Source organism: Mya arenaria, chromosome 13 (genome assembly GCF_026914265.1).
Source record: "Mya arenaria isolate MELC-2E11 chromosome 13, ASM2691426v1".
Lineage (NCBI taxonomy): Eukaryota > Metazoa > Mollusca > Bivalvia > Myida > Myidae > Mya > Mya arenaria.
Window position 1 is genome coordinate 41,768,325 of NC_069134.1, and position 144,179 is coordinate 41,912,503.

The 144,179-nt window shown below is 33.7% G+C and overlaps 7 protein-coding genes across 12 annotated transcripts in view; 3 read left to right on the forward strand and 4 right to left on the reverse strand.

Moving 5' to 3' along the window:
* Positions 1–1,428: 1,428 nt before the first annotated feature.
* On the reverse strand, positions 1,429–15,080 carry LOC128215268 (adenine DNA glycosylase-like). The gene is made up of 15 exons (XM_052921975.1): positions 14,968–15,080; positions 13,872–14,030; positions 13,481–13,554; positions 11,391–11,432; positions 11,046–11,117; positions 9,936–10,049; positions 9,260–9,357; positions 8,761–8,905; positions 8,141–8,222; positions 7,616–7,667; positions 7,040–7,170; positions 4,250–4,383; positions 3,673–3,837; positions 3,175–3,225; positions 1,429–2,508 (listed from the first exon to the last, which is right to left on the reverse strand). The coding sequence occupies exons 1-15, from the start codon at positions 14,996–14,998 to the stop codon at positions 2,422–2,424; spliced, it is 1,437 nt and encodes a 478-aa protein (XP_052777935.1). The 5' UTR covers positions 14,999–15,080; the 3' UTR covers positions 1,429–2,421.
* A 1,450-nt stretch (positions 15,081–16,530) lies between these two features.
* On the reverse strand, positions 16,531–28,579 carry LOC128213367 (probable histone deacetylase 1-B). Its single transcript, XM_052919014.1, has 16 exons — positions 28,490–28,579; positions 25,945–26,057; positions 25,197–25,314; positions 24,720–24,794; positions 24,073–24,211; positions 23,430–23,571; positions 22,656–22,748; positions 22,037–22,145; positions 21,140–21,280; positions 20,668–20,776; positions 20,444–20,502; positions 20,032–20,103; positions 19,396–19,560; positions 18,642–18,726; positions 18,185–18,228; positions 16,531–17,730 (listed from the first exon to the last, which is right to left on the reverse strand). The coding sequence occupies exons 1-16, from the start codon at positions 28,536–28,538 to the stop codon at positions 17,654–17,656; spliced, it is 1,590 nt and encodes a 529-aa protein (XP_052774974.1). The 5' UTR covers positions 28,539–28,579; the 3' UTR covers positions 16,531–17,653.
* A 1,704-nt stretch (positions 28,580–30,283) lies between these two features.
* On the forward strand, positions 30,284–71,949 carry LOC128213662 (zinc finger protein GLIS3-like). Of its 2 annotated transcripts, none has more exons than XM_052919661.1 (9): positions 30,284–30,407; positions 46,634–46,893; positions 49,223–50,748; positions 53,603–53,764; positions 56,408–56,515; positions 60,541–60,649; positions 66,421–66,517; positions 68,851–69,164; positions 69,938–71,949. In XM_052919661.1, exons 2-9 carry the CDS (start codon positions 46,638–46,640, stop codon positions 70,063–70,065), a joined length of 2,700 nt encoding a protein of 899 aa, XP_052775621.1. In that variant the 5' UTR covers positions 30,284–30,407; positions 46,634–46,637; the 3' UTR covers positions 70,066–71,949. The 2 variants fall into 2 exon arrangements, with proteins under 2 accessions (XP_052775621.1, XP_052775620.1); XM_052919660.1 differs by lacking the exon at positions 30,284–30,407 and adding an exon at positions 45,050–45,625.
* A 10,435-nt stretch (positions 71,950–82,384) lies between these two features.
* LOC128213466 (tax1-binding protein 3 homolog) lies at positions 82,385–94,046 on the reverse strand. The gene is made up of 4 exons (XM_052919191.1): positions 93,994–94,046; positions 91,323–91,475; positions 90,008–90,085; positions 82,385–89,416 (listed from the first exon to the last, which is right to left on the reverse strand). Exons 1-4 carry the CDS (start codon positions 94,033–94,035, stop codon positions 89,234–89,236), a joined length of 456 nt encoding a protein of 151 aa, XP_052775151.1. The 5' UTR covers positions 94,036–94,046; the 3' UTR covers positions 82,385–89,233.
* A 4,559-nt stretch (positions 94,047–98,605) lies between these two features.
* Positions 98,606–129,506, forward strand: LOC128212771 (nucleoporin NDC1-like). The gene is made up of 16 exons (XM_052918075.1): positions 98,606–98,784; positions 106,358–106,478; positions 108,393–108,494; positions 109,060–109,231; positions 109,910–110,033; positions 110,774–110,882; positions 111,287–111,335; positions 112,419–112,554; positions 114,284–114,376; positions 114,851–114,932; positions 115,418–115,558; positions 120,836–120,909; positions 121,852–121,969; positions 122,403–122,503; positions 124,212–124,366; positions 128,570–129,506. Exons 1-16 carry the CDS (start codon positions 98,752–98,754, stop codon positions 128,631–128,633), a joined length of 1,674 nt encoding a protein of 557 aa, XP_052774035.1. The 5' UTR covers positions 98,606–98,751; the 3' UTR covers positions 128,634–129,506.
* Positions 129,507–132,471: 2,965 nt separating this feature from the next.
* LOC128214895 (armadillo repeat-containing protein 1-like) lies at positions 132,472–138,015 on the reverse strand. 5 transcript variants are annotated; one of them, XM_052921599.1, is made up of 9 exons: positions 137,923–138,015; positions 137,250–137,333; positions 136,557–136,631; positions 136,057–136,148; positions 135,567–135,683; positions 135,212–135,296; positions 134,462–134,578; positions 134,130–134,204; positions 132,472–133,839 (listed from the first exon to the last, which is right to left on the reverse strand). In XM_052921599.1, the coding sequence occupies exons 1-9, from the start codon at positions 137,998–138,000 to the stop codon at positions 133,648–133,650; spliced, it is 915 nt and encodes a 304-aa protein (XP_052777559.1). In that variant the 5' UTR covers positions 138,001–138,015; the 3' UTR covers positions 132,472–133,647. The 5 variants fall into 5 exon arrangements, with proteins under 5 accessions (XP_052777559.1, XP_052777558.1, XP_052777560.1 ...); XM_052921598.1 differs by having other exon boundaries at positions 134,435–134,578; XM_052921600.1 differs by having other exon boundaries at positions 134,435–134,578; positions 137,918–137,983.
* Positions 138,010–144,179, forward strand: part of LOC128214894 (mitochondrial fission regulator 2-like) — an 11,335-nt gene continuing 5,165 nt past the window's right edge. Inside the window, exons 1-7 of the mRNA XM_052921597.1 lie at positions 138,010–138,110; positions 139,625–139,725; positions 140,451–140,564; positions 141,074–141,210; positions 141,921–142,204; positions 143,192–143,370; positions 144,044–144,159. Coding sequence (XP_052777557.1) covers positions 139,651–139,725; positions 140,451–140,564; positions 141,074–141,210; positions 141,921–142,204; positions 143,192–143,370; positions 144,044–144,159 — 905 coding nt within the window. The 5' untranslated portion in view covers positions 138,010–138,110; positions 139,625–139,650. The remainder of the gene's footprint in view (positions 138,111–139,624; positions 139,726–140,450; positions 140,565–141,073; positions 141,211–141,920; positions 142,205–143,191; positions 143,371–144,043; positions 144,160–144,179) is intronic.

Below are 144,179 nucleotides of genomic sequence, written 5' to 3' on the forward strand. Positions count from 1 at the left end.
TCAACTATTAACCATCTGGCCATCTATCCATACCATCATCTTAGGTTCATGGGTTTTACTGACATTAGGGTAACTATATATGAGCTTCTTTGTACAGTTTTCAATATATAGAAAGCGGATTAAAAAGCTGGAGCTATTTTTTAAAGAAGGAAAATCCTTATATACCATAAATATTGTGAACCATAAAAGTTGGTACAACTGTCCGTTCCAACTCTTTCTGATAAAAAACTGAAGAAAGCTTTGGCCCAGTAACCTCAAACTTAGTAGGCCGTTAGGGCATGACCCCTATCCATTTTAAGTAAGTCAAAGGTCACAGTGACTGGAGCTGAAAAGTGGTCCCCGATCAGTAATGGTAAAATGCTTGGAGCCCAAGAACCAATGATCTTAAGATGTATTTCTATGTGGCCATATATTGGTATAAGAATGTTAACTGATTTGTTTACAGCTAGACCTGAGTAGAAATTTTTAAATTTTTGGTTATAAGTTGAAAAAGCCATTTGATTCTCAGTAAAGTGAATATTGGATGCCTGTGCTCGTATTCACTAACATCTTGAGTCTGAGTTTAAGACTTGGACTCTAAAAGCTAGATTTTAAAGATGCACTCTTACTCCCAAATACAATTTAACACATTTAAAACAATTGTTTTAATATACTAAAAAGGATGAGCAAATGTCGAAAACAACGATGCTTGTGAAGGATTCAGAGTTTAATTTGAAAGAAATGTGCAGAAAACATGGTATTGCTACCGTATGAGGCTATAGATTGCAGTAAATCTTTTAGCATTCACAAATCATTTAATATTTTTGCGTTTTCAGCTATCAAATACACAGTTGTAATACTGTTCTCAGTAATTGACTTTTTCCATAAATACATTATTGGGTAAGTAGTTGAAGGTATATCACTCAAAAAATAATTCTGTTATACATGTGTATGTATTGATTTTAAATAAGAGTGTCACTTTAATATTATCGTAAAAATTCTATAACATGAGCAAGGATGGTAAAAATAATTGTACGAGTTACACATACTCTGCTCTACAATCATGTATATATATTATGGATACTTTGAAACATTTAAGAATTCAGTTTTCTGACTAAAGACACAGGTGTACACAGACCTTGGTGTCCCCATAGTTTTGTATTATTTGCAATGTGTAGAGATAAAATCAGCAAAATAAGACCCAACAAGCCTTTTTAACCATTAACATTCCCAAAAAAGTTCACTACTTATTTCACATACAATTTCAGTTGGAAAAAGATGCAATAACTTCATTTATGTATTTTTTTGTCATTTCTTTACAAACTAGTGATCACATGCTCCCGAATTTATGAGGGGTAACCAGGTTACAAGGCATCAGAATCCAATATAATGCTTCATGAAAACATCTGATAACTTGATTTTTGATACACAAACAATTGATTTTTTACAGTTTATTTTACAAAAATATATTTAAACAATTTTAATACACATAAAAAACAATGTTCTAGAAGAACTCTATTAAAAATTCCAGTTATATGAATACATACCGTACATAGTAAATATATTTATTATAAGAGCATCAAAAACTATGTCAACAATCTTTTTTTTTCTAAGTAAATCAAGGCGTACAAGTCAACAACTATAAAATTCATCACTGGTAACATATGTACAAAGTTTCACATGAATACCTTGAATGAGTTCTGACCAAGGGTTATAACACACCAAGGCTATGACAACTTTTTTCTTCAACAGACTAGCTAAAAATATGTTCATCAAATCTACTGACCATTTTCACTCAACTCATCACAAATAAGGTTTCCCGACCAAAAAAAACAACCTGAACATTATGTTCCAGTATTAGAGATTCTTGCAATTTACCGAAGCTGTCGTTAGTACCCTGCTGACATTGTTTCCAGTCATTTATATCATTTTCAAGGTACTTTTTTAAACTTATAAAGCAAAAGAAAAAACTTTACATCAAAACTTTACATCAATTTGAAATTGAAAGCACTGAATTTTGATTTCAGGATTTATCCTGAAATGCATCCTCCCTTTAAAACATACTAGAAAGGCATTTTTCTAGGCATCCCATGGGAAATATTTGACCCATTCCCATTGGGAAACATTTGACCCTTTTCTATTGGTAAACATTTGACCCATTCCCACTGGTAAACATTTGACCCATTCCCATTGGTAAACATTTGACCCTTTCCCATTCTAATCATTTGACCCTTTCCCATTCTAAACATTTGACCCATTCCCATTCTAAACATTTGACCCATTCCAATTGGGAAATATTTGACCCATTCCCATTGGGAAACATTTGAACCATACCCATTCTCAATTTCAAATATTAATATTGTTCAAAAAAATTTTCAAAAAAGGTTTACTAGAATCGAACCTGAGATTTAAAACTAATGGATAAAATATGTTCAGTAGTGTTCATGCTGTAGTCTTTGGTTTGAAAAAAGATGCGATTGACTTCTGATTCTTATCTTCCTTTGGTTTCAACTTTGTTAGTTTTGAGTCCTGAAACAAACATTGGATGACAGTAAAAGTTACAGACATGGCAAATGTTTCCAAACTTTTAATGCCACATTCTCTTTTTTCTGTTAATAAGTACTGGAACTTTTTCATTTATTCGGCTTAATCATTTAATGTTGTTTTTTAAATGACACAAGATAATTAGTGATTTGAGGACAAGGGTATTATATATATGTTAACACTAACTCATCCAGATTTCAGGGTTCTGACTGCCCAAAATAAGGTTAAGAGGTTTAGAAACTTTAGACCCTTTTTGAAATTTCAATGTACCATACTTCCCCTTTTTTAATGCAAATATCCCAGCATAAAACAATCTTTACAAATGTACAATAGTCTGATGTTAAAAGCTCTCAATCTGGACTTACGTATGAATTTAAGAACCCTTGATTACACTTGCTACTAAAGAGGCATGTACTGGACTTTGTTATTTTCTCATGTTCTACTATGGGTACTGTTCATGTTATAGATACAGACATCTAGATGAGACTATTGGATGAAAAAGCCGAAATTCTTGCACTTGAGCTTGGCATCAATTAATAAACAAGCCTTGCTATATAAAATCCAGAATTTGAGCAAACACAGACAGCATTTTACAATAGCTTAGCTTGTGGGCTAATGATAATTTCAAGCACTACAAGTATCATATATTACCTTTGAGCTAGGGGTCTTGGGGTTTGTTGCAGATTCAAATGCCTTGAAAACCTGTCAAAAGAAAAATGTGTCTGTATTTTAAAAAATTCAACAAACATGAACTTCAAACCATTGTGTTGTATTTTATCATACCAGGTTATTTAAACTTTATTAATATCATTTAACAACAATTGTGAAGAAAGTTATATCAACTGATGCTAAGTCGCCCTCGTTGGCACGTTTTTTGCATGAGAGTGTGGTGCTTGTGTTGTGAGAACCCAGAGAAACTTCTCTCTTTCAGCTAAGTTACCATCAAACAAACTCACATGCACTAAAACCAGAACTCACAAGTTGCCTTTGTGAAAAGTGAGTGTGCTAACCACTGCTGTAAGCAGATATCCATAATACTATAATTTTCTTTTATCATGACTTACATAAGAAATTGTCTTTTGCCAAATTTAAGACAGAATCAAAGTAAATACAGCTGTTTCAGGATGATAAAAAATGTTACCCACATACCTTTCTCATTGCTGTGGAAACTGCTGCCTCAGAAAACTGTTGCCTGGTGACCCAGCGGTACCTCGCTTGGTCCCTGTTTTCTGTGTCCTCCTGTATGTCGCTGTCCCCGGCGATCACACCCTCGACATCATAGGTCTGATGAATGTGTGAGAATATATGAACTACCTGGAAAACAATAGGATATGTTTATTTCAATGACAATGATATTAAACAAACAAGAGTGTTGCCGAGTAAACAAGAACACACATTTATTTTCAGTTGAAAAAGGGGCATAACTAGACAATAATTTAAGCCTTGTCTCTGGAAACAAGTGTACCAAGTTTCATTAGAACATTTTAAATGGCTTTTGAGTTTTGCCTGCAAAAAATGGTGCCAAATACCTCAACTTTTTATCTTCTAACATCAAGGGTGAGGTGAAGGGCATGGACGGGTACCCAGGTTAAAATATTGTATTTGGTACCCCAAAAGTACAGTAAAACCATTTCATGCTTGGTTATTTTTGGGTGCTTTACATCAGCTATGAATATGTGGAATCACTAAATCAATATTATCCTTTACTTGAAACATTGTCTCGTACCTCTCCGCATCTGATTTTTTTTGTTGCATACAACACTTCTACTCCATGTTCTATCAAAACATCGCTGTATGGTAAACTCTCACCCTCTCCAACTAACAGCTTGCTAGGGAACTCCCATAGCCCCGCAAGCAAACCTATAACAGAATGGTAGGTGTAAATATTTTGTATTCACTCAACAGCCTTGCCACATTTGCAGTAAGCGTTACTATAAATTATGGTAATCTCTCTCCATCTCCCGCTTATATTTTGCTCCCATAGCACAGCATGTAAACCTATAACAAGAATGGTTTGCTTAAAATTGTATAGCCTCATCTTCAAGTTCCTCTGAAAACAAAACTGTAAATTACGTAGTGTAAACAAAAGCCTTTTCACTCGTGTTAACTTTGCTTCGGACCCCCCCCCCATAATCCTTCAACAAAATATTATGTTTAAATGTAATTTTGTAATTTATTGGTAGTATGGTAGTATAAGACTTTATTTGAGGCATATGCTGTTTCTCTTATTAGCCATCTTTCTACCATGACGATCTGTTCAACAGAACAGAACCTGTTTTAGAAAAACAAAGAGTTTTCAATATTGGCCAGTAAAATTATCATTATAAATGAATTGTAGTTCTTATCTAAAAGAACAGAAGGAATCCTGCCTTGTAGAAAGACATGTACATTTATATCCCCAACTGTATATACTCCAAACACTTACAGTATGTTAGAAGCAAGTTGATTTGGGTTTCATTTTGTCATTTTTCGACTATCAATATTGGATGGATTTTTTCTTAAAATTAATCTGTGGTACTTTTGTTCGAGGATCAAAGATCCAACAATAAAACAATAGTACTTTACTGTCCCCAACTGTATATACTCCACACATTCATAGTATGTTAGAAGCAAGTTGATTTGGGTTTCATTTCAAACTATGGAATGGATATATTCTTTATCCGTGGTACTTTTGTTCGAGGATCAAAAATCCATTAATAAAACAATAGTACAATTATGTCCCCAGCTGTATATACTTCAGACATTGACAATATGTTAGAAGCAAGTTGATTTGGGTTTCATTTTGTCATTTTTAGACTATCAATATTGGATGGATGGATTTTTTTCTTAAAATTAATCTGTGGTACTTTTGTTCAAGGATTAAAAATCCATCAATAAAACAATAGTACATTACTGTCCCCAACTGTATATACTTCAAACATTAATAGTATGTTAGAAGCAAGTTGATTCGGGTTTTATTTCAAACTGAAACGGATATATTCTTTAGCTGTAGTACTTTTGTTCGAGGATCAAAGATCCATTAATAAAACAATAGTACAATTATGTCCCCAACTGTATATACTTCAGACATTGACAATATGTTAGAAGCAAGTTGATCTGGGTTACATTTTGTCATTTTTAGACTATCAATATTGGATGGATGGATTTTTTCTTAAAACTAATCTGTGGTACTTTTGTTCGAGGATTAAAAATCCATCAATAAAACAATAGTACATTACTGTCCCCAACTGTATATACTCCACACATTCATAGTATGTTAGAAGCAAGTTGATTTGGGTTTCATTTCAAACTATGGAATGGATATATTCTTTATCTGTGGTACTTTTGTTCGAGGATTAAAAATCCATCAATAAAACAATAGTACAATTATGTCCCCAACTGTATATACTTCAAACATTGACAATATGTTAGAAGCAAGTTGATTTGGGTTTTATTTTGAGATTTTCACACCATTATGTGGATGCATGTTACATGTATCTGTTGTCTGTGGTACTTTTGTTAGAGGACAAAAAGTCCCATATTTAAACTAAATCACATCAATATCCCCAACTGTATATACTCCAAACATGAATAGTATGTTAGAAGCAAGTTGATTTGGGTTTATTTTGTGATTTTCAAACTATAAATATAATAATTATTAGATGATTGGATTTATTTTTTATGTGTGGTACTTTTGTTTGAGGATCAAAGATCAAACAATAGTACATTACTGTCCCCAACTGTATATACTTCATACATTGACAATATGTTAGAAGCAAGTTCAATGCCAATGAGGAATGAAAACTTGGCCATCTGATTTTGATCAATAAGTCCTACCAATCTGGTCTACAGCAATGGAAAAGTTAGTTAGAAATGCTTCAACGATGATTTTTTGTTCGAGGATTAAAAATCCATCAATAAAACAATAGTACAATTATGTCCCCAACTGTATATACTTCAAACATTGACAATATGTTAGAAGCAAGTTCAATGCCAATGAGGAATGAAAACTTGGCCATCTGATTTTGATCAATAAGTCCTACCAATCTGGTCTACAGCAATGGAAAAGTTAGTTAGAAATGCTTCAACGATGATTTTTTGTTCGAGGATTAAAAATGATTTTCAGGGCCTTACAAAAAAGACCTCAAAGCTAAGCCTAAGTAACTTGCCAAACAATTGGTTGAAGACGAAACATAAATGGAAGACAGTGTTATAATAAAGGCTCTTCAAACCCTTATCTGGCTTCTAACAAATAAAAAATATAAAAAAACAGGGTCTTCTAATATGCATACCCATGGTACATCCTGAGACAATTTAAATCATGAACCAATCTTAAAACTTAACAAGTTAAAATATTCTGTAAAAACAATTTTCAATTTATTACAATCTATATATATATATTAATTAGTATATTAAAAATCCTAGTTATGGCCCCATCTATTTTGAGGGAAAAAAAAATTTGACTCCCATATGGGGTTTCAATGGGGCCGCAACTGGATCCCTAAAAGGGCACATTGCAAGCCCTGCCAGCGCAAACCTTTTTCTGGTCTCTGTCGTATCAAAAATTCCTCGTCTGTAGGGGTTTTCCTACACAGGACACAGACGGCTGTCCTTTCTTCCCTAGGCGCTCGCTTTTTTCCCTTCCGTGGGTAGTTTGTAACACCGGCACTGTTAAAGAAACAATGTTCAAATTGAGAAATTGTACATTTACATGTATTTTCTTTTATGCCAAAGTCTTAAATTGGAGTCTTGTTTGCTTGTATCATCAAAAAATTGGTTGATCCATAATAGCATTATAATTTGAGCACATATATCAGCACACGGTTGCATAATCCAATAGATCAACTGGACAACCTCAACCTAAAGATCTTGACAAGTTTAAATAAACCCTTTGACAACTTGACTGGGTTTTCAATATTATTCTTAATTGGATTTAAGAACAATGTAGCTAATCGGATTACATGTTGTTAATAACCGTGTAAAGAAAGCGCTAGTATGATACATGACATATATTACATTGATAAATAGCTGAAGAATGATTTCACTACAGTAGTTTTGGAGAGTTTCAATGGCCAACTACACCCTTGTTAACATGTTCTGTGTATTTCATTACCTGTCATCATAGGTTTCCATGTCTGGCAGGCACAGAGAACATTGGTCAGCCACTGAAACAAACATTTAATTTCAGTAAAACACAGACATATTTCTAAGTTTCAATGTAAAAGGAATGTTAAGACATTTTTCCCCATTGATATGTTGATCGAATGTTGTTTTTTTAACCCAAATGCTTGTTGATCTAAAAATGGCAAGAAAACAATATCCATGGATTTTAACAGCTGATAGTTGTCAATCCCGGAAAATAGCTATGGGTCTGTTTGAGTATGTGTGATTCATGCCTGAAACAGGATGGAGGACCTCTTTTAGAATTGTTTCCAAAGTCATGTATATTCAGTTCAAGGCACTTCTTACAGTTTTTGATGCAAACATCTGAGCATAAGACAATCTTTACCTTTGTACAATAGATGAAAGTCATTAATCCTGAACTTTAGAACTCCAAAATATCCCATGTTTATATTTGAAATGAAGCATGTTGCTTCCGATAATATTATCATATAAAAAAATATCTACAACAACTTACAGCATTCAATATCTATCACTGCATTTTTCTCGGATGCTATTGATGTAAGCTTCTCCGAGTTCTTGATTCGCTGTTGCTCAACCTGTAAAAGATTTTTTTTTTATTCATGTTTTCTGTCATTTTTATTAACTTAATAAACATCAATGTCACTGTGATACTAAATCAAATTATCAATAACATCTGTATCAATTTGTTTACTACATTCTGATTCATTTTGGACTGCTCTACATATATAAAAGAGCACCACCTGCGGGTTATTAACGCATGTCTGATTTTATCCTTTTGAGGTTTAAGGTGAACAGGTATTCCAAAGTTTGAAAGTGATAGCTTTGATAGGCGAGACTCAGCATCTTTAGGGTACAATGTGAAAAAGGGTATTAGATGAACATGTTCCCCATATTTCAAAGTGATAACTTTGATAGTTTCCATGTCAGTGACCTAAACGCAAAATTTAACCAACGCCTCCGACAACGACAATCAAGTGATGACAATTATGAATAGTTTTTCATTTTATTTCAAAAATCAGACGAGCTAAAAATGCTTATTGCAGAATTTCACTCTTTGCCAGTTTTTGAAACTGTAAGGAAAGGAAATGTCACCAGCAAATTAAACCTACTTACTTTAGCATAAGCCTTGCAATTGTTACGTAGTGGACAGGCAGCACAGTCGGGAGATTTAGGCGTACATACTGTGGCACCCAACTCCATCAGTGACTGGTTGAAATCTCCTGGTCGTTCCTTATCCACTACTGCATTTGCTAAAGACCTGTGGAAATGTATAGATAAAAGATTGAAAACAGTTTGGGGATTTCGATATACAAATAGGAGCACCTAACTCTACAATTGACCAGTTGAAGTCTCAGAGACGTTCATTGTCCACAGCTGCATTTGCCAGTGATGTGTTTAGATGTATGTAGAAAGATGGAAAACAATCTTTAGAAATATCTGATAGAAAGACTTACCTGGATTGTGTTTATGTTTCAAATCATGTTAAGAACACACAAACAGTACAAGGCCTAGTGTTACATTAGAAGGCAATTTAGAATTACCCACAGGTATTTTTGCTTAAAATAAAACATCCTTAATCTCTTGTAGGTTGAAAGTTTCTGTCCCACCTTACCACAGAGCATCAATGACAGGCTGGCTTGTACTGTCCGCTCCAATCATCCGCAGTCTAGACAGGACCCTGATCACATTGCCATCGACTAGACCAGTACACTGAAATATATAGGGGATGAGATTTGAATCAATCAATCAAGCCATATTTCTCTTTCCAATTGTGTAATGAAACACAACTTGTATTTTAAAGTGCATGTGTCAGGTAGTTAGGTCCAGGAATTGAGAATGAGCAAGCTCCAGAACTGCTGTGATGGGTCATTTTGAGATCTACCATCCCTCTCCCCTCCCCCTAGAAAAACTCATCAGTTTAAAATGATTGGGAAAATGAAACCTGGAGTCATTCAATAACCAGCAAATGTTTGCCAATGTGTTTCAGCTTGAAGACCCCTTCTGTTAATTTCTGAACTTAACAGTAGGTAGTTTTGATCACGTAGCATAAAGAAACATCAACCTCAAGATGAAATATTACATGTTTGTCTATCGTAAAATATCAAACAATACCTGGTTGTATGCAACAGATTCTTTTGCCTCTGTCATGTATTCCCCACTCCAGGTGAATGTTTTAGAAGGAAATTAGCGATTAAAAAATACTGAATTCAAGTGGAATCAAGTCGTCAGAACTTCATGCAGATTTCATCACACTCAATGCATCAAAGATATAAGTAAAGAAACATTACCTGGTTATAGGCAATGGATGCTATAGCACCAGCTGTGTACTTCCCAACTCCAGGCAGGTGTTTAAGAAGGCTGTCTGCATCTTTTGGCATCTCCCCATCCAGCTCATCAACTACCTGGGGAAAAACACAATAAATCATTAAAACAGTTATACAATATAATATACTACTTGCAAAAATACAGCCTTGTAATATTAATATGCTTGCTAGGTTAATAAATTTGATACGTCAACATTTGGATTTCCGCATGTATAGCTTTCAAATCAGATGAATGAAAAGAGAAAATATGTGCAGTCATTGAAATAGAAATGTTCTTCAACAAGCCTGCATTTGATATGTTAATAAAATTGTAAGAATTTCTTTAGTAAACCCAAATATTTAAACACCATATAAGACAAGAGCGGTCACAGACAGCTATATCTGAATGGTCGAATCGTGAAAGCCTGACAATATGCGCTGTGTCACTATATAGTCATCAATCTGTGAAAGTTTGGTAGAAATTGCATGAAAAATGTAAGAAGAGTTGTGAAGAAACCAATTTCAAATGTAAAAAAAGGGCATTAACTCTTTCAAAAATGGACGAATCGCGAAAGCCCCACAATATGGGCTGCGCCACTATTTAGTCATCAATCTGTGAAAGTTTGGTAGAAATCGCATGAAAAACGTAAGAGGATTTGCGAAGAAACCAATTTTAAATGTAAAATAAGCAAAGGGCAATGACTCTTTCAAAAATGGTCAAATCAGGAAAGCCCGACAATATGCACTGCTTCCCTATATGATCATCAATCTGTGAAAGTTTGGTAGAAATCGCATGAAAAACGTAAGAGGAGTGGCGAAGAAACCAATTTTAAATGTAAAATAAACAAAGGGCTATAACTCTTTCAAAAATGGTCGAATCCTAAAAGCCCGACAATATGCGCTGCTTCACTTTATGATCATCAATCTGTGAAAGTTTGGTAGAAATCGCATGAGAAATGTAAGAGGAGATGCAAAGAAATGAATGTGGGACGGACGGACGCACACACACACACACGCACGGAATCGCGCCTACCATTACTATATCCCCTCGCCTTTCAAGGCGGGGGATAAAAATGGACCTAGACCAAACTGTACCTTTTTAGCACCTTCAAACAATCTTCTTCCTCGTGAGTAATATCCAAGCCCTGACCACATCTCATTTACTTCCTAAAGAAATACATGAGAATCATCACAAATAATACACGGAGCAATTGTAAGAAACCTGAATTGTTAAAATGTTTAACTATAACATATATAAATTTCTTTTTCCATATTATTGTCTGATTTACAGGTATATATTAACATTGTACATGACTTAAAAAAAATATGGTATCTCCATAAAAATGAAATAAAGAATGTTTTAATGTTAAGACATTTCACTTAAATAATACAGTTGAATATTTGTTTTAAGCTTTTTTTGTCAAGCCTTAATCACTATACCTCAAGGGATGCTGAGGCTAGATCCTGTAGTGTTGGCCATTTCTGAAAAACACTGAACATAGTCAAGATAAACATGGAAGTAAAGGGCATTTATTGAGTTCCTGCGATGAATTAACAAGATTCATGAGCTTAGAAAAAGATGGACTTGAATACTTTTTTATATTGAGTCATAGATAGATAGATTTATTCGTGCATATATATATGTCATAGTAACAAACCAAATATCTCATAAAGTTATAACACAGACTGATTAACAAAGTATTAGTGATGATATCTATACTAAAGCACAACATCATTAGAATGCTTTACCGGTATATAACACAGGATAACCCATTAAAGTTATTCAACTTATTTCCAATGGGGTCCTTATGACAAATATAATTATTTGCCAAGATCTCAGTTGTAAGCTGTTTAAATTAGGTTTTCTTATACACAAATAACATGCATGTACTCTTGACCAGTTAAAGAAGGTTTAAATGTTTGAGATCGAACTTTTACAGTTATAATGCAACCGATTGTTGAAACCATATGACACTTTAGCATAATATGACAAAAATCTTAGAACTGATATGCAAGATTAAATGAATAACAATTAATAAAACAGGAAATCTTCCATTTCTGCACATTTCATACCAACAATGAGATGTGATTTCACTTCATTTTTAAAAGTATTCTTATTTTTCAATTCTTTTAACTTTATTGGAAGACTGTTCCAGTCCTGGATTGCTTGAAAGTATTTAATATAAAACTGTCAGCCTGTGGCACTTTAAAATTTCCAGCACTATGTCTACTGTTGTAAGAATGTGTGGCTGAGACTAAAGTAAAATGTTCATTTAAGTATGATGGGCATTTGCTATTAAAGATTTTATGTACATGGTTTAGTCGTAGTTGCTTTATCCTATTTTCTATATTAAGCCATCCAATATCACTGAAAGCCGAGACTTTCAGGGAAGTTCTACAATCATAGCCATAAATAAATCTGACAACTTTGTTCTGAGTGACCTGTATTCTGTTCTTGAATTGTTTAGATATACCACTGTACCAAGATGTCGATGCATAGTCAAAATGACATTGTATTAAGGAGTTACATAACAATCTTCTTAGATTCATATCTAAAAAACGATTTTGTCTATATAAAAATTTTAGCCTAGAATTAACTTTACTGACAATATTGTTAACAATAGATGCAGCACTGAGATCATTGTCCAGTATACTTCCAAGATATTTAACAGATTGTTTAGGTTTTATGATATGGCCATTGCAGTTTACATTAAAGCTATCAACTTTTGCTAGTTTTCTTTTAGACCCAAATAAAATACATTCTGTTTTTCCAAGATGCAAAGACAGTTTGTTGTCAACTAACCACTTACTACAGTTTTCAAGTTCCTTGCCGAGTACATTGCTAATAACAGACGGATCTTTGTGTGAGAATAGGATAGCACTTTCATCTGCATATAATATTAATTTACATTTTTCACTTATGCTTATACTCATATAATTGACATAGCATAAAAACAGCAATGGTCCAAGTATGCTTCCTTGAGGAACGCCACAAGAGATGTTCATGAATTCAGACGTTGTATTATTTACATTGACAACTTGTTTACGTCCAGATAAATATGATTGAAACCACTCAATTGAATCCACACCGATTTCTTTTAACTTCTGACATAGAATTTTGTGATCTACGGTATCAAACGCCTTTTGAAGATCAGCATAATCATTCCTATATATAGACCTTTGGAATTTTGTTCTTTTATATGGTCGGTCAAATGAATTAGGCAGGAGTCAGTTGAATAGTTACATCTAAAACCACTCTGAAGTTCGTATAATAATCCATGTTTAACAAGAAAAGATTCTAGTTGGTTGTATACAACTCTTTCTAAGATTTTTGAAACTATACATAGTATGCTTACAGGTCGATAGTTTGAAACATCAGATCTGTTGTTTTTCTTAAACAATGGTTTAACTTTAGCATTTTGTGTTCAGATGGTCATGACGTGAGTCTTGTCAGATCTATATCAAATTATTTATATAATCTATTTGTGTACAGGAAATTAGTATTTTATGGAGATTAAGAATAATAATACCTTCATCCATTTATTGTAGTAGTTAATGACCGTGGCCACTTGTGTCTGCTGTAGCATGATTTCTGACACCCAAACTGAAATAACGTACAACATCTCAAAAAAGCACAATATAAATTAGATGATTATATCACTGATTGGCAAGTTGTGCTAGTTAAATGCTATGATATTTTGCATGCAGAGTTGCAGATGATATTATTCCTTCAAAATACTGACAATCAAAAACATACCAGCATCAGCTTAATTTAAATCTTTAATCATGACAAAAAAAATACTATGGCTTTAGAAAGATATGTAACAAAATGTAAGACTTTTTAAGATGGTAAGTTACAATTACATTCCAACATAAGCATTACAGAACCAACAATATAATTGATCAAACGATTCTATGTACCAGCGTAAGCCCTCTGGTTTATATCTGGGTTTGAAGCCTGCTTTCTCCATGGTAGGTCTCGCTTGTTTGCATCATACCAGGCCAGTAGCTTGCTTCTCACTTCACTTATCTCTAGATCTGATAGCTGGTGAGCCACAGGAATTGACTTGGTGACATTACCTACAAATGAAATATGCAATTGCGAACAGAAAAAACATGGATGATTATTTGTTTATATATCAAGTTCATATTGATATTTTACCATGAGAAGTCATGACAATAACAGCAACAAAAGTCTAAAAATCTAGAATGCCTTGTTTGGCAGACACTTAAGTTTTCTTTGTATTTTTTTTCAGAGTATCTGATTTATCAATTATGGCAACACTCAATAAATGCTGAAAGAAACAACCTACCCTTAGTCCCTACATGTAGGTGACACTAGTCATTCTAAAAGTCTGTCCAGTCTTCTTTTTTAATGTTTAGTGCAGGCTAAACATCATTTAATAAAAAGAAGAATGATGTTTAGTCCAGGCTAAACATCATTTAATAAAAAGAAGCCTTAAAGTAAACCTAGGAGCAAAAGTGCACCCGGTGAGGGGCTCGAACCCACGACCGCCGGAACACTAGCACAGCGCTCTAACCAACTGAGCTAACCGAGCTGCTGTTTCTACACTCCTCCCCCCATTAACCTTTAAGGCCGACGGAGGCACTCCTGCCATCCCACTGCTGCCACCAGTAAAGTAAACCTGGGAGGAAAAGTGCGCCCTGTGTGGTGCTCGAACCCACGACCGCCAGAACACTAGCACGGCGCTCTAACCAAATGAGCTAACCGGGTGGCTGGTTCTAACCCACACACACTACAGCCTGGACGGCATTGTAGAATGACTACAATTGACTGGTGCATAAGTTAAAGTATCAATTGTGTAAGCACAAAATAAATGTAAGGTAACATAAATATTTTTTACATGACATCAGTCAAATAAATGTAACTGCAGTATTGAGTAAGGTTTATAAACAATATATATCCGAATTAGCGTATATCCGGATACACCAACATTTCAATAACAAAACACGAAAACTGCAAAAGATAATCACAAATTATCATTTTAATCGTTACCGTTGTCTCCTGATACCTTCCTTTTCACCATTTTCTGACACAGGTACGCTGATCTTCGAGAAAAATGAAGAAAAATCTTGTTTTTCTCTGTGATACCTCTGTATAATTTCGGATGGCGCGTAACGGGAGAGTTTGTTAATTTAATAGGTGATATTTTCACTTTTCATTTAAACATCTGATACTTTATTTTTTAATTAGTATCATTTGAATGATTTTACTTCTTAGGTTTCGGTGTTCATAAAACTGTAAAGGTTACTGACAAATACATATTGCTGCTTCTCCCCTGATGGAAGGTTACACAACACAATTTTGGGAGCATGCTTTTCAACCCCCAAGACTTTTCAACCACTTCTCAAAACGAAGACTTTTCAACCCTTAGACTTTTCAACCCCTATTTTAAAGACTTTTTAACGCCTACCTGTTTGGACTTTTCAACCCCTAAATCAAAGACTTTTCAACCCCTTGTTGAAATATTTTAATAGCCATATTGAAGACTTTTCAACTCCTACTGTATTGGATGAAATTGACAAAGGCTTTGCCTTGATTTACTAAGCACTTGATGGTTAGTGTTTTTCAATATGCTATTATATTCCGAACATTTACAATGGTACAGTAAAGTAAGATTTGATGCCTGGTTACCCCAAACAATTGTTGTATTATTCTAAAGGATATTACATATTTCAGCGAATTCCCATATATTATGTACAAAGTAATGACTAACTTTTGTTCTTTAAATAACAAATTTAAATAATTGCAAAAGAAAATGAATCCAAAGAAAGATTTACAGAACATTCTCCATATTTTGCCTGTAGAACGCCAATAAAACCCTCAACTTGAACATTTATAAAACTTTCATTGCTTTAAAAAGGTCAACAGTGAAAACATTTTTTGTTGTACCATATTTCTATTTCAGTACAGTTTAATTTTAGTTCTTGATAATGTATTATCTAAAAATTCTGAGATTTGGGGGTATAAATATATTACATGTATTTTTTGTTTGGTTTTAAATTTGGAAAATCATACACAAAATTAATCAAGCTGCTCATAGTTTTGAATGATGGCCGTCAGGGTATTACAACCTTTATTATGACCTGTATATCTATGTTTTGAAATCAACTTTTAATTTTATCATTCATATGTACTTTTATGCCGAGTTATCTCAATATTACACGAGAATCTGTGCATACAAGCACATCACATGACGAGGTATATCCACAATGTCTGACCTTGACTTTAAACATTTGTACATAGGCCCTAGCTAAAGCTGTTCCATTTCTCATTTATTATTAGTGACCCAATCAGCTAACAAAATCTCAAGTTGAATGTGGAAAAAGGAGCACTTATCACACATTCGAATTTGACCAATATGCTAGGTCTACAAACACTGTCACAATTTCTTCATGAAAGGATACACATAAGTATATGTATCATGGGGAATACACAAATACAGTTTTCTTAATTCATGGATCACTCGGCATGTGCGTCAATAACACACGCAGCAACTTGTGTGAACTAATGTGGTGTAACACGATTCCATTTTCTCAAAGAATTAAAACAACACTATTTTTCATTGCATTAATTTATTCATTCATAAAAAGACTTCATGACATAGCATGCAAAATTATTACTCAACTATTTTTAACGATATATGCTTATCAATGAATGGCTATGATAAATGGAAATGAAAATGGGATGAACACAAGTTTGGAAATCTTGCTACATATTTTACTTATCTCTTCATGTATTAAAAGTTAAATTTGTAAACCATGATTTTTTTACTGAAATGTTTCCACTTCTCCATTTTGACAACTCGTAATGTTTGGAAATTGCAATACAAAATGGAATAAAATTTCATGCAAAACAAACCTTTTAAGAGAACAAGAATGTTAAAAATATACGCAAGAGATGGAATGAAATTCAGTGATAAAGGACAAATAGCAGACATAAATTGATTATTCTTCATATTAAATCACATAATTATAATAAGGCTGTTGATAAACGTTTTTCACTCTCAAAAAATAAATCATACTGGTGTCTCGTCACCATACATGTGATTTCCATATATAGTCAAATTTGCATGTATATTCAAAATTATAATAATCTATTTAATCTGATGTTAACGTTATGAATATTTATTTACTGCAACACATTTCACACTTTGATCAAAACTGTAACAGACCTCCAGCTGTCAGTGTAATTCACACAAAGTTTCAATATACAGCATTGACTCCCTGCTAAGCAATATTCAATAGTTATACAGCCCCCTTATCAACTCTCATCTCGTACACCCACTTTTTAGAATTGGCAATTCCAAGAAGAAATATTAATTTATTTTGAAACAATTTGTATTATTTGTAATTGTAAGAAGTGATATTACTTATTTTCAAAACAATTTGTATTATTGGCTGTTTAGGATACAGCTTGTGCAAATTGGCCAATAACACCCTCAATTCATTGTGAAACCTAGACACAATTTTTAACTAAAATTTTTGACATTATGATAGTTTGACATACACTCGTTGATATTAAAGACAAAAACCTGAATATTCATAACAAACATCAAGTTTCTTCTGATCACTAGGCAATAGCTAGGCAAATTGCTGATGTGTGATGTTATTTTAAGTCTCTGCAGTTTATTTAAGGTCAACAGTAACTGCGTTATGTCCAGATCGGCACTATTTGCAGACTATAACGCCTTCTCTTCTGGTTTTGTCGGTTCTTTGCTTTCCTCAGCCGGAGTTTCTGTCTTAGCTGGCTCTGTGGCTGGAAAACAAAACAAACTTATTAGTTACAATAACTCACGTCATTGTTGGTACATACATATTCAGCTGTTCCAAGGGTTTTCAAAGTCTTAAATGGACAAAAAAATCAACTCAACAGAACAAGGGGCATAACTCAACAAGTCTTAAAGTCAATACAGCCTAGGTTGACATTTTGGCACAACATTGATATTGCTGTCGCTGTTGACACCAAGGCTATGATAAAACCTAGACTTTTTGCTTAAAAAAGACTTACAATTTCTACCTTGTGGTTCAAGATTCCTGGATTTGGAAACATAAGTTTGTCAAAGATTGTCATATATGTTATACAATAGAGAATAGTTTACAAAAAAATCCTTAAGAATCAGTCACAATTATGAACAAAAGCTGACAATTTAATTTTAATTTTATTCATTAATTGGCTTGGTTCCTTGATTAAAATGTCAATATATACAAACCTTTCTTTTCTCCCTCTGGTGCTGCTGGCTTTTCCTTTTCTTCACTAAAATGGAAGACATAATAGTTAAGGACACTTCATTTTTTCTCCCCCAACAACTTACCTTCCTTTTTTACGAACAATCACACATTCTTCACAGCAACCAGTATTGCTATAAAATGACTTGTACGATCAATTTGATTATGATATTTATGTTGTAATTTTAGCAATACAATGTAATCATTCATTTTTATATGATTTTGAAGAAGTCATTTTAACATACTTAGTCACTCCCTTTGGCACAACTACCGTAGGGAACCCGAAGAAAAGCCACTTGTCTGATTTAGTGACCACCAACCAAACTCGCATTGATCACCCCAGGCCGGGAATCAATCCTAGATCACCTTCATGAGTGTGCTTACCACTGTCCTACACAGACAACCAAGTGTAATAATTAAATCTATGACATGGTATCTTACGTTTGTTCCTTGGTCTCCTTAGCGTTCTCGTTGGCATCACCTCCATCTTTCTTAGGCTCTTTCTTTTCTCCATCCTTCAATTCAGCTGCAAATTAACAAAAATATGTAATACCTTTTTGATATCGAATTAATTATCTGAAATTATTATAAATAAACATTTTTCAGACTTATTTTTACTTAAACTTACATACATTTTGTAATTACTTAACTGTTGCAGATTATAACAAGAGCACCGCGGAGTGGGTGCCAACGCTCGTCTGAGTTATGAGGTAAGGTTAAAGTTTTTGGACGACGACGACGACGCAGACGCAGACGCAGACGACGCCGACGACGCCAAGGCTATCACAATAACTCGACTTTTTTTCTTCGAAAAACAGACGAGCTAAAAATGATTATTTTTTTCATGTATTCAACAGTTGTTTAATTTTTCTCAGATAACTTAAGAAATATTACAGAATGAATGACTGGAATATACTGTAAGTATCTTTTACGTGTATGTGGGGCTTATCAAAATATCCCACCAAAGGGCATGTGCAGCAGCCCTTACTGTAAGGCTTACATATTGGAAGTTCATTCAAGTAATAAATTGGATTAGGTAGTAATTTTCAATCATTTATAGCCAAAATATAATCCTATTTGCTGGTAAACTGGAATCTGGGCAATAACTTATCAAGGCTTAGAAAAATATATATTGAAGGACGAACAAGATTAATAGCGATTTTTATACATATTATGTTAAAAATCAAACTCAAACCTTTAGCTGCCTCTGCCTTTTTCTCTTCTTCAGTTTTCGGCCTCTTGGATTTGGGTTTATGTGAAGTCCTGTCCCTGCGTCCACCCCCCTCGTTAGGTCCAGACATTTCATCCTCAGAGTCTGAGAATTCCTCATCACAGTGAATTCTTTTGTCACTTGCTCGAACTGGAAAATGAAATGTTACCAATAAGTAAAGTCAAATTAACACATTTGGCTAAATTTCAAGCCTGACAGCTTACTTCACTATTTTTCTTTGCAAATTATGACAAAAAGCGCTATTTAAAATCATATTTTAAATCAAGTCCAAAACAGTAATGCCGACCTGCGTGCTTGTGCTAACTTGACCACAGTTCCGTAAATAAATGCGGTAGAAAAGCTTAACATTACATTTAATAAAGAATGGACAATATTTGGTGTATGTTTTAAGCACTTAATAAATACTCCAATGTTGTCCATTCATTTAAAAAGACTTCATGCTTTCTTCATACTGAAAATTTTATTTAAAAAAATCATTTTTTGTCTATTGTTAATTTGGGGAAATAAAATACCAGTCCCAATTTAACCACACTTGGCTGGTGAAATAAATAACCAGTCTTGGCTGGTGGGTCAGACGGGAATAATAAACTCTGTACTCACTTGATATTCTGTTGTCAGGATTTTCCTTGTCCTCATTATCACTCTCATCAGCTAGTGCATCCTCTGGGATGGCTGGAATCAATAGAATGTCATCAGCAACATGGTCGACTTAAAATTTACCAGTGTTTTACCTTTGACCAAAACTAATTGCATCTCAAAATAATTTATTAACTTTGGCAGTTCCAATAATCAGGATTTTTTTTAGAAAGAAACCAACTTTACCAAAGAACTATTCCTTACTAAAAAATGTTTCACAGGAACAAGTGATATTTTAACCATATATTTTCCTTAAATTTATCTACTATAAGACGTTTGAATGCAAAGATGGTTGTCTTTTTATTCATCAGTATGGTATAAAATGCCAACATTTAACAAGTTAGCCTCTGAACTTGGTGAATGTTATCTAACCTACCTTGCATCTGTACACCTGGCGCGTGGGGCAACATACGCAAGTTTTCAAACAACCGAGTCCTGAAAAGACAATCACATTAGTCATTGAATTTAATCATCATTTACTTTATTGATTTTAATAAAAAATGGTCAAATTTAGCATATGTACGTCAACCAGCATACATGTATAATCACACTTAGTTTAAAGTTCATTCTTGATAATCAGACTTAGTTTAAAGTTCATACTTGATTTTCTCCAGGTATTCGTTGGTGTTCTGGTTTGCCATGTTCGAAGGACTGATGTTAAGTTTGAAGTCTGGTCCGTAGTACTCAAAGTAGTCATTGTACGGCAGCTCTACAAACACATCATAGGACAATGCATCATTGTGAAGAACAAAAGCACCGCAGAGCAAGCATCAATAAAAGCCTTTCTCCATGGCAGACACGTTTAAACGCAGTATCTACCATAGTGAATGCAATTTCATTTAAGTAGCTAGATTACATCTACAGTTAACCTTTTATCTCATCTAAATTTAAATTCTACTTTCAATTATTCTATAAAATAATCAAATGAAATCAAAATTAACCCCCTTTCCGCACCCCACTTCCATTAAAAAAATAAATAATAGTGCTACAATTTGCAACTTTCACCCCCAGGATAATAAAATCTTCTACAACCACATGATTCCAAACCCAATCAGACACATAGTAAATTTACCATTGGCCACTTCCACACCCAGCGCAATGGAGGTCTCGTGTGTCCAGCACCGGGCTACATTTCTGATGGTGTAACCGCCTCCTCCCAGCAACATCAGTGGTAAGTTCCACTTCTTCATGAACTCTACGGCCTTTCCATGACCTGTAAAATACATTTGTTTAATTGAGCTACAATATTTCGTGATTTTGTATTAAAACATACATGTAACAGTATGCTCAATGAATTTTGCATGATAGAATATTTTCAGCATTTTCTTAATTCTATTTTGCCATTTCATATGTGAATAACCAATTTTATCATCATATGCATTCAAATAGTTTTATGTCAGAATTCTAGGCATTAACTACGCTGCTAGTAGATCGTGTGGTAATACACCTGATTCTGTGCTGCTCTGATATTTTCTAGACAAAGAAGTCGCTTGTCTGACAGTTAACATAAAGAACAGGCAGAGACCTATTGTGTAGGCATCTCCTCCATTTAAATCTAAAAAACTACATTTACTAATGCACCAGCAAACATCAGAGACTTGTATAGCAGAGAGGGCCAAGGTATTCCAATTGAAAAAAGCATGTCTCGTTTTGCATGTCAAATTTTTGGGAGCAAGGAAGCCATTTCATCAAGAACCTGAGGACCCATTTTATAAATACAGATTTTTGAAAAGTAGTATTGCACGGTTTTAAATCCTTATTTGATAAACAACCCCCTGATTACACAGTTAGGGCTACATCTATTTCAAAAACAGGTAGTGCAGGTAGACATTTTTTATATGTTTTTGTCATCAGTAGGGGAATGGCATTCAATCTATTATGAGTATAAAGCTTTTAAGGGTTTTAAACAATCTGATTTTAGATTTCGCCCCTATTTCTATTACTTTAGTTATGACAGAGTAACAAGTACCTTTCAGTGTAAGGTTAAAGCAGCCAAGCCTGTCACCAGAGAGGGAGTCTGCCCCACACTGTAGCACAATCACACTGGGTTGGTACATCTCCATCACTTTGGTCATCACCTAGGAAAGTATTGCATATCGAAATGGAAATGTATGGAAATATTTAAGATATAACAATTTGGACTCTAGAAATTAAAATGTATGCTTATTTTTTATAGTGCACTGCTTAATCATATAAGTCATTATAAATATGTAGGCAGTAGCTGAAGCTGCTCAAAATTTCTGGCGGCCATCTTGGATAACAATGCTGTACCAATGTTTTCACAACCGCAACATGCATTTTCATGAACTAAGGACAAAACCCCTTATTTTGATGTTTACAGACACAGACCAGTATGGTGACAGATTTACCAACTTATTTGCTGTACTAGATAAGTAAGTAAAATCCAGTCTTTAAAATTAAAACAAATTCTATTGATACTCCTTGGCAAATGTTGCAGGCCCAACAAATGTTTAACCAGTTCAGAGTTTGCAGGTTTGTTTTGACAACTGTAAAAAGATCAATATCTGTATAAAAATCATTTTAAGCTTAAGAAAAAGTAGTTATAACGACAAAAGCAGAAGACTTACAGGTTTGAAGATGGTCTCGTAGGCTTCATCATCAATACCGTCTCTGAGAGGGAAGTTAACAGCATAGTACTTCCCCTTGCCAGCTCCAATATCCTGTGGATTGCAAAGAAACATGTTAAATTCATACTCATTTCTGATAGGTTGATTGTGACAAAGACTGATAAGACTGACGCTTGAGTCCATTTTCTGGGAAGAAACCAGTACTGGTACCCATTTTGAGAGGCTATAAGAAATTGCCGCTGGCAACGATCGAGCCTACAATCTTTGGGAAACACCTACAGCTCTTCACACCTCTAACCAAAAGATACATGAATAAAAAAAGTATGGTAGTTACAATTGATGAGATTTATTCACTTTGCTTTATCAATCTTTTTCAGTCAAGAGTTTATTAAGGTCTGTCTGTGCCTATTGGCTGCAGTTTGGCCTAACCCAAACATACTTCACAATAGTACAACATTACACTTTAACACCATTTACCATGTAAAAATACCACTCTTTTGATGATTATCATTCCAAAATCAAAAATTATTTTCACATGTTTTATTTCTTTTTTCTAAAAATAGCATCTTTGCACAAAATATCATTATTTTGACTATCATGAGAAGTATTTTGGCTATCTGAAAAGGTAAAATAACTTTTTTTCATTTTTTCCATGAGAAATATTTTGGCTTGCCTGAAGGTAAAACAAGTGTGATTTTTTCATTAATATATACAAGGCAAATGTATATGAAAAGGCAGCAATCAAACAGTACACAATAATCAAAGTTCACTCACCCTGAGATCGCCAGTGCCGGGGAAGTATTCACCGTACTTGTGAAATGAGACAGTCATCACTCTGTCAGTTGTGTAGAACGCCTCTTCGACCCCATCACCGTGGTGAATGTCAATGTCGATGTATAACACTCGCTGGTGGTACCTGTGAAAATATTTCATTAGAAAATTTAAAAGCTCCAAATTAGTTTATTCAAAAATAAAAATAAGAAAATAATTTTGCTTCACAATGGTTTATCATTAATAAGGTACTCAATATCTGTATTCAATGTAATGTTATCTCAATCAAGTAAAAACTAATATTGACAAGATTCTTTAAAAGGGACATGAAATGTTTAGCAGTAATAAGTTTTAAGGAGCTCTTAAGAACTTCTACTCCATTCATTGAGTAGCATTTGTATTTTTTGCTTAATACATGAAAAGAACCATCAAATTTGTTTTAGTTTTACTTAATTTATTACTTTCAGTGTCTATTCTATTAAAGATCATATAGAAACAGAAGGGCTTAGAATATTATTTCCAAATGATTATATACATTTCAAAATATTTACCTTGGACATTTTTTTATATTTCTTAGCATCAAGCCAACTTGACTATAAACATATTTCAAAACACTCTGCGGTATATGAATATGTATATAACATACTTGAGAAGCTCCAGAATAGCAAGTACGATGTCATTGACGTAACAGAATCCTGAGGCTTCAGACTTCTTCGCGTGATGGAGCCCACCAGCCCAGTTGACAGCAATGTCTGCAGCCTGCTTGTTCAGCTTTACAGCTCCAGCTGAAGATGAAAAATATGGTACATACACTACTCATGTGAAAAGCTAAAAGCCTGGGGGTGGCCGTTTCATAAAGAATTTTTGTAACTTCAATTACTTTAAATCTGTATTAACTTCATAAATGGCAATACATTGATTTTATTAATGTTTGCTAAAGTTCAATTCACACAAATACGATACAAAATAATGAAACTTTGGCACTAAGATAATTACTATTAGCTTTAGCCAGTATCAGAGTTAAAAGGCAGCTGAGGAAATGAAAAGCATTAACTACAGATTTAAGATTATTGAAATTGTGACTATCATCCTTAACTGGAACGGCCTTCAAGTACTCAATTTGACTAAAAACAAATTATGCTCAACAATTGTTCTATACAATTCTTCACAATGTTCTCTGTAAGCACATTTAGAAAATGGTATCAAAAAACTGAAAGTCTAATTTGTTCAGAATATTCAATAAAACTTTGTTTGTGTTTAATACACTTCAAAAATATAACTTCAATAACATACCTACTGATCCACCAGTTGAGAGTTGACAGAACTCATACATGCCATCAAACACTGGACAATCCTCACCAACATTGACTGCAAACAAATAAATATAAATCAGATGTATTGTAATTAATAATTATGTACTTGTATCACATCACTGAGCAAATTCAGACAAAAAATGTTCAGACAATTGTGCAAATATGTCATATTTTAAAACTTAATATTTTGTCAAGACAAAAAGACGCTGCCAAATATTCTGTTCTTTTTACAAAATGCATTTTGGCCAGACCAGATAATATTAACATCACATAGCATGTCTGACTGTTTGGCATCTTTTCACATAAACTGTATATTTACAAAACTCATAATTCTGAATATATCTTGTCTAAATTTTAAATGATGCAGTAAACATGAAAAATGCTTTTACATAACTCCAACTTTCATCTACGAAACATAACAGCTAAAAAAGTAATATCTGTTTAAAAATGTGCATACATCTTTGCATCTGTTTGTTGTATTCGGACATGTTGTCTGGCCTGATGCTGCGCAAGAACTTGATGTAGTCATCGCTGTGGAACTTGGTCATTTCTTCCTGAGTAGCCTTGTGTGGGCGCTGGAAAATAGACCATCAATGACCAAATGTTTTACGCTTTTGGTGCCAAATGTATCATTCAAGAACTAGGATTATTATTGTTTGTCACAACAGTGCAACATCAGCGGTCTCCCGGGAGACAGGCTGTTTTATTTTGCGATTTAACAAATATTCAGTAGTAGAAATAAGCACAAGCTTGCTCAAATTCTGGATATTATATATCAGGGTTTGTTTAAAGATGTGATGTCTACTAGCAATAATGCAAGAATTCAAGCTTTTACTGTCAACTGTTCATCTTTTACTGTCAAATTTTGACAACTGAGAAATAATATAATAATTTGTTAGTAAAAAAAACCCTGAAAATTATCGATTCAAAATGGTTTTAAATCGGTTCTTCTCATGATCAGCTCATTCCAGAAATATGTGGCTTGCTATAAGCATATGCTCATAAGTCATTGATAAATAGTTGAACAAATTTCATGTTATAAAGTAATATCTTTCTTTAATAGTGTTGAAAATATAGTCAATATTACAGTTTGGCACTCTAATGATAACACCAGCGACACAATGGCTGTGAAACGCACCTTTAATTTAAGTTTATAAAGAAAGCATTAAGTCAATCAAACTATATTTAATGAAAAAATATCTTACGTAGATTTCCATTTTTCTGTATAGCCCATAGTTCAATATGAGGTTGTGTGTCATACGAATTCTGTGTGGCTTCATGGGATGACCCTGTCCATAGTAGTAATTGCCAATGTCACCTGAAATTATAACAGTTTTTTGTTGTTTTACTTGAAGACAAATATCCCTAAGAATTAGTGATGTGATGGGGGGGGGGGGGGCGTGGTTATAATTGACTGGTGCATTAGAGACACAAAGTGATCATAATTGGGACACAGTGAGGCCTTTATAAACAAGAGATGTTTGTCAAACATTATGCCCCCCTGAGCGCCATGTTGTCAGGATTATATGGACAACTGAATGAAATATGCATGGACCCAACCTTCATGTCAAGTTTGATGACCATAGGTCCAAGAATTGTCGAGTTTGCTTTCAAGGTCACTGTGACCTTGACCTTTGACCCCTAAAATCAATAGGGGTCATCTACTGATCAGGTCCAACCTCCATGTCAAGTTTGAGGGCCATGGGTGCAGGCATTGTTGGGTTATCACCTGGACAACCTTTTATCATTCAAGGTCACTGTGACCTCGACCTTTGGTCCAATGACCCCTAAAATTAATAGGGACAATCTTCTGGCCAGGCTCAACCTCCAAATCAAGTTTGAGGACCAAGGGTGCAACCATTGTCAAGTTATCACTCGGATAACCTTTTACCATTCCAGGTCACTGTGACCTTGACCTTTGGCCCAATGACCCCTTAAATCAATAGGGACCATCTTCTGGCCAGGCCCAACCTCCAAATCAAGTTTGAGGGCCATGGGTGCAGGCATTGTTGAGTTATCACTCGGACAACCTTTTACCATTCCAGGTCACTGTGACCTTGACCTTTGGCCAGATGACCCCTCAAAACAAAAGGGGTCATCTAGGGGTCAGGCCCAACCTCTAAGTCAAGTTTGAGGGCCATGGGTGCAGGCATTGTTGAGTTTTCACTCGAACAACCTTTTACCATTCCAGGTCACTGTGACCTTGACCTTTGACCCATTGAGCCCAAAAAACAATAGGGGTCAGCTACTGGTCAGGCCCAACCTCCAAGTCAAGTTTGAGGGCCATGGGTGCAGGCATTGTCACGTTATCACTCGGACAACCTTTTACCATTAAAGGTCACTGTGACCTTGACCTTTGGCCTGATGACCCCCCAAAACAATAGGGGTCATCTACTGGTCAGGCCCAACCTCCATGTCAAGTTTGAGACCATGGGTGCAGGCATTGTTGAGTTATCACTCGGACAAGCTTTAAAATTATTCTACCATTAAAGGTCACTGTGACCTTGACCTTTGACCCGATGACCCCCAAAATCAATAGGGGTCATCTACTGGTCAGGCCCAACATTCATGTGAAGTTTGATGACCATATGTCCAGGAATTGTTGAGTTATCACTCGGACAAGCTTTTGTCTACCGACGGACCGACCCACCGACCGACGGACATACCATCATGCCTGTGCAAAGCAATATACCCCTCTTCTTCGAAGGGGGGCATAATAATATTTGTAGATTAATTAATGTTAGTCATTGAAACTAAGCTGTGTGACTGTACATTGATTAATAAATACATGTATAAACTTTGAGGGCCTCAAATGTTTGTGTCAGTAGTGATTTGTGAAATTTTATATAGCAGGTACATGGCACAGAAAACACCAAATTAACTTGAAAAACCAATATAGCTGTAAAAACCTTGATAATGACATTCCTATAAGTAATATGTGCACCAAACGATTCCTAGGAGTCTCAGATGCAAGATGCAGCAGATTATTTTCTTTCCAATTTTGATAACATGAACTAATCCATGAACAAAACATAATTATGTGGGGAAAATATATATTTTATAAGGAATTTGGCCAAAATTCAGCCAAAAAGCCATTAGATAGACATTCCTGAAAAAAATCCATAATGTTATCACAAATAACCTTCATAAATTTAATAATTTTGCTAGCTATAACAGCGTGGCTGGCATTTACTTCCCAGTTATTTTTTTTAATTAATGAGCACATAGAGTTTGCAATACTGAGCTTCCATAGTTGAACATATTTTACACAATATATTTTTAAAATGCTAAACACTTCCAAAAAACATTAAATACCTTAATATGTGTGAGAATATTATTATTTCCAGCGCATATATGGTATAATATAAGTTTAAGACGAATAATTATGGTGAAACAAAGCTACACATAGAATTCGCAGTGCCGTGTTTCCGTAGTTTGATTATTTTCATTGTTCGCTAAAAAGTAGGTCACACCAAAACGTCTCTAATAGTTAAAGTAGAATCGTTTGAGGTTTTTAGAATAGTGCAACACCTTTAATTTTAAATAACTTGAAAGAGGAGTTCCGTCTGTTTTCAGATTTCCCCCCAACATCACGAGATAACAAAAATAAAAATAAAGTCGCGCGACGCCGAAAATACCTCGAAAATAGGTGACACAAATGAAAAGCGATGAAGTCGTTGTTTTAAGTAAAAAGAACTATCGCATCATAGCCCTGTATGTTTTATAAAGCATATTTGTAAAATAACATACCATCATAATAGTAGCAGATTCGTTTCTTGCTATGTGGTTGCGATGCCATTTCAACTCAAGTTTGCTGCCGGCCTATTTTTACGAATGACGTCATTTGAAGAGAGCGAAAAGCGCCATCTATTGGGGGAAACCCCAAGCTTTTCTAAAAAAAGCTGTATTGATATGTCGTGCGCAGTGGTTTCTACACAGTGGTTTCCCTTACACGCAATTAAATTTTATCAACATAGTTTATCGCTTCGTGAATTAATGTACACGTGCACTGTAAGTTTTCAACAAGAGCAATAGTCAATACTGTAGTCTCTTACACGCATTGTATTTGCGTTTACTGAGTAGAATATATGACGATATGTACAATACAAACTTAATGGTCCTTAATTAAGTAATGACAATAAATTTCAACTCGAATAAAATTTGGCTAAGTTAAAGGGACTAGACACCAGATGGTCCCAAAATCGACACACAATAATAACGAGATAATATGCGTAGAGTTACTTATATACAATTTAATGTATTTAATATATTCTTTATTTTTTCCATTTATTTGGGTACAATCTTTACAAGGATAGCACAATTCTTTTTTCAATTCTAAAAGAAACTATTAAAAATATCACTATACTCTTGTGTCGAAATGGTTTTCATATCAAAGTGTTGCCGAATACTTATTTCCCCTCATACGATTGTTTAAAAGATCGTAAGGGCAGCTGTTTTCGCTACCTTTCACACTTTCACCTTTTTAGTTGTAACTTACGTATTTTGATCGGACTCGTCGAGGACAGCAAACCCTGTAAGTTCATTTTGGGTAACAACAACCCTCACCTTTATGTATTTTTCATTGTATATTTTGAAAAGACTGGTACGAATATTTACAGCTGAATTGATGAGGAATGATTTTTTATTTTATGTATATGTTTTTGTTTCATATCAGCCCTGTTACGTCTGTATTTCAGGCTTGAGACTCATGGTTAGTGTTAACCTAAGATGGTATGTCGTTTCTGATAAGCATTTAACCATGCATATGGATATTTTCTGGAATTTTTCAATTATCTTTTACTCCTTTTTGAAAGCGTTCAACCATACAAGTAAAATCTACATAACATGGGGTCGACATGAAGGAAAAGGATCTGGTGCATAGATTTATATTCGCATTTATATCCACATTAAATACCATTTTCTTGACAAGTGATTGAAATGACATTTTTGGATCAAGATATTCTATTTTTCTTGACCTGAATTCACTTCTTGAATTGCACTTACAACATTAAAATGGTTTTAAATTAACAGACACGTGCATTTCGTGTTGGTTTATTTCCAATTTGCATGTATCTACATCGTGCTGTAAAGCAGCTGCTTTTCAAGTTTTTGCCCAGTTGCACGCTTCAAAGAAACCCTTGTGTAGTTCTTGTTTGTCGTGTGCTGTTTACAGAGCTTCGTGTTGTCTGCAAAAAACCCCGGACAATTCACTGCATGACCCTGGAAAAGTAACGACCTTTAAGTTAAACTTACTCACTCATTTTTTTATGCATTTCATGCACATTTAAATGTACAGTAGACCTATTAATGGTAGTATCATTTATAAAAACGTTTTCTATATTTTGCACAACAACCACTTTTTTGAGTGAATCGTGATAAAACAAGCCATGTTTAATGGTCCTTACTCTAAATTGATATTTGACATTTAAAATCTACCATACATATCAAAATCGTGAATTTACTAACCGCGTAGCATATTCTGCTCAGTAAAACCAATAACAGGGGCACCTGTTTTCCAAGTTCATATTTCACCAGTGCGGTAGTCGCCATATTTGTTGTCACAGTCAACTTCCGCTACGCAACTAACTGACGACTGTGATAGTTTCCTGAAAACTTTTACTATATCGAGGAATTATATTCAAGACACTATTCAGATTAACGTTTGAAGGTATTTTCAATGTTTATCTATCGATGCCACTCATGTTTATTGCATGAATGTTGATATTTTCGTGAAATGCTCTGTGACATTTCGTTTTCAGATCTCTGCCAATTTTGGTTCCAGTTCACTTGTTATTTTAGACTTTCTCTAAAAGTGTTTATGGTTTTAAAAGTAGTACCAAAGTGCTCTCGTTTTTTTGGTTTTGACAACTTCACTAAGTCTTGCTGTCATGTAGTATTTTGATTGCATTCAAAACACCTGGTGAAGCTAATCAACAGGTGAGATCAAGTCAAGGTGTGTCTTTGCCAAAATTTTATTTTGAACAACGTTCAATCATTTGATGAAACTAATTTCATATGTAAATTATTAAATACAAATTTAACCACTTTAAATATGGTTGTATTGAAGTTTTTTGGTTCTGTAATTGGACAATTTCACTTGTTATCAGGAACATACCCAAATCCCGATACATAGTGCCTGTACTTATGTATGTATTCACTAACATGTGCTTACCATGTTTAAGTTCTTTATAATCAATGTTTCCCGAAGAATTTATTGAAGGGATGTCGGGCGCTTTTTAATCGATTAACACCATAACCGTCTCCGTGGCCTAGTGGTTAAGCATCCGCCTGCGGAGCGGGAGGTCGTGGGTTCGATCCCTGGCCGCGTCATACCAAAAGACGTTAAAAATTGGTACAAGTAGCTCCCTTGCCTGGCGCTTGGCATTTAAATGGTAGTGCTTGGAAAAGTGGTGTACTCAGTACTGGTTTAACCCAGGAAAGTTGTACCCCTTGTATCGGTGCTTTACACCAAGCACGTAAAAGAACCAAGGGGTCTCTTCGAAAAAGAGCTAGGGTATCGCACCCGGACTTCCTTGTATCCCACCACTGTCTCTTCAGCGTGCTGTCCCTTCAGCAAAAAACAAAGGACCCCGTTGGAAATAAGTGCTTTTACTTTCACGGGTTATCTTTGACCGCAAGGTCTGAAGAAATACATACATACAACTGAATAGAGCACTGTTAATTATTCGGATAACACCTCTTTCATGACATGTGACGTGCCTGGATTAGGCATGTCGACTCAATTGAAGATAGTTGGGAATCCAGCTCTGCCTGTTTAAGCATGTTGGAACCGACACCCAGTAAGGCCCTGGGGAAAATACTGTTTATAATTCATCTCTAAAAACAATGCTAACAATTTAAAAATATAGTGGATGTAACATTACTGCAGTTAAAAGAATGGACGAAGCAACGCTCATATACATGTATTGTTAGTTGCATGTCATTTACTTTTGGCAAAAGCAATATATGCTATAATAGATTCTTGCCAACATGCTTTTGCACAATGATATAATTATATAAATTTGTGGACAACACAGTAAAAAAATTATGAAAGCATCTACTTAGTACAGTGGAAAGCTTCTTATCATTCCCATTTTTAACATCATTATAACAAGACAGACTTTGCTCAATAGCTGATTGGACAGAATTGTGAATAGCGTGTGAATTTAAAGTGAACATATTTAATTTGGTAATACTGTGTTGCACTGTTCTATCAATCTTTTAACCATCTGAGTACTAGTATATCTTTATAAGTTTTAGCATTATATTATTCTACTACCTTTTATGAATGACTAATAATTAAAAAAAAATATTGCCACTTTAGTTTATATGCTGATCAATTAGAATATGTAACACCTGCCGTTGGGATGGAACCCATGCTGGTATAGACAAAAACCAATGGAAAATTGATACCATATCCACTCCACCACAAGGACTAGTACATAAGCGGATGGATATTTTAACCTTTATTGAATATATATGTGTAGAATCATATGATACTGTCAATTAATCACTCAACAGCCTTATGCTTAATCGCGTTTCTAACACATTTAAATGGTGGACTTCAAAGACAATATTTGAGCATATATCAACATTTGTTGAAGGGTTCCAGCTGTCATTATCTTAGTTTTAACACTCCTCATGATTTGCCACACTTGTTTTCGTGTTCTTTTTCCATTAAATTGCATTTTACATACCATGAAATAGTCCCTTTAGAATGGCATATGTCAGTAAAAAGAGCATTACATGTGTATAGTTATTTATAATGGAAACTGTAATATGGCGTAAAACATGAAATAAACATCTGAAGTGTAACATGTCATTCAAAATAGACCCATGCACATATGATTCAGAAGTAGTCTGTGACATTATTATTTCCTTGAAACTCACAATAATAGAGCTGAATGTACAAAATTATTAGGAGACATAGTCTTGTTTGAATGACATCTTGCCAAGATTTAGAAGTGTGATACAGGTTATCAAGTGTATTTACCAATCATGTCCTTTTGTTTTATTTTGTATATGCATACAATATACAAATAAATTAAATATGATATTTTAGATAGCATCGAATTGACAGTCTGTTTCTGATTCAGTGCTTTTCTCGCATGATGGGTAATGGTTTGTGTTCGTTTCATTGTGTACCGTAAATAACCTATTAAACATGCATGCCCTAAAAGATGAGATGGGGTCTCTTCGTGGATCTATTTTATGCTTATGTGACATGAACTAAGGATACTTTAACCCTAAATTCAAAATAATGAAATTTATTCCGATGAATTGCATTCCTACGGCCAGCATTTTAAAGCACCAGCCGAGGTCATGCGTATAAAGAAAAAAATGTACATTATTGCATACGATGACCGAAAGTTGCGTATTGATAAATTGAACACATGTGTTCAGTCGACCATTTTATTGATTTACACAGCAGGGTATGTTTACAGCTAAGATGCAGCAGATACTGATCGTTATTTCATGTTTTTGACTTGAATCAAGTGGATTTTAAAAAAGTTGCTGAATAGGGAAAATTTGTTCTTTTTTAGCACACAGGGTTCTCTAAAAGACTGCACGTTTAATAGGACATGTACAGTTTGTACTATGAGGACTTTATTTGCCATGTTTTTTTTTTTAAATGCAGGTATTTTTTGTTGAAATCTCATAAAACAAAAACATTTTTGTTTGATGTAAATTTAATGTTAACTCTTGTTTTTTATGTATTTTATGATTTATTTGTGGTTATTAAAAAAAAATAGTCTGAAAAATATAAGATATACCGTTCTCAAATTATAAACTACTGGTTATATTGAAAATTTGACAAACCAAAATTAAATGTAGCGAATATTTAAGAGTATAATGAGTTTTTAAAAATATATATTTTTTTTCAATTTATTTATATTCAAGTCTTTGTTTAAAGCTGTCTTGTCAAAATCAGAATATAGGCAGATTACCAAAGAGCTATTGTTTAATTTATTGAAGGCAAGTGAAGCAGACAGAACTGTTAATAAATAAATGTCAATCATTTATTTCGTAAAACAAAGGACTAGAACAATGTACCCTGTGTTACAATAACCCGCCTTTGTTCGGGATTATCAAATGTTTCAATTTGATTATCAACATGTTTTTCCTTTTAGTCATTAAGTCTTTTCCGAATGGTATCAATGGAGTCAAGTTACATTCCGCCTAATTACATTTACAGAATTGTTTAAAAAAAACATGACAGAGATTCATTGAGACGGAAATGCTAATTTTAATATCAAAATAGAATTGCTTTTGTATCGTGAATTAATATTAATCTTTAATTTGAAATAAATATGAATTGATATAAATTGATTTGAAAAAGTAATCCAATATTCCATGCAGGATGTTAATCCAATTTTCTATTTAATTCCACAAATAGATCCACAAATCCAAAAATTCTGTTTCCATTCTGATTCTGTTAAAAAGATATAAAATTTAGTAATAATTGAGTTGAAGAATATAATTAGGTCATCTGTTTTTGCAAAAATATAATGCCGAGGTATTGTTGTTGCCATGGTATCATAGGTGACGTCTTCTATTGCAATTCCTTTAACCATGGTCATATGAATGAAACTTGGTACACATGTTACAAGAGACGATATGAACATGTATAAGAAAACCCAACTACAGACTTAAATAATTGTCATGTTTTTCCCATTTTTCTGATTTAAAATAAACAAGAACAGACAAGCGTTGGTTCACTTCAGGGTCCTCTTTTTAATTCATTTCACCATGTTCTTGTCTCAATTTTATCAATGTAATTTTTACTCCTGTTTCACTCCTTTATCTAATGTTTTTTTATGCAACAAATTCTTTTATCTTGGTGATTGTTCGGTTTTAAAACAATTTCTTTAATATTTATGTCATCAATGTTTTCATTATCTTGATTTGAAGGTCATATTTGATCAAAATTTATCTATAAGTCTTAATTCCTGTTTTAATTGTTTTCATGTCAAATGATTATGAAAGCTTTATTTGAAAAATGTCAACGACGATTTAAGTTTCCACAGTGATGGTATGGTTTATGGATATTTTAGATTTTCTGTAAAATTTGGTCTTCAGACTGGTGCTTAAAACTCTTAAATAATGTTTAAGCTTAAAAACATTCAAGAAATTCATATGAAACTTCATATACATGTGCAATATCATATGCTTAATGTATAGCAAGTTTCACAACTCTGTCTTTAAGCACAGTTGAGTTATGTCCCTTTAGAGGAAATATTCCTGTTATGCAAGGAATTAGTACAGTCTCTTTGATTAGGTCTATTTAACGCATCATTGATACCTAATTTGAGGCCCTGATATTTGATATATTATTACCAATGGCTTTCTTACAAGTAAATCTACAAACAGATTTTATCAGGGCAGTGGTCGAAATTAGCACAAGCCCGCAAGCCGTGCACTGGTAAAATGTCTTTCGGGCTTGCTCAAATTGTGAATTTTATATAGCAGGGCTTGTTCAAAAATTTGATGCCAAGCAATAGAATATTAATTTGGGCTTGTTGATTCAAAAGTCTAATATCGATGACTGTCAGGGCCTCATGAAGTTTCTGCAATTATGTAAATGGTAACTTTTTCATTAGATATATTTGCCCTTAATGAACTCATTAAAATGGCAAAGTGAGTGTTGGCGTACATCTTGTTTTGCTCTAGATTTGTCTTCTGACCTTGACATTTCAGGTCAAAATGTTCGGCCGCAGTGCCCCCATTTTCTCTTTTTGCAACAATAGGATGGGTGCTAAACATCTTAACGCACATTCCTCCATCTTTTTGGGGGGGGTCGTAACGTCTTTATTCAGTGTTTTATGGTTGTTTACTTACGGAAAAAACAAACACACCAGATATATACCTGTAAACTGTGTGACCATAAAAAATGACCTGAAATACTACTTTGATGAACCATTGCTTAATCATTTGGTGTAGATTATAGTCCTATTCAGCCACGACTTTTTCACCTTCGCAAAATGTTATGATTTTTTTAATTTTTTTTTAAACATCATCAGGAACCATAGTTCGTCAGCTAATGAATGATATAGTTCTGTTTGTTTCTAATTCTATGTCCATATTTATTTTATATTCTATTGCTTCCACTTCCATCATTTTGATTAATGAACTTAATTGAAGGGTTTGCATGTTGATTATTTCTGATTTAATGCATTTACAGGTTAAAATTTTTCAAACAAAATTTCCATTGGGGGCAATAAAGATGGAAGTCATTTTTAGTCGTAATGATCTTAGTGCCATGGTTTCATTAATTTGCTACATGTTTGTGTTACAATGTAATTGAAATTTAGCCATTATTGAAAATGAACAAAAAGTTAAAGAAATTAAAAAAATCTATGTATTGTGACATTTATGTTAAAATACAGATTTAAGATAATTGAAGTTACGACTTAAATTCGTTATTGAAACAGCCACATGGCCTCTTCCCGATTTCCACTGAAAAAAACACTTAATAAGATTGAAAATTAAATTAATAAATGAATGCTTAAATGTTTCCAGCAAAACTTAGATTGTGGTGAATTTGATGAAATTGTTTATCATTTAATGCCAGCCATTATTTTTTTTATATTTATATTGACCTTATTGTGAAAATATTGCAAAAATAACTATTTCCTGGTGAATTTCATTGAACTTTTGTATGGAAGTGCCATTGAATATTCTATTTATATTTATATTTATTTAAAAAAAAAAAATGCAAAAAATACTGGCAGGGGAAATCACTTGAGACCTTACAAAGTATTGTTTGTTTGAACATGCATACAAATTTCTAAAGTTAGCTAATCTCAGTCGTATCTTGACTTTACAGAGATTACACTGTTTATTTTGGTTCAAGTTATAAGCGGAAAATGTTTGTCAGTATATTAGAATAAAAATGCATTGTCATCTTGATAAATGAGGGAATTGTGATTTTCTTCAATTTTCCTCTTGTTGATTTGATCTTGTTACTTTGCAAACTCGATAGATTTCCGAAGAAATAAAAATCAGAACTGATAAAAATGGAAGAAATTTATGTTATCATGCATTTTGTTTGTTATAGTTTTTTTGTTGTGTTGTTTAAGAAAAAAAGTCAAGATGTTGTTATAGCTATGGTGTTGCTAATCTGTCATTGTTCTGCAAAAGCTTAAAGATTTGTTGTTCAATCATTCAACATATTAACATGAAACTTAGTACACATGGTCAAAATGAAAAATATAGGGATTGTTTGTAGCTAGTGTCATCACGCTGATGCAAATATATTTGGGGTTAAGTCCCTTTGAATTACTGAGAAAAATTGGACGAGAATCAATATCGGCTTATAATGTGCTCTTGTATCATTTCTGATAGACTGCAAAATAAACCTGTTTGATGTGCTGCTTGGTACTTTCAACTGCATTATATTAGTTAAGGGGTCGATATTGCCTCCCTGTTTTAAACTAAACTAATAATGAGATGAACATAGTTTACATTTGAATGGTAAGAACCCATTGAAATCAGAGTTCTACTCACAGATACTTCTTCAAGCAAAAAAGTGTGACAGAAACTGAATTAATTCATCTTGAAAATAACTTTTTTAAATGTGCATCTTCTTATTCAGTTTTTTAAATGGTAGCTAAGAAATAAAGACTTTACATCAAATGTAAATATCCATGAATTTCCTGAGTTGCGGCCAAAGTCAACATAACCCCATGGCCAGAAGAAAGAAAGATTTGGCAGCACTAGAAGCAATCGGCTGAATACAAAATCACTGTTCACACAATCACTAGCTTAAAAGTAAATATGGGGGCTGTCACCTATGTTCAGTTGGAGTGATAAGTCACAAAAGCTTTTGAAAAAGTAGTCCATCCATTATGATAAGCCTTGCCGAATGTATATTGGAAAGAATATTAAGGTGCCAAAGTAATTTGTTTGGTCAGAATTGCTTTGAATATGTCGCCTCCACCACCACACCACAATATCAACACCACAGCCACAACAACCTCTGTGGTACCACAATATCAACACCACAGCCACCACAACCTCCACCACAATATCACCACAACAACCTCCACCACCACAATATCACCACCACAACAACCACCACCACTACCACCAACAACAACAATAACAACAACAACAACAACAATATCGCCATTGCCACCAACACCTCCTACACAATCAACAACAATATTAACACTGCCACCACAACCATCACTATCACACTTTTCTACCACCACCACCACCACCACCAGCAGCAAATTATGCACCAGTCAATTGTAACCCCCCTCCAGAAACCTGGTCCGGGGGTATACCAGGGATAGCCGGGGAAATGGGCCTTGTTTGTACCTTTCAGGTGGCCCGCAGTGCTGGGTGAATGCCCAAATATAGTGGGGAATGGGCCTAACCTAAGGTCCCTTTGGTGAGGGGGCATTTGGCAGGGATTTTACCGTCAGTTCATCCCCGCAGGGCGGGGATTTTAGCCGGGCTTGGCTGGACCGAAAGTCAAAGTCCCCGCTATTCCCTGGACCTGGTGGGGCCGTGGTTACAATTGACTGGTGCATTACACAACAAGTTTTACAAGCATTTGCCACTTATAGTCAAAATGTTTATATTTTGGTACTGTAGAACTGTTGTAGAGTTGTTCCCCTTTACAGTACCCATATTTTCAATGGTCATAGTATTAATGTGTTGTGTTCATATCCATCTATGGTAGTTTTAGTGGTCACAATTAGGTGCTTTAAGGCATTGAAAAATTTACCAAAACAGTAAGTGCTAATCGGATATTATCACGAGTGGTTATATTTTAATTGATCATCGATTTAAAAATCGAAACTGGAGAAATGATGGAGAAGGAAAAGCTGCCCGAATTTATTTCTTAAAGACTTTCATGAATAATAGAAAATGACATTCGGAACATCAGAAATATTACCTTGCCATTAGAAATAATACTTATTGGAAGACAGATCTATCAACAGAACAAAAATGGGTTAAAACATGATTTTAATAAAAAAAAACTTGGATAATATTTCGTCATGTGAATTTAAAAAATGTGATTTTACTCCCAGCGATAATCATATTTCGAAAATCATAACCAATGATCGCCCAACTGCATGGCAAATTTTAAGAATTTTTATTTTGAAAAACACAATCATTGTAAGATTAAATGTATGAAAAATAATTTTTGAAAATCATATCGATAATAGCTGAATATAAGGGCAAAGGATTGATTTTTGACGAACACGATCATCATTGAATCTCTAATATATATTTGGAATTCTGGATTTATTTTCGGCTAATACGATCATCGTTGAATTCCTTATATTATTATTGAATAAACCAAGAGTCATAGAATTTCCTCCCTTTTCCAATAACCTAAATAAACTGCTCATCAATTTGGTGCATACATTTACTTAACATATTTGATTTATAGAATTAATTGGAAAACACTTGTGTTATGGTACCATAGAAGACATATTGGTAGTTATTTCAAAATGAAAAGCTTTGACAGATTCTCAAATTTCGAATTCCTCAAAATAATAGAAGCATTTGATGTCTCTTTCGTTAAGCGTGACATAAAAAGTTATTATGTTTTATTTGTTTGCTGTTGTATATTGAACTAGTTCAACCTAGCATTGTGCTCACAAGTTACAAAGAAAAAGAAGCTTTGTTAAAATGCACCAAATTTGGGTCAATGCCAGATCTGAAATGGATTTGGATTGGAAGAAACACAATTTGTCGTTGAAGTATTTATGTCTGATAATGCATTTTTTTGTATCTAATTACAAGGTTGCCTACTTGATTAAAAGTGGTTTTTCAAAACTATTTGTCGGCTGCGATTTGGGTTGAAAATGCAAATTCATTTTTGACCTGTTTTAATGGAATTTATTTACGTGGGTGAGGAGAAAGAATTTTGATAACAGTAAGAATAACTCTAAATAGGGTTACACATTCAAAAATGGCACATATTTTGAATTCTGTTTTAAATTAACTAGAATAAACATAATTATTTCCCTTTAAATGCATTTTTTTTGTCCATTTGAAAGTGAAAAAATGATTGATAGAATTGAGCATTAAAACAAATATAATAAGAATGCCAGAGAGAGAGTTCCAATTCCTGTCTATTTGTTTCCTGTTAAGCAAGGGGCATATTTCATTAATATTTTTAGCCAGAGTTATGGGCCTTTCTTTACATGTGCATTCTCTAACTCCATGCTGTGTTACTTCCCTTTCAAGTTCAGTAATCACTATCACCATGCAAATGACATGGCCATGGATACATAGATATAGATGGTACATAAATTATCTTTGATTTTGAAAGTATTTTTTTTGTATCTCGACCTCCATTCACTTTGAATTATTGAAATGTTATAAAAACTATCCCAAAATAGAGAAAATATATGTTTTATAAAAAGAATATACAGCTGAATTCCGGCTATACTCGCTCATGGTGACAGAGATCTATTTGGCTTGTCAAGGGAGATCACTGCATAAGAGAATGGTACGTTTCTATAGTCTCTGGTTAGATATGAACACGGTTGCATTTGAATATCTTGAATGGTTTTTGAGTTTTGGCAAAGGTCAACATAATGCAGAATGATGTTTAACAAGACACCAAGGCTTTGGCATCACCTTATTTTGTTTTCTGGGTACAAAAGACAGGCTGATCCAGTTAAAGTAAAGAAAATGTAGAACTTTAAATTCCTAGTATCAGAACCTTCGTATATTCTACGTAATGCATTAAGATTAGCTTTATCAGATCTTGTATGATTGTGTATCGCTTAAAACTGCCTGATTGCCAGTTCAATTGCGCCTGCTTTTTGCCTGGCTTCACTGTTAGATAGGAAGTATGAAGGGAATTGTTAAAGTAATGGCATGGCTTACTAGCAAGTCTGTTTTTCGAGGGGAAAAAGGCGAGGAAAAAGGTGAGGAAAAGGGCGAGGTGTTTTTGGTTTTTTGGCGTCATTCTTGTCAGTGTTGTTTGCAAGTGTGAAAAACATTGAAAAGTTGTTCAGATGACCAGATATGGATGCTGACTAATGCTTTGTGTTCAGTGGGAAATGCTCCCCGAATGCGTTTATATTAACAAGTGCGCAAAAGCGAGCTTCTAAATATTTTACTTAATAAAACCGATAAATGACTGAAAGGATTGTTTTTTTACCAAGTAAAAGTTAGATGACATGAAGTGAATTCTAAATGATTAAGAATGGACGGAGTGAGCGTAGCGAACGAGTCCTTCTTAATTATTAAAAATTCACTTCATGTCATCTAACTGACTTAGAATACAACCTCATTGGTTGATACATTGTCAACGCAAAATCTGACGCAGGGAGTGTGTATCGGATGATTGGCAGTAAACATGCGCGGAAGTTGAAAATCTTAATGATTAAGTCTACTACTTAATGGTTGCCTATCTGCAATATCATTGCCTGAAAATGTAGGTTGTATTCTAAATCTAAAAGGCATAACATGTTCAAAAAGTGCGCGTATTGTAGGTGTGGATTCAATCCCCACCTGAGGGGTACTTTCTCATCACCTCTCTAAAAGACACCAGTTTCAGTTTCTTCCCAGGAAACAAATTTGAAAGTCATTCATATCAACTTACAGTTTTCTTCACAATCAAGTGCAAATGAATTTATATAAACTAAATGATTTTCAAATGAAACTTGATAAACATGTCAATTAAGCCTAAAACACAGAATGGTTGTCCAGTTACCACATTTGTCAGCACACAGCATACTCACTTGTCAGAAAGGCATTTATAATTCCTGGCATATGTGAGTCTGGTTTGTAGTCACAAAGCTTGACATGTGGGTTTTGTTTGGGTGCTGGAGTAACCCCTCAAAACCAAACCACACTTTGGATCAACATCAAACCTTGCAAATGGTAGCACTGGACTTGAAGGATATATAGTGAGTCAAATCATTTAATACATGTATGTCACTGTCAACTTAAAATGCCCCCAAAAGTATTTTCTGTCTATTGACTGTACTGTGTTTTACCTATACTGATGTTTTATGGGAAATGCAAAGAAGGGGCTAGTCTAAACATTTTTTACCTTGTCTGTTTTCATTGCCTAGTCGACAGCAGTGGCATTGGCCTTGTTGTTTGTGTTGGGCAATATCTTTGGCCAGGGGGTGTTTCAAAAACAGATTTTTATCATAACTTCAATTATCTTAAATCTGTATTAACACAACAAATGGCAACACATCAATATTTCTTATTTTCTCATCTTTGTATTCATTTATTTTACTGGCTAATGTTTAATTGGCTCATTTAATATTTAGGAAAATAATGAAACTATGACAGATAATTTCAGTTTATTTCTAAAATCGACTAAGATCTTTATTAAAACAGCCACCTGAGCTCGTGAGATTGACATAGGTGTAGCTTTTCTATGACAATCCTAGCAAACCCCATAACTCTTGCTAAAATAGCTATCAAGTACTGCCCCTTTTATCGACTGTTTAATATATTAAATTTTCAAGATGTGTCATGAAAATGTAAAAAGAAATTCATAACTAAATAGACAAAGTCAAGTTTATTTTTATCAGACTTTTGCAATTATATATAATTTTAGAATGTTAAATTATCGTTGATCGCTGATTGAAACGAAATAAGAATTTTCTTTGTCACATGAAGAATAGGATATCAGTTAATTTATCTTGTATGTGTTATTTTCTTCACAAAATGAGCAAAACGGACAACTATCGCTGATAAAATCTAAAACAGAAAGGAAAATAGATACATTACTATAATTGGAGGTGAAAAAAAGATTAAATCAGAAAACGGCGCCTTTACAAAAGAATTTCAGGGTTAATGACCACTTCCACTATAGCTGATAGGTAAATATTGGTACGAAAACTTATGGAACAATGACGCTTCATTATGCTTTCAATATCAAATTGTTGTCTGTGGAAGGGCGTGGATTTAAACGGTACTACCGTGTATTGCTTATACTGAAACAGTATGCCATAAACATTTCCCTTTGACTGATAAGCTTTCAGGCAGTTAAGTACAATTAGAAAAATTAAAAAGTAATTTTACAAAAAACAGTCCAAATAGTTAATCTAGCTGTCCTTGCACAGCCATGCATTCCATGAACAATCAGCAGCACTGATAAGAGTCCATACTTATTTAATGATGCTTCCTATGGTCAAGGTCACTCAGTAAATGAGGTACTACCAATGGCAGCCACTGTGAACCAAGTTTAAGGTCATATAATAACTAACCTTGTACTGATGGCAGCCACTGTGATGAGTGGTTCCCAGACTTGATCATTAGAAAACCAACAATAAACCATAACTTTAACATTATGTACCTCTGACAAAAATCATTGTCAGCAACAGGCATGGTACTTTCTTCATACATATGGTGGGACAAAATCTCCTTTTAATGAATATGCATGAGACAGGAGAGACCACTCTTCTTCCAATGAATTTGCATGTTACACTCAAATAATGTTCAATAACTTTACAGTGTCGGTAGCCTCTGTGGCCGAAGGCGGACCCGGTTCAACTCGGGCAATCGCCAGAATATTTTTCAACCGTAAAGCATCTGGTACTTCGCGGAACCAATGAAACTGCCTCATTATTTATTCATGAAAATGAGATTTTCCTAGCCAAATTGCCCACGGTACACAATGAAGCATAGCATAGTGTGTATCGGAAGTATTCAACAATGGACAAAAATATGAATAGCTATATTTTTTTACATTTGTTACATGATTGCTTTCAAAAGATTAGAAAGTTTATCGAAATGAATTTTCCATTATCGGCTGCCATGTACATCTGCCACAAACTTAAGTGTGTATACGTCATTCTAATGTAATTTTATAAGCCATTGACAATTTATTTGCATAACATGAAAACAGAGTAAAAGCATATTTTTATTCCCAAGTATGCTTACCTGTTTACAAAAGGAAACTTTCCGGCTCGATGACAAAAGCCTTTTGAAAGTAAATTTTAAAATGAAATGTACCATCTTAATAGGTAAGATAAGAAAATAAAGATCCAATGTAATGTCTTTAAAAACAAATTTTGGTACATTTGGGCCTAAAAAAATATTGGATATTCAAAAGGTTGGTAGAATTATTGATAAAAGATTCATTGTTTTCTTTTTAAATGATTTGATGTTGTTGTTTTTTTACCTAAAATAATGTGTTTATTTGTTTTGGCATCAACGTAGTGATTTTACTTCTGATTTCGATAATTGTTGTTTGTTTTGATACATTAGTAAACACATATGAGATGTATACTCTTCTATCACTTTAGTGAATCATTATTAATGACAATATCTCTCATGACAATATCTCTCAATTGTTTTTCTTGGAAACATTGGGCCAATTACTCAGAATTTTGTTAAAGTTAACAATGTTGTTAACATCACCGTTGTTAACTTTTAAACCATTAATGCTCTAGAAGTTTAAATGATGCACTTTTGATCTGCTGTATTTTTAACAAGATGTTGGACAGCCCTTTCAATTATACTTGTTTATATTAAAAAGTGTGAGCACATCATTAAAAAGTTCACAATTATAAGTTAACAACATCGTTGTTAATCACGTTGTTAACTTTAACAAAGTTCCAAACAATCGGCCGAAAATAAAAAACCACAACAGACAAGCATAAATCTACAACCCCCGTGTACCCTATCACGAAAATGACCCACGTGAAATTTGTTAATGTCAATAAATGTTGTGCCCAGAAGTTGTGTACCAAATTCTGTGTGTTCCTTCTAAGGCCAAATCCTGTACCCACCCCTGGTTATTTACATCCACTGAAGTACATTGTAATGACTTTTAAATGAACACTTCCTATTGATTTATTGCAGCGTCTTTTTTTGGTATTTGAAATAAGTGACAGTTTCAGTATACTTGAAGTGATTGAAATGTTCCCTTCAACTTCGAGTAGTCTAGGCGGATCATTATTGGTTGCATGCAGCATTATCTTTGTAGGACAAAATGTTGAATCAACTTAAATGTCAAGAAACTGTTTCAGTTCAAATCATGACTATTTAAATACCAACTTTGTATTGAAAAACTTGTAAGAAGGATAGTGCTGTTTAAAATCCAAATATTCTAAAGTTTGTTATTAATGGCTTTTATGTTTTAATTTCAATTGGTAAAAAGCCATCCAATATTATATAAAGTAATATTAACAAAACCAACAGTATTTGTTGAACAATAAAAAATTGTGTATATAATAGTGCCTTGTACCGTGGTCTGTTTTCAGTTTTCGATCGTCGATACTGACTGTAAGGTAATCATTCTGGCATTGATCGAAGTGAAAGCTTATTGGTTGATCATACATGTAACGGTTAGGTTACGGACATTGTTATCATTGTGGTGAATACGTGAATATTACATTGAGCTGGGTACCATTTTTGTCTAGGGTTAGATAGGTGGGAAGTATTTCTTTGGTCTCGTTAAAACTTGGACGACCGGTGAATTGTGTAGACGTTAGTTTTAATAGACACAAATAACCGGGAATATATATTTATTTCTGTAGATAGGTTCTTAAAATTTATTGCTATTCAGTATTGTTTGTTTGCTTTTAAAGTATCTGATGTGATACTCCGTTGTGATAATTTTGTGTGTGCACACTGGATTTATACTTGGTGAATTCTCATTCGACCAAAAGTTGTAAATTGAACTCGCTCCCGATCTGATAACCATTAGGTGTGTTATTTGTTCTGACAGTTTGGATCTAAGCGTAGTGGAGAAATATACTTCAGGATGGACTATTAGATCTTCTTAACATTTATTTGGTGTGTCACTTTAGCGTTTAGAACTATGTAACTATGTGTTCCGTAGAAAGTGGCAGTGTATAAAAACCTTGAAAAGTTTTTGGATTAAATTTTATTATCATTCAATATGAAAGACCGACCAGGATAATAATTTTACCCACAAAGGTATTGAATAAATACTGTATATTTTATTATATATTTTAAAATTGTATGTGAATGAAAAAGACAATACAATAAGTTTGCTATTCAAGGTTTAATATGTAATGTTGTTAGTTGGCTTTCAAATTCTTACAAAACAAATAATGTCAGTTGTATAATTTTTTAAACAATTTAAATAAAATTAACTGATATTTAGTCAGATCAAGTTGGTTTTTTTTCGTTGACATAAGTATGAGATATTTTGTATTTATTTCTTTGTTTTTGATTTGCGATTGTTTCTGTGTCTTTTACACCATCTATATGACAAGGTTTACCAGGGGGGTCAGGGAAGGTGGGGGGGGGGGGCAAGTATTGGTCATATAAACAGGTGTTTTTATGAACTCACTTTTATGAAAGATTATACGTGACATTTTTGGAGTTTGCAATAATTCTTACACGGCTCTCTTATCAACGGGCATACAACTTTCGTTACTTAATTTGTCCCTTCAAGTGCCACTTCCAACTTTAAAAAAACAAAACAAATACAAAGTAATACATTTGTTGATTTTTTTCTGATTTTTTTCTTGGGAAAGTAGAAATAAATTGTACACACTTAAGTTTTACCAAGCCTTAGCAGAAAAATTCAATTAATCTTCACAACATGGTAAATTAATATAATGTGAAAAAAACAACCCAAAACCGAATCTTATCCTGGATGGATGCATGCAATTCCATACACCTGTTCAGGAGTGAAATTTGTTTTATGTATGCCATTGAGTTAATTGTGATTATTTTATTTCAGCAGTATTTAATTCATGTTTTGAACATATTCATTAAATTGCATATTGATAATATACAATGATTACAATTTGAGGAGACAACACATCTAAGAAATGGGAACTTTTTATTGACCTTTTTCATTGGCCGATCTTTCCTGATAAAAATCACTCTGTGTTTTTCATTAAAAATATATACATGTCAACTTCAAAATCATGTACAATCATCTATAAATTGCTTTCTTATTGTTGCTTACAGGGTGATGAGTAGAAATAACAGCAGAGGTCAGGTTGGCCCAGGGGGGGGCGGCGGAGGAATACCCTCAGTGCGTGTACAGATGGAAACCCCGCAGCCCAACGCTGATGTGCGCCTCCCTGCACTGTCCGCCCAACGTTCCATCATCACAAACAATGGCAAGTCTACGCAAAATGGTTCTCCCTTCGTTACACCCCGTGCGCCCGGCCCAGGTGTGAACGGGATTTATATGACGCCCAGACAGAATACAAGTAAAGGACATGGTAAGGACAATTGCTTTGGTAATATATTATACTTCAGTGAATTTTTGAGAGTTAATAAATTTGATCAGACAACATAAAGTTGCATTAAGTGTTAATTCCTATATTCCATTAAGAGCCGAACAGGCTTAACACTGTGTTCTTTTTTCATATTTGCCCTTTCTGAGATTGGGTCAATTACAGGCAAAAAAGTATAGAGAATTAAATACTTTTTACTGGATAAAAAAACATGGTGTGGTTCATTTCTCATTTCTTTTAAAGGTTTGATAATTCACTTGAAGTAATGCATGATTTGATGAAGTTTTTTGTTTTAAATGTCTGTAATATAACACTATTTTATTTGGTACGAAAACTTTGATTATAGTCAAGTGAATTCCCTTTGACTTCAATACTTTGATATTAATATTTCTTTGATTATATAAACTCAAAAACATCAATTATAGATCGTGAACATTTGTTTATTCTATTTTATTAGAATCTGTCATGTTTTGAATGTCAAGTTCAACGGGGTATTTAAACACTCAATGTGTAAAGAAGGCGTTAGGAGTGGAAAAAACTCGTAAACATGTTTGTGTGGAAAGAATTGCTTCATCGCTCTTGTTCAAAATATTTTCATTAAAACTTAGACGTTTAATTATAGAAGTAATTATATTTTTCTTTCACGTAAATCAGATATTTGGTATATTTTGATATGCTGAATAATTCAATGCCAGGTCAATAAGGAAATGTGAAATTAAACATTCTTAATTTGAAATCTTGATAACATTTTAATCGTTAAGGTCTTGGGGTACTAGTTCATAACATCCTGTAAAAAGGTTTTTGAAGTGAAAATACTCATTGTATTTTTTGTTTAAAATCTGTTTGACATGACTTATTGCGAATGATTTCAAAATGATGGTTGCAAATTTTGACAAAAAAAGCATGAAAATAGCGTTTCAGATGTTTTAAATAAGATTAGACCATAAACGGCATATTAGTTCTGAATGGTCGTAAGTTTTAAATGACGTTTGAATCAAGAGTCATGATTTTTAAGTGATAATGTATTATATCAAATTTTAAAGATATTGTTTGACATTTTTCACTGTAAGCTATTGAATTATTAAATTCATTGTATAAGAATTGACTTCTAAATGGTTGATATTGTGAAATTTTGTAAATAGTGAATTTATTCAGTGATAAGTTCGACTTAATTGTGATAAATGATTTTTTCAACCATTTAGGTAAATGAAAATTGGGTCACTTTGATTAAAGTATGAGTTCATTATGCTGATTTCAACAGGTCCAAAGTGATTAATTGCCCCATTCAATTCAAAGCTTCTTCTTGGCATTGTTAATTGCGCAGGTAATGTTCATTTTAATTTTGCTGGACAGAAGAAGACATTAAAAGTAGTTTTCAATTGTTGAAAATGACATGTATGTAAATTGCTTCGCACTTAGTATTATATGGAAATCAATACGATTGTTTGTGTCTATAAAGACGAATTTTAGAAATTGACGCAAATTATTGTAATTTTTCGATTGACATTTTCAAGTAAGCTTTTTTGAAAATATATGATGTATTTAGATTTAAACATGAACCATATAATTATATATTCTATTTTTGACTCATTTTTTGTCCAAACGTACAGTTTGAAACAATGCAGTATTCAAATTTTGACATTAATAAATAGCACTTAATCTTAAAAGCATAATCAAGAAAAAAATGAAAGCACAAACATTCAGCACCAAACTATAATTTGTTTATTAGTTTTGTTAATTGATTATTTCTCAAGTTCATAAAATTCACAGACAAATTGATCGGCTATTGGCCTAGTTTGCTTTTTTATGATGATAAATAATCTCTATTGACAGTAATTTTCAGCCGTTATTGAACCAAGTTGAGTAACTTTAAAATTTTGTCCCAATTTATTTAAAATGCAAACATATTTATTTTTGTAAGTCTGCAAATCCTTTGATGTATTTTCCATATTAAAATTAACACTTACTGTAACTATTGTTGGCAAAAAAAGCAGGCACCTGACTAAGGTCTTGAAATGAAAGAATTGTCCTCTTTGTCAAGCTTTTATGGCAAAGGTAAGGCTTTCTTTAAATGGTCATTGTTGACTTATTTGAAAACGATGATTCACTTTATAAGTTTCTTGATACTGCCACGCCTGAAAATTATAGATTTTTGAATTGCTTTAAAGATTATATATTTTTATTTCTTTGGTCGGAAGTTTGTAATTGCTCTTCTCTAAAAGGGATTTGATCCTTGACTAATGCAAAACAATGTAAAATTAAATTGATTTCCTCAGATTGTAATAATCCATTTCAATTACTTGCTGTATTTCAGACCTTGGAAATCTTGGTTTCCAGTGTTTCGGTGTTGCGCCCAAGCCCCAGCAGACCCCCCGAGCCCAGGGTTTCGGGCACCACAATGCAGCAGCCTTTCTCAATCCCACCCACTCCCAGCAGCTGAATCTGCCCAACAGTCGCCTTGAGACAAGCACTCCCACACCCAGCGATATTTCCACGATTTCCGCTCGCAATGTTCATACTCCCCTTTCCATGATTTCGGGACAAGGATCAGACAGAAATCTTCACACACCGATAAGCCATGTAGATCGGCAGTTCCTTGAGCCAAATGCTCCACTCAAAGGTTGGAATCCTTACTCCGCTCTGCCAAATGTCCAGAATGGCAAAGACTCTGATAACATGTCAATTTCCGATAAGAATTCCATTGCAGAGCGTCCCCACCATGCCAGCTGGCATACACATGGTGTGGTTCCCAGCAGCGCAACAACACGTTATCAAACGAGTAGCAGTGGAACAAACTCACTGTCCCCACATAATCTCCCAATGGACATGTCGCCAACAGGCTCTACCGCTTTGGGCTCCAACTTCACAAACAGCCCGCGTCACTCTGCTCATATCCATTCCCGTGCCCAGAAGCGAGCCCATTCTTTGTCGCCGATTGGAGATGGTATGGACTTCACAAAACTTATCAGAGCATCACCGACATCTCTCGCTTGCATCAACAGTGCCGCAGTGAATGCCGGTGCGCCTCCACAAGTCCCACAAAATATGGCCAACTGCGGTCATTTCGGTCACTTGATTGCCCGAAGCCCACAGTCAGGATCAGCAAATTCTGGTCATCGTATGGGATTTTCCCAGCTTAAATCAGAGCCCGGTTTTGAGGTCAGCGATATTCAGGACTACTTCCAGGACATCGTTAGCAACCAGATGGTCATGCACCAGAATGAGGTTCCATACTGGGAACAGAAGGCGTACGCCGACATTCAGCAATTCGGGCGACCGCAGTTTAGCCTCCCACCAGAAAACACTGTACAGCCACCAGGTGTTAACGGGAACATGAGCGGTTACAGTCACAATATGAACGTGAATAACATGAGCCAGAATTTGAATCTTATGAACATGAACGACGGTATGCGACCTCCACCGTCGTACGATCAGGCCATCAACCAACATCCAGCAGGAATGATCAACGGTCAACAACAGTTTAGTGCCATGCAACCTCAGGCTAACAATATGAACTTGAATAACATGAACAATCTTAATAACCTGAACAATAACTTGAGCACAATGCACATGAACAATGAATCGGAATTTATTGAGGACGAGGCGGATGAGAACGGTGAAAAGCAGCACACTTGTCGATGGGTAGACTGTAACGTGATTTTCAAAGAGCAGGAAGAATTAGTGCGCCATCTTGAAAAATCTCATATAGATCAGCGGAAGGGCGAAGATTTTACGTGTTACTGGGCATCGTGTCAGAGACGTTATAAGCCATTTAATGCCCGATATAAGTTACTTATTCACATGCGGGTGCACAGCGGAGAAAAGCCAAATAAATGCACAGTGAGTAGTAGCAAATATTTTTGCCAATTTTATAACCAAAAATATATCACGAAATGTTATTATCGTGGCATGTATTCTTCATAGGAAAATGTTTTAAGAGATTAATAAAGAGATATCAGAGGGATTAATTTAACATGGATTAACAGAAAAAGATAACATTTTTTATAGAAAACACAATTTTACTTCCAAACATAGTTCTTTACATTTTCTTTGAGATGATAAGTTTGAATTTCACATAGTTGACGGAATAAATGGAAACAGTATAAGAAATTTTTAGTATTTATTATTTTAATTGAAATTATGAAGTCTGAAAATGGTCCAAACCATTATTAAAATATCCTTACTCTGCGAAACTGACGAATTGTAGATTAAGATCTGTTGAGCAGTTATTGTTATTAATATGAAGTCTGTAAACAGTTCAAACTGCAATTAATTAATAGATTCAGAAGGAAATGTTGGTAATCAAAAAATTGTGGTAAGAATATATATAAAGCTTAGTTCAGTTTACCTAAACCAGGAGGGTACTGTGGTATATCAGTTTCATGTTGATTTATTAACACTGGACCCGGGAGGTAAAATATTCGACACGTCTTTGAAGTTTCGCCTGGCACCAGTTGGTCTAGTTCTGAAGGTGGCTTTTAATTTTCAGAATGTGAGATTTTTCGACCGTTTTGGCTTGTTTTGAGTGATAATGATGTCATATGGGTTAAAAATTGTTGGCCATATCAATGCTTTACCAATAAATATTTGGCGAAATGATTATGTTATATATAAATTAATATTTAAAGTGAATAGAAATTTGGACGGGCTTGACATAAGCAAACATGTAAATATTTTTAACAATGGTGTCACTTTCAAGTATAAGTCTTCCGCTTAATTGCTTTTATTCAAAATCACTGGTTTTTAAAGAGATTATTTTCTAAGGATTTTCTGTTTGTTTTCGTAGTTAGAGTGAAATGATTCTTTTGTTTATGACCTAAAATTTGGAAATTTGAAACGGAGCCATTATCAATGTCATGTGACAGTTTTTCTCTTGTCATGTCAGGGCAGCATGGGTATAACACATTCAAAATGGGTTTCTAGAAATGAAACAAAGTCCTAATTTTTAACTTGTCTGTTTTTCAAAGTGAAATGATTCTTTTGTTTATGACCTAAAATCTGAAAATTCGAAACGGAGCCATTATCAATGTCATGTGACAGTTTTTCTCTTGTCATGTCAGGGTAGCATGGGTATAACACATTCAAAATGGGTTTCTAGAAATGAAACAAAGTCCTAATTTTTAACTTGTCTGTTTTTCAAAGTGAAATGATTCTTTTGTTTATGACCTAAAATCTGAAAATTCGAAACGGAGCCATTATCAATGTCATGTGACAGTTTTTCTCTTGTCATGTCAGGGCAGCATGTTTTTATAGGTGACAGTTCATGATTGTTTACAATATATATAACACGTTCAAAATGGGTTTCTAGAAACAAAACAAAGTCCATATTTGTATTTTTAACTTGTCTGTTTTTCAAAGTGAACTGATTCTTTATATGTTTATGACCTAAAATCTGGAAATTCAATACGGAGCCATTATCAATGTCATGTGACAGTTATTCTCTTGTCATGTCAGAGCAGCATGTTTTTATAGTGACATTTACATGATTGTTGACAACATATATATAACTCTTTTGAAATGGGTTTCTAGAAACTAAACGAAGTCCAAATTTGTCTGTTTTTTTTCAACGAAATAAGATGAGGTATTGTGGTAGTCTTGGTAGCGTTGATGTCGTCCTAGTGAAAAAACATGAACCTTGGTCGTTACTCAAAAAATGTATAATGTGAGATATTCGAATGAAACTTAATACACATGTTTGCCAGAGGCAATACAAACATGTACAGCAAGCTAAGGTCCATAACTCTGGATTTAATAAACAATGATTTATGCATCTTGTTTAACTAAAACACACAGACGGGTATTGGTGTTCATTCAGTGGGGCTTATTTTTATGATCCATGCCTCCTTAATGTAATACATTATCAATGTAATATCATTTTTCATTGTCGATGCCCAGTTGCAATGTGAATGTACATTAGATGGTTCTTATTGTATTGGTAATTTTTTTTTTAGAAGAAAAATGAAATCCTGCGAACTTATATGCTCTTCAAATGATATATATGATGAATATTATTATATATTGTGGCGTTGAACATGTTGGAAAAGGGTGTAAAATATAAATGATACGTCACTTTTTGGTGAAATTAAATGCAGTGATTATCAATTATATTATTCAATTTATTACATCAAATATAATTCATTCATTAACAGAAGTATATTTGCAAATGCTTCATAAATGTAATTCAGAGGGTATTATAATGTTTAAATAAGTAAGATGAAAAAGAAAATGTAAAGCAAAAAAGAAGTTGTTTGCAGACAGATTTTATTCTTTGCCGAGTATTCTAACCGGTATCCTTGATGTGGGAAAACATTTTTTATTATGCAAATCTTAAAGTTACAGAGTTTATTTTTTACAAAATTCTCCTGTGCTTTTATACCCTAAATATGTTAATAAAATGTTAAACACTTAGGATAGATATTTTTAGGGACAGTTGAATTACAATATATATAGCCCGGAATTAACATAACTGGGTTTTCCCATGCCGGTACAAATAAAAGGTGAATTTCGAGCTATTGAAATTCATGTAACAGTTCAATGACTCTATTGTTTCCGAAGTAACGTGTGAATATTACAACGGTTTAATTTTGTTTGTACCGGAGGATTAGGTTGGGAAAACCAGAATATCTATAATTCCGGGCTTAAACAATTATGTGAGTATTATCTTTGTATGAATACGTTTTGAACACCATTTCAGTTCGAGGGCTGTACAAAGGCGTTCTCCCGGTTGGAGAACTTGAAAATCCATCTGCGATCTCACACGGGCGAACGTCCTTACGTCTGTCAACATGGCGGATGCACGAAGGCGTTCAGTAACTCCAGTGATCGTGCCAAGCATCAGCGTACACATCTTGATACAGTACGTAAAGTATTAACATGCAGATATCAGAAATTGTTTTTTTATGACTGTTTCATTTTTCCTACATTTTTAACCTGCCGACTGATTGTAATGACTTTCAGATATGTCTTGTCAGTTTTATACTAAAATGTACCAGTCAAAACTAGATCAACTTTAATGATATACTAAAATGTTCATGTCAAAACTAGATAACAACAATTAATTAAATGGTTAAATTTAAGTAATTTTTCCATACGGTCAAAATAAATTTCGTAGACAAGATAAAAATTATCATTAAAACTATTAAATATTTGTTGGCAAGATTTCAGAAATACTTAAACGAAATATGTATTCTTCTGAATGGGAAAATTCCCTTTTCTTACGTCAAACTGGGTTCCATAATAGGATGGGACGGTTAGATAAACATTGACAAAACTTTATGCAAGGTCTTTTAACTTTGCAGTCAGATATGTTGAAAGAAACGGGATAATGAATTTAAATGGAGCCACAATATGCATGTAACATTAATAAACGTTTATTTTGGCTGGTATATATGGGGTCACATGTTTGAATAAATATTTGATGTATAAGGGTGTGTTTACGAAGCTTTGTATTGCTAATTCTGGTTGCTGATAAGGAAAAATATGAAAATCGATTTGGGGTTTTAATTTTGAACTTTGCAAAACAAGGGAGGGTTTGTTTCCCCCGTTTTAATCAAATAAGATGTTGTCTTCGATGTATGTATATATACTTCAAATACTGAAATTATTAATATGTGTTTTAAATGGTTGTTTGAGTTTTACGCTTAACACATGTCCCGGTGCTGGCATGGCTTTTGACAGGCTTTGTAGGCCAAAGCATGCAAGTTATTTTTAGAAATAGCTTTTTTACGGTCCTTTTTGATCAATTAAGCACATTCTATAATGTCAAATTATTAGGAATAATTTGTGCTGACACAAACATTTTTATAGTTTGTTACGTTTTTCGGGTCTCAAAAGTAAACAAATTTTCGATTCAAGATAACAAGTTTGTTTATAGTTCATGTCTTGTTTTAAGTTGATAATTCAATATTAAAATGCAATTCAGCAATTATCTGTGTCCCTTTTTTGAATGAATATGGGTATTAAGAAAATTGATTCTGCTGTAATGCATGCAAACATTTTCTTTTTAGATTATGTTGAGCCACAGTCTGTTGACTTGCATTTCAGCTGATAAGTTTATGTGGGCTATTAAAAAATTTATGGGCGCACAATAACAAAATAAAAACATTAATAGATAGGATCACATTATGAATTCGTGATTAAAGAAAATTAATCATATTTTAACAAATTCTTTGCTGAATTTATGAAGACAACATGTTCCATAGTATGGGTTATCTCTATGAAATAGGAATCGGTCCTTTTTTCATGCGACTATCCAATGCTTCATTTGTTATCAAAATTTGATATGTTTTTACCTATTTTAGATAGGAACACGTTATTGAATTTCAGCGTGCCATTGATTTTTAATATTTATTAAAATATCAGCAATAAATTATGATTTTAATGTTGAGAGATATTCCCATTGATAGGAAAATTATCAAATCTCTAATGCATTATCTTGCCTAAGATGCATTTGAGGATTAAGTAAATGCATTTTGCATGTATTTTAATGAAGTCCAAAGATATTCATCTTGTCTGGATAGCATCGCAGATAAAATTTTGTCAATATAATCATTAAAATGTAGATCATTTATTTTCAGTTAGCATTAAAAACTGTCAATAAAATCATTACAATTCAGATAAAAAAATCAGTTTACAAAATGTTGTCAATAAAATCATTAAAATTTAGATAATTTATTTTCAGTTAGCAAACTGATTTATGAAATGGATTTAACAAGTTGATTCAGGAAGTTTTATAAAACTACATTTCGAAAATGTTAATGCCTCTATGTTGCATTTTAAATTACAATAAAATATTTTCTGCGCAACTTCAAACTCATTGATCTTATTTATAGAAACTGAACAAACATTTCTTGCAACAAAATTATTGACTATATAAACACAAATTGAAAAGTATTTATTGTATAGCTTATGCAATGATAGTTAGTTTTTGTCTCAAAACCATTAAATCAACATGCACAGGCCCGGCACAGCTCCGAGCACCGATTTTATTTGTTGAGAAGACCAAAAATAAATGATAACTATCTTAGTGTTTGGCTGTGAAATGTCTGTATTCTTTTCAGTGCACATGCACATACTGCTACGCAATCCACTAAATTAAATCCATGAATGACTAAATGGAATTTGGGGTAGAAGCTTTTATTAAAGGCATTCAAAAAGATTAAACAGAATCAGTTTGGTGATCCTATAGGTTGAAAAATGAGAGTGAACACTAAATAGAGAGATTCAGTATTCTTTAAATAGATTTTCCCTTTAAAAACATAATCATCAATTTTCAGATTGCATTGTGTCTTATAATCCTTATCTTATCCTTAGCTCAAAAGACAGAAAAATAGCTGTAACAATATATAAAACGTTTTTAGAGGTCAGTTTGCTGAACTATGGGTCCTAAAAACTATATAGGTAGCTCATGAACCCCAAACTGGCATAAAATGTTCACACATACTAGATATTGAAGAATTTGTGTTGGAACTGTTTTAACACTTTTTTTCTGGAATTTCAGAAGCCATACGCATGCGGCGTCGCAGGGTGTAACAAGCGCTATACAGATCCGAGCTCGTTAAGAAAACATGTGAAAAACCACAATCAGAAAGATCCCGCAAAGAAAAAGGTTAGTAAACCAGTCCAGGAAAAACACTGCGCAGTCTGTATTTCACTTAAGGAGAGGTTAATTAATAATAATGAAGTAACTTGCAGTGATTTTTTTTTAAATTATTTTTACCGCCTGTGCCTTGCAAATTGGGAAAAAAGTCAACTTTGGGAACTTTGAGGAAAATACAAAATCAAGCCAAAATAGCTAATATAATGGAAAAAATAAATGTTTTAACTTTTTTATGCATACATTATGCTGTGAAAGAGTAAGTCTTGTCAAGACTTTGTCCAAGCCAAAAAATAAGTTGTCAAAATGATCAATCTGTGAGAGTGCAGTTTTAAAGTTGTTTTTTTTTCAATAATTTTTAGAGGGAACCACAGTCCCCCCTCGTTACCCACAATCAAAAACAGATCCCCAGTGGTCGTGTTAATAAAGATGGGTGACCAAGTAAAGGTTCTAATTACTTGGTTATTGAATGTCAGTTAGAGCCTTGTTCATGTTTGGCTTATATTGACAAAAAAGTCTCAAATGAAACTGTTTTTTAATTTGTTAAAGAATGATTTACAAAAATGGTTTGGAATCGAGTTATCGCGAACAGATACGTAAACTTTGCAGCCGTATAATTAAAAAGAATGTAGGTAATGCAGAAAGGTAATCCCTTTGTCAGAGGGTGATTTTTTTTTTGAAAAGTCATCGTTAAGACCTGATTTAAAGAGTGCTTTGTGCGATGTTTGATGAAGATTTCAACACCTTTTTAGAGCTCTTGTTTGCTAGGGAAATGAATCGTATACAAAATAATAAGAACAATTTCCAAAATGATTCAGCAGATATAGCTTTTCAAAAGAAGATTTAAATTTCATATTTTTTTTTCTCTTCGTAATTTCAACCAACATGAGCAGAAAGTAGTTATTTTCTATTTATTTAAGGTAGTATTTCTTTTTCCCCCTAAGGTTTCAAAGCATGGTTAAGCTATGTTTATAAAACGTAAATAACTTGTTAATTATCAACCTTTCTATGAAGATGTTTTCAAACATTGAAGTCTTTCATTATGTTAGAAAAAAATCATGACACAGTGTTTGGTTGTGTCTCAAATTAACATTTTTGACCACATTTTAGAAATTTATTTGATCGTTTTTTTATCTTGTGATGAAGGCGTAATGTTGAAATTTTTAGATGTAAAAAAAAACAACCCAAAAACGTAACATGTTTGTTTGTTTTTTTGTACATTATTAAGTGTAGCAAAATATGTAAGATCTTTAAATACATTAAAAAAAAACAGTTGAAAAATGGGTAAGATAAAATGTCTTCATTTTGTTAAATAACTTTCATCTAAAAAAGTTGGAAGATTAAGATTGACATCTGGCATGGATAAAATAATGTGATTTATTATATATTTAATGATAGAAAAAAACCACATTAAATTCTTGCAAGTTTATGTGTACTTTGAAAGAAGAACTTATCTTCCCTCAGCGAAAAGGAAAGTGATGTTATAAATGTTGTATATCCGGCATTAAAGACCCGAGGGCTATTTAAATATTCGGACCTGTGTTCTCGTACGCCGTTAATCATACAGCGTCAACAGTAACTTATTTGTCTTGGCTTAAGCCACTTTTCTGTGATCTCCAAAAATTTGGCACTTGTAAGAAATAAGACCACTCTTTGCTACTTCGCAAATGTCAAAAATATAGAAATATTACCGCTAGATCATTGTTTATTTGATCGCGCTTATCTTCGGAGAGATTTTGGAATTACAAGTGCCTGTCTTTATTTCAGTTTTATATATAGAGATGTACTCGTATAGCTAAAGTTGAATGTTTTCAAACAAACCGTATGATACGATAACATGAAATTAGAAGATTTAAAGTTCACTTTATCTGCACTTGAAACTTGGCCATTTGATATTGCTTCTTGAAAAAGTTTTATTCTTCCTTTTTTTATGAACAGAGTAATAACGGTTCTTGTTTACCATTTTCCTTGTTGTGTATGATTTATGAATTTTTGCTTTGGTGTCATATGACCTAAAACATTTAGTGACATTGAACCTTAAATGATTTAAGGGTTTACTCCTACCAATGCTCTAGCTTAGAAATAACAAGACATTACTGCAGTTTAAAGAGAAAGAAAAATCTCGAAAGGCCTAAATAGCATTAGTTTGATCAAGGTTAAATGTCACTAAATGTTTTACAGGTCATATGACTCAAAAGCAGGAGTTGACATTCCCATCAAATAACTGTGACTTTATCTTGATATGAAATTATAATGTTGGTCTAATTTTTAGGTCAAAGAAAAATAGTGGCAGTATAGTGTAATGGCCTTGGTTTCTTTTTCATCCTGTTATCCTTTTATGACCATTTAAAATATCAGTATGAAAATTGGTCAATGGCAATTTGAAAATGTGTAGCACTCTGGCTGAAATATGAGATGCGATATGCTCTTGACTGCTTCACAAGAGCACTGTGGAGCAAACTTCAATGCTCTTCTCTTATTTTCTTTTGTCCAACAAAGGGCATAACTCAATTATTGAAATAGTCTGAGTTATTGGCCTTCATGTACATGCGTGTATTTTCTCTGGCAACATGACATGTTGCCAGAGAAAATACACGCATGTACATGAAGGCCAATAACTCAGACTATTTCAATAATTGAGTTATGCCATTTGCTATACATAGCATGTGTCATACATATATCATGTATTATACAAGATTTTGTTTTATGGTAAAGATTAAAAAAAATTGTATTACAAAGTCAACGCTGAAGCAAAAGACAATGACATTTACACCAAGGCTTTCACAATTCCCTATTCTATCTTCAAAAACAGACAAGCGTAAAATGACAGGCATTACTTAAGGCATTCTCTTGTGATATACTTCTTTTGGATTCAGTTTAAGAAATCATCACTTTATGCGGGGTTACCGATATGTTTCAGTTGAACCGTCTCAAATAGTAAAAGACCAGCTACTACTTATTCTACATAAAATTATTTTATTTATCCAAAGTTAAATTGGCCCAATTGCCATTAAATTTGAACTGTTCATTTTCAATTTCCATTGAACTGTCTTAAATAGTGAAGAAAACGACCAGCTTCTTCCTATTCTACATAATATTCCTTTATTTTTTCAAAAGTTGAACCGCCCAATTATGATTAAATTTGAACCATCTATTTTGGTGGACAGCAGGTCCTTTTTGAGAACAATGTTAATGGTCCATTATTATATCATATGATTTTAAAGAAATTAAGTAAAGAACATGTAGCGAGTTAAAACGCAAAATGTAATAAGAAAAATGGGATATTTCAATTTACCACTTGGTTCTTAAAATGAAGTAAGCTTTCTCAAATTGCTTATAAAGAATAGGACATTATTTGTTTTGGCACATGGCCTTTTATAAGGATATCTATAAATTCTATTTGATGTATCATTTTGAAGAACAAGTGTTGAATTTATTAGCCTGTTAATATACTTTTACTGGTTTTTACACTAGCTTCAAAAGATTTATGGAACAAAATCGATATGTTTCAAAATTTGATATACTGAATTGACCCGCAAAAACAGAAACCATCATTTGTTCGACATAATCATCAGTAAATGCTCTGTGGATATCATAAATACTGCAAATGAATCACACCATGTTTGAATAACTTGAACACTTTCTGATTATTTATGAAAGGTATTTAAATATCCTGAAGGAACTATAAGCGTTTGTCTATGGACTGACGTAAGAAGAAATGTCAGCTTGGGAAAATTAATTTTTAATGCATAACAGTTTCAAATGACAAAAGGTTATATGAATAAAAATTTAACGTTTGAAAATTTGAATCCTCTTAACCCATGTAGTACATTGAAAAGAAGTAAAATGGAAAAGAAATCTTTTACATATATAAGTTTAAACAAGTTCATAATGTATAATATTTTTTTTTTAAATAAATATTTTTTTAATGAATTGTGAATCAAAAAACCTCTGAAAAATTATTTAATTTTTCCCATGATTTCAGCTGATGTAGAAAGAATTGTTAGATAATTTTCCCGTTTTCCAATGTTTTACAGATGAAGCGGGAAGGGGAATTACCGACGGGAATGCTGGGCACATGTCTCACAATACAGCAGCTTCACACGGGCAATGCAGAAAATACGCAACAGGGAGAAATCTATCCTAGTGAGTATTGCATGAAAGAAATGATTAGAGCTCACCCAAGACAGTTAGTTTTTACTTATATATTTTACAACGATTGCAAAACAAGTTATTACAACATTATACTATTCACTCTCATTGGCACGATTTTACGCGAGACTGTGGTCTTGTGATGAGGGGGAAACCTGAGTACCAAGGGGAAACCCACATATCCGGCTTGGTAACCACAAAACAAACAATCACCCGGGCCGGGAATGGAACCTGGGCCGCCTAGTCAAGAAGCGAGTGTGCAAACCACTGCATGAACCGGACAACCCACAACAGTTAACATTCTTATGCTAACATGATACAGAGCAAAGTAGTGCCATCTCAATAATTAAAAACAACAACAACAGCAACAAAAATCAACAAACAAGCTGAAAATGTTTGACCTCAAATTATTCTATATCTTGACCAATAAAAAATGAAAAAAAACCATTAAGTCACATATACATGAATGTTCGGGTCAATGGATTAAAATTTCCCCTGTACTTAAATGGGGAAAACAAAATCTATATAACTCTTATCAGTAGAGATTTCTTTTCAGGAAGATAAAATCTTGCGATAAATTTTAAAGTAACTTATTGCTTGTAAGTGCTGTTAATATACCTTTAATAATACAATTTGTTATTTAGTATAAACTTGACAATAGAAGAAATATAATGCTTCAAGTTATCAAACATATCATATTTTGTAGTTTTGTTTTCTGAAAAGTGATATTTTAATGATTTAACCGTATATTACAAAGTGATTAGGTACGATTTACTCTTTAAATATCTTTGAACTAAGTGCTTAATGAATAATTTAAAAGGTTAACTTATTTAGATCTTCAAAAACTCATTAAAGTTCTGATAATTAAGAATTTGTTTCATAATACAAAGATCCGTTATTAATGAGATTTTAATGAAATGACCTGCCCGGCCATAATGGGACAGAAGAAACGTTATGATATTCTTCATAATATGTCTACAAAATGTCTACTATAACAAACTTATCTGCGAAATCAGCTGCGATTTCTTGCGAAACAAAGTCACTGTGCATTGTGACCTTTTTTGTTGAATGACGTCAAAAACTGTTATTTTACCTTTAGAGTACTGTTTTCAAGTTTCCTTTCAGTCGAATATGATATTACAGTCGAACAATAAATTATAAGTTGTTATTAAATAGGCATGCTTGTTCTATTGTGCAAAAATGACTTTTCTTTGTACGCGTCACTTGTTCTTTGATTGAACATTGAGAAATGTCACTCCCAAATAGAGATCAGGGTTTCTTGCAATAGCAATCTATTCATAGCGGTCCACTGCCGAAAATAATACATAATTGCGTTGTAGATTTAAAACATACTATTGTTGGCTTGAGTCAGGATTTGTTTAATTTATACTTAGATTTTAAGAAAGTTGACCGTAGTAAACCTTACTGACGTAATGGTGAACACTTAAGAATATTTAAAATCCTATGCATTGCTAAGAGATTTTTTCAGTTAAAGATATGTCCTTAAATGCTAAATTTGAAATTGAACAAAAGCGCTATTTTACTTCGTATTTAAATGAAGAAAAACACTTCTTCTTAAGTTGGAAAAATGATATAGCACTTACATGGGTGTGTATTTGTGAAGTAATTATTGCTAAAAAATTTGAATACTTTACTTATTTGTTAATCAGATTTAGAGTGCAAAGCTCCGCAAATAAGCAAACACGTCGGAGTCAAATTTCTTAGTACCAGGCCGTGCTAAAATCGCTGTCATGGTTTACGTCATTAGCAAGTATTTATAGTTTGGGAGAGTAATGTTGACTTCTGCTTAGCAAAAACCTTTTCTTTGATAAGATATACTAGAATTACTTGTTAAAAAAGTCCTTTAGGGTTTTTTTTGTGTTAAGCCGCCTTAATTTGATCTATTGCTCAGCAAAAAATGTTTTATTTAATGGAACTGTAATTGCAGGGCGTTATAAAAATAATTTAAATGATTAATCGAAAAATATATAATAGAAGCTCATTGTTGAAATTAAAAATATTAAAGTCATGATTTAATTTAAGGTATTAAAAGAGATTCATTGCTTTTTATTTTCAACGGGGAAAAACCTAATTTCCAAACGATGCTAACAAGATATATATTTTCCTTAGTCATAATGACGAAAAAAAAAGGTCAATAAAATTGCTAAATTATTTTGTGAAAATTACTTAGTAGAAGTCATGTTTTATGGAGTAATTTATCTAGATAGTATTTCAGAAAATTACCGAAACTGTCAAATTTACCTTTGTCCATTTTGTAATATGACTACAGTTTGACCATTAAAATGTAAGTACAAAACAAATAATTGTTATGATAAAATCCATTTACAAATTCACAAATTAAATTGTCACATTGCTGTTATGAAGTTTTTACACAACGGGTCACCATATTTTTCAAATATTAGTAAGGGGTAAACTGATTTACTTTGATTAATTGAAAAAAGCCAGTACTCATACAAAATGGAAAGATTTGAAACGGGTTTCTTTGTATTAAAAAACGAGCAGTATCCTTAAATGAGAGTATATTTGTTTTGCCCATGTTATTAAATATTCATTGGCGCCATTTTTAAGATAACTCCGACCCTATACTGTAAAGGTCAGAAAGTTTATGTTGAAAATGATTATTTCTATGTTCTTAAAAGCATACCAAATAAGGTCATAAGGTTACAGATAACCATAAATCTCTCTGTACATTTGATATTCAATAAAAGCGTCCTCAGGGTCAGATGAAATTTTATTTCTCAGATTCTGTAGAGTCTTTCTGTATAAAATCATGGAAGAAACCAGATCACACATTATTTCTGCAGAATATTCCTATATAGAGTTAACATTGGAAAATAACAGATCAAAAATTATTTCTGTACAATATTCCCATATAGAATTAATGTTGGAAGATACCCCATAGCTTTTGAAAAAAATGTGTGAATTTTGTGATTAATTTATACTCAAAGTGTAATGTTACATTGCATAGTAATCATTTAGTACGAAAAGCATTATTAATGACACGTGCACAATTGACCAGGTGGTACATGCTTATACGCAGGTGAATAAATGTACTTACTGCTTTTTAAACTTTAAGTACAGAAATTGGATCTATCTCGACTGACATGATAAAGAAAATCTTGTTTACCGAACATCAATTATTAGTGATAATCGTTGATCAATAATCAAAATTGCTAGGTATAAGATAGTTATGGTCGGACGAGTGGTAATAGTAAAAATGTAGCAAATGTACGTTTAGGTTGGTTCCCGATTGTATCATTTGTCAATATTTCATGCGACTGATGAGCCGTTATTTGCACGCAATGAAAGACAATATCTCAAAACAGTACCATGACTTGAGTATGAATACGTTGCATGTTCATGTATTGAGTTTTGGCATGATAAAGTGCCGTGTTCACATGCCTGTGGTATAATGACTATGATTTATTAAGATCCATATTTTTGTTGTTGTCTGAGTAAGAAGTAAAACATCGCTTTGTCAAAATTTGATCAAGATTTATGGCTTTTTAAAGTGCCTTATATTTGTGAACGCTGGTCTAATTTTTGGTCAAATTGAGCAGTTTTGATAATGATAATGAACCAGTGTTTAATTTCAAAGCTCACTGTTGCTGGGTTGTCTTCTTTATCTAATGAAACTGTGTGAACTATTGTATATATGCACAAATTTCATGATCATACCACTGGCTCATTTCATGAGTACGTTATACAATGTCTTTGTAGTACGTTAAACTTGTTTAAAAATCATAGGGATTAAGTTGTTACCAACTATATCTGGGTAAATAAAGTATGATTTCTTATCAAATAAAAGACATATATTTATATATACAGTCGAACCCCATTGGCAGAAACTTGTTTAGCTCAATTATTTCTTTGGCTCGAGTTGGATCCATAGGGCCTATTTCTTTAAATTTAATGTAAGAACTCCCCGAGGCTCGAGGTATTTTTGCTGGTCATTTGGAGTTCGAGCCAACGAGGTTCGACTGTATGCTGTATTACCAAATCCTTTAAAACAGTATGTTGGCATATAGAGCACTACTTTGGTCCCAGTAGCAAGAACTTTGTTGCCTAGTGAATATTGCTGATGGCGCTATTTAAAATCAGGTCATGGACTTTCTGTGGGTGGGGCTCTTTCCCGCTCTTTTTCTATTGGGTATCTTTTTTTAACTAACTTTTAACTTTATATAAATTGTGCTTTAACAGACGACTATGCAGTACTCTTTGCCTATACAATTCACCCCCTGGTTTAGGTGCTGTCGGGTTTAAAATTCTTGCCTTTTTAATGATGCACACTTGACAAGAAGTCGTTGCCTTAACTTTAGCAATTAAGTGGGGGCGTTAAGTGGTTGATGGAGAATAATCAGTGGACGCATTACCTTTGATTTCTATTGGCAAACGATTTTCTGTCAACTTCTAAATTGTTCTGAGAATGGCGATTGGATTTCTTATAATGAATGTGAGAAAGCGTTTTGAAAATGTGAAAATACCTAAATGTTTGTAAGACATAACATGTTGTTTTTAATGTTTAAGTTGGTTTGCATAGATTTTGTTTTTTTATTAACTTTTTTCATTATTTTTTTTGGTTAACAAAGAAGGCAAATATTTGACAAGAAAATAGTTATAACTTCTCTTTGATGGCTCAGGGAATGATGGACGTTAGCACTTATAAAAGAAGGTGTTGTGTGCCGAGCCCTCATCTTGGCAGGCATATGGAAACTGGAAATGAAAGTCAGAGATATATATATAAAAGAATTTACAGAAAGCAAATGAAAAATAAATATTACAATGAAAGTGGTGCAGGAAAATACTGCTCAGAATAGTCCACCAATGTGCACCTAATGCTCTTATCTGAGTATTCTCTTTAGATTGGCGTTGGTGGGTTTTGGGTAAATTGTGAATGAACTTAAGCCAAGCATTTCATGATCTAGGCTCATGAATAAGTTAAATCCCTATGGCATATAGATCAACTTCCCTTGCATAACTAGAATAAGAATATCTCTGTAAGGAGTTTTCTATAAACTTGTATAAAAATCTGCAACATTGTTTCAAGTGGATTCAATGATTAACACTATAAGAAGTTGTTGAAGTGCGAAAAGATTGCTTCTAGAAATTGTGAACTGGGTCTATGAAGATGATTGGCTGATTTGTTATCACATAAGTTACAATTTCAAGAAAAGGGTACCTTGTAAGATTTCTATAAACAGAATGTGCTAATATTCTTTGCTACTGTAATTATCTGTCATCTATACTTATGAGAACTGATCAAAATAGATTGTTGATCCCCTTCAGAACAAAATGTTTTAATTTTCACCTTTTTTCTTATTTGGTAACCTTTTTTTGTATAATATTGAAATTGACCGAGATAAATAACAAGAAAAAAAAACTGCTTATAAGCACAATGCCAAGAATTGAATTGGTTTTCTTTAAATAAAATTATATAGAAATGCTGTTTTTTGTATCTTAATCAATGTAAAGAGTATCATATGAAAAAAAAAAATGCACAACAATCCTAGTCTATCATAATGTCAATATTAATCAATTAATTTTGATGATCAAATTGGTAAAAGTGGTGCTTATTAATTTCTAAATGACTATGGCTATGTTGTTTAGACAGACTATGATTTGTGAAATACGCTAGCTTGAAATGCAAAAGCATCACCTTACGAAAAGTCTGATATTGAACAAAAATTATCCCTCCAAAATGTATGTTATTGGCAGACTGTTAATGGTTGTTCTTGTTCTTTCAGACTATGGTTTGGGAGGTCCGTCAGGAATGGAGCTGTCACCAATCAACGCACAGAACAGCCCAATGAGCCAAATGGAAGACTCGCAGGGATCAACAGAGTATGTACACACATGTTTGTTTGACAGGGCTTATCATATAATGTCACAAAGTTAATATATTCTTTCTGGTGGTTTATAGAGATTTAACATTGAGATAAAAAAAATACTGTTACAGTGAAAATATGAACTTGATATTTTCACTGTTTTGAAATTTAGCCTGTTCCGCTATTAAAATCAATCATCAGAGTGGATAGAAATGGGACACAATATCAAAGATGTCATTTCCGAAATGACGCCACATTCGCATAAAGTTTGGCACATTTTTCTTATACGATAAGATAAATATCTTATAATACCACTTGAGGCATATATCAAAATTGTGTGTTTCAGTGTAAGATTACAATATATTTCATCTGGTGAACACCAGAAATGAATATTTTATTTGTGGCTATAAATGAATTATAACTATTTGGGCACACTCAGAGAATTTTTTTATACAATCATACTCTGGAACAAACAATTATCCTCTATATGGTTAATCATCGCCAAGGTCACTTTATAACTTCACCGGAACTGATTTCATAAATGTTTGTATTAAATGACAACTCATGTTCAATCCTGTATTTAAACTAAGGTTTGAGACACAACCCTAGTTGAAGTCATGAAACTTTCCATTTCAATGGTTTTGTTCAAATTGACAATCTAGTGTTTTCTCAACCTGAAAGGGGGCCAAAGTTGGACCTCATTCACAAGAGTATTTTTTTCATAACAGCAAAATTCACAATTCTGAAAATTAAGCATCATTGTTTTGTTGTACTTAAGCATAATGGTGCAATTATTTTTATTAATGGCCTCAATTTTATCACTTTTTTAAAATCATTGTTTAAAACAAATCTGGCTTTTTCACAATTAAAAATTACTAGCTATTTTCACAATACAAAGGGCCCTGGCGCCATTCACAAAAGCGTGAGAAAAACACTGTTGATAATTCTTCGATGCCACAAAGCTTCATAGAAGTATCATGTTGAAAACAGAATATTTTAAAACTTGAATCTATATTTACTCGGTGAAAAGCTTCCGTAATGGAAAGTAATTGTAAATACAGAGAAAATTACGTTTTTTGTTTTTATATCTTTTACAAACTTAGAAATTCAACCATTATATTCCTAACTAAAAAATGAAAATCTTGACAAAGTTTGATGAAAATAGTACAAACACATTACCACAATATCATCTGTTTTTGCTTTGTTTACAAAAACAAAATTTATTGTTTAACGCAAACATGAGATGAATCTTTAAATGGCGTGCAAAAAGCATTGAATTATCTGGTAAATGGTAAGCGGAGAGGCCATTTCATCGAACAATTGTGCATGTTTTATCACAAATACTTGACTGAAGTTTTACTCCAATTTCCCGTCGAAAAAACACTTCCTGTCTCCTCTAGCCAGTTTGATATCATGTATTTGTAAATAGGATCGATTCTTAGTTCACTTAGCATTGATTTTGCTATTGTCTTATCAATCAAGTTGTTAATATCGCAACTTGATTGTTTCTATAAATTTCCCTGTATCTCATAACTATTGATTAGCGATTATAGATCGTCAAAATCCGCCACTGAAAAGATCATCTAAATTTCCCTAACCAGCGTTTAATGGAGCGATTAACCTGAATATTTATTTATCAAGGTTGTGAGAAGGAATTGTTTTCTCCACTCTTAAAGTACAACTGACACTGAAAAAAGCTACTGTACAAAAAGAATGCAATAACAATTAATTTCTTTGGGAAATATTTTGTTCATGTTACAGTTTATTTTAGAATTTTAACAACAAGAACTTTGGAGCAGTCTCATTGGATATAACTAGGAGCATTTTTTTTTTCAATGAGAGATATATATAACTTTAATATTTTACTTAGTTACTGTTGAAAATCTCTAAAGGTACCAAATTGCCCCTAGATTTTTTTATGAAATGGCCCCAAAGCTTAATTAAGCATAACTAAAACTCTTGTTAAACACATTGTAGAATAAAGATCATGTTCAGGAGAGCAAAATAAATTGGTCTGTTTTTGGATAGAAAACAGTGGAGGTATTGTCATAACATTGGTCTCGGCCTATTGCTGTGGCCATAACTCAAAAACTGATTGAGATATTACCATGAAACTTAGTACACAGTATGCAAATATATATCAAGGTCAACAGGTCTGGCTAAATAAAAGTCAAATTATGTCCCTTCATTGACTGAAAAAGCAAAAACACACTTTGTTTGGCATGTATTTCATGTGCTGTTGTATTTGGGGCTTTTTTATGATTGTGATTTTCTTGAAAATGTTTCTGTTCTGTTACTGAATAAATATAATATAGTATGTCAAATTAATTTGTTTTGTTACTATTTTAGCATGCATGCGTACTCACCTGCTCCGCCAGACATGTTAAACATGAGTCCAGGGCGAAGGCCACACCCGCATCTCCGACACCCGGGCATGTACCAGAACATGGAGATGGGCATGATGCAAGCCCCGAACCCACATGCCGAGAAATGGTATCAACAGTGGGTGGAGAATGGCGGAGAAATGCCTCCCATGGAGACAAAGACAGACATGCCCACACCCCATGCATTCGCCCTCGGGAACTGCCGTATGCAAAATGTCAGCTGGAACCCGCAAATGGAGGAGTTTGGTCTGCCGCCCGATATGCAAGCTGGGAATGGGGGTATGTAGGTTTAGAGAATTTTATTGGAATTGTTTATATAGTGCCTTCTTGACCAGTGTAAAGTTTTGTAAGCAAAAAAATAAATATACATGACTCACTTTGTAAGGACTGTATGTGACTCATGCGTTTGTAAGCTTTTATCTAGTGCTGTTTTTTGTCTTGTCTTGTCCTAAGCTTAGAATATGGAACAGGATTGGTCTTTGACTCATTAAGAATAAAATGTGTGACATGTATATCAGGTTCACAAATATGTCAGCAATTAATATTATGTTTAACTGCATGTGTGAATACATACTTGTTGAGTCTCACACATTCAGCGTGAAGTTCTGAATTTGAACTCAGAATGATTACGCCAATACACAGTCCATTTTGAATCTCCCGCATTGTGGTTATATTTGTGCTCAAAAATAGAAATTTCTCTAACATTTGATAATAAAAATGAGGAAAATAAAAATAAGGAAAATATAATCCTTATAAATATTTCACAGCAATATAATACCAGTTAAAACATTTGGATCCATTCAGCTTAAATTTTACCAAAAGGTTGCTCTGCCTCTTATTTGTGTTCTGAGCTACTTTTTTCACTATGACCGATATCACCACAGATGGAAAACTTTTTTTTGTCCTGTTGAAATCCCATCTCACTTAAACCACATTTGGGCCTTGACAGCTATGAATAGCAAATGAACATCCCGTAAAATCAATAAAATAGTAGATTAAATGATTGTAAGAATTTGTTTGAAACTTACAATGTTACCTCTTCTTTATTGCAGAGTTTACATTTGACGGGGCTTATCATATAATGTCACAAGAAGAAGCCCAGCAACAATTCCTGCAGATGAATGCAGTGGACAGGCCAGTAAGCCGGCTGTCAGGCATAATGGCAGACGGTACAACTTGAGTGTCATGTGACAGGAAATGGAATTCTGGGAGTTTGGAGGGAGAAGTTATTATTTGTTGACAATTAGAGGACAATTAGGGAGAAGTTGTTATGATTTGTGAAAAAAATAGATTTTTTGTGTGAACTATTTTGTGAAAAAAGTGACAAAAGATTTATTTTATGAAAACAATTGTTTAAGAACATCGTTTTATATTTTTGCAATTATGAACAACATGGAGTAGACTTGCAAGTGATGGTATTTTATCAGTGTTGATTTCTTAGGGCAGGCAATCTACACAAGTGAAACTAAATTTTTATAGAGACATGATGGTTGGTTTTGTGATCTGTGAAAAAATAGTGGTGATTATAGTGGTTGTGATTTTTGTGAACTTTTTCATTGTATTATAAAGTGACTGAGTTAATTGCATATATTGTATACATTTTATGTGCCACAATCAACATTTTTGATCGGTTAAGGACATAGTGTTACCATTAAATGTGTTGTCCTATTTGTTGAAATCTGTCCATTCATTAGATTGTGATTTCGATATTTTTTTAAAATATTAATGCTTTCCATAAGCCTGTGATCAAGTTTTCTATTTTTTTCTATTAAAGATTAAATATTTTATCCTGTTATACAAGTTAAGTTTATGTTATCCTAAGTAGGCAATTCAAAATTAGATTGTTACGGAATAGCTAGGTAGTATGTGACTTAGATTAGAAAGCAGGTAGACGATAAAATAATAACCAGATTTAATCAAAACTTGGTAGAATTACAACATTACTTTGATAAAGTTGATAAACAATGCATTATTCATTCAAGATATTTTGAAAATGTTTATACTGATAATTTTACAGCAAAAATTTGAAGATTTCGCAAGGAGTTACTGCAAAGATTGTATTAAGGGAATACATATTTAGCAATCATATTACAGCAATTTTATTCAATCCTGTTTTAAATAGCGCAAATTTATACAGCAAATTAGCAATTGTCTTATTTTTGCAAATTATTACCGCAAAATCAGTATTCATAGATGCTTTCGTGATATGATATCCGTCCGTACTTTCATACTTTTTTTAAATGATTTTGATGTTATTGTTAACAGTAAATAGTTTCTGGCTTTATTTAAACAAGATTAAATCATGATTCAACCACTGGATCCCTGTAAGGGGCAAATAAAAGGGTCCTCGAGGCCTGAATAAAAAAACAATAATTTTGAATTAATTTTTATTACATTTTTTGGTGTATTTTTTATTAAAAAAATTAAAAAAACAAATTTCATTCAAAGAAACTATTACCTGTTTTGCAAGCAATATCAATAAAAGTGACGTTACATCTTCAGACATATATCACATTTATAAGATGTACATGTATTCGTCACATTTTCAATTACCTGATACATTTTGACGTAAATGTAAATGCGTTAACATATTTGCACAAAACACCCATGCCAAAATTTATAGACCATTTTTTTGACATTCCATTATTACATTTTATTTATGCCCATAATTCATGTTGTGCCAAGTAATTGTTGTTTTATTCCCCGTTTCATTTGTAATGTCCTGGATTTTGATAAATAATCATATTTTTTTATGCATCGTTATTATCGCTCATTCATGTATTCGACAACATTTCCCATCATTCCATCTATTTTAATCCGATTGTACATGTATTAAATCATATTTATATTTTGTATACTGTTTGAATTGCTGTTTTAAAGTTTTTATCCCGTTTGAAATATTTGTTGCCAAATATTATTTCTTCAGTTTGTGTTTAATGTTGGGAAGGGGGTTTTACTCATGCAGTTGACCGTTGCGTGTGAATTACCGTATTAATATGCACATAATGCGTTGCCTTAATGTTCCGTTTTTTGTACATAGATAATTAAATGTGCTTGGTTTTTATCAACTTTCCTTTTTTTCTTCATGTTTGGTATTGTACTGTTTCTACTACAAACAAACAAAAAATCAATAAATTTGCAAATTTCAAGAAGACATTTTTCTACAATTGTTTTTTTATTTTATCTGAATTTTCTTGTCCACATGTTTTTTTTTATATATTCTTGAAACAAATTCAGGTCAACATAAATGACATTCCATATGCCAAAAAAAAACATTCCTGTCCGTCCAAATTATAAATTTTTCAAAGATCATTTATGTAAATAGTTCTTTAGAATAATATTATATTAATTGTTCATTCATTCATGGTGGTTTATTCTGATAATAGTTGAAAAACAAACATAATTCATCCATCTATAATCTGTTGAAGTTTCATGAAGAAATAGCAAAATAATTGAATTGTTAAAAAAAATTAGAAAATTCTGGATAGAACCACCATTTTCTTGTGTGTTTGTATATATAATCAGGATTTTGTCATTCTGAGTATCATAACTTACGAAAGTTGACCTCCTTATGGAAAACCTCTATGCCAAGGATTGGATGAGAGGCTGTATTTGATACGGTTACGAATTCACTACTTTCACATCATCGATTGGTTACAAGTCTTATTAACATGGGTATTTGATACGGTTAAGGATTCACTACTTTCACATCATCGATTGGTTACAAGACTTATTTACATGGGTATTTGAACAGTTACGGATTCATTCCTTTTAGGTCACGGATTGGTTACAAGATTGTATAAACACGGTGTTTGATATGGTTTCAGATTAATTCCTGATAAGTCAACGATTAGATAAGAGAATCTATTAACTGGGGTATTTGATATGGTTTCTGATTCATTCCTTGCCATGGATATTTTTTTTCGATTTTCGGCCGTAAGAAGGCCAGCTTGTATTATATGATCTCGTCATTTGACATCATTATGAACATTCTTTATTCTTCTTTCTTACAATTCCTTTTTTCTCTAAACTTTCAACCCAAGTTAGGATCACTTTCACTTATGAAAACTATTTGAATTCGACATATACCAGTTTGTTTGGTATATAGATTGATATAAAGATATTGTGCACATTTTATACAATTTTAAAACTCTGGCTCTTAAGTACAAGAATTTAGAAGTAGCAGCTTAGAACTTGGTTTGGATACTGTTAGTTTTAACTGAGTTAGTAATTATAATTTTACTGGAAGAAATGAGATGTAAATGAAAATGCAACGGAAATACCTTGGAATCTTTGTAGCTTACGGAAAATCAATATTGGTTTAATTGAAATAAATGTTTCTCATGTCAGGCGATGACAAATATTGGTTTGTGCCTTTGTGAAAGAGCCTGAGTTTTAGGATTTAGTTTGCTGCAAGCCAGTGACATCCCAAGTAGGATATTTTTCTGGTGATAAAATGTTATGAGTAAAATTGAAATATTGACAATGTTCAAAAGAAGGTTAAAAAATGCATAAATTAAAGATGCAAAAAGTGAAAAAAATAAGGCCAGTTTTTTATTTTTTTATTTATTTGTCACCAAAATAACCATACCCCTGTTTGTGATGTCATTGCATATTTCACTTAGATTTTTGTGTTTGAATGCACACATTCATCCAACTTCACTCTATTTCTTTTATTCTCGTTTTGTATTGTACAAGTGCTATATTTTATTCCTAACATGTAAGTGCTCCTTTCGTTATGTAGAAACATATTTTGGTTTGTATTGTCTCAAAATAGTTTTAATTATTTGTCATCATGGTTTAGTGTTGTTTTTTTTGTTCAATGTAATGTTTTTGGCTGTTAACTGTAAATATTTAATGTTGTTAATGAATTCTGCTTTTTCGATCTTTTTCATCAATCTTAACAGTTCCTGAAGTCTTTTTTAAAAGGATTATATTATTTTTTATTTATGTAGCAAAAAATTAAGATGTCAAGCAAAAATTTTCAATAAGCTAATTCAACTATTCCATCGTTTCTAGTTGTATTTGATCATACCTAGTTGTGACATTGTTTTTCTTCTGATCTTTTCTTCTATTCTTTTCTCATGATTGACAAGGTTCCGATGAAAGTTGTCAATTAACCATCATTTTTGGGCGTATTTTGAATATTGTGAAACAAATTTTGATATTATCTTACCAACTTTAATTAGCTTTTTTGATTGGTTTCTTTCATAATTTGTAAGAATTTGCTTTAAAAAATATTACGCCTTTTTCCTCCATAATTTAATGCTGGCTACCAGCTACCCAAAATTGTTTATTTTCAATTTTGTAACAGTAAATCTTATTGGCTTCTATAAATAATACTTTATTGTGATTGGTTGTTGACATGGACTGGTATCTCCTGGAGAGAGACTGGTTATGTGTTTATTGTCAAGTGCCTTATGTTTTGTATTGCTATCAGTCTTGCTCTTTCTTCACTGTGTCATTGTTAAAATCATGATTAATAAACAGTCTGAGAAAAAAAAGATTTGTTGTCTTTTTAACCTTTTATTTATTTAAAGCTGCACTCTCACAGATTGGACACTTTTTTATTTTTAACCAGGTTTTCACATAGTGAAACCTGGTTATTAGAATGGCGAACGTTGTTGTTCGGGCGGGTGGGCGGGCGTACGGGCGGGCGGCCGGGCAGCGTCCCTAGGGTCAAGGTCACTGTTACTAAAAATAGAAAAACGGTTCAAACTGAATAACTGAAGTTAAGGATGACATATCTTGACTAAACTTGGTCTATAGGAAGAGCTCTTGGAGACCTTTCATGGGATTGCGTTTGGGGTCCCTACGGTCAAGGTCAAGGTCACTGTTTCTAAAAATAGAACAACCGTTGAAACTGAATAACTTTAGTTAGGGATTACATATCTTGACTAAACTTGGTCAATAGGCAGTGTTTATGGAGACCTTTCATGGGATTGCGTTTAGGGTCCCTAGGGTCAAGGTCACTGTTACTAAAAATAGAAAAACAGACACAGGCTGAAGTTCTTCTGTCAATCATTAAAAACCTGGTTTTGTCGCATTGCGGGGTTTCTTGTTTGTCTTGAAATGAGCCAAATTTTGCAAAAAGGCTGAAAACCAGTGATATAATAGACTGCTGACTAAAGATCAAATCGCAGGTTATATATTTCCATTTGAAAAATTGATGTTTTATGCCAAAAATCTAATTTTTAGCTCTACTGGCCAAAGAGCTGTCAAAACGTTCAATCTGTGAGAGTGCAGCTTGAAGATCTCCCTTTCATTGAAATGCTAAAAAACCTGATTCCATTCTGCAACTGGAATATTGGCATGCACTTCATGGCAAGTGAAAATTGCATTTTGTGCAAGCAGAAGTGCCGGAGAAATAAAAAACAACAACATGCAATGGGATTTTTTTGTGTCAGACGTTGTCTCAAGGTCGTGATGACCTTTTATAGCCAAGTTATTTCAATATCCTCTCTTGAAGAGTTATTGAGTGAACACACAACACACTTATTGTTTATCTGAAGATCTTATGTGATCTTGATATTGAAGATGATTGGATGACAATGCACTTTGCGAATGGTTTAATGTAGCAAACTTTCGTGCAGTTATTTTTATGGAGGGTTTGGCCATGAAAAAAAGGTGGTTATTTTTGTGTCACCAGCGTAGCATGGCAAACAAGCATTACTATGTCAGGTGTTGGCACTGTTTGTGTCATTACACTTTCGTTTCTGATCAATAACTTTTCAAAGACTTGATGTAGAGTCTTCAAACTTGGTATTCACATTTTGGTCACGGTTATTGTCAATAGATGACCAATTTTGGATCAATAAGTCCGGGTTGATTAGAAGAATTACAAGTGCTTTGTTTTTTATCAATATAATAAAACGTTCTGAAATATTTTGTGTAGGTTCTTCAAACTCGGTGTTCACATTGGTCATGGAAAATAGATGACTATGAATTTTTGGGTCAATAGGTCAAAGTCCAAATCATATTGACCCTCAATAGAAAAATTATAAGTGCTTCCAACAGGCAGCATAAACATCCAATTCATGGAAGTGCCTGCCAAAATCCTGCAAGTGGTTGAGGAGTCATGAAGACATGAAAAATGGACTGAATTTACGTACAACCTTGAACTTTAAGGTATGTGGCCAACTATTTGATTCCTAAGAGGGGCCTTGACCTTGAAGGCATGTGACAAGTACAAGCACTCTGCATATCAGCTTGCTGATATAAGTAACAAGTTACATTGAAATCGCTCCATCCAGAGCTGATCAAAAATGTGTATGGATACACAGACAGAGCAGCAAATATACTAGTATAACATTCTCTTCATTCGGAGAAAAACATTCTGAGTAGCATAAAAAGGCTAATTTTAGTTGTTATATGAATAATCGCAATGAAGGCGCTCTAGATCAGAGTATAATCTTGAAAGGTCATCTTCAAAGTCAGCCATATTTGTATTATGACTGACCACATAAAAAATCAATGAATATATCTACATGATCATAAAACAAAAGACAAGATTGCTGTATAAAAGTGTATATATTTCAAAAATAGTAAATATTCTGCTGACAAAAAATTCACATGGTGAGTACCAATAATAAACATAATTTTTACAATAGTCACTCTGGTGCATTAAAATCTTAACTAAGCTCACATAAATATAATATATCACGCCTCCAAAATGAATGATTTAACGCCATTGGCCAATAACTGATCATGTGGTGACACCCTATTTTTTCATTTAGGTTCACTAATCTTTATATTGTACTAAATAAAATGGGGCCTTTTCCGATTCCGATGAATAGATGAAGCATTTATCAATTTCAACAGTATGTCGACGTGATATATACGTTATGGGTTAAGTAGGTGACACGATATGGGATATACGGAGCAAAGGAAACCATATCAGGTGAGTGCGATGCTCGAACCTGAATATGGTATCCAGCTAACCCCGTACCCTATAATATGTATAATAACATCAACAGCTACTTGACAACAAATTTCCAGTTATATAAGCGCATATATCAGAATATCAGAAATATTTTTAACTTGTTCACAAATTATATAATTTTTTTGTTTTTATCATAAAAGTAAAATGAGCTTATCATAATAATGCATTAAAATTAAAATGTTTCTTTTGTGCATCTATCAAGGGGAGACCCTTTATTATGCCCCTTAAGATGTGGCTTCAATCAATTCGTAATAGGTCTGATATCAGTATATGGATCATTCCGATTCAGTTTCAGTTTCATTTGAATAGCCAATTTGGTAGAAATTATTAAAATCATCAAAAGAATAATCTTATTAATTCTAAGCAAGAAAACTCCACAGCGCATGTGCAAAGTTGATGGGAGTTTGAATACTTCTACTATAGGACTTGAAGTTTAAGAAAAGTGCGAAGGACAATCCTGAGAGGATTAGAAATCGAGGCCCTTTAAAGGGCCCTCGGATATAGAAGACATCCCTGTAATGTATGGTGGTAAATTCCACATTATAGGTCACAATGTTTTGTTTTTTGTGTGATCTGTATCACAGTTTACATGTATTTGAATATGCAGGTAATTTTAAGTGATAAAGAAGGTTCATATGGAGAACATTAACAAATGAGGCCCTGACTGAATACTTTACATTTTTACCCAAAATGGCCTTTTTGACTCATACCCTGTAGCTGTTGAATCGAAGCACTAAGGATAATCTATGGATAATCTGTGACATGAACAGGTATTTTCACAACTCTGAGAATCACAAGTGTACATGTAAATAAAAATAAAATGTTGAGAGTTTCTGTATTTTTGTTCCTCTGACTTTTCGAAAAAAAAAATGTCTGCAGAAGGAAGAAAAAAATCAACACTTTTTCAATTTCTGCCAGTTTATTTTACAATTTGATCATGTTTAAAGTTATAGTTTTTGAAATGTTAACATCAATGGGAATTCAGTAATCATCCTGTAGTTGGATTTTGTCATATGTTATTGAAATTGCTATGGGCGTTAAATGAAGAATAAAGTTAACAGACATTTTTTCATCAGCCAAGCATGAAGGAATGGCGATTGTTTTTTTAGAGTTAGATATTACTTTTTGTACTTATAAATAAGACATTTTCCAGAAAATTATAAAACCAAAATACATGTACATCGAAAAGAAATATAATGTAAATTTTCAATTGATCTAAAGTTATTGAGGTAAAGTTTAAGACAACCGACAAGTTTTGTTTACAAAACAGTGAATTAAAAAACTGAAAAGAAGAAATTTGTACACGAGTGCTGTCACAGAATGAGTGATGCGAAGCTCTGCTAAACAAGCAAACAATAAAGAAACATATTTAATGATGGATTTGTAAAGTTTGTGCATTCATGCAGTATGAACACTCAGGCCAAATTTTTGAAATCTATGAAGCAAGATAGGGTTTCTTTGGAAACTTGCAAAATGAAAGTCAGATTTTGACAATAGAAATAGAATATGGCAATGTAAATATAATTATATAAATGATAAGATTTTTTAACAAATATGTAAAATGTATATTAATTCTATAACCAGTTTCTTCATTCATACAAATGAAGAAAAACTAATTTTATCCCAGAAAGTGTATAAGCAATGACAAAGTTTCATTTACTGTTCAAACAATAATTTAAAAGCCCGCAAAACAGCAACATAAATATCTTCAAAGTTAAACAAGAACGCTGCATAGCAAATGCAAATGCTTGACTTTTTTTAAGTCGACCAGCATGACCTCTTTAAAGTAAGATTTATGGGCCTTGCTATATATGTGCATTTTGTTCTTGGCAACATCTGTACCAATTTTCAGTTGAGTATCTTAAGCAGTTTTAGAGTTATGGCCAAGCTTAACTTTTTTTAGCACAATGACACCAACGACAACAGCACCAAGTCTGTATGACAATTTTACCTCAACTTTAATCTTTAAAAAACAATCAATCTAAGAACTATACAAGCGAGCGGATAAAAACAAAGACAGATATACATGAAATAATACTTCATAATGGACAATAAGTCAGTGAAGGGCAATGATATGTGTTATGAATCTTTTGAATAAAACAATGCTAAATATAATGCTACAGACATTTAATAAAATGAAACCCAACACAAGCTGGTGGTCATAGAAAATCAGATCTTTTCAAATACCGTAGGGGAGATAAATTTTGTGAGGTTTAAGCTGAAGAATTAAGTGTTTATTTTTATGTTTTGTCTGTTTGAATATTAAATTTCGATACTTGGTGACACAATATAATGCTGTTATCATTTGAAAAGATATAACTTAATGATAACTGTGTTAAATAAATGACAGAACAATCATTATGAATGATTTAGTTACCTTCGTTTTAAATTATTTGTAATTTTTTTAAAACGAAAATCGAAAGTTAAAAATAACCAATTTTTCAAGATCAAAACAGTGTGATTGTACAAAATAAATATCGTTCGAATGTTTACATAATCTTCCTCTACATATTAAACCCTTTTAAATGATACCAAAAAATCAAATGGAGGTTCGAAGCATCAACATTTCACATTATTTTACATCATAAAAATTATACCTTCATTATCATGTTTTTTAAAAAGCAATCAGTTCGCAATTTTAACACTACTAAAGTAATAATTTATCAACTTGCAATCAATGTTTGAATAATGGCCTCATAAATAAATCTTCATACAATTGCCAAAAAAAATACCACGCAAAAAAACATTAATTAATATAATGAGTCTACAGTAAACAGTTATTTTTTCCATAAATTATGCTCAAACAATATCATTTATGGTTGTTGACAAAAAAACAGTTTTGAAAGATTTAAATTAATTCTGCATGATGTAGTTTGAAGGTTAAAAAACAAAGAGTTCTTAATTGATCAGCTTAAGACACTTGTATTTTGCAGAAAAAAAACTTGGTAGATTATATTTAATTTTTCAAAACTTTTTAATCAATTAAAGCTGCATTCTCACAGATTGAACATTCAACTTCTTTATTTATTGTCTTGGAAAGAGCCAATCTTTGCGAAAATCCATTGAAACTAGTTTAATAAGCCTGCTGACAAAAAATTAGATTGCAGATTTTTATATTTAAGTTCAAAAATTGATGTTTTATGCATGTTTCTATAATTTTCGAATGGAAATATGAAAATCTTCGATCTGATTTTTTTGTCAGCAATCTTATATCATTGGTTTGCAGATATTTATGCAAAATTTGCTCTTTCCAAGACAAAAAAAAACAGTTGTAAAAATGATATATCTGTGAGAGTGCAGCTTTAAGACTATTTACATTTCTCGTCTATAACATATAAAAAAAGTCACGTTTATACAATAAGAACCTCATTTAATAACATTTACACATTGAAAATAATCAAACAAAAACAAGTGAAGTCATCAATCAATTTTTTTTCAAGCAAACATGTACGCAAACTAGTTTAAAAAATAGACCCACTCAATTACTGAATTTATATTACTTCTAGGCCAGTAGTCAACATTCTTCCCCTCTGAGATTTTTGTACAAAAACAGAAAAGCGTGAAAAGTTTGTCGAATTAAAACAAAAGATCTTTCTATCTCCTGGAGCGGTGTCGTTATAACTTGCACTCCTTTTTTTAAAGTCATTAGGCCATTCAAAATAAATTTAAAGATTTCAGACACCAACCACATTGATATATTACACTCTGCTTCACAATTTTTCATTTTCAAACTACCACTATTTTTTTTAATCCGTTCAAAATTCAGAAAAAATGAATTTGTGTAAAAAAGTGACTTAAAATATCAAAATTATTAAAATACTATCAAAAAATCATGATGAAGTATATTGTTATTTATAGCATTAAGTGCTTCATTGAGTGACAAAAGCATTTGTAAGTGACTTCTGTTTAAGTAAAAAGAAATGGAAATATTAGACACAGAGTTCAAAACTTTGTTAAAGTTAACAACATGATTAACAATATCGTTGTTAACTTTTAAACGTAGAATATTGATGTGCTTATGTTTTTAAACATAAACAAGTTCACATAAATAGGCTGTGGTTAACTTTGTTAGAAATACAACAGATCACAAGTATATCCTTTAAACTTCCAGAGCAGTAACGATTTGGAAGTTAACAACAATGAGGTTAACAACGTTGTTAACTTAAACACGGTTGTGAACAATCAGCAAAATAAGTAAATATTATAATATATATATATATTAAACCTATGCTACCTTCTCAATGTAAAAATACATGCCGAACCAAATATTAACTTTTCTCGTCCTAGGCCTCCGTGTTAAGTCTGCAAATTCGTAAAAATTGCAAATTAGCTGATTAGATCGTATTCTATAATAAAGGTTCATTCAGTTTGTGGTGTAATATTAAACCTTGAAAATGGCATTGTCATTCAATGTTGTCAAATTTTAAGACTTTTATCACTTCAATTTACGCACATTCAATGTTGTTCAATAGCTCTGACATGCTGATCGAGAAATAAAAGTTGTTTATCTTCCGCTGAAAGTAACTGATTTCGACTAAAAGACATGAATTTCCAATATTAAGGCCATAAAATGATTAAAGACACAGATAACATTTACAATGAAGAGGTTTAATGCATTAAATTAAGCCCATTTAAAGATATTCTGTTAAGCTTGGTGAATCATAATGTGCACGAGTTTAATGACAAATCCAGCATGAAAAAAAGGGAGCATAAAATAAAGAATCGAGGGCGTGTTACGACGGCAATGCTATTTGAGAGAACTGCAATGCGGAACACAAGTTTTAAAAAGTGCGGAACACAACTTTAAAAAAGCGATGTCTTTAAAGATATGTTTATTCAATCAACTGGTCTCAATTTTTTAAAACTTGTCAAGACCCTTAAAATAGGATTAAGCTTAAATCACATTTCTTGTTTTTCTTGAAATTGAATATTTACTTCAGTAAGAATTTAAAGACTTTAACTAGGAATAATCTTTATGAAAACCACAATAAACCATATTTTCATTGGTAAAAATCAAATTTAAGTACATATTTTGGCTAATTGAAATAAGCAACTTAAACCTGTTGAGTTTTAGAAGTTTTCTAAAATCGGGGCCTGAAATTGACCCAGGAAACCTCCAGACAAATACAGTTTCATGGATAAGATGTATTTCACCCATCATTGATACAAAAATTTGAGGCCCTTACACCCGGTAGTTGATTTAGCCAGATATCTTTGTATTAACCAATGAACACAGCTTATTGCCAATGACTCACTTGTAAACCAGTTAATCTAAAAAAAATATTTGAACTAGGCCCCATGGAGTTTGCTGTAATGATGATCATGCAACCAACAGTGAAAACTCCGGTTACATTCCAATCACGCGCCTCGGGCATATGAAGTGCTCATAACTGCAAAGGAACAACATAGAACTATGCTCTCATTTTTGGAGAAGGATCATTATTCCATTTGCTTTATCCCCCCCCCCCCCCCCGGGAGCGCTCAGTGCATGGGATTGGAATGAACCCTTTGTACACGCTGTTTGATATAGGATACATTATAGAACAACTAATCTCAGGTATATTTATCTTTATATCACACCTTCGGAATCAATTCATTATAGATGGAGATTTTCTAAGCAAAGCCATGATTCTTGTATAGCAGTTATATAAGTAGGTGACCTCATTACCAGCGGAAGACATAGTATATATCAATATATTTTCACAGTTTGTAAATGGAAATGCCAGTATTAATTGCATAGACAAATTTTTCAGAATCTAACACCAGAATCTATTTAGTCCTAACATGTGCGAAAATTGTTATTTACAACCAATATCAATAAAGCAGTCTTCTGTAAGCCAATGGTGGGTGGTCTGTTTAATAGTGAATTAAGGCGTTTTTGTTGGTTAAAGACTTAAGTTTTGGTTTTATATACATTTCACAAACTGTGTATTTGTTGTAACACTTTCAAATGATAACTACTTTTATTGTTTGTTTTATGAAAACCAAACGTGTTTTTAAAACTATGGAAACCCCCTCCAAAGGCAGTATCGTTGGTTCATTCCATCCAATAACTAGTTTACTTTGAATAAACAACATGGTGGACAGAGATCTTACACGTGTGTTGAAACACCATTTAGTTAAAACAGCCAAACAACCATCTACGGTATCATTGCAATGAAGAAATTCAGAAATAATGGCTACATGCAAAGATTCCACTTTTGTTGTTGAAACTGTACACAAAACCATTTGTTTGTTACTTCAAGCAAAACTGTCGGAACAAGTTCCAAAGGGCCCAACCCCTTGAAACCTAAACTGATACTAGTTGGGTACCAACAAAAACGCCTTATTCAACTTTGTAAATGGCAAACTGCAGCCAATTGTATAAAAGTGGGTAGTCAAAGTAAGCCGAATTTATTTATGATTGGTCAATACTTGTCCAAGATGTAATTTCAATCAATCAAATCATTTAATTGTACAAACTAACCAAATTATAACCTGTGGACAACTTAACCAAGTTTTATACAATTGGCTGCAGGTGATTACAATTGTGCATAATTTTACTTGCCGATTCCAATCATATTACATAAACATGCTCTACTGGCATGACTCTTGCGGTCATTTTCAATACAGAGCATGTATGTATGGGTAATAGGCAACATACTGTTAGTTCACAAAGGCAAGGGAGAAAACCAACTGCACACAGTCAGTACAGGTTGTTTCTCTTTAACTGTACTTTTCATCTCTGTTCTTTTATTCATCGTTTTGTTTTTAACTGAATACAGGTTGTCTCCCTTGGACTGTATTTTTTTTTACTTGGCAACAAAAGCAATTTTGATAATTTCAAGAGCCATGATGCCCAGGGTGATCTGGCTGGCTTAAAAAAGGAGCCAAGCTCTCATAGAATCCATCCAACCATCATAAACATAACACAAGCTAGACCCATGGGGTCATATTCCACAAACATATAATGCCATTGTATAATAAGCACCAATTTTCATACAAATTTATTGAATGTTTTTTAGTAGTTGCGAAATGTTGAAGTTCTTGAGAGAATCAACCATCGCTGCCGACAAAAGAGCTATGGTTATACTTTCTTAACTTTTTCTTGGAACACAAATAAAACAAACTTAAAAAAGAGAAGGTGAAAAAACACATCTATACAGCTCTTCTGAAGCACTTGCATTCTAACGCTTAAGTCTGTCTTTTTTATCTGTGGCAATAAAGAAAGTATGCGACATAATAAATATAAAATACCATTAAAGAATGCAAGAAAACCAGGAAATAAGGCCATCTCTAAAAAGATTGCTTGTTTATAGTGGCCTTTCCCAAACATATTTCAGTGTGTCAGTATCTTGAATGATGATTTAATTGTTACCAGCAAAAACAACAGAGTTATGGGTCTTGCTTAACATGTATGTGTTGTCTCTAAAAACATGTGTACCAAGTTTCATTTTAATGTTTTGATTGATGGCAAAGGCTTTTAAAAAAATGTACATCAATAACCTTGACAATTAAGCTAACAAAATCAATGCCTGACATTATTTCTTATAAACAAGAGGCCCACGAAGACCTATGCTCTACTGGCATGACTTATTTTATTCCATTCAAAGGGAAGCAGTCAGTGAACCATATTTTACAAAGAGGGAGAAATCCTACAATAATAGACAGCTTTCTTTACAATGTTGTCTATTGAAGAATACTTTTGCTAGGGCTGCAGCATTACAAGGGCGATAATATAGTCATGCATATACAGATCTGGGTTGTTGCAGAAAGGAACGGAGCTCTCATGGATATCTTACAACTGTAGGAGTATGATTGAGATATAATCAAAACTAAAGATTGTGTTGTGTTCACAAGCAACTGTTTATAGATGGACCTCACGCAAAGCTCTTGCTTAAAAACAGACTTGCTAAATATAAGACAATAACGAATAAGAGTTGGGGCATATCAGGCCACAACAAACAAACAAGTTTTTATTGATCACCTATTTACGTGACAATATATTTAAAGCATAGAAAGCTAGTGAATAGTTAAGTGGCAGTGTAAAAGACAATCTAAACAAAGTAACTAAGAATGGCACTAAGCAGATAAATTTTCCGGCAATAATTATAGAGCAATGTTGGACGATACCAAATTGCAAACAATACTACCTATATGTTGAAATACAGCCAGGGACTTTCTTTTGAACATTTTCAACTAAATGAAAAAAAATTAACAACGAATATCTTAAATGTGATGCTATATGAATAGATCCCCTAGTCTGCATTTCATTAAAGAATTTTAGTCATAACGTACAAAAGGGACATAAAAAAAAAGCAACTTTATGATTTATTTTCATTTCCCAGACTTTTTTTTAAACTTTTATACTGGCAAAAAAAAAAAGATTCACAACCAAACAGGAAAACAACAATTATGGTTGACATCAGAGGGCTACCTGCCCCATAAAAGGTATGAAAGTTTGTCAAATACTACATATGTCAAGAAGTTAACTTACAAGCCCCCAATATCTTGAAAAATCTTCAGCATTTCACTCTCAAATATCTTTTTTTAAACTTAACCAAATTACTAACAAACTTAATTTTACCAAATAAAAATAGTTTATGGTGATAATTGTAAAGGTAATTTCCATTCAAACACTCAAAATTCTTAAAAAGACTAAAAATGGGAATATCTTACAATTTATTCAAACACAAAAACATAAAAAAAAAATGTATTGGGCTAAATTCTATTATATGAGAATTAAGATTGGTTGAGATATTAGGGCAAATCTTATAAGTATTCCAATCACAACAATGGTGAGGGAAATAACTCACATAATTATGGTCCCCTAAAATTACTACTTAAATGTTGACTGTTGCTCAAAATGAGGATGAAAGTGTTAACCCAAAGAATGTTAGTGCATGAAAGCATGATTCTGCACATATATATCTAAATTTAAAACATTACAATAATTTTGAGCCCAAAAACTATTATTTCATAAGTTGATATTTGTTCAAAATTGTGTTTAACAAGTAAAGACAATTTAAAAACAATATACCGTGCCCCAAAATTGGAATTTAAAAATTATATTTTGTAAAGAAAAGTCAGTTATAGAGCTGCATCAAAAAGTGTTCCAATCAAAAGATACAAGATACAAGAATCTCTCTTAAATATGGCTAGATCAAAGTGTTCCAATCACAGCTTTGGTGAAGGGAGACAACTCAATTACAGTCCCATTGACTGCTGAAACTGCTCAAAGCATGATTTTACTGATATAGAAAACAATACATTATGTTCCAAAATTATTATTTTTAAAGTTGACTTTTGTTTAAAATTGCAATGGAAATGTAGACTCAAAGCACTTAAGTGAATGAAAGCATGATATGTATAATTTTAAAAAGAACTAAAACTTTGTGCCCGAAAACTATCATTGCATGAGTTGACTTAAAATGGGGAATAAAATGATTTTGCATATGTATAGAAATTTCAACCAAGTCAATAACTTATTGCCTAAAAACATTATTTTATAAGTTGACATTTGTTTAAAATTGTGTTGAAAAGGTGAGAACAATTTCCCAACAATATCTTTTGCTCCAACATTGGTATTTTAAGAATTAACTTTCTGTTCAAGCAGAAAAGTAAGTCATAACATTGGCAAAGGGAGACAACTCCCTTGTGGTCCCATGGCTGAAAGCCTCATTGTGCAGATATATAGAAATTTTATACAGAACAATAACATTGTGCCCCAACACATTCTTTCATAACTAAGTGTTATATTATGTTCAAAATGGTTATGAAAAAGTAACAATAATTTCGAAACAATACAATGTGCCCCGTAAATAGTATTTCAAAAATTGATGTTTGTTCAAAATGGCAATGAAACCTATAAACAATGACTAAAGTAAGACAAAATAATCCCTGTTATACTCAAGCAATTATTTGAAAAATAAAAAAAAACTGTTCAAAAAGACAAAAATAAATTGTATACCAGATATTTTTTTAAAATTTAACAGAATCAAAATCATTCGAAAATGTGAAGACATATTTATTACTGTTTCAGAAAATATAGAAGATATTACATGCACCTGTTTATAGCCTTTTACTGAACCCGTTATTGCACTAAAATGTCTACACAACCATAGCGATACTATATACATGTACGATGATGATAAAAAAAATAAGATTATTTAGCTAACAATTTTATACACCCATCACAAAACAAGTAATTTCTTCAAGGCTTTTTAAAACAATATCAAAGCATTCTCATTTCAGCTCTTACATTTGATTGATGCAAAAAAATAAATTATTTTTTAATTTTGATAAACGTTATGTTTAAGTCATTTGACGCTAATGATCACAACACAGAAACAAAATATGATTTGTGTCCAGTTAAAAAATATTAGCCTCTATAAATGAGGTTTAAATCAAAAAACGATGTGGCCACAATTCCTCTGTTAAAAAACGCCAAAATATGCTTTTTATATTTTTATCACTTAGGTCAAATGAGTTAAATATAATATTGCATTAAAAAATGCTTGCATTTATCAAGTGTAACAAATATTGTGCAAGGGCCCTTATAGGCAAAAATATTTCAATATCAAATCTTTTTTTAATGTTATTAAAGTTTTCATGATTTCTACTGTAAAATAACTAAAAATAGACATAATTTTAAACCCTTATAAAAACCTACAATTTTTGTCTCAAAAACGTGAAACCAATTATATTACAACAATATAAAGTATATCCTCAGTCAGTTATAACTGATCATTGATGCAATGTAAATATGGTAACAAAAACATTTGTAAACAACATAGGGCCACACCAATTATATGTTTTTTTCAAACAGATTTTGGCTGAGAAAAGAATAATGGAGTAAGCGAATGAAAAAAATGAAATTATTCAATTTTGTTTAATAACAGGGGCCGGGGAAATATTTTTCTTCCTACAAAATTTATCATCTACAATATTAATCCTGAATATTTATGACTTGACTCCTCTTTCTAGGTGTAATTTTAAGTAAATGCCTCAGGTTAAAAATGTTATATGCTTCCCTTCCCATGAGCCAGGTAGACACGGTGTTTATATAACTGCTAACAGATAAAACATTTAAAAATAGATGTTATTGACGTATACAGTTATACAAGTATAGCGTCATTCATACCTTGGTACAACTACGTATTTAAACCACGACAAAAATAGGATGTGTGGTAAACATAGGAAATGTGGTAAAAGGAATAATCGTTAGTTTTTGATACAATGATAAATACATTTGACATATAAAGGAATGTAAATCACCTTTACAGTAACTTTTGCTGTTGGATGTTTTTTACAAGAAAACCTTTTACCGAGCATCCTTTACCTTTTTACGTGGAAGGTCCATTAAATGACTGGATATTATAATGTTTACATCTGATACCGCAAGACCCAATATAATTTTTGAATCATTTGAAAAGAAATTGCTCAACAATTACTATTAATTTTATATATTGAAGAAATGACCAAAAATATATATTTTTTTATTTCGATTGAATTACATCAATACTTCCAGACTAATATTATGTTTGGGAGTATCATTTTTGATGTGAATGTTTGTTATAAGGTTTAATATGTCCACAATTCGCTGTCTAATGCTCATTTCTTTCCATAGTCAGGAAATCTTTTAAAAAATTATCAAAATAAAAATAATATTGCGCGACTTGGCATAAAAAACATTATTGAGTTTCTGATATCTATTTCAGTTTTCCAGCTGATGTCAGAGACATATAATAATGTTTTTGTTTTATTTCATGCTACAAGGCCCAACAAGATGACTTACAAAAATTTTGGTCTTTTTTTATTTTGGGGTTGAAAAAAAATTGATTGCTTAAAAAAAGCAATTTCAAAAAAGAATAGATACAGTAAATCTGTCTGAGAAAATATAAATTTGGTGTGGCCTAAATATAAAAGATATGCATGTCAAAGGCAAAAGCACCAACATAAATATATGATATCATGAAAATGCGTACTTCATATAAATCTAACAAATCATTTAAATATATCAAAACACTGTCAAATTTAACAATTTGAAAAACTGTTCTTATCTACATAAAAATGCAAACTTTACATAAATTGTACATATGAGTAATGCAAAAACACATTTGAACGTTACAATTATTTATTTTCTTCATGTTATATTTCAACACCATAATACAGTCTTAGTACATTGCATTTAAATTTTGCAAAAGCTATAATTGGCACAAGCCCCAAAGCCCTGCAATAGTAAAGTGTTTGTTGGGCTCGTTCAATATCTAAATTTAACACAGGTCATTTTGCTAAAAAATGAATAAAAATACAAAATAAAAAGTAGTGTTCAAATTCCATCTTGCTATTTCGGAAAATTTATTTCAATGCCTGCTGTCCTTCTGGCTGACTTTTTACTTTTTCTGATCGATACTTATGTTTTATATTATCCATGAATAGGATATTCTTGTGCTTGCTGGGAATATGACTGGAATTGTGTCTGTTGTCCATCTTGCCTCTGAAGATCTGGAACGCCCCGGCGATACACCAGCATATTTAACACAGGTTTTCGTTGAATGTATTCAACTGCCTTTTTGTGCGTCACTACAGTAAAGTCATGTCCATTCACCTACAAAGGGAGAGAACACTGAAAATTTTACATACTGAAAACAAAAAAATAACCAGAGTTATTGTCTGTGCCAAATGTGTATCATGTTTCAGTGCTCCTAATAGGATATAAAAACGGCAGGGTGCTAGGTCAGAAAGGGGCTGGGAATGTGTAGTAGCTTCTTTCAATAACTAATTGATCCTAAATAATGATTTACCACCATTTAATTTTTACGTTAAATATTGGTATGAAAATTAACATTTATGATTATGACTTGCATATTTCTAGAATTTCCCAAAGTATTGAATGGCAGATGAATAAATTAAAGAATGATTTAGTATTTGTAAACATGTACATGCATGGCACTAATTTTGATTATTAATTTGATTATCTAACAAGTGAAATAATACAAGAGATTTTAATATTTTTAAGTCAAATAATAAAGTCTGATGAAAACTGATTATGCTTGATCATGATCGATTATCGCTGATGTCGTGCACCAATCAATGATTATTCGATTATATTCGATAATCAGGCAATCACTTATTTTTATTACATGTATAAAACTTATATTGCGATATGATAATTTCGATGTTTGTATATATCCCATACCTGTAATAACTTGTCATGAACCTGGAGTCCACATCTCGCAGCTGGTCCACTGTCATGAATGTAGGTCACATACACTCCCTAAAATAAGATGCAAATAAAATACAAAAACCAAACATGGACCAGATTCTGTCAAAGTTTAAGCTCCTTTTTGTCCTCAAAATCTGTCTAGTATTAATAAACTGGTACATTAAACCTGTCTGATAGTATTCAGTATTTGATATACGATTCCAAGTATTTTTCTGACTTGTTTCAGCAACCCAGTTGATAAAGACCTTTGTTATGTAATCAAACAACTGTGGATACAAAAAGCAATAAGTTAAAGCTCCACTCTAACAGATAAATCATTTTTACAACTTTTTCAGTTTTTGTCTTGGAAAGAGCAAATTTTTGCATAAATATCTGTAAACTAATGATAAAATATTGCTGACAAAAGATCAAATCACAGATTTTCCATTTGAAAAATGCATAAAACATCAATTTTTGAACTTAAATATAAAAATCTGTGATCTAATTTTTTTGTCAGCATTCTTATATAAATGGTTTCCATGCATATCCGCAAAAATTGGCTCGTTCCAAGACAAAAAATAAAAAGTAGTCAAAACGTTCAATCTGTGTGAGTGCAGCTTTAACATGTTAACACAATACTGAATAAAACAAGAACAATTAACGAAGGGCAATAAATCAGTTATTAACTAAAATAGAGTTAATGTTCTTGTGCACTGCACTTCCTCCCATTATGTTCTATCATGGTATGAAGTTTAATTAAATTCAATCTTGTGGTTTTCAAATTATAATCCAGACAAGGAAATTTGCCAAAGACCAACTGGCTGATCCACCAGCGGACAGACCAACAACTGGGTGACTCTAATATACCCCCTTCAAGTTTCATTTCTCAGGGGTATAAAAACCCAAGGAGTTATATGAGCAATGATTTATATAAAAAAACACACATCCTAAAATGACATAATTTTATAAATTACCTCGACCAGCCATTAAAAACCCTTACTTTTTATCCCTTAACAAAGTCTACATGCATATGCCCAAATCATGAAAGGTATAATAAAGCACTAATAAATTAATGTGGAATAAAAAAAACAACAGCATGTATGACTATGATGAAATTCATTTGTTTATCAAAGGCAAAAGAAAGAATGATACAAACATTTTCATAAGCAATCACTCTTCAACCATTTTCTTCCGTTTATTGTGTATCAATATATGATTTCAATTTAATTGAGTGCTTCTTTAAGTATAAAATATTTGAGAAAAAGAAATGAAAAAATACCTTTAGGAATACATAAAAATCAGAACCAACCTTATCCGGGTACCCTTGAGGTGATTTGGAGTTATCCTGGTCAATACCACCACCAATACGGAAGCCACATCTGTATCGCTGTTTACCATCAGGGCCTATCATAGGATTGCCTGCATCATCACGGTCCAAGTCTTTGTGTAGAACAATTGGAATCTGCAAATCATTAAGAACAATGATTCCTTTATCCTTTTTCTCGATCAAAAGGTCAAATATAAAACTAAGGAAGAGCATTCCTTCTTGATAAAACATAATGATGCCAAACAGCAGATTTTGGCAGACCAAGTGAGACTGCCAACTACCTGTAGAATTGAAATTCGGCTGGATTTTACCACAATATGATTTATTATGATGCTTGAGTCATCCTGCCTTCTTCTCCAAAATAATATGCAGGAATATAAATTATGTACAAGGATGATGTAACGCATGAAACACATAAATAAAAGATGATAAAAGCAGTTTAAATCTCTGTTCATACATTAGCTATTGGCAGGCTGTTCTTGAAGGCTTCCAAGGTTCGATGACATCTGACAGCTGGTTCTACAGACGTATGCTAACTAAAAAGATGGAGTGTTGATAAACATCTGTTCTGCAGAAAGACAGAATGTATTGCATGATGTGGCCGCAGACAGTAGGTGTAAGTGGTTGAAGGAGATTCCTTGGCATATTGATGAGGCCTTAGGTGATTCCTGTACATCATCACCAGTTTGATGCCTAACCTTCTTTGCTGCAGAGGTTACCAGCTTAGGTTGGATTTCATCTGGCTAATGCTGGTATTCTTGTAGTTGCCTGTGATTTACCTAGCTGCTTCATGCTTGAATGCTTGAAGTTTGTGGAGATTCCTATTGGTTTCATGGTCCAAGTAAAGTCATTGGCCTTCATGGTCTTTTATGACATGCATGAATTAAAGGATGGGTTATCTGTGAAAGTAACACCAATGTATGAGATGTGAATGTGCCTAAATCATGGCCATGGATAGTGTAGCTGCTATTTAATGAGGTTCTTGTTGATCCGAACAACTTCACATTTGAAGGGGGGGTTAAAAGACATCTGTCAATCCTTCTTCCATGATTTCTGCAGATGGTAAAGGTCATCCTAAAGTACAGTCAACTCCTGCTGTGTGTTTGAATCAACCTGTAGGGGAGACTTTCGTCTGTGAAAAAGCAGGAGAGTGACAACACTCTGAGGGGCCCAGGGTTCATTTCATGGAAAGAAGGAAGAGCAAATGGTCGAGGAAGATGTCAGGAAGTGATCGGGGCAGTTGAGGAAGCTCTGGATCAAATGTAGGGTGTGCCCATTAATGCAACAGTTGCATATCTTCAAGGATAGTCATTAGTGACAGTATGTCAAAGGCTTTGGAGAAGTGAAGAGAATTAAAAACTAGCATGAAAGCCCAAGATATCTCCGCTGCAAACTCCTTCAGGAAATGGCTTCTGGTTCTAATGTATAATGGTGTTCAAGCCTCTGAGCAGTTTCAGGACACCTTTGAGATAGAAGTTGAATGTCTCAGCGTCAGATCCAAAGGATTTTGAATAAAAATAACAAATTTGGTTAACTCCACTCCAGGGGCAGAAAAATGCAGTTTGTGTACCATGATTCCGAAAAAGAACAATTTGAAAGGTGCATGAACTGTGAACGGGTGCAGGACGAAGTAAACCATTTCACAAGTGAACCAGTGTCTAAGTGTACCATTTCAGGACCAAGTGAACCACATATGAATTATTTAGTGTCTATTGTGTGATGGCACACTGCCTGAAAGGTGATCATAACTAGTAATTATCGCCATTTGAATGCAAGACTTCACACATTTGCTACACCGTTAAGATGTTTATTAAGCTGTTAGAAATTGAAAAGGCATGACTTTTAAGCTTTATGACAATTAAAATAGTACCGATTTTCACTTTATGATAGTAACTTAAATAAAATAAGTAAATTCAACAAAGTAGGATGTATTGATAATATTTTCATTTTAAGAATTTGAATAAAAAAGGTATTTTGTTTTCATTTTTCTTTTCTTTTTTCAAAACATTGTTATATCAAAATACAAAATTCTAATAATTAAAAACTTTGATATGATTAAAAATTTATTCATATTACCTATAAAATCATTTATAACCAGGAAAATAAACTCTGAAACATAATATAACATTAAGACAATATTCCCTTTATAACATATAGATGGTTCACTACGTCTCACCAACATAATATAACATTAAAACAATATTCCCTATATAACATATAGATGGTTCACTGCGTCTCACCAAGTGGTTCACTTAGTCCTGGTTCACTTGGGAAGTGGTTCACTTCGTCTTACATTCACTGTGAACACTGTCACAGATTAACAAAATTGGACAGTGTTCATGTTATTTCAAAAGAATAACAGATATATGTAGTTATCTTTTAAATGGTACATAATTTTCTGTCTACCATGCAATAAAAAAAAATTGAGAGATGTGTCATTTAAGTTCTTTTTATACAAAAATAGTCTTGATTTTCGACGTTTCCCCACCCACAAAAAAAGGTAAACATCATTTTCCTCTGCGACGGTGTTTTGAATATTGTACGTATGTTCTATGCTGAAGGAGATCAATAAAAAATATTAAGATTAATGAAAGTTTGTTGAACAACTATGCCATCTAAATTTTAACGATCAGAGTACAGAAAAATCACAAACACTAAAACACTCCAGCGGATCGCCAGCGTTGTGTCCGGCCATGTTTGCAGCTCTAATCGGATGGTACTAAAGTGCGGTCTTTTAAGTGGACTATATAGAAAGCGTTGAATAGTGCGGACGACGATGACAAAGAAGGGTTTTGAAAACTGCGGCCAATATAGACAAAGAATGAATTTATTCCATAAGGTTTTATAGAAATAAGATGCATTAAATTGGTATTTTTGTATACATACATGTAGCCCAAAATCATTTCAGCAATTAAATTGAAAGTTTGCTTTTAGAAAAGTTGTTCATGAAAATTGATAATTTGACAAATACATTTACATTTAGTTGACAAATGTGTGTGATTTTAATTAAATATTATTTTTAAAATGTTTCTTTGATGGTATTAGTTAATATTATTATCAGGAATTACAGTTTGTAAAAGTGTACGTATATAAAACGCATGATTTTGTCCATGTAAAATCATTCTCATATACTGTTCATATTCGCTATTAAATAGTTTGCAATAACAATGTGTCTAACAAACTGTTTATAAATTATGTGTGTCACTTGTTGGATATGTATTGCTTGTGATTTTTTTTTTATAAATTTCATCATGTTGGACATTCACAGGTGAAATACATACACAATTTTATTCAGTGCTCAGTGTATTCTTTATGCTGTTATGTCTATACTTTAATTATGGATCGGAGCAAAAAAAGAAAAAGTGCAAAAAAGGTTTTGTAAATGGATCCTCAAAGTGAAAAGGTCGACAAATACTCTTTCGCTATATAGCGAGCTGGGCCGGTTCCCATTGTATATTGAAAGATACATACGATGCATTAAATATTTTGTTAAATTGTTTACATGCAAATCTAAGAATTGTAATTTAAGAACTATCATTTTAAAGGAAGTGAGTGAAGTAGAACTAAATCCTGTTGTCATAAATTGGGCCTCGAATGTTCGAGATGTATTACAACGCTCAGGTTTTAATGATGTTTGGTTATTCCCCGAATCAGTGAATATGTCTGCCAATGTACCTCTGCTTAGAAATAGATTACGAGATATTTATATTTCAGAATGGAGAGTGGGTATGGATAACTGTAGTTCATTAAATATGTATAAAGAATTTAAATGTAATTACCAAGTTTCTAAATATATTTCTTTATTAGACAATATCAAATACAGACAAGAGCTTGCACAATTACGGCTATCTTCCCATAGGTTAAATATTGAAGTTGGTCGACATAATGGTATTGCAAGACATGATAGAAAATGTACCTATTGCAGCCTTAACGATATAGAGGACGAGTACCATTTCGTTTTAAGATGCCCACTATATGCTGATATTCGTAGAAGGTATTTGCCAAATTACTATTCAAGACATCCAAGTATGGAAAAATGTATTACTCTACTGCAAACAGATGATAAATCTCTTCTGGTTAAACTAGCTATTTATGTGCTTTAAAAGAAAGAAATGATTATGTTTGAATACATATATATGCTTTTTCTAGAAATATTTATATCCTTGTACTGGATGTTATTCCATGTGTTTTGTATATGTCTTAAGATTAGTTGTATTTGTACTGTTATCTTTGCACTTATAACTATTTAGCACCGTTATCAAACCACTGTATTCTTTTAAAGTACCCTTGCCTAACATTTGCTTAAACGTTCCTCCATGGAGAGTAGAGAGTGAACACTCTCACAGATATCTAAAGGCGAGATGAAAGCTGTTGTTGTTCTTTTTTCTCTATCACTGTATATAGAAACTGAATAATGATTCATGCATTTATTCATCTATTTATTGTTTATTTGTATGTGTATGCGTATTGTGTATATTGTGTAATGTGACGATGAGCTGTTTATATGCTTAAGTCAAAATAAATTTTCTGTTCTGTTCTGTTTTTATTGTAATATTATGGTTAATATTTTGTTTTGTGTGTTCACTTTTATTCATTATTCAATTCAACATTTTATTGCATTAAACATATCAGACATGTTTATAGCAAATACAAAATACATACATGTGCAAGGCATGGATTTAGACACAAATTGTTTTAACAGAAGAGCAAAACATTTGTTTATGGATACAAACAACAACATACTTATTAGTTTCTTAAGATGTTTGCATAGTATATAAATTTTGATAGATTAATCAGAGATTGAATTGTTAGATAACAAATTAATAAACTTTTGCTTTGTTGGCCACGTGTAGTAATATCTTTTAATATCATTTGGCTCTTAAGTCTGCGTATTTCGGACATATTAGTAAAAAGTGATATTCATTTTCAATCATTCTTTGGTTGCAGTAGATGCAAAATCTTTGAGATCTAGGTGTATTAACGTACCTACCACGTTCAATTTGTAGATCATGTGATGAAACTCTAAATTTTAACATTGCTTTTCTAAGTTTTGAATCTTTTACATCATAAAGGTAATTTTGTATCCGAAATGTATGTTTAAAAAGACAATATGTTTCAAGACGTCCTGAGTTATTTATAGATGAATACCAGCTTTGGTGATAATTATCTAGTATACACATGTACGCTGTTTTATGACACTAAAATCGATAAACATATTTAACTGGTTCTCCCAGAAATAGCCAAGCCCGTGTTCATAGAGAATCTGTTTAACTCTGAATGCCCAGTTACATCCCTTATAGTTAAGTTCATTATTAGTATCGTTTTTTAGCATATTATATGTTTTATATATTAAGAAGTTCTCGTTTAAAGTAATTAATCTTATCCAGTACTTTATTAGTAGTATTTTTCTGTGTATTGACATCGGTATTCGACCAAGGTCACCATACAGAGCTTCGCGATTGGTAGAGCGTCTCACACCTAATATTTTTCGACAAAATTTCAAGTGCAAAATTTCTACATCCGGTCCCTCATGGTAGCCCCATACTTCTGCCCCATAATTTAGTGTTGGTAAAACAAGCGAGTCGAAAAAATCAACCCTATTACTAACTGGAAGGTCCAGATTATTGTAAACGACAAATAAATTATGGAGTGAAAACGATGCATGTTGGGCGACTCTTTGTTGAGGTTTTAGGATCATTTGCAAAAACTATCGCGTCGTCAGCGAATAATAACATGAATATTTTCAGGTCATCAATTTCTAATATGCCATTTAAGTTGCTATTTATACTTTCTAAGATATCGTTAAGAAAGAAGAGACACAAAATGCTACTAGCCGGGTCCCCTTGTTTGACGCCTATGTTAGAATTAATTGGAGGAGACCTTTCATTTCTGTATCTTATGTATGATTTGACAACAGAATACATAGATTGTAGGCTTTTTACAAATGTGTAATTATATTCGAAGACAATAGTTTTCTCCATAATAAAACCCTGTCAATCCGGTCAAACATTTTCTCCCAGTCTAAAAATGCAACATATAATTTATTCTTATTCGCAAGAGATTTTGTGATAAGGGCGTGTAATACAAATATGCAGCCAAAATTGTCGATTTATTTTTTTGGAAACCGAACTGGTTGTCAATAAGTGTATTTTATGACTTGTTTATTTAATCAGCCATTAAAGTATATATGGTATACTGGCCTATATTAATGGGTTGAGATATATTGGCCATAATCGTGGCAGATCGATCCGTGGTCGAGTGGTAACACACTTGACTATCAATCCAGGGGTCGCAGGCTCGATTCCCCGTCGCATCACTAAAAATACTTATCGTCTTCCGGGAGCGACGTTGAATGGTGGTCCCGTGTGACAGTGCTATACACTGGTGCACGTTAAAGAACCAGGGTAGCTCTAACCAGGGTAACATTCTGTCTGTGCACTACATGTAGGCTCTAAAAAGCCTAAAATGACAAACAATCTTAACGGAACACTCGCCGAATAGGTAAGGCCCTAGTGCGAGTATAATTAAGTTTACACACTACCTTGTACACAATATTTAAATAGGTGTATAATGTGATAAAGAATTTTTACTTTCATATCGTCCGCAATATTCATAGAAATGTAATGTTGAGATTTGTTCTATTTCTATGCCGTCCGCACTGTTGAAACATATGTATTAGGAATTAATGACCAACATTTAAGTGTAAAGAGTTATGTTCTTCCTCTTTGTCGTCCTCACTATTCAAATAATAAAGATAATAATAAATGACCAAGATTAATACATTTTGAGATTTGTTCTATTTTTTTGTCGCCCGCATAGGCCGCACTATTCAAACAGATGCATTAGGAATAAATGACCAAAAATAAAGTGTAGAGATATTTGTTCTACTTCTATATCCTCCGCAGTATCCCAATAGATGATATGTTGAGATGTTTATCAATTTTCCATTTTTGTCTTTATTGGCTGCAGTTTTCACAGCCCTTCTTTGTTTATGTCGTCCGCACTATTCAACGCTTTTTATATCGTCCGCTTAAAAGACCGCATTTTAGTGCGTCCCGCTTTAATCTCGTTACCAAAACATTTCAGTGATATAATCAGTATCAATCTATAGCATGATCGATAAATTATAGAAATTAAGCACAAAACAACTCTTTTATGACAAATTGTTTTATTCGAAGAAAACATATAAGAATTTCTTTTATTAGTTTGGAGAGCTTTTCAAAATGGTAGGGTATAACTGGCCGTTGTTCCGGAATTGGTCCGGTCAGGCCAGTCTTTTATACCAAACCTTTCAAAATGGCGCTCCCTTTTAAAACTAGCAAGCCGGTAGAAATCGCTGAACTGTTTTGAAAGACCTGCATTTTTTTTAACATAAGTTCTTTCAATCAAAACGGAAGGATCATGCTATAAAATGGACACAATAGACAAATGGTTCATACGAGAGGTAACTGCGAAATCTGAATATCAATGTGTGTGCCACATATTTTCGTGTCAATGTAGGTTACAGAGCACTATACTTCACTTATAATAATAATAATAATAATAATAATAATAATAACTTTATTTATAGAAGGTAACACATTAAGACATAGGCATCATATTATGAAAAACATAACATGTCTTATTTACAATGCGGCCATCTGAAAGAACATACACAGACGCATACACACACTAAATAAGATGTGATGCAAATAACTAATACTCAAAACACAAATGTGAAAACACATTTTGAACAATACCGCAAAAATACATATTGTTAAAAAACATTATTTACATTTTTTCGTCATGGCCTATAACTAGAATTAATGATCGTTTTAACATGTAAAATGCTTAGAATGGGATTTCAGAAAGGTACGTATTAAAATGTAATACGAAAACATAAAGAAACATGAATATTAAACATTCATTTAACACATCAATGCTTAATAATACATCAATTTGTACCTAAATGTTAACAAGAAAACTCATCAAAATTGTATAATTGAGTAAGTAGGACAGTCACACATTTATTTAACACCTTACTCAACAAATACATACGTATAAACTATACCTGTGGTATGCATGGAATTATGCATATAATTTTTACAACGGATTTTGCGATTGATGATGTAAATAGAACTTCTTACAGCGGGTTTTAAATGTCTTTTCCGTGTTAGACTTACGTATTTCTTCTGGTAAAAAATTCCAAACTTTCCCACTGTAGCATGCAAACGAGTGTTTCTTGTATTGTGTTTTATGTCAAAAGTGAGCAATGTCTTGTCGCGTGGAAGATCGTAATCCATATCTTGTGTTGCTAGATATCTTAATAATGTCTCTTATGTAACTCGGTGTAAGATTATTAATAGATTTAAATACCATAACAGCAGTTTGATATCTGCAACGGTATTCAAATTGAACCATTCTAATTTTTTAAATAAGTCATGCGATGGCGTTCTAATAGGCTTAAAGAGAATAATTTTTGCAGCTCTTTTTTGAAGCAAGGTGATTCTTCTCATATGCGTTTGCTTACTTTTCCCCCAAATGCTACAACAATAGTCAAACATAGGAAGTATATACGATTTATAAAACAATTGTCTCATTTGATCTGTTAAAAAATAATTGAGTCTTTTTAAAAGGGCTATCTTTGCAATTACTTTCTTGCAGACAAATTCAACTTGCAGATTCCACGACAATGATGAATCAATAATAATTCCAAGCAATTTCTTCAAAGTTACATTTTCAATTAGTACTTTGTCTACGAATAAATTGAGTGCACATGCATTTCTTAATTTTGCATTTGAACCCAACAACATGCAATTAGTTTTTTGTGGATGTATTGCCATGTTGTTTACTTTGCACCAATCCGATACCATATCTAAATTTATTTGCAACGTACGTTCAATTTCCTGCGTATTTGAACTTTTTGCATATAGTGTAGTATCATCAGCATATAAGTCAATCATTGAATTTTCAATTTCAAAGGTTATGTCATTAATATATATAAGAAAAAGAATGGGACCAAGAATGGATCCTTGAGGAACTCCAGACCTTATACATCTTCGTGAAGATTGGGAATCCCCAAACTTTACAATTTGGTGTCTATCTTTCAAATACGAAGTTATCAGTTGGACGGAATTATCACTGAAGTTGTATAATTTCAATTTATGTATAAGTATTTGGTGATCTACTAGATCGAACGCCTTTCGTAAATCAAGAAAGAGAGCACCTACATAGTTTCCATTGTCAATTCCATCAATCCAATCATCAATTATTCTTATCAACGCTGTATGACAAGAATGTTTTTCTCGAAACCCAGATTGAAATTCATGTATGACATTTGTATTTTTTAAAAATGTTTTGATTTGATCTGCCAAGTGCCTTTCAAACACCTTTGACAGTGTTGGAAGGATAGAAATTGGTCTATAATTATTTGTATCATTGCGATCAGAAGATTTATATATAGGCAAAACCTTAGCCTCTTTTAATGAGTCTGGGAATATTCCTAGCCGTATGCTATTATTTATAATGGACGTTAGTGGTATAACAATACAATCACCACATTGTTTTAGGATATTAGGCCCTATTCCATCTAATCCTGTAGCTTTCACCGTATTAAGCTTATCAATATACATTTTTACCTCTAATGGGGTGATGTAAGATATATCAAAGTACTGACCCTTTAGCAAACTATTTAATTTGGTACCAAGTTTTGAAAAATGTGTTTCATCGAACACTGATTTATTGATACAATCGGATATGTCAGTAAAATGCTTATTGAACACATCTAATATTTGTGCATCGCCAACAACATTTATTCCGTTTGTATGAAGGTATTGTGGTAATATTATACTATTATTGTTAATAGTGTCATTATTATTATTCAACTCTCTGAGGTTCTTCCATAACACCCTAGGATCTTTACAGTTTCTTACGGCTTTATTGTAATAATCTTTCTTGGTTTGACGTATTAATCGAGTAACATTATTTCTTGAAAGTCTATATTCCGACCACTGTTTACGCTTTTTGAATCGATTTCTTTCTTTTATAGCCAACCAAATTTCGTCAGTATACCAGGCTGGTTGTGTTTCAAATTTTATTTGTTTTTCTTTCAGTGGCGCATGTGCGACAACACGTCATTCAGTCGCTTATATAAAACTTCCATGGCTTCATTAGGGTCTTGAATTTGTTCAACCCCATTTATATTTACCTTGTTAAGATCAATGCAGAAGGAAATTTCATTAAAGTTTCTGAAAGACCTATATTTTAATGTATGATGTTGATGCGTGTTTTCTGAAACCTTTTGTAAAACGGGCAGCTCTAGTGAAACAAACTGGAAAGTGGTCACTTATACTTAGACTTGATACAAATGCTTCACATACTCGATCCACTGAGTTCGTATATACATGATCTATAATAGAAGATGTTTTCTCTGTTACCCTTGTAGGAACATCTATAAGCTGGTTTAATCCGTATTTTATAATACAATCCTGCCATGCAGTAATTTTAAATGACCCACATTCGGCATTATAATTTATGTTAATGTCTCCTATGATATGATACTCTAAATTTAAGTCTTCAACATTCTTTAACTGATTACTGAACATATTAATCCATTCTAACTTACTATCAGGTGGTCTATAAATGAAACACACTAGAAATGGTTTGGCATTGCAAAAACATACTTCAATCCAAATTGCTTCAATGTGTTCAGACTCAAACTCTTTTCTGCGAATGAATGGGATATCTTTTCTTATGTACACCAATATGCCACCGCCCTTTTTAGTGTTTCTATCTTTACGTTCAAAAATATAACCAGGAACGTTTATCATTTTGTCTGAAATTCTGGCAGTCAAAAATGTTTCACAGAACCCAAAAATATCAAAAGTTTTGCGCGATGACATCAAATGATATTTGATTTCATCAAATTTTGGCAAGAAATGTTGGACATTCAAGCATGCAATGTGTAAATCTTTGCAACGAAAATGAAAGGTGTCATCGTGTTCATTTATAAATACTTTACCTGATAGTGTTTCATTAGTGCTGTACTTGTGATTGCATTTAAGGTTGATGCTTTTAGCAGAAATATTACGTCTAACACATACACAATTATAAAAATTACACTCTGAACAAATATTAAGCAAATTTTCAAACCTGTTCTTGCTAGTAAAATCCCTAATAGAAAAGTCGTCGACATGCTTCTGTTGCATGATTATCCATATTGCAGTTCGTACAAAAGACTCTAGTCTTGTTGTAACTATGTCCGTGCATAACACCTTCATATGAGGACTGTCTATAGATAGGGATGGGATTGCCCGTGCTCAGATCGTTCTCCCGCAAGTCCATAGCCAGTCCTTCCGGCAAGCTCGTTCCTTCCGGTTCGCTGTCGTTCTGGCTGCGTATACCAACCGCTTCCGGTGGGCAGATCTCTTCCAGTGTCATGTCGGCCATAATGTTTATACCACACGCTTCCGGCAGAGTGATACCTTCCAATATCCTGTCGCGCCGGATGTTCGTACATTGCACTTCTGGTGAAATTATTTCTTCCGGCGTCTTGTCGCGCCGGAAGTTCCGCCCCGGAGCTTCCCGTGGGGTGATACCTTCCCGTCAGCTGTCGCACCGGATATTCTCGATAGCCACTTCCGGTACAGGGATCCCTTCCGGTGTTCTGTTAGAGATGTCTTTGATATGGATGGCGCATAGGATAATTACAACCATCTCTTCCGGTTATCTCGTTTCTTTTGGTCTCAGGTCGCACATACTGTTCATTACAAGACCATTCTGTGAACCGATTCCTTCTAGTAAACTGTCCAACCGGATGTCTAGTGTAAGCGTTTCCAGTGAAGTGGCCAGTTTGTTTTTCGTGCCGCACCTGATATTGGTAACCGTTCCTGTTGGAATTGTTGTCACCTTGCAAAGACGGTGATGGAAAATCTCTCCTGTCTGCAATATTAACACGGCGATTGATGCATTGAAATAGCCTTGTTTCACCATGGTCATTAATGTGTATACCATCACTATGGAAAAGATGTTGGACCGCGTTGCCATTTCGGTAGACGAAGGAGCTATATATATCCATTACCTCAGCATCAGTCTCTGCACACACACGCTGTACCAATTTATTTATCGGAGAGACATTTGCATCCCGTCGTGGACACACAGTGCAAACATAAACTTTACATTCACACTGGCGCAAAAGTTCAACGGTTTTCTTAAGATCTCCGTAGATTGTATCCAGTGGAGCCCGGGCAGCATCATTCCCGCCGGCGTAGATTATAACCGAATGCCACTCTTCCTTGCTTGAATCATTTAACTTAGTGCAGATGTGTGATAACTTCTTGCCTGGATTTACGTCAAGTTCAACTTTTGAATGCAGACGCCGAAATTTCATACATTTGAGGATTGAATCCCCAATCACCAGTGTTTTTGTTTTGTGCTCAATCGGTCTCACGTCGTTTTCAAAAGCTGTTTTCTGTGATGTTATTTTTGTAGAAATTGGTTTATTCTGCAATTTCAATGTTTCATTTAGTTGTTTCACTGCGTCACATATCGCTTGCAATTTATTTGCATTGGATTTGTTCATTTTTTCACAAGAAGACTTCAGCTGCATAGTACTCGATTCCACATCTTCAAGGTGACGGTCAGTAAAATCAGAGTTTGTTTTATTTTGTCTTTTGACGCTGAACATTTCATCCCGTAGTTGAGCAAAACCCTCTTCTGTCTGGGTAATATGATATTCCAGATTAGTTTCTAATCGACTGACAGATTCTTGTAGACTTTTGAGTAAATCAATGGTTTCCGAGATGGGATGTTGGAAATCTATGGCATCGACTTCGTTTGTACTTGTTTATTTTCTACGCGGCATTCTGTATCGGTATGTATTCTTAATTGAACTTCACTGTCGCAGTCAATTAAAGTCACTGTTTCTTCTTCAGGCTGAATGACAAGGTTCGATGGGTGCAGCAACTCTTTTAACGACAAATTAATATCTTGCACCGTAACGCCCCTTTCTGCTAAATTATTTTCGATAGAAGATACTATTTCCGGCAGATGATCTTCGTGGAACCATTCAATTTTTTTTCCGTTTACAAGACATGAACAGGCCGTGTAATACATATTTAAGGTATAATGTCCCTTACCATTGTTGACCTTAAATTTAGTCTCGACAAGCCGCTGCTTTTTGTCATGAAACTCTGGCCTTGCATTTTTCCCGAGCTGTAGAATTGTTCAGCGGCAGCCTTAAACACTTCGTAAGTTCCTGTGTTGAACCGGAACATAGTCCCTCCTCCAGTGTCTTCTATAGTAACAGTGTCTCTATCACATGCGCTGTACTTTTTCTTCAGCGTTTCCTGTTCATTCAACTGATATTGCCGTTTCTCCATAAGTGCGACGCCGGTTTCCATAACACTTTCAGTCACCGTTAATTCCATGTTTCACGGAATATTGCGAAAAAACTTTTATCAATACATTAGAAAAATACACGCGCATCTTATTTTTTACATTTTTCAGTCTGTTTTAACACTGTAACGTAATATATGAATTAAATTAATAAATTTGAAGACGTTGTCCAGAGTTGTTTACTTACGCCGGAAGTGATGTCATCCCCAAAACATTACAGTGTTACTTAAAACATCTGACTTGTGCAGATTTCGTTTAACCCTTTACTTCATGTCAAACCAAGCCATATTGAGCTGCCAGTGTATGGCTTATCATAGTCCATGTAAACAGCCGCTTCAGAGTCTTTTGACGATTTTTTTGTTGTTGACTGCGCGTCCATATCCCACTTGTTTTCCTAGACAAGAATGACAGATCCCAGTGCTAAGTATATTGAGCGGAACGATAACGAGCACCTGCTAGATAGTTAAAAAATGGCGATGCTTTGTTGACAGATTGATATAAATTTGTGTTTCATAAAACACTTCAAGTGTAATAAGAGAAAGTACAAAGGTATTGGCTCAAAATAATTTGTTTAACTTTGTGGTTTTATTTAACAATGCAGTGTTAAATATTGTGGAGTTACAGTTGAAGAATACATTTTACATTGGTATGATTCAGTCGACTTGTGGTGTTTAGGAATCAAAATGTATATCCAAATGTTAAAAAAGTTCCCTATATGCATTTATTGTGGCTAGGCTTATCAGTACATATTATATTATTGATCATTATCAGTCTGCAAATAAGCCACAAGCCCAATGCCCATGGCGTATAAAAATCTGCATGCCTGTCAAAATCAGCAGACGGGCCTATGAAATCTTTTGGGACAAATACTTGCTTTATTTCATGAGTAATTGATTTTCTTTTTTGTGTCTGCAAAAACGAATTTTCGAATCCTACAGCGTGTCATTGCATTACAATGCCCCACCGTATAGTGCATTAACCTTCATGATCTCTACAACTCGGGCATCTCCGGAAAACTTTGGGATATATTTGGTTAATGGCCCAAATGTTCAGATTTCACTACTACTTGCACTGATTGGCTATTGGGTTTTCCAGAACAATATAATAAATGCTTGTTTTGTCTCGTTTTCTGAATTTTTTTCATCGTCTCTGGCAGTCTGCTACAGTCATCTACTGCACAGTGCTTGTTTGGTTACAAAGGTTTAATTGTAGTACATTATGGGTTTAAGCAAGAGTTAATCAATTTAAACTGCGATACACGCTGATGCTAAGCCCGGTGTAAACCGTGTTGCACCAAAGCAAAAGGTGACAGGTAGCAGTAAGGAGAATGAAATATTTTTTGGGGAACAGGAAATATAGCCTTTGACAGTGTAATTAAGAACTATGGGGGACTTTTGAAATAAATTTAATCACAAAAGCATATTGAGGGCTCTGCAGCCTGATCACATGATTCAGGCAAATGTGTCTTTAATTGACATATATGCAGGCTTATATTGGCATATACTTTTTAAAGCATGCAAAACAGGTGGTTTGCTGGTATTTCAATTATGACTGCCATTCAACTCTTTATGGTATGCTTAAAAAGTCCTACCACATACATAACACTGCAATGAATTTGAAATAAAAAATGCTCTGTGATTCAGGTGCTTGTCTGGAGAAGTGGCGCTGCAGTGGCATGGTCGGTGTTCTCTCTGCCAGTGATTGCAGGCTTCTATGTGAGTCTGACCACACTCCAGCCTCTCCATCCACTTAGTTGGCTTCCAGGTAATGAATTACCGTAAAGTTATGTTTTAAGTTGATGGTTATTTTGACAAGTCGATTTAAAATAATTTTCAATGGTCAAAATAAGTACAAGTCCACAAACTGTGCGTTGGTAAAATGATTTGTGGGCTTGTTTAAGCACTGGTGTAAGAATTTAGGCTTGTTCATCCAAAAGTCTCATTTTTATGACAGCATCTATCATTGATGATAATGTTAAAGTAGAACTATATTTTCTTAGCATTGGTACAATAAGAAAAGTTGATGAGAAACATCAGTGTCAGCTGTGTGTGTCCCATGATTTTGGCTTTATAAAAAGATTGGACATTGGACAGTGATATTACATTTTATTGGACAGTGATATTATATTTTATTGGATAGTGATATTATACATTATTGATTATATTTTTTTCAATTTCATAATTGTCCAAATTAGTTGACTAGAGTTTCACCTTTGGTATCATTTATTTTATTTACAACATGTCTTTGGTATCATTTATTTTATTTACAACATGTCAAAGATAACCTCGGCCACTCTCTAACTCATGTTATTTAAAAAATAAAGTATGTGTTCTCAATAAGAACAGGCTGCTGGCCAAAATGGATGGCAATTGGGCCGGTTCAAATTTGAAAACAATAAAAGAATTTCAAGTATAATAAGTAGTACCGTATTATATCATGCATAGGACGCACTTTTTTACCCCCAATTATCGTCTTAAAAATTGCCTGCGTCCTTTCTATGCTATTAGAATTTCATTTGTTTTTCTCATTTTTTTCCAAGTCCTTTTCAGGTCAAAAATATCGGACCGGGAAAGAATGCGGTAATGGTAAGTATCTGTACTGCGTCACCGAAGAAAACAACTGATATAGATAAAATCACAAAGTTACCACACGCAGAAATATATTGAATGTTTACTTAAAAATGATTTATTGAGAAATAAATTGAAAACAAACATGAGTGTTTACTTTTTTACAAAAGGGACGCTACTCACAAAAACTTAATGTGAGTCAGCACTTTAACTGGATTGAGTTATAACGGCAATGGAAAATCGGGAAAGGAGGTAAATATCAATTAATCGTTGTTCATGATTCGATATTTACCAAACATTTTGTTGTATGTTACTGTTTTAAAAAAATAATAAAGGAATTTGCATAACGCAAAGTAGCATTATTGTCACTATCAAATCTTTTCAAATGTGCGAAGGTGTGAAAAACACCCGCTGTCGGTCATTAGAAAAAACATCAATAGAACAATCTATTGTGATTGTTAAATACCGTATGGTTGTTTGTTCACACTTTACCTGACGTGCCTTCCGCTGGCAAGACTAATTACGGACACGCATTAATTATGCCAACATGCTTTAATCCGCACAGCTACAAGCCTTAACAAAACAATCATCAGTTTTGACAATACACGGTTGCGATTGCAACGGTTGCAACGGTTGACTGTTATTGAGAAAGCATGTCGGGACTATTGCAACGGTTGCAACGGTTGACTGTCAGTCAGAAGGCACATTTGTATAAGTCGTATAATATGCGTGAATGTTCTCAAAATGTCAAGACTTATATCATTGTTGTGTACGCTAAATTACCGAAATACGACGATAATTATCGAAATACATAAGACAGTTATCGAATTATGCCTTATATACAATTTTTTGTTTGTTTTTCACTTCAATATATGTTGTAAATGCTTTACCAACCTCAATTTTTCGGCTCCGATTTTGACATTTTTCCACTGCGTCCTATCTTATATATTAAGGGTTTTTACCCGTTTTTCCCCACTATTTTTTGCCTGCGTCCTATCTATGCTAGCGTCCTATACATGATATAATACGGTACTTTCTTGGTTACTTTTCTATTTGAGAACACTGATACAGTATAAGTTCATTGTTTTATGATTGTTGATTTTGTTTCCAGATACATTTGGATGCGTGCTGTCATTGTCTTTCATCAGCTGTGTGCTGCTGTTGATGATTTTAAATGGACTGTTTTACTCATACAGCAGAAAAACATTTACAGGTATGGTGTCTTAAACAGAGTTGTACTTGATTATTTGTTTCCTTTTCTGTTTTTTTGAAGAAAAAGGTCAAGATCAATTAAGATATTTAAATCAAACTTGGTACTAATGTTGCCAGAGACAATAGACACATGTATAGCAAGGTCCGTAACTCCGGCTTTAAAAATGTATAATTATGCCTCTTGTACAACTGAAATAAAACGGCAGAGGAATTTTGGCATTTGGTCTTCGATGCTCTTGGTAAAAAGTTTATTTATTTTATAACAGTACTATCTTTTAAAAAAATGAAAAATGTATTGATAGATAATACATGTCCATTTGACAACAGTGCATGTATTATCATTGCCTGATTTAATTCACATTTAGAGATTTTGATTCAGTAAAACATACATGTATCACCTATTTCATTGTACATTATTTATTCATATAAGTTAAACAAACTAGGAAAATATTTTTTTTGGCGTGAACAGCTTATTTCAATATTACCATTCTGTAAAATTCAAATTTTCTTACACGATCTATTAATTTACCATCATATATACCTGTAACTATTATTTTCTTTTTCAGTGGTGCCTACTGCATCAGTGACAAGATTTTCCCACCTTGGTCAGCTATGTCGGGGCCCGGTGTTACTATATATGACCATTTGCATGGGCTCAGGACATCTGATTGGCTGGGTGTGTACAGGGCTCCTTGGGGCTCGATATGCCGGCCTTACATTCAAGTGTGAGCCTGACAGGTTGGAAGCCCTTTGAGTTTATGCTTGATTGTAAAGACACTTAGGCCTAAAAATAATACATTTGGTTTGGGTTACCCGACCCTACCTACGAAATAGGCACAGACCCTACTGTTTTAAAATCAGTTGGAAAAAAACTATTGAAAAACAAAAATTGAAAATTTTTTAATGTTTAAGTGTGTTTTATTATGTATTATAAAACCTTCAAATCCTTAAACAGAATATTACTTTAACACGATTCTCCAATGATGACAATAGCATTCTTATGTAAAGCCCAATAAAAATAAGCCTACCTTTGGGCTTCTCTACCAAACCAAAATTTTTTTGGCCTTTATTAGCCGACATAGCAAAAAGTAGTGAAGTAATCTGTGCTGGTACTCTCAATTATATTCTCAGGACCAAGTGTTAATTACTGGAGCATTGAACTAGCTCACTTTGCAATTGTAGACATAAAAACAAACTGTTGGCCAAACTGGACTCTTCAAATTACAATTGATCCAGTTTACATGTATATTTGGAAAAATAAGTGAATTTTAGGTGGAATAAGTTGTAGCTGGTCGGTTACTTTACTATTTTAGACGGCTCAACAGAAACTTATTGAGAACTCTGTATATGTAATTGTTGGTTCTGTACCTCAATGACAGGCAATGATTATTTGCCCCATATGTGTCTGTATTTCAGTGAATCACGGTGTATCAATGAGCACCATCTGTTTCTGGTGTTATACGGTGGATACACAGGCCTCATGTACATTGTGCATCACTACATCCAACAGAACCATGTCATACGCTTTCCCCAAGCCCAGGTGAGTGATTTTTACCGCCATCGGTGTAGGAACAAAATTTGTTGATTTAATTCTAGAGCTTGTCAAAACCCATAGAATGAGAATGTTTCAGGCAATAAAAATCCCTGGGGTGAAAAACACAGTGATGTAAATAAACCCCAATGGTTGTCTCACCCTGTCTATCAAAATTGTGACAGTGGGAAATCATCTCGTGTCTAAAGTCCTGTATTTGTTCGGTGCCAGGATAGGGTTAAATTGACAAGTGGTTGATTTATTAAAAGCACACTTGAGGTGGTATTTTCTTGGGATTTAAGAGCTGAAATGCATAGAAATGAACCAAACACACATTTGCTGTAACATACACTGCATTCAATGGGCTTTCTTTTATTTCGATCCTTGACATTAGGTTTTGAGAAAGCAAAAAATATATAAACCCATGAGAAAACATGAAGAGATATTTTGTAATAACATTGATGGAGAAAGTTTTGAATGTGTGGATTAGACTCGTGGCCAATTGCATAACATTGCAAAACTAATGTAAAGTTGAAAAAAAAGTGAAATAGTGATAAAATTTTGTTTACAGTACTGATAAAAATCTCAATTGTATACTTGATCATTCATGAAAGCTGGATGTGCTCCGGTCTGATATTTTCTAGTGGGTATGGCTAGTTTGGCTGTCGAACATTGTGGTTTAGCGGATAATTTAACTATGTTTGATTTATCCTATTGTGTAATCATTCTAAAAATTGTATGTTTTGCAGGAAGCCAAATATGCCCAAGTACGTTGCCAGCTAGCCAGTACAGTCTGGTCGGCTTTGGGACATGTGGTCTGGCAGATAAAGTTTTTCTACCTTGGATTCTATCTTCTTGGTGAGTATACTAAACATGATCAAATGCCTTGTTGCTGTTTTTTTTTAACCCTTTAGCACATAGACAAGTGGCCAGATAACACCTCCCAGTCAATAGCCATCTTACTGATAAGCAGTCCTTATCTGTATAGGTACTTTTCAGGATATTTGAAAATGAGCAAATGAATACAGCAGTATGACCTTAAAATCAATATTACTCCATTACTAAATCTTTTTTATGTGAATACATTTTTTATAGATAATTAAATTATCTAATAAATGGTGTCAATGATGAAATATAAAATTATTTTATTTCATCTGTGAACGCATTTCCAAGATGGAATTGTGACATTTCTTTGAAATGTCATAATTGCATTAAATCAAAGGGTAATAAAATTAATTCACTCATATTGTTTAATATTGCAGGTGGAATTCCCAGAGATTTCATTGCTTCAAGTCTTTCTTTAAACTATGGGTAAGTCGTTTAAAGATTTAATTTTGATTATGAATGTGAGTTGTTGTCACGAGACTGGACACTTGACAGAGGCTGATGTTTGATGTTGCTTATTTCTGGTGTTGTTGGGAGAAACAAGCATTCTGTGTTTTAGTTATCATTATGTTTTAAGCAAAATTGTGCATGCTTCAAGCCAGGCCCTAGACTGGACAGTATGAGAGGGCTGCTATTTGATGTGGCCCTGCTGTGGCAGACCCTGTTACTGGGAGTGTTTATACAGTTCCCACCTAAACTCCACTATTTCAGGCCAGGCCCTAGACTGGACAGTATGAGAGGGCTGTTATTTGATGTGGCCCTGCTGTGGCAGACCCTGTTACTGGGAGTGTTTATACAGTTCCCACCTAAACTCCACTATTTCAGGCCAGGCCCCAGACTGGACAGTATGAGAGGGCTGCTATTTGATGTGGCCCTGCTGTGGCAGACCCTGTTACTGGGAGTGTTTATACAGTTCCCACCTAAACTCCACTATTTCAGGCCAGGCCCTAGACTGGACAGTATGAGAGGGCTGCTATTTGATGTGGCCCTGCTGTGGCAGACCCTGTTACTGGGAGTGTTTATACAGTTCCCACATAAACTCCACTATTTCAGGCCAGGCCCTAGACTGGACAGTATGAGAGGGCTGCTATTTGATGTGGCCCTGCTGTGGCAGACCCTGTTACTGGGAGTGTTTATACAGTTCCCACCTAAACTCCACTATTTCAGGCCAGGCCCCAGACTGGACAGTATGAGAGGACTGCTATTTGATGTGGCCCTGCTGTGGCACACCCTGTTACTGGGAGTGTTTATACAGTTCCCACCTAAACTCCACTATTTCAGGCCAGGCCCCAGACTGGACAGTATGAGAGGGCTGTTATTTGATGTGGCCCTGCTGTGGCAAACCCTGTTACTGGGAGTGTTTATACAGTTCCCACATAAACTCCACTATTTCAGGCCAGGCCCCAGACTGGACAGTATGAGAGGGCTGTTATTTGATGTGGCCCTGCTGTGGCAGACCCTGTTACTGGGAGTGTTTATACAGTTCCCACCTAAACTCCACTATTTCAGGCCAGGCCCTAGACTGGACAGTATGAGAGGGCTGCTATTTGATGTGGCCCTGCTGTGGCAGACCCTGTTACTGGGAGTGTTTATACAGTTCTCCTGGACCCTTGCGGCTCTTCTTCATAAGATATACAACACAGAGGTATTTGGCCAAAATTTCCATCAGAAGTTTCAAGCTTCCAGGGCTTTTTCTGCCCTTTTTGGGAAAAAGACCCTAGTCATTTTGGGAAATTTTGCATCGTGAAAATACGGAAATTGGGAAAATTTACAGTGAAAAGAAAGCTGTCTAGTCTCCCGTGAATTAGGAAATGATTTAATATTAGTTTAGTTTCCCTTTAAAAGACCCACAATGGCTGAAATATCAATCTTTGGGGTGTAAATATCTATTGCAATAAATCATGACAGATAATATTTCATATCTCTGAATGTGATGAAAATCAATGATTTCTGAGTTCAATTACCAAAAAAACTTCACATCACATTATTCATTAGGATGTTGAAAATGAACCAGTACAGGTAAAAAGAATTTCTAAAAAAAAAATATAAAAAAAATTGGATTGGGATTTTTTTCTGAAGATTGGGAAAAATATCTTATGTTTTGCTTTGGGAATGGGTCCGATAGTCGGAACTGTGGGTACTATAGAAAAAACCCTGGCTTCCTTCATCGTTCTGTCTACTTTAAAAGTATTGGTATTGTCATAACGTTGGAGTTGGCATCATTGTTGTGCAAAAGCTTTATCTTCCATAACTCAAAAACTGTTTGGGATATTCAAATGGAACTTGGTACACATGTGCAAGTATTGTGAGGCCCATACTTTCATCTTTAATAATTGTTGAGTTATGCCTACTTTTTGAATGTTAAATTCAGACAAAAAATTGCACTGCAGTTCTTGTGCTTTTTTTGTAAATGCTTGTATGCATAATAATGTATCTTTAAGTTAGTTTTAACTATTGTGAAGAAAGTATGAATACTTATACTACCGGTAAGTTACTCTCGTTGGGCAAGAGTGTGGTCTTGTGTTGTGGGGAAAATCGAAGTACCGAAAGAAAACCCACTTGTCCAGCTTGGTGACCTCTTACCAAATTCACATGCGCCCAGGTTGGGAATCGAAACAGGGGTCGTCTTGATGGGAAGCAAGTGCACTAACCACTGCCCTAACCCGATAACACAATGTGCCTTTCTCTGAGATAAAACTAATATGGTAGTGGAAGTGTGTTAATCAGTTCAAGGTAAAGTTTAAAATTTACTACATAAACTATTTCAAGCCATATCAACTGGCAAATAAGACATTGTCACAGAAGGCATGGGTTAAGTTTCACAGAATGGTCAAGCAGAATTTGAAAAATTTACATCAAATTGAAGGTTATAAAACTTTTACTCTTGTGAGTGGTCATCATTGGCCTCTTTTAAAAAATAAAAGACATGAATCTGTGTTCCAACCAAGATTTGAAAAGGGCAGGGTGCTAGTTAGAAAGGGCACTTTTGATGTGCATTGAATGAGCCTTAGTGGGGCACTTGCAAGGGTCAATGTTCAATTCTTATTGTGTATCTGTTGTACTAATAGTTTATTAATAATACCATGGCTGTAATGCTTACTAAAGGTTCATAATTATGTATATTTATTTTATTTTTAATTTTTGATGAAAATTGACTCTGTGAAACAAAAATGCACAGAAGGATGAAGTTAAAGGGCAGCAGGGTACTGGAAAACGGCAGCGAGGTGGAGCTGCCCCACCCTGCTGTTTAGGCCTAGCTAGAGCACTGCATGATTATTTTTGAATAATGCGATATCTAGTTAATGCTCTCTTACAAAACATTGAAGATACTCATTTTGTTATATACACATGTGCATATACTCCCCATATTTCAGAGCTATGAATTTCCAATCAGCACGATGTTCGACAATTTCAAGAACAAGTGTCTGGTTGATGCCATGTCCTGCACAAGCCTGCCTCTACTTCAGGTGTGTACAAACTGATAACTACCAGTACTCTTCATTGTATTGTTTTATTCATTTCCAAGTTATGAAACAGGAAGGGAAAAAGTCTACCTATGTCCAAAACACCCATCCCCAATGGGGGTAAGTAATTCCTAGCACCATAACTGTATTGGCCTTTAGATCAGGGGTTCAAAAAACTGACAATTTGCCAGTTTGGACCAATTTTTGGCTACGCTGGACCGATTCTACGCTAAAATTCGGTCCAGCTTTTCTTTGCAGTTACTGGTATAAAAATCCAGTTCATATAATGCAGTATAAGAATGTTTTATTATTTTGAGATTCACAACGTCGTACAACATTTTTACTATTTTGCAGTGTACATACATGTGATTTGTTATTTTTATTATTTATTTTTTTAAATCAGTAGTATTATAGGAATATAGTGGTAAAATAATTAAAATTAAACTTGCAACTTAAACATAATTATATACATTTCAGGCCCTAGGCTTCCAGGATCTCAACCATCTGTCTAAGCATTCACTTGGTCGACGAAAAGAGCTGTTTAGTCTTAGCCAACCAGGTATTGCCATCATGAGTTTTTTTTGTCCCCTGCGAAGCATGGTAGACTCTTGAGGAGAAAAATACTAGCGGCATTGTTCACAGCGTCAGTGTCACACTTATGTCTCAGATCAATAACTTTTGAATTACTTGTTGTTTCATCATTTTTCATGGTCGGTTGCTGACCCTCATTTATTGTGGGGCAGTAGGTCAAAGGTCAAGGTCATGATAACCTTTACTACAAAAATGATAGGAGATCCCTCTTTTGATTCAGGCAGTTGTAGTTTTACCATACTGTTACAATTAATTTTACTAACCCAACCCAGGATGGCAAAACAATACATAACCAGTTGTTATGATTGGATATCGACGGTGAGTCCAGTTGTTAAAATGGTATATTTATTACATATCTATCTGGAACGACATTGTTCAATGTCATGCACCCATTAATATGATAGAACCTCATGGCAATGTCTTCTCACTTATCTGTTAACTCCAAATTTCCAGGTGGTCATCCCCACAATTGGAACAAGATTCTGGCTGTGTGTCTCTCTGTTCTCAACGAGCTCAGTGAAGGTGTCCAAGAAGTTAACTGGAAGATCCTGGCTAGTGCCCCTGTACGAAAACCTAGTGCTGAAAAACATGCCGGTAGGTTTGGGCATATGTTCAGACAGTTAAACAAACGCAGTAACTGTTGTCTATTTGGTATTCATCTTGAAAAAGTCCTTATTTAGACAAGATTATGTGTAAGCACTTTAAAGCAACATTTAAAAAACAATCTGTTGTTAAGCATTTATATAATGTTATAGTTCGATGACACTAGTAAAATTTTAATGATTAAGAATGGGCGGAGTGAGGTCATTAACTGTCTTAGAATACTACCTCATTGGCTGACACATTATCAACGCCAAATCTGACGCAGGGAGTGAGTATCAGATGAGTGGCAGGAGGTTGACCTTTAAACACCTGCGAAAGCTGGAATTCTTCCTAACAAAGCACAGTCCCTCTGTCATTGTAATCTTGCAGATGACAAGAATTACCTTGTGCAAGAAAGAATTGAAAGTTGAAAAGCAGTTTGAACTTGGTAGTTTATTCGGTTGCTAACTTTCAGACATTTTACCAAATAATATCATAACTTAAGCTAAATAAGAATAATCAGGCTCAATTTTCTCGAAAATTTTAAGTCCCTTACAACAGGATTAAGCTAAGCTCAATTATTGTGATTTCCAATTATCTGCGTACTATTTTTAGACCTTTATACATAGGAATTATCTTTATGAATATCACAATAAACTATTTTCCACTTATCCAAATCAAATTTGAATATATGTAATTCAGCTAGTTGGAATATGTAATTCAGCTAGTTGGAATAAGCTTTTTAAGCCTGTCAAGCTTAAGAAGTTTCGAGAAATTGGGGCCAGATATGTAGATGACCAGTTGAATTTGTCAAAATGCTTATAAAAAACTTACAGTCAAATGGTCAAAATGAAGCATTTGTTTGGAAACTTGTAACAAGCTTTTGGCTGTAAGATTTCACATAAAGATTTACTGTACTTATAATATTTCTATATGTACGGCACAGATTTGGTTTGGTAATTGATTGTTCAATTATCAATTACTCATACATATTGTGTGCTAAAATAAAATGGCAGCTGAGAAGCAGAGGATTCTGTTGGATCCATTTGTTGTTGATCTGTCTGACATCTCCTCATTGCATTTGTTTTACTGGTTCAGTTTATAGCTGGTTATTTTGAGCATTTCCTGTTCTGGAAATATACCAGTGCATGCCAAAATATCTTGGGAGATGTTTCATGTGTATGAGGCCTGAAAAAAACAACACATTTGGTTCGGGTTACCTGATTCTACCTACGAAATAAGCGCCGACCCTGCCGTTTAATATAGTCATTTGGTAAAAAAAAAAATGATAAAAAATGTTGTTTTTAAGTGTGTGTTTTAAAATGTAGTTAGAAAACTTCAGAGCTTTATACAGAAGATTACTTCAACACCATTCTCCAATGATGACAATTGACTTAAAAAAATCGAGGTGTTTTCAGAAATTAAACTCCCATTCAAACTCTGATAAATGACTGAAGGCCGGGCCCTGTGAGCGGTGTAGACTGCGCTATGTTTCATTTGATTCAGAGCAAAATATTGCCTTCGGACTTGGCATTTATGATGCAATTTATCACGTGGTATACACAAACTGATATTACAAGGTAAAAAAAAATTGTTTTGGTAAGAGTTAAATTCTTTTCAAAAACAGGTTTAGTAAGAAGGCTGCTTTTCTTTTTTTTTCTTTTATTAGGCTTTATGAAAGAACATAATTTTCGTCATTGGAGAATGATTATAAAATGAACTTCTGAACAAAGCATTAAAACTTCATTTTAAAACACACAATTAAAAACATTGTATTTTTTTTTTAATTTTTAAAACAATAAATTACCAACAAAAAAGTAGGGTTGGGTCGGCACCTTTTTCGTAGTTAGGGTTGAGTAACTCAAACCAAATGTATTTTTTTTAACCCAAGGTCAATATGTGTTATTATACTGGCATGAGTGACGTTCCAAACATAGCACAATCCCTCTGTCATTGTATTCTTGCAGATGACAAGAATTACCTTGTGCAAGATAGAATTGAAAGTTGAAAAGCAGTTTGAACTTGCTAGTTATACCCCCCAAAACAAAGTTTAGGGGGGGTATACTGGAATCGGGTTGTCCGTCTGTCCGTCTGTCTGTCTGTCCGTCTGTCCGTCCGTTTTTTTTTGTCCGGGATTCATCTTTGTCGTTATTGAACAAATCTTTTTCAAACTTTCAGATATTAATGGCCATGATGTAAACTTGCGCCTCTGTGAAATTGGTACGGGTCACATGACCCTGACTAGAGTTATCTCCCCTTGATGTGTTAAAGTAGGCAAAATAAGCCCTGTCCGGGATTCATCTTTGTTATTATTCAACAAATCTTTTTCAAACTTTCAGAAATTAATGGCCATGTTGTAAACTTTCGCCTCTGTGAATTTGGTACAGGTCACATGACCCTGACTGGAGTTATCTCCCCTTGATGTGTTAAAGTAGGCAAAATAAGCCCTGTCCGGGATTCATCTTTGTTATTATTCAACAAATCTTTATCAAACTTTCAGAAATTAATGGCCATGTTGTAAACTTTCGCCTCTGTGAATTTGGTACAGGTCACATGACCCTGACTGGAGTTATCTCCCCTTGTAGGCAAAATTAGCTTTGTCCGGCCTAACTCCAGGGCAAACAACCTAGACATGGAGGGGTGGGGGGTATTCGTTAGCCTATGGCTTACAGTTCTAGTTTATTCTGTTGCTAACTTTCAGACATTTCACTGAATAATGTCATAACTTAAGCTAAATAAGAATAATCAGGCTCCAATTTCTTGAAACCTCTCAAATCCCTGTCAACAGGATCAAGCTATCAAGGGTTAAAATGTAGGATTTGTTTGGAAACTTGTATCAAGCTTTGTAAGGATTTAACCTCAATTTTTACTGTGCAGTCAAACTGTGTTGGCTCAAACTTGCTTGGCTTGAATTCTTTATTAGCTTGGAGGACAACTATCTTTAAACTGGTGGGAAACTATCTTTAAACTGGTGGGAAGCATTCCCCCTTAGCTCGAATATTCCGAGGCTCGGTGAATTTTCGCCGGTCCCTGGGAGTTTGAGCCAATGGGGTTCAACTGTTCTAATATGTTTCCATATATACAGCACAGATTTGGTTTGGTAATTGATTGTTCAATTATCAGATACTCATACATATTGTGTGCTAGAATAAAATGGCAGCTGAGAAGCAGAGGATTCTGTTAGATCCATCTGTTGTTGATCTGTCTGACATCTGCTCCTCCTGCATGTGTTTTACTGGTTCAGTTTAGCTGGTTATTTAAAGCATTTTCTGATCTGAACATATACCAGTACATGCGAAAATATCTTTGGAAATGTTTCATGTGAATGAGGGTTGAAAAAAAACACATTTGGTTCGGGTTACCTGATCCTACCTATGAAGTAGGCACTGGCCCTGCCTTTTTTTAATGTCAGTTGGTAAAAAAAAATGATATTTTTTTTATTTATTTTTTAAGTGCGTGTTTTAATATGAAGATAAAAACCTTTAAAGCTTTATACAGAAGATTACTTCAACACCATTCCCCATTGATGACATTTGACTTCAAAAAATCGAAGTGTTTTCAGAAACTTAACTCCCATTCAAACTCTGGTAAAGGACCCAAGGCCGGGCCCTGTAAGCGGCGTAGACTGTGCTATGAATCATTTGAAATGGTGAAGAAATAGTAAAGTTATCTTAGATTAATGTCTTCATTCAGAGTAAAATATTGCCTTCCGACGTAGCATTTATGACACAATTTATCACGAGGTTTACACACTGATAATACAAGGTAAAAAAATTGATTTGGTAAAGGTTAAATTTATTTAAAAAACAGGTGTATTTTTTTAATTTTTAAAATAATAAAATTACCAACGAAAAAGAAAAAGGTTGGGTCGGCACCTTCTTCGTAGTTAGGGTTGAGTAACTCGAACCAAATGTTTTTTTTTTTAATCCAAGGTCAATATGTGTTATTATACTAGTTCATTGACGTTTCTAACATAGCACAGTCCCTCTGTCATTGTATTCTTGCAGATGACAAGAATTACCTTGTGCAAGATAGAATTGAAAGTTGAAAAGCAGTTTGAACTTGCTAGTTTATTCTGTTGCTAACTTTCAGACATTTTACTAAATAATATCATAACTTAAGCTAAATAAGAATAATTAGGCTCCATTTTCTCTAAAAAAAATTAAGTCCCTTACAACATGATTAAGCTAAGCTCACTATTTTTTATTTCCAATTTTCTGCATTCTATTTCCTTCTTAACCAGTATTTAGACTTAACATAGGAATTATCTTTCTGAAAAACACAATAAACTATATTCAACTTATCAAAATCAAGTTTAAATATATGTAATTTGGCTAGTTAAAATAAGCCTTTTAAGCTGTCAAGCTTAAGAATTTTCGAGAAATTGGGTCGGATATGTAGATGACCAGTTGAATTTGTCAAAATTCCAATAAAAAAATTTACTATCAAGGGTAAAAATGTAGGATTTGTAGCAAGCTTTGTAAGGATTTAACCAATTTTTACTGTTCATTCAAACCTGTTGGCTTCAACTTGCTTAGCATGAACTTTTTGTTGGCTCGAAGGACACATTTCTTAATATTGAAGGAAGAAATTCCCGCTTGGCTCGAATATTTTGAGGCTGGATGAACTTTCACTGTTCAACCCAACGGGGTTCAACTGTACTAATACGCTTCCATACGTACAGCACAGATTTGGTTTGGTAATTGATTGTTCAATTATCATATTCTCATACATATTGTGTGCTAGAATAAAATGGCAGTTGAGAAGCAGAGGATTCTGTTGGATCCATTTGTTGTTGATCTGTCTGACATCACATTGTATATGTTTTACTGGTTCAGTTTAGCTGGTTATTTAAAGCATTTCCTGATCTGAAAATATACCAGTAGGTGCGAAAAATCTTCAGAAATGTTTCATGTGAATGAGGGTTGAAAAAAAACACATTTGGTTCGGGTTACCTGATCCTACCTATGAAGTAGGCGCTGACCATGACGTTCTTTTAATGTCAGTTGGTAAAAAAAACAAATGAAAAAAATAATTGTTTTTTAAGTTTGTGTTTTAATATGAAGATAAAAACCTTCAGAGCTTTATACAGAAGATTACTTCAACACCATTCTCCAATGATGACATTTTACTTCAAAAAATCGAAGTGTTTCAGATTCTAAACTCCCATTCAAACTCTGGTAAAGGACCCAAGGCCGGGCCCTGTAAGCGGCGTAGACTCCTGCATATGTTTTACTGGTTCAGTTTAGCTGGTTATTTTGAGCAAAACAATTTTATTGTTACTTGCAGTGACAACAGAAGGAGGGAAAACAGAAAGTAGCGAAGCTGATCAAAATGAAAAGAAATCAACAGTTCGAGAAAGAGTAAGGACGAACAAGAGAAAATATTTGTGATAAACTTAAAAGCGATTTTTTTGGTTAAAATTTAAAGAGATAATTAACTCCATGCTGCTTGTCATTCAACAAATGTTGTTTGTCATTCAACCAATGTTGTTTGACATTCAACCAATGCTGCTTGTCATTCAACCAATGTTGTTAAGGAATGATATTTTATTAATTAAAATAGCAAATGGCTGAAAAGGACTTGTTCAAGGTTTGTAAAGTGCGTTTTTTATTGGGGGGGGGGGGGGGTTATGACGAAATAAAGTGTGGCAAATCATGAGGAGTGTTAAAACTAAGATACTAACAGCTGTAACCCTTCAACAAATGTTGTTATCTGCTTAAATATTGTCTTTGATGTCCATATTATGAAATACATTACTACGCGATTCAACAAAAGGCTGTAGCGTGTTTTGTTGATCGTTATTATCATATTATGGTACCAATGTTTTCAATAAAGGTTAAAATATCCATCAGCTAAGTATGTGGGCGAGTGGATACGGTATCGTTTTTCTATTATTATTTTTACTGTTCCAGTTTTGGTTTTGCCACTACATCCAAGTTATTTTTTCTATACTGGGGTATTTTATTTGTTGTTTTTTCTGCAAAATCGGTATCAGAGAGTAAAAAAACCGATAATATAAGTGTTTTCAGGTGCAAAACCCAGAGTCCATTTAAAATCCAATGGATTACTTTGAGTACCTCATATAAATAACCTTCTTCAAGTACATTGTAACCACCCAGAGCTATACTCCCATTTGCATTATTATAAAAAGATGTTTCTAAAAAGCCCCCAAAAAATAATATTTTGTTTGTGTTAAAAAAATTAAAATGATAAATGTTTGGCAAGGTCTGTCTAAATGTCTTGTCAACTTGCAGATAAGGAAAGAATCTTACTGAATCATGTGTTATGAAATTGCTCTTCAGATAATAAATGGCATCAAACGAAGACCAGAGATGAAGTTCTTCACAAGGGAAGGTGGAGAGCCCAACAAGTCCAAGAACCTGTTTGCTACTGCATATCTCCAGATCTGGACGGTGGAAGGTAGGTAGCCACAGCTTATCTTGCGAATTGGACAGTGGAAAGTATATGTAAGCACCTGTAACAGTTTGTCTCCAGCTTATCTCCAGATCTTGACGGTAGAATAAATGCATTTTAAACTTCAGTTTCAGTTCACAAATGTTTGATCACATACCTGATGTATATGGTATCTGTGAAATGGAAATCACAAAGTCTTGGGAGAGCCTAAGTAAAGGGAACCTTTTTACCACTGCAGCTCTCGGTACAGTTAAGGGAATGATACCATATACATACAGTAGTGTTTTTATTTTATATTTTTGGGGGATTACAAAGGAGTCATATTCTGTCAGAACTGTTCTTTCGCAGTGTATCTTCTACTGATAAATTTCTGTTTGCTAATAGTCAATTCACAAATGGTTCAAACATTGTAGAACATGCAGCTTATTTTCAAATTCAGCCCTGGCCTCCCTGGTTGGTGCCTCTGTGAGGGAGGATCTGTTTGGGGTTGTCCAGATGTCCTTGTCAGATATTGTTTCCAACATCCTCAACCTACATGAGGTACGATACTATTTCTTGTGTGTAGAAATAAACACTCATACTACAGTATTTTTTTAAACATGTAATAAAACAACTGTTTAAAAATGCGATCATTCAAGTGAATTCTCGGTTCCCTTTTCCAAAATGTAAAGATTGCATTGATATGTTTTGATATGTTAGGTATCTTTGTTATTCATGTTGAAAAATAGCTCATTGAGCTATTAATTTTTCTTGTTATCATATACCTGACTTTACATAAAGATTCTTGTATCTTGTACCTTCTTGTAGCTTATAGGTGGGGTGGTGCAGCTATCAGCAAGGGAGGGGGTTTGGGCAAGTAACCCTTCAAGTACCAGTTACAGGGCCTCCCGTTAAGGCCTCCATATACAATATTTTCAACACTCCTGATGTCTGCTTTTTCAGAATGTGCTGAATTACTTCAAAGTTACAGATAGGCTGGGGAGGTAGTCAGCCAGGGAGGTGGTTCGGGCCAGTGACCTGTCGCTTAATTACCAGCTACATACCACCATAAATTATACAACATTGTCAACACCTTGGTGATAGTGTAAAATCCCTTATTATAGAAAGTAGAGAAACACTTATGATTGAACCGGGGCCAATGACCTGTCACTTAAGCCTCCATTGTCAACACTGTGTGATTGTTTTCTAACAGACAGACAGCCAGGGAGTAGATTGGGGCCATTGACTTTATCACTCAAGTACTAGCACGAGATCACCATATACAACATCGTCACCACCTTGTTAAAGTTTACTGGCCTTTATTTCAGAATGTAGATGAACATTTGAAGCTGACAGGCAGGGTGGGGGCCGGCTGTCAGGCAGGGATCGGGTTGGGACCAATGACCTTTCACTTAAGCCTCCATGTACAAAATTGTAAACACTTATGGTGATTGTTTACTAACTTTATTTCAGAATGTATAGAAGCAATTGAAGTTTACAAGCAGGAAGGGGTGGCGGTCAGCCAGTGAGGGGGTTGGGGCCAGTGACCTATCTCTTAAGAACTAGCTAAAGAGTTCCATAAACAATTTTCTCAACACCTTGTAGATTGTTTACTGTCCCTTATTTCAGAATGAAGAAGAACACTTGAAGCAGGAGGCTGTCTGGCAGGGATTGAAATACAGCCAGTGACTTGTCCCTAAGTAATAGTTACAGTGCGAGTCTTTCTTCAAAAGTGTCCTAGTGAAACGGTTTCTTACGTCTGTAAGAGGACACTTTTGAAGAAACAACGAGAAACTGTATCTGACTTATACGACGATAAGTGTATTGCATATATTAGTGAGCAAATAAATACATTAATAAATAAATAAATACAGATTTATAAATAGATAAATAGAAATGTTTTTCCGAAAGATAAACATTTGATTATTATCATGGCCTTTCTAAATACAATGTATCGGCTAGTGGGATTACTCAAAATTCTCATGCACGGTCCGCTTACAAGGTAAGAAGACACTTTTTCAATAGCTCTGTTGAGGGTATAGTCATATAAGTACCGGTTACAGGCCCCTATATACGACATTGTAACACCTTGATAACTGCTTTTTTATCCCCTTTTTCAGACTGTAGAGGAACACTTCAAGCTGTCTGGCAGGGATGGACCTTAGGCCAGTGACTTGTCCATAAGTACTGGTTACAGGCCTCCATATACAACATTGTAACAACTTGAGGACCGTGTTTTTATCACCTGTCTTTTTATCACCTATTTCAGAATGTAGATAAACACTTCAAGCTGACAGGTGGGGTGGGGCGGCGCTCGGCCAGGGAGGGGGGTGGAGCTAGTGACCTTTCACTCAAATACCAGTTACAGGCCTCCATCAAAGCCTCCATATACAACATCGTCAACACTTTTGGAAAACACTTACTGTAAGTCATAGACTACCGGTACCAGTAGGCAAGTAGTTTGTGGACAATTTGGTTTTTATACCCCAGACAGACGAAGCTTGAAGGGGGTATATTGGAGTCACCCTGTGGTCAGTCGGTCCGTCAGTTTGTCGGTCGGTCCGTTGCAATTTACCTTGTCCGGAGCATAACTTAAAAACTACTGGATGGAATTGGATTAAACTTCATACAATGATAGAGCATAATGAGAGGAAGTGCAGTGTACAATAACTATAACTCTATTCTTTCTTATTACTGAGTTATTGCCCTTTGTTACTTTTGTGTGTCCGGAGTATAACTTGAAAAGTACTGGATGGAATTCATTGGAACTTCATACATTGGTAAAGCATAATGAGAGGAAGTGCAGTGTTCAAGAACCATAACTCTACTTTAACTAATTACTGAGTTATTGCCCTTCATTTGTTGTTTTTTTGCTGTCAAATATTTTACCAGACATAAACTTGCAAACTACTAGATGAAATTTATTAAAACTTACAGTTACAGAGTTACTGCCCTTTTTTCTTGTCCGGAGCATAACTTGAAAACTATTGGATGGAATTTAATAAAACTTCATACAGTGATAGATCATAATGAGAGGAAGTGCAGTGTACAGGAACCGCAATTCTATTTCAGCTAATTACAGAGTTACTGCCCTTTGTTACTTTTTCTTGTCCAGAGCATAACTTGAAAACTATTGGATGGAATTAAATAAAACTTCATACAGTGATAGATCATAATGCGAGGGAGTGCAGTGTACAGGAACCGCATTTCTATTTCATCTAATTACAGGGTTACTGCCCTTTGTTACTTTTTCTTGTCCGGAGCATAACTTGAAAACTATTGGATGGAATTTAATAAAACTTCATACAGTGATATATCATAATGAGAGGAAGTGCAGTGTACAGGAACCGCAATTCTATTTCAGCTAATTACAGAGTTGCTGCCCTTTGTTACTTTTTCTTGTCCAGAGCATAACTTGAAAACTATTGGATGGAATTAAATAAAACTTCATACATTGATAGATCGTAATGCGAGGGAGTGCAGTGTACAGGAACCGCAATTCTATTTCATCTAATTACAGGGTTACTGCCCTTTGTTACTTTTTCTTGTCCGGAGCATAACTTGAAAACTATTGGATGGAATTTAATAAAACTTCATACAGTGATAGATCATAATGAGAGGAAGTGCAGTGTACAGGAACCGCAATTCTATTTCAGCTAATTACAGAGTTACTGCCCTTTGTTACTTTTTCTTGTCCAGAGCATAACTTGAAAACTATTGGATGGAATTAAATAAAACTTCATACAGTGATAGATCATAATGCGAGGGAGTGCAGTGTACAGGAACCGCATTTCTATTTCATCTAATTACAGGGTTACTGCCCTTTGTTACTTTTTCTTGTCCGGAGCATAACTTGAAAACTATTGGATGGAATTTAATAAAACTTCATACAGTGATAGATCATAATGAGAGGGAGTGCAGTGTATAGGAACTGCAATTCTATTTCAGCCAATTACAGAGTTACTGCCCTTTGTTACTTTTTTTTGTCCGGAGCATAACTTGAAAACTATTGGATGGAATTTAATAAAACTTCATACATTGATAGATCATAATGAGAGGGAGTGTTGTGTTCAGGAGCCGCAATTATATTTCAGCTAATTACAGAGTTACTGCCCTTTGTTACTTTTTCTTGTCCGGATCATAACTTGAAAATATTGGATGGAATTTAATAAAACTTCATACAGTAATAGATCATAATGAGAGGAAGTGCAGTGTACAGGAACCGCAATTCTATTTCAGCTAATTACAGAGTTATTGCCCTTTGTTACTTTTTTCTTGTCTAGAGCATAACTTGAAAACCACCTGATAGAATGTAATAAAACTTTATACAATGGTACAGCACAATGAGAATGAGTTCAGTGTACATGAATCATTACACTTTTTTATCAAATTACAGAGTTATTGCCTTTTTCTTTTTTTCTTTTTTTGTCAAACTTTTGTCCATACAGTAACTTGAAAACTACTAGATGGAATTTCCGAAAAGTTCATACAATGATAAATCATAATGAGAGGCGGCTTTCGGGGGTATTAATCAACTTCAGTGATAGCTCTAGTTTTTTTCAGGATTTTTCCCTGACTTTTAAAGATATCCAAATAAAATTATGTTTTTTTCAATATTGAAAAAGTAACTAGGGTAAAATTATTTCAGTTTGTTTTCTTTGATTCCTTATAATGTATACAAAAAAGGTCAAATTCTAGTTTGAAAGCAGTAGTTTTCAAACTGTGCGTTTAATACATAAAAAGAAGAGAATATCTCTATTAATAGCATTTTCTGAATTTAATCTGTGTAAAAGTTAAATATTTAAACCATAAATAATAGTTTTGAAGCATTCATTTGACATTGAAATTACTTTGTTAAGCATAGCATACAAATATACTGTATATGCATCATAACACTCACTTATACGTTACATGCCACTTATGCTGTCTGGCATACATTGTACGTCTGAAATTATTAAAAGCAGGGGATGTAACATGTATTATGTTGATAACTGTGTCATGTAAGATTTCCTTCCCTTTGATTAAATCTTGCAGTATGTTTATGTGCATGCGCAATGCTCTTGAAATCCCAGTGGAAGTCAAATATGACTGGATTAACAGTGGTCATCATTGTTGGAAAGTGTTGGTACTTACAGAAATGCCTTCGAACACCTGATTGATGATAACCAGGCCCTTTGTATGTGACTTCAAAAATGAAGCGAAAATTGCGACAGTCTAAAAACTAGTGCTGTTTGTCGGACCACTACTTGTCTACTCGTATGGTTCTCTGGAACATATTAATATGCCCCTTAAACCAGCATTTGTACGTGTACATTTCTAAAAGTCCATCCATTGATTTTGTAGTTTTGGTAGGTCAAACTGTTCTCTTAACAAATACTAGAAACTAAAATTGACCTAGAATTAAAGCCTTTGGTAATAACTAAACATCTTGGGTAGGAAAATTTGTATAACAGTTAGAACCTTGCCATAACAATATTTACTCTAGAAAGATATGGTATTATGCTCAGGGATGGTAACAGACTTGATAATACCAGTCCTGAAAATTTAGTTTCAGTACGACCGATTCAGGCCCAAAGCTGGGTTTAAGGGTTTCGACTGTTGTTGAATTGTTTCCTATGTCTGTTACCTACTTCAGAGTATGTTTTACTATTTTAAATGCGAATACCACACAGAATTAACAGCTATACAATATTTTTTACTACAAATATCGACCATATTTTCCAACTGTATGATATTTTTAATGCCAATATCCAGCAAATGTTACAGCGTAACTATAGCCTGAAATTGAAAGCTCTCAATCCTGATTTCAGGGTAATCCTGAACTATATCACACCTCCAACATAAATGAGGCAACACGATTGGTCCAGACTGCAGCAGTGACCCCATATTTTTCCATATGGGGTCACCAAATTCAAATCATACCAAAACGGCATCTATTTTCTGATTCCAATGAATAAATGAAACATTTAAACATGTAGACCGATATGGGATATGTGGGGCGCAGAAAACCATATGGTTTCCGTTGCCCTATTATATTCCTTATTGGGTCACCTACTTATCTTGTAACTTACAATATCATCCCTGTATGCATTTGTTTCGAGAATAAATGTCATTCTTGCAGTAGGTTGATTATTGATAAGTGTAAAAGCCCTACAATAGTCATTGTAGGTTAAAATCATAGGTCATCATATAACGATACAGTAAGAATCAATAAGTTCCATGTCGGAGAGAGTTTTATTTGTTATTGTTTACATCAACTCTCATTTCAGACTGTAAGAAGTGGGATGGGCGTAACTGTTCTATAACTACTGTGTTGATTTATTACACTTTTTATTTTTACTGCAAACCTTTTATTAAATATGTTCCTTGACAACATGATACATAGAGTTACAATGCAGGCAGCGCTTGTGATTGAAATTTCAGGCTTATGCTATAGCGCTTGAGTATAATCTTAATAACAAGGGTTGTTGATGATGTAACAATATACATTATACACTTCTTAGCAAATGTTATTTTATGAATGTGCTACTAATACTACTTGCTCATGGATTCATTCATAGTTCATTTGTAACAATTTAATGAACTTATTACACCATTATAGTTAAATCAAATGTTTGATTATTTCAGAGAAGTGGGCTTGCCTCCAGAGACTGAGAAGAGATTACAACATTTTCTCCATTACCGAGAATAAACAGTTCTTAAAAACTGACTTATGATGTTTTCACAAATTGCTTTACACTTCTGATTTGAGTGTTTTGTAAACTCCTTATATCTTGGAGTGGAAATGGGAGTATTTCTATAAGCAATGACTACTGATAATGGGAGGATTTGTATTTTGCACATCAACACTCAAGTGAATCATGTGTACAGTTTGAGGAATGGGATAATTGTATTTAATATGTCGGTATATATAAAAGTGCTAGTGTTTTTGTTGCTATACAAGTGCTTTCAGTTTCTTTCTTGACTGTTTTGTTTACAAACTTGTACATGTTATGTGCTTCAGGATTGAATGATGTTTGTGTATGTCGATTGATCATTTAAGACTGTGGCCGGTGTCGATTATCAATTGCAAAATCTCAGAATTGTCAATTGTCACCATGTGGTGGTATCATCTATAAATCATTTGGTATTCAACTAGAAATAACTTCTCTATAACCAAAACACAGCTTAAAGTTTTGCATTTATGTTTATTCATTGATAAGTACACTTGTAATATCAAAATACAGCTTGTTATTCTTTAATGCCACACAGTTTTGACATTGTTATGAGCTTTGAATTAGCTTGCATAATTGAAAATTGATCAAAATGGCTTGACTAATATTTGCCGTAATTAATTTAGATTTAGGACCAATTTCAGTTCCTATATCATATTAAATGTGCTAAATGAACTTTGATGGTGTTTCATATATGAAGTGCACAAAATATGATGTCAGATGGCCATGTTTCTTACCATTACATATTTTGTTTACAGTTTTTGTTTGCAACTATTAATTTCATGAGCAAATTTCTTACTGTGGTAAATAATGTTTCTGCAAATTTTGTGACAATAAAGTTCTTGAATGTTGTTTTGCTTTCTTTCTTTGTATATTGTAAGGCCAAGTATAGCGGCAGCATTGACTTCGTCTGTGTGAAAGAAGTACATTACTCATGGAGTAATCTTTTTAAGTTTCCTTTTAGCACAATTCACACTAAGTAGTACATGACATTGTTAAATTGAAATTTGGAAGTGACATCAGTTAATACAATGCCTTTCAAGGTCAAGACACTAAGCTATCATCCTCACCTATATCTGAAGCATTGCGCCTATAAGGAACACCATATCTTCAAGCTCCAAATTAATTTATCCACTCTATGACTCTTCAAAGAAAGGATTTTAAAATAATTTGGCATTTATGTAGGGGGTTAAAAATGGCAACATCATCGACGGAAAGCTTATTGAATAGCTGTTTCAAGAAGTCCAGCTAAAACAGCAAAGTAACATTCAATTTTAAGTTTCCTTTCTGATTATATTTTGATTTAGTGACTTCTTGAAAGTTATGGTTAACACATGTTACTCATTGTCACTCCATTTGTAACTGTTATTTTTTATGCATAGGGTATGTGTTAATTTTTCCTCTTTCACTTAAATATTAGTTTGTTTTTATTTAGAAAAGTTTTTCATGTCACATGATCAAGTATGAAAATTAGATATAATGGGCCGATTATTTGAAAGTTTGTTCAAATAAATAACTGAGTTAACGCAAGGGTTGTTATCCCCCGCCGAACCGAAGGTTTCGGGAGGGGGATATTGTTTTGGCGTTGTCCGTCCGGTACCATATCTTGGTAGGCATTGATCAGAAATGTTCAAACTTGGTCAGAATGTTCCCCTTGATCAAATCTCGACCACTTGTAAAAGTGATGGGGTCAAAAACTAGGTCACTAGGTAAAATCTTTGGAACATACTAGAGGCATTATACATGGTCAAATATTCATGAAACTTAGTCAGATTGTTTTCCTGTATGAACTCTTGGTCGTAAATAAAACTGGGTCACATATTATCAAAAATAAGGTCATTAGGTCAAATCTTAGATTTTTTTTGTCCGGAATGTAATGATTGATCGGATTATGTTCAAACTTGGTCATGATGTACCCCTTGATGAAATATGGACCGCTTGTAAAAGTGGGGCACATGGGGTCAAAAACTATGTCACTAGGTCAAATCTTAGAAAAATCACATTCATGAAACTTGATCAGAATGTTTCCCTTGATGAACTCTTGGACATGTTTTAAACTGGGTCACATGTAATACAAAATTAGGGTCACTACGTCAAATCTCTCAAAAATCTTGTCCGAAACTATTTTATGGTGGTGATTGGTCGGATTATGTTCAAACATGGTCAGAATGTTCTCTTGGGTTAAATTTTGACTGTGTTTTAAAAGTGGATCATATGTGTCAAAAACAAGGTCAATAGGTCAAATCTTAGAAAAAAAATTAGGAACACACTAGAGGTAATCTAATATTCATGAAATTTAATCAGACTGTTTTCCTTGATTGTTGTTGAATAGTTCAAAACTTGGTCACATGGGGTCAGAAACCAGGTCAGTAGGTGAATTCTTTGAAAATTGTGTCTCGAACCAAACATTGGATAGTCAGTTATGTTCAAATTTGGTCAGAATGTTTGCCTTAATGATATCTTACAAGAGTTTTAAAATTGGTCACATGGGGTCAAAAACTAGGTAACTAGGTCATATCTTACTGAAATCTTGAGGCAATACATCTGCTCTAATTTCCATGAAACTTAATCAGAATATTTGCCTCGATGAAATCTTGGAATTGTTTGAAACTAGTAGGTCATGGGGGTCAAAAATGTGGTCACTGGGTCAAATCTTAAAAAAACCTAGTGGACACTTTGGAGGCTATATTTTTTTGCAATATGTCTGGACCAATCTTCATGAAACTTGATCAGAATGTTTGCCTTGATAAAATCTTAGATTAGTTTGGAACTAGGTAACATGGAGTCATAAACTAGGTTTCTTGGTCAATTCTAAATGCTACATTATATACAATATTTTATTATTTTTTTCAAACAGTTGCAATCAAACTCAAACTTGTATATATGTTTCACCAACAATTGATTTCCATTCCTTGACTTAGCCCAATCAGGCTGGGGATATCAATTTAGCGATTTTGCTTTTTAACTTTAACAATTAACAACGATGTCGTTAATCACATGGTAAACATAATTTATTTATTGTTCTGAACAATCGGCCCAAAATGTAACAATTGTTTGTATAAGTTAACATTACTTAATAAATTTGTTTAAATCTTGAATCAATAATATTGACATGACCTTTTTCAATGTCTTAAGTAGAAATACCCTTGTCACTGGTGCTTCAAAAATACAAGCCCAGTAGTCGAACATTACCCCCCAACCCCACCCATCTGTGAAGAGGCACAAGACAAGAGACCAACTGACATTATTTACATCTCAACTTCTATTCCTTAAATGAACTGCCTTTCGGCAATTGCGTTTATCAATCGATGATCCTTCGGACTCCACACACTTTGACCAGCCAAATTGCGTTCATACCCCGATAATGACATCAACCCCACAATTTATTCCTTAAATGAACAAGAGACACTAACGACACATACACAAAATCAACACCACAAACAGATATACCATAAACTGATGGGATAACCAACTTGAAAGGGTCAGTGAAACACAAGTTCACTGGAACCCGAGTCTACTTGGGGCTTAAACTCGAGCCAGTAAACTAAAAATATGACTTTGTTCTGTTTCTTAAGCTTCCCCGATATCTCACTTCTCAAATTAATTCAGTAATTAAGTACAATGTAGTATTAATTTGTGTACAACTAATTATATAACAGTCATTGCAAGAGTTGAATATTGTTACAGGATACCTGTAACGATCAATGTTACAGAACCAAATAATAATTTATGGCTTTTATTGAAGAGTTTTATAATGCTTGTGTAAGAAATCTATAATCAAATTTATAACAAATTATAAAAAAGAACACACAAAAACAATAGTGTTTCAATTTAATTTAGCATCAAAGAAATAACTGTTTTCATAGAAGTAACTGTGTCACTGTGTGGCAATAAAAAACAAAATGAATTATTAATCTTAAAGCATTGCACATTTTGCGAGTTACATCATTCGATACAAATTGTCTGGTATTATTCTGTGAATAATCCTGTAGCAAGTTACAGTTTTCATCTTTTGTCAGAAGTTTCCATGAAAGCTTGTATGCATGACCCAGATACAAACTGTATTGAGCAATGCATGATGGGATATGATTTTTATTGTGCAAAAAAGTCAAAACAAAAGAATCTCTTAAAATTGCAATAACTCGAACAGGAATAATAGCGGACACAAAAGTTTACCACATCTCATGATATTTCATCAGATTTGTCTGAGGTCAGATGGTCTCATATTCACAATGACTGATATAATTTTAATAGATTTTACCATTATTTTTGGTTTGATTGTGATTAAAGCTAATGGCTTAAAGCATCAACCTCGAGAACTGCTTGTTTTACAACACTCACTTTTACTTATCTTAAAATAAGTGGCGTTTACAAATTATGTTCTGATTTAAAGGTGTGTATAGTTGCCAAGGGCTAACAAAGGCGTGTATTTACTGAGAAAATAACACATATAATTTGAAAATTAATTCTCATTTATTAAATGAATATTCAAATGGCAGAACATACAAACAGTTGAACACAATGGAAATAGAATCACATGCAAAAAATGAAGAAGGTTGAACAAAAAGAAGGAAAGAAAAGAAATGCCATGTGATATTATATGAAAATATAAGCCATTTCCTTATTCATGTATTATGTTAAGAATGATTACAGCAGAAGTTTTTCTTGAAACAACCGTAACTTTTTCAAGAAAGCACATCCATACACTAAAAAGCACTATTTCTCAAATCTTCCCCATCTCACACTACCTGCAGCAATGATCAACCAATGAACACACTATATACACGTATTAATGTGGCTAATAAATATTCATGCACTTCCCATCTACCACACTTATAGACCAACAAACACGATCTCACTGAACACATTAGGCACATTAAGTTTAGAAGATAAAAATTTCTATTTTTCATCATATCACAGAAGCGTACTTCGATTTCCCAATACCAATACCAGCATTGTCACAGAAAGCCAAGCGGACTCGGGACTATTGAATCACCAGTAGAATGAATTAGTGAGGAAGCTAGCTGCACTGCTCAGCCAGCCACCGGACTTGCAATCTGGCTTGTCACGTGCGAGGGCTTTATCGTCGACGATGAGTTCCTCTTCGTCAGGGAGGTACTCGGGAAGCGTGACATCATTTTCTTTGTCCATTTCACCTTGGTTGGAGCCAAAGGATAGGAAGAGCTGCAAAATAAATTAGATGATTATAGATATAGAGCTTTATAACATTGAACAAATTCTTTTTTTTTAAGCAAAAAGGTCTCGCTTAGCATCTTTGCCATCATCAGCACATAAAGACTTTAACCTTAGCCCTAACTCAGGAACCATTCAAGACATTGAAATGAAACTTGGTACAAATGTTGCCAGAAACAATGAGCATTTGTACAGCAACAAGGCCCATAACTGTGGGTTTAATAATTGTTGAGTTTTGTCCCTTTATAAGAGAGACCAATAATGATATAAGTGTTTCCTACCTCTTCCCCACTGTCCGACTTGATCACCTGCTGGGCGTGGATGGTTTGAGTCCTTGCTAGGGCTTGAATCAACATCTGCAAAATACTAATGATTGTCTGAATTCGGTAAAAACAACATCTGGCCAAAATAAATAAATTAATAGTTTGGATTTACAAAAATTGAAAATACACAATAAATCAAATATATATAGCATAAATAAAAAAAAATGTGTGTATAGTATTTATAGACATATTATTTAATCTTAGTAATAGCATATCACTAGACAAGATAGAAATAGCAAATTTTGAAAATGCTAAAAACACACCTGAGTATAGAGTACATGTAACAATACCTCAGGCCTGACCTCCGGCTTGGCGCGAACAATGCATCGCTTCTTGTTCATGTCAAAGGTGATACTAATCACGCCCTTCGTCTGCAGAAGCAATCGCATACACACATCTCGGTCGCACTACAGGGGGAAAAATGTATCACAATTATGACTTGAATATAAGATCTACAGGGGGAAAAAAGTATCACAATTATGACTTGAATATAAGATAAGTAAATTGTAACATGTAGGGAAGGAAGGCTTTTTTCTTCTTTTTTTATTTTAATAAGGCTTTATATAAGAATGTTATTGTCCTCATGGAGAATGGAGTTCAAGTAATATTCTGTGTAAAGCTTTAAAGGTTTTTAACAACATATTAAAACACACACACTTTTTTTTACCAAATGACTATAAAAACAGTAGGGTTGGTGCCTATTTCATAGATAGGTTAATCTGAACCTAATGTTTTTCTTTTTTGAGGCCTCATACACATGAAGCAATTACAAAGATCAAAGATATTTTTGCATGTACTGGTATATTTTCAGATCAGGAAATGCTTTAAATAACCAGCTTAACTGAACCAGTAAAACACATGCAGGAGGAGCAGATGTCAGACAGATCAACAACAAATGGATCCAACAGAATCCTCTGCTTCTCAATATTTATTTTTTTACCAACTGACTATAAAAATGGTAGGGTCGAGTAACCCAATCAAAATGTAGATTTTTTAGGCCAAAGAAGTCACTATGAATTGGTGTCATCTGCCCAACCTACCTTGTTAAGCAGGCCTTTCAGTTGAAGTATGACTGTTTTTGAGAGCTTTAGTCCACCCTGAAGTGTCTTCTGCAGGCTGCTGCGTCTGGAAGACATAGCATTTAGGTTAATTTTATATTTCATTATGCTTGGAATTGTTTACTTTTAGAGCTTTTTTAGCAGGTTAATAAGCTGTAGAGTAGACCCAATTGAAGGGCAAAAAATAGTTTGATGCAATTTTCTTATGTTTTACTCATTTGACTCTCATGATCAAAACAAAAAAAAGCATATAATTTGCGAACAGATAAAAAATTATTAGCCTAACTTTTAGTAACAAAATTAATTGCAAATGCATAACTTTTTCAACTATAAATACCTGGAGGTATTGGATCCAAGTGAGGAGTTGAATGTGTCTTTGCGAGGAGTAGTCTGTTCAGTTGAAGAGAGGGTGTTGTAGATCTCACGGGCAAGTGGGGACACCTCAACATCATTCCTGGAATAATTGTATCAATAATGTTATATATATATATTAAACATACTGAGTTTCCTGTCTTCGGCTATTCTAAAATGGCAGGTATACCAATGCTCGTCCATTTCATAATTTAGCCAATAGCAGGTTGTGTAATAATTAAAACAAGACACAGATGTAACAACATATCAAAATAAAAGGAATTGTGTGTTGAGCATGTGATAGATGCATTTTTTGGTAGTTTTTAACGTGAATGTCCACCAGTTTTTACACAAGAACAACGTGATAAACATATTTAGACAATTTTCCAGATTACATTTATGTTCATTGAAAATACTCATAGAACTTAGTGAAAAAATTTGCAAAAAATATATCACAAAGCAAACATATCACATACTTTTCAATGACAGACAGGAGCTGCTCCATCATACCAATGAAGTTCCGCAGCAACGGTCTATGATCAGCAGTTTCAGCAAGCAGCTTAATAGTCTAAAAACACAACAAAAAGAACATTTGAAAATGTTTAGATTTTTCAATAATTACATAAAGTACACACATAATGAAAAGTTTTAAAACAATGTCTCTTTTTTAGCTATAAATACACATGTATAGTGAACTCAATATTGATATGCAATTTCATTAAATTGGTGCCTACATACACAATTACAAATTTCAAATCACAAGTTTGTGTATTTTATCAACCAAGTTAGGGCATCATTTTCAAAATGGAGGGGAAAAAACACTTGACATGTCCTAATCAAATCAAACTCAGCTATATGCTGAACACACAGGGAATTTGTCTCCCAAAAAAATACTGATGAATTTTACAAATTCTTTGAATCACCACTGCCATGTGAAACAGACCATCAAGATTTAGAACAGTACACATGATCTTACCTCCAAAGCAAGGGTGACGATTCTATTGTCCTGATTGGATAGCACCAACACAAGTCCCCCTACACATGTTGTGTCCTGCAAAAGTCACATGAAACATCACCATGACAATTGTATAACCATTTACAGAACTCTTTATGTAACAAAGACATTCTTAGTTAGCATAACACTGCGTTAATACATGTGTGAACCATATTAAAGAGTGTTTGTTTTTCTTTACACATTAATTCTTACATCAACAACCAGTGGTATCCTGCAATAAGTACAAATGTAGCATGTTGATAAATTATAACAATGTAAGTTATTAATGAAAGGATAAGCTGGCCTCTTTACTGACTCAGCCTTCAATCCATAAATTATCTAACTACAGTGTTTTTCTCTCTCACCATTTTGAGAATGGGGCCTGGTTTGTTCTGATCAAAGGTGTACATAACATATACATGTATACAAGTAGGTGTATCAATACCCCCACACCACCAAAAATCTTTATGTGATGTACCCCATTGGTTCTGATGGGTCACGGACATTACGGACCACGGACATTAGTTCGGATAGGGAATAATGGGTCATTTTGACTTTGCTTTAAAATTTAAAAAATCCTAGAAATGAACAGGAATGGTTTAAAAAAGTAAGTTTCCTTAAGAATACACTCTACCATACAAAACAAGGTTTTTTCAGTCAAGACAATGTGGTTACCTTGACTAACACTGCCCTCTTTTTAGGGTCAGCCGCCATAGTTTTCATGGCAGAAATAGCCTCAGAGGAAACCATCTTTCTGGTCTGAAATGAGAAGTTTTATTTATTATAAATAATATCCATGAAGATATGTCCTAATACGCAATTAGAAATCATTCCGATCTGCAATTAAATAATATTATTCAAGTTTGTCAAGAGTAAAATCGTGACATTCATAATTTACACACAAACAAAACAGTTTAAAGCTAACAAGCCAAATAACACACTAATCAACAATAGTTCAAACAAATTCAGTCTTGTTATGCTGTGATGATGAAATGCATTGAGCCTTGAGGCTTTGTAAATGAACAGTGACACAAAGTTCAGACCTTGACACATTCTTTGACCATTCCCAATAAAAAAAAATTATAACAGGTCTATTCCAGAAATTTAAATACTCGTGAAAATCTTGTTAATAACGTATTATTGCATAGCCAGTCGCTAAAAGCTAGCTTCGTGTAACTCACCTCTGCCATAAGGTACGAAAGACGTGAGTACGAATGTAGGAAATAAGTAACAATAATTGTAAAATACGGAATAGACAAGTCTTGAAAATGCATTAATAATATACGTTATGTTTTCATTCCTTAAAAAAATATTGTTTTTTAGCTCATACTTGGCTTAATTACCTTACAGCCTTACTGTTGTCAAACTGTCTATGACTTGAAAATTGAATCTCGGTGATTGATAAATTTGTAACGCACGTTTTCATTGGCCAGTATGATTTGTTACAAGAATGGTTGCAGGGTTTGAAAGGCAAAATAGTTGTCGCTCATCGAATTATTAAATTCCTGACAGGAATCTCATTCGTCATCGAATTCGGTAAGTTGGATTGCAATCTGAATAGTTTTTATGTAAGTTATCTCGTTTTCTTTAGACAAACTGATATCATTATAAACGAAGGTGAGTTTTTCTCCTTCATGAATTCGGTACTTCGTACCCATTTACTTCATACCCAAATTAGCAATGTGCCATTATGTGGTATCCCTTTTGAAACGATAAATACAAAGTCACTTCACTGGTTGTAAGAAAATAGTTTAATGAACCTTGAATTGGAGCTCATCCTATTTTAAATAATGTACTCCAACCAAACCGTTGTTACATTCTGTCAAAATTATTTTATTCACTTTCTTAAAGATAATTATTATGCTTAAATGTAAAATAAAGTAATTCAATAGCGGGGGAAATAAATAATTTGTTAAATGTCATTTCTTCGTTGTTATTATGACATCTTCATCTTGCCTTCATCACATTTTACCATTATTGTATATGGTAGATTTATCCATTTAAAAAATCCAATGTGTTGCCACCAAAGATAGGAAATTTACATGTATATAGATGAAAAATCATTACTTTTAAATTATTCAGTGTTTTTAAAAGAAATAAATACATCAATATAACCCATAATACTAAATTAAAAATATGAAATCAGAATCAACTTACCTCGGATATCATTTAATAGTTTCAGCTGCTTGAGAATTTCAAAAGTTGAAGAACTTGTTGAACTGCTCTTCCAACAGTAAATATTTCCTTAGTAATAAGTCAATTTTGACCTTATAAAACAACTTTTGTCCTTTATATTGATGTATAAAGTAATAGAATAGTTCCTGTCTTGTCTCAACTTTCAGTATGTCAGGTGTGAATGTTAGTGTGCTGGCCTAACTTATTATATATAGCAATATGGTTCACAGTTTGTATGAGGTAATAATTCTTACTCAGTAAGTCAGTTATCAGTGGTGTCACACTTCAACTGATTGAGTAAAGTTACAAATTTCAATTTGATGACAAACATCGTTATTCAATCAAAGCTATAATTTGCATTTATTTGAATTTGATGAAGTGGTAGTTCTTCTCAGATGAAACTTTTCTTTTACAATGTTTTTTTTCATTTGTGTTATCAATTCATTTAGCAAAAAATGAACATGCTGAGTGTTATTTTTGCCAATTTTTTATAGCCAATATTTGGTTATGTTCCCAATGACAAAAAGTATGTTTTTTCCCATATGTTGAATACAAATTGCCATTCAGAAATTTTGAAAATAAAATATTTGAAAAGCGAATTTGAGTATCAACATACATAGTTATTTATTAAAGATTCCCATTTTTGTAAAAGAAGTTTAACAATTGAAGAATACAATTCAACAAATCATTTTCCGTTGAAAAATAGTCTTAAATACATAATATGATTATTTTTCGGATTTTTTTTAGATTAACCTTTCAATCAGAGACTGTGGTAAAAAAGTTAGAACTTCAGAATCCTTTTGTCATGTATAGATTTAAATAAATAAAACAATTAAAATAATATAATTGTTATCTTGGCCCCATAATAATTTCAGAAATGCAAGCGCCCATATAGGACAGAATGGACGTTTTAGAAGATCTTATTAGCTACCTGCGCTCCATTCTCAACTACTTTGGCGTAGATGCCGATAACTTGGTTTGTACTACATTTTTAGTTTGTTCTTCATTTAATATATTCCTTAAAAGTTTAATTTTGGGATATGCGTAAATAATATATACATTTAAATATCAACAGTGCTTATTTATATATTTATGTTATCGTAAAAGCAGTTCACTTTAACATTTGTTTAATACTGTATGTTCACAAAATGTACTTGTAAATGATATGAATTTAAATTATATATAAAATATAACACATACTTACAAGCAGTGATGTTCCGACAATTGATTATAATCGGAAATTGATTGGTTAGGCCTGAAATCGGCAACTATCGATTATATTTTATCATAATCAACTATGGATTTAACTGGCAAGTTTGTTTTCGTTTTTCCTCTGGTTTATGTCTGCCAATTATCCCTTTAGGTTCATTTATACATTCGGAAGTTTTCAGCGTTAACGATATGGCCGGAAGCGACAACAATACTAAATAAATTCAAACACTCACATAACATTAGCGTATTTAACGATTGTTAGTTTTTGTACAAGAATAAAACTTTAATTAAGATATTGTCAGAAACCGATTGTACTATCGATAATCGGTTACTTGATATTGATCGGTTACTATTATCGATAGTCTTATTGAAATTGATTCCCAACGCTACTTACAAGTGTCTTAGATTTTATTATGGTAGACATAAGATCTTAATTTTGACCTCCTATTTTGATTATTAAAGTTTACATGTATGTGTTTCTTATTTTAGGCTTTACTATTGACACCGCTGCCAGAGCGCAGGAACAACATCCGGCATCGCAGCCTGATTCGGAGAATTGCTAGTCGACTCCCTTTGCTTCCTGGACGTAGACTTCATGTACAGGTACATATTTGGTTTAAATATTTAAGGAGTAATTATGGATATTTGTTTTTGTATAAGTTAAGGTGCCAGAGTCTGCATGGACATCCCTTTTTCTGCCCATTTTGGGAATTATATGAAATTTTGAGAATAAAAAATTGCTTTAAAATTAAAAAAATTGGGAAGAGGGTGCTGCCAAATATAGACAGGGTACAGCACCCTTCAATACCCATTAAAATGCTTGTTGAAAAATTATTATGTTAAATGTTTGATTTTTTGATAACCGTTTAATAATATTATTGAACACTGGTTTCATGTAATTGTTTATGAATCCAAGCTCTTGAAGGCAAATGCAGGTAAATTATGTGCCTAGTATTTTTCTTTATTACTTAAAAATGTTAGATTTATTAGGAAATGGGTAAAAAACCCTCTTGGAGGCATTCTTTTAATAATATATATAATAAAAATGTTTTAATATATTTGTCTGATACTGCCACCAATGGAATAGCCCTATAACTATTTTCAATTTCCAGAGCCTATTACTGGGAACCCATGAGCGACGACCAAACCAAAATGATAGTTTCAGCAGCGAGTATTCGTACGTGTCGAGTGGTGGGGACAATCTAGTCTGGGTTGAAGAAGACCTTGGAAACAACTGCATCATGGTCCGGTAGGTGCTTGAGGGTTATATTTTAAGCAAGGTTTGATTTCAAAAAGCATTAGACAGTTTTATTAAAATGTGTATTATTCATTGGTAAAAAAAACGTAATTTGGCTTGTCTGGGCTGAGACTTGGCCATTCATAAGGGTATTTGGTGTCAGTGACTGTGGGAAAAATGTTCACCAGGAGAAGACGGTGTGTCACCTGCAAAACATCTGTAGGTCGAGGTCACACTTCAGGGTCATTGGTCGAAATTGCTTTACTATGAATAGCTTGCCTGTCCCCTGAACAAAGCCAATAAAAACAAATTCATAAAAGCACTATGATAATTATATAATTCAACCACTTTTCACATAACTTTTTTATATAAGTCTCTATTCAGAGACAGGCTTACCATTATTGTCACTTTGCTGACAGAGCTGAAGCATAAACAAAATATAATTATAGAGTTACTGCTGTCCATCTATAAGCCTATCCATGACGCATTCAATTTGCCCAACCCTTCAGATCGGCAAAATGGTTTATAAACTCTTAAATGTTTACTGATATACTGTTACTTGCCCGTCTCTTTCTCATTAAGTATTTCAGTTTACGTCTAGTGCAGAAATTGTTTTCTGCAAATCTAAACTGAACAAAAAACATATTCTTAAGCAAGGTAATTGATGAGGTTAATTGCACAAACGTAATGATGTTATGAACTTAACTATTACTGTCTTACAGACCACGCAATAAACACCATGGCACCTTAGAAGAGAATGTAGAATCCTCCCCATGTCTGCATGTTGACGACATTGACGAAACCTTGTTCGACCCTGTCGTCCAAGGTCTCGATACAGTTCGATCATCGACGCCGTTTGACATTTCGGTTGGGTCGGTATCTGCGGTGTCTTCATCAGATCCGTTTACACAGCAAAAGATTAACGCCTTAGAAGACGAGCTTGCCACGCTTCGATCTCAGATTGCTGGCCTTATCAAAGACCAGGAGCTATCTAAATTCGCACCCAGTGAGTATTGAAAAATTACACAAGAAAAAAAGAAGAGATACAAAATTTATTTTTTGAGATGCATGTAGCTTCATTCTCATGGTGTATGATTACGATCAGTTTCAAGTCGAAGTTCTGGTTTTAGTGCCAAAACTACAAATCTTCATTTCATTGTAACTTTCTTCCTAGTTGTTTTGATGATGAAGTTTGCTGATTTTTATTACTATTCGAAATAGTTCAATTATTCACATTTATTTTTGTAAAATAAATGGAATGAAGATTATTCTTTGTAGTTTAATAAAAGTGCTTGTCTGAGTCTAGACTGGACTTGAGACTCTTCTCAACCATGTCCCTGAGTGTGTAAAGCTTACTATGCTAACCAAAGGCATATTCTACAAGTCTTTTGGCAGTAAATTGTTTGAGAGGAATGCATATAGCATTTATACAATAAGTACTTTATTTGTCAAAGGCTGCAATTAAGAAAAAGTTGTTTGGCGATTTCCTAGCCAACACTTAGTAGGTATTTTTATATTTTGACCTCCTAAGAAATGAAAAACATAATATGACCACCAGATAGTCTCAAGTATATCGTTTTGTGGGTTTGTTTTGCATGTCTGTCAGGAAAGTCCAAACAAACTATAATTTGGTTGTCCGGTAAGCACAGTGGTTAGCGCATTTGCTTCTCACCAAGGCAGCCTGGGTTAGATTCCTGGTCTGGGCGAATGTGAGTTTGGTAAGTGGTCACCCAAGACAACAAGAGGGTTTTCTCTGGGCACTCCGGTTTCCCCACAACACAAGACCACACTCTTGCGCAAAATTGTGCCAACAAGAATTACTTAGTTAGTTATCACAACTTTCTTCACTATCGTTGTAAAATATTTACTGTTTTAACTATTATTTGTGGCCTTATAGTGTGTTTCTTTTGTATGTAGGTTTTTAAAGTCAGGGACGAAGAAGCTTAAATTTCTTCTAATATTAAAACATTCTTGGTCATTTTTCTTCTTTCAGTTCCATTCCCTACAACAGACATCTTTGGCGGTCCCCCTGTTCCACCTTCACTTCCACCACCCCCTCCCCCACCTCCCTGCCCGCCTCCCCCACCCCCACCACCCCCTGCTAATCCGAGTGGAAAAGGGTTCTTCAAGACTCCTAAAGCGGGGAAAACACTTGCAGAAATGCTCAAGGAGGTGAGTCTAATAAGTAGGGTACCGGTAATCATAAAACAATAACAGAGAATTTTTTCGAAAAATCGATCGATTATGATTGAGGTTGCCCACAATCGATTGCATAATTTAGGAATTGATTAGTGTCATGTGACTGTGTTTTCTTAAAATAGAAAAGTATGGTAGAGCAAATTATTAGCAAGTTATTTTATTAAAAACTTAAGCTTGAAACCTCGAGCTTATCATAGGTTTGTTTTCCTAACAGCAAAAATACAGTATAGGAATTCGGGTTGATGTGCATTCATTTTTAAGTACACTTATTAACATCGAAATGCAGTTTGTTATTCCTTCATACAACTGCATCATCGAAAATTCATTGAAATGGGTTGTCCGACAATCTTCAATGATGGATTATGATTTGTACATTTATATAGCAATTATGCCTCTAGAGGTCTGTCCTTGAAATTGAAATTTTAGATCAACAAGCTCTGGTTCTTAAATAACTACTTGCCTATAAAACCTTTGGCATAGAATGTGTGCAAGTTTGTCGAACATACCAAGTGCAGGGCTTGTAGGCTTGTGTGAGACTTGGCTAATGACATTTCATTCATTAGTTTTTTAGGATTTTTTCATCACAATAACCATACAGAATATGTACATGATAGTTGTAATCATATGACTTATTTATCCCAAGCAGAACAGGGAGCAGTTAGCAGCAGCGGAGACGGGAAATGGTGCCAAGTCAGGTGGTCCCCCGTCGATGGCTGATGTACTCAAGGGATTGGGAACCGTCAAACTCAAGGCTATACAGAGGTGGGTTCATTGTAACGGTA

Excerpts from the sequence above, each read along its gene's own strand:
- LOC128214895 (XM_052921598.1), bottom strand. The coding sequence starts at position 138,000 with ATGAAAACGTGCGTTACAAATTTATCAATCACCGAGATTCAATTTTCA. Across the intron at positions 136,632-137,249 it reads AGAGGGCAGTGTTAGTCAAG|GACACAACATGTGTAGGGGG; the intron begins GTAACCACATTG and ends TGACTTTTGCAG. Across the intron at positions 135,297-135,566 it reads CTTGGATCCAATACCTCCAG|ACGCAGCAGCCTGCAGAAGA; the intron begins GTATTTATAGTT and ends TATGTCTTCCAG.
- LOC128213662 (XM_052919661.1), top strand. The coding sequence starts at position 46,638 with ATGAGTAGAAATAACAGCAGAGGTCAGGTTGGCCCAGGGGGGGGCGGC. Across the intron at positions 56,516-60,540 it reads AAGATCCCGCAAAGAAAAAG|ATGAAGCGGGAAGGGGAATT; the intron begins GTTAGTAAACCA and ends AATGTTTTACAG. Across the intron at positions 69,165-69,937 it reads TATGCAAGCTGGGAATGGGG|AGTTTACATTTGACGGGGCT; the intron begins GTATGTAGGTTT and ends TCTTTATTGCAG.
- LOC128213466 (XM_052919191.1), bottom strand. The coding sequence starts at position 94,035 with ATGGCCGGACACAACGCTGGCGATCCGCTGGAGTGTTTTAGT. Across the intron at positions 91,476-93,993 it reads ATCCGCTGGAGTGTTTTAGT|ATTCCAATTGTTCTACACAA; the intron begins GTTTGTGATTTT and ends AATGATTTGCAG. Across the intron at positions 89,417-90,007 it reads TTCATGACAAGTTATTACAG|GTGAATGGACATGACTTTAC; the intron begins GTATGGGATATA and ends CTCCCTTTGTAG.
- LOC128213367 (XM_052919014.1), bottom strand. The coding sequence starts at position 28,538 with ATGGCATCGCAACCACATAGCAAGAAACGAATCTGCTACTATTATGAT. Across the intron at positions 25,315-25,944 it reads ACAGAAAAATGGAAATCTAC|CGCCCACACAAGGCTACTCA; the intron begins GTAAGATATTTT and ends TCTATTTTCCAG. Across the intron at positions 18,727-19,395 it reads AAAGGCAGAGGCAGCTAAAG|CTGAATTGAAGGATGGAGAA; the intron begins GTTTGAGTTTGA and ends GTTAATTTGCAG.
- LOC128212771 (XM_052918075.1), top strand. The coding sequence starts at position 98,752 with ATGGACACAATAGACAAATGGTTCATACGAGAG. Across the intron at positions 114,377-114,850 it reads CAAGCCTGCCTCTACTTCAG|GCCCTAGGCTTCCAGGATCT; the intron begins GTGTGTACAAAC and ends TATACATTTCAG. Across the intron at positions 114,933-115,417 it reads GTTTAGTCTTAGCCAACCAG|GTGGTCATCCCCACAATTGG; the intron begins GTATTGCCATCA and ends CCAAATTTCCAG.
- LOC128215268 (XM_052921975.1), bottom strand. The coding sequence starts at position 14,998 with ATGGTGAAAAGGAAGGTATCAGGAGACAACG. Across the intron at positions 11,118-11,390 it reads TAGCCTCAGCATCCCTTGAG|GAAGTAAATGAGATGTGGTC; the intron begins GTATAGTGATTA and ends GTATTTCTTTAG. Across the intron at positions 9,358-9,935 it reads CATCCATTGCCTATAACCAG|TGTACTGGTCTAGTCGATGG; the intron begins GTAATGTTTCTT and ends TATATATTTCAG.